The sequence below is a fragment of the Pseudorasbora parva genome, chromosome 19 (genome assembly GCF_024679245.1).
Source record: "Pseudorasbora parva isolate DD20220531a chromosome 19, ASM2467924v1, whole genome shotgun sequence".
Lineage (NCBI taxonomy): Eukaryota > Metazoa > Chordata > Actinopteri > Cypriniformes > Gobionidae > Pseudorasbora > Pseudorasbora parva.
Window position 1 is genome coordinate 21,744,731 of NC_090190.1, and position 141,496 is coordinate 21,886,226.

The 141,496-nt window shown below is 40.5% G+C and overlaps 1 protein-coding gene and 1 long non-coding RNA gene across 3 annotated transcripts; one reads left to right on the forward strand and one right to left on the reverse strand.

Annotated features, from left to right (window-relative positions):
• Nucleotides 1-30,764: 30,764 nt before the first annotated feature.
• LOC137048335 (uncharacterized) lies at nt 30,765-33,764 on the reverse strand. Of its 2 annotated transcripts, XR_010899386.1 has the most exons (4): nt 33,592-33,764; nt 32,891-32,952; nt 32,300-32,798; nt 30,765-30,810 (listed from the first exon to the last, which is right to left on the reverse strand). It is a non-coding gene; the product is annotated as an uncharacterized lncRNA (long non-coding RNA). The 2 variants fall into 2 exon arrangements; XR_010899385.1 differs by lacking the exon at nt 30,765-30,810 and having other exon boundaries at nt 32,197-32,798.
• A 30,090-nt stretch (nt 33,765-63,854) lies between these two features.
• Nucleotides 63,855-120,533, forward strand: oprd1a (opioid receptor, delta 1a). The gene is made up of 3 exons (XM_067426265.1): nt 63,855-64,329; nt 116,413-116,768; nt 116,883-120,533. The coding sequence occupies exons 1-3, from the start codon at nt 64,091-64,093 to the stop codon at nt 117,410-117,412; spliced, it is 1,125 nt and encodes a 374-aa protein (XP_067282366.1). The 5' UTR covers nt 63,855-64,090; the 3' UTR covers nt 117,413-120,533.
• The last annotated feature ends 20,963 nt before the right edge of the window (nt 120,534-141,496 follow it).

Below are 141,496 nucleotides of genomic sequence, written 5' to 3' on the forward strand. Positions count from 1 at the left end.
TCGTCAAGTGAAAAGCTTGATGTCAGCATGACAGAGTTTGAGGGTGAAATTAGCATAGAATATGCCACTGCTAGGTTTAAGTTGTAAACCTTCATTGTGCTTTTTTTATAGAAATAAAAACCATTTAATTCAGTTGAAAAGTGGTCGCTTCAATCGTAAACAACTGTCAGCATCTGCTCAGCCAGCATGACCTGCAGACACACATAGTGCTTCTGGAATCACTGTTACCATAGCCTTTACCTCAGGAAAGTTGTCCAATGTTCACAGTTTGTGAATTAGGCACTGTGATTATGAACACAAGGCTCATCATCATGTTCACATTATTATTAAGTGTTTTGATTTATTGTTTTCATGATTATGATTTATGTCTCAATGTCTTGGGTTCATTCCGAGTTGCTTAGCTGAGGGCAGCAATTGAACTCAGACTTTGTTGACTGTTATATTTCCTTTATTTCGTATTGTTTATAGTGTGATCAATGATATTCATGATTTGAATTATGTTTAAATGTGATTGTGATAGCACTGTTGATCTAAACCAGTATTCTTGTGTTATTAGGTTTAGCTGAGTCGACCCCTGTAGATGGCATGATCCATGAGTGTTTGGTGGGAAATTGAGACACCCCTCGCTGCAGCCTGTAGCACGATGACGTTGCTGGATCAGATCCAATACGTACTGGATGGTGGATCGTTATGGCAATGTCATTCATACCGATCTCTGGGTTAATTTATCATGCGTATGCGCTAGTCTTGACATGTATGATCAATATTGTATATAGATGATGTTCTATTGGGTAGTTGTAGGCTATTACTGATAAATAGTATTAAGTAATTATTGATGAATAAATCATCTTTTCATAAATGTGATGCCTAAATTACATAGTTTCGCTGTACATGCATGCAAAACAGTTACAATTTTATATTCTGATCTTGCTGTTGAGTGGAAGGAAAAATGAGTCAAGTAATTGTCTCTGTAATTTTAATCCTCAAGGTACAATGCAACACGATCTGTAAAGAGCTTAAAATACCAGTAGCCTATATACACATTCAAGGGTAAATGCAAAACGTGTGTCCTGATGAGCATGTTATTAATCATTATTTTTGCGCGAGCGGTTTGAGTATTTATCTATCCAGCGAAACTCTCCTGTGCATTCAATGATGTCCCCAAAACTCTACTGCGCATGCGTGTATGACGTCATCCAATTGTGAATGAAACCCCCGCGCATGCGCGTCCAGTACGCGTTGGATCTGATCCAGTACGTCATCGTGCTTCAGGCTGCAGCGAGGACTTCTTGGGGAAATTTGCTTATACAAGCCTGAGTGTTTGTGAGTTAAGGGGGTTGGGCCAGGGACAGCCAAAGGGCTACAGCATTTATGGCTATGCTGTGAGGTGAGGCCTAATGCCTAGTGCCTAGTTTGCTGTTTTCAGTATATGTAGTTATGTTTTGTGTTGTTTAATTTGAGTGTTTCATTTAATTCTTTGTTTTTGTTTTGAATTTATTTTGGAGCACGTGTGTAGAGACAGCTGTCTGAAAAAAACATCACTTGGACTGTAAGTTGGCCAAAGTTGTACTCCACTCATTTCATCAGTCCCTGGGCTTGCCGGCGAACAGGAAACGATATTACAAGGTAAACTGCAAACACCCAGCCCTTCACCCCTGGTGGGGTACGCCATACCAACTCCATGTGGCTGTGGTTGTTGCACCACTATGTGATGGGTTTATGTGCTTATTATGGTTGCATTTAATAAGGCTAAGAAAACAAAAATTTGTACTTTATTTCTACATGTTCAATTGAGAATGAGATGTCGTCACGACAACGCACCCTGCCCACAGAGATCACGGCATCCTCCCCCTTCCGCCATTTTGGGAGGATGGTCCGCCATGTATTGGATTCGGACAGAGACTGGAGAAGAGATATTCTGATGATTACCATGTACATAATTCCAAACTCGATGGAAAATGAAGTTTTAATCTACCCCAGCCGATCTGAGAAAGCAGCTGCTGGTAAACATACGCCATTATTTCACCACAGGGTGTCAGTCTTCATCTTACTAGTGACCGCGATGCTGGAGTGTGTCGACACCTAATGAACACGATCCTTTATTTATTTGTATTAAACATTTTGAGAACTATTCTGTCATTTTTCATTGTCACTAATTTTATATTTATATTTTATTGTATGTAATTTACATGTCAAAGCCAAAATGCTTAATTAATATTTAAAGTAACTTAGGCCTATAGCTTGTTGACTGTCATTTTCTTCTAACGTTATGTACGTACTGAGCATTTAGTCTACTTAAGGCTGGACTAAAAGCACCAGCGCACACAAGCGTTTCGTTTTATTAGATAAATTCATTTAGAAATGTAAATTCATCAGGTATATGATATGGTCAGTATGAAAAAAAACACTGTTAATGAGAGGACGAGCACTGGACTGCTGCAGGATAGTGGGGAGATATATTTATTTATATAACATATAGGAACATTTCAGAAACGTGCAAGGTAGTAAGGTGTCTAACGTTAGGTCTCTGTTCCATTCTGCTGCAGGCAGCTCATATTGATGTTTTTGATATCATCCAGCTCCTCTAAATGGTAAATGGACTGCATTTATATAGCGCTTTTATCCAAAGCGCTTTACATTTTTGCCTCACATTCACCCATTCATACACCGACGGCGATGTCAGCCATGTAAGGCCCATCCAGCTCGTCGGGAGCAGCTGGGGTTAGGCGTCTTGCTCATGGACACCTCGACACTTGGTCAAGTGGAACCGGGGATTGAACCACCAACCTTCTGGTTTGTAGACAACCTACATGAACCACTGAGCCACTGCCGCCTCTGAATACCTCTGCCTGGCACTGGTAGCAATTTCTCCCATTAGTGAACCTCCATTTCTTTTTATTTTCCATTTAAAAATGTCTCCGTTTAAACGACATGATGAGTTCCTTGAGCCGTCTTTCCTGCTCCGATCCGTCGGATCCGTCGGATCCCAAAATGGTGGACGGGCCCAAACACCGCCCAATTTGTCACGTGACAGCAAGCTACCATGACGTATGTCCTCATTCTCAATTTGTGAAAAGGAGTTGAATTAGGAGGTCACACAGTTTCAGTCAGAAGTTCTGGAAGCACATCATTCATGTAAAGTAAGGTCTGAAGAGACCCAATCAGTTGAGTTCATGGCAAAACCATTTACAGTGCTTCAGTGTTGTTGTCTTTCAACACATATAATAATTCATACTCAGAAAGTAGAAATAAAATGACAAAATGATTTAAAAATATTTCAAAATCGGTACGGCCAGCCCTGGGTGGATTAGAGCGCGGTTCGGTTTGGCTTGAGCACGGTTTGCATGCAGTGTGAGCGCTAACCGTGCCAGAGCACGGAACAGCTGTGCACTACTGTCATCATTATGACAGCAAACAACAAACTATTACTACTTGGATACACTTTTCAATTAAATCAAATATATTTAGGTTTATAACTGTCCTGTGTTATCACCTTATTAATGAAAATGATTTGTAGTTTCTGAGTAAAGCTGTAAATTCCCCCATCAAAGTCCGCTGCGTCTCTTATAATCTTCTGATACGTGCAATGCAGTCAAATGAAAATCACTGCGGCATAAATAATAAATCTATTAGAAAACGCTTGTCTACTGGTCTTCTTCAAAACCAAAAGTTGCATCATGAATGAGCATGTTTACATGCACACCAGTAAGCTGATTACTCACAAATATCAGCTAATTGAAATAAACAGTTTTCCCCATTTATATGCAAACCAGTTTACATTAACTGGGTTATTTCCTTGTAGTGACGTCAAAAATAATAATGTCCGTGTCTGACTCGGAGTATTCCAAATGTTACATCAGTTGTGATGTTAAATAAAGCATGCACCGTGTCAACGAGAAATTTGCGGCTCATATTATCCCTCATGCAGTTACAGATGCTACGTTTTGACTGAACCTCTTCTACTTCTGCTGCTTCAGATGAGTAAAAATACAACTTTACAATTTTCTGGGTCTTAAAAGAGTGTGCGTTTGTGATATATGTCCTTAATGCAAAACACTAGCTTGCTCTGTCTGGATGCATTTAAATCTTTTCAAAGTTTGCGTTTTTGTCACCTATCACACATGCACAGTTCAATAAGCCGACAGAAAGCAGGTTAATGCATTTACATGCAGCGGGATGAGAGGCAAAAAACGACCTGTCCCGACCGGTTTATGCTTAAGCCGTTATGACCTTACTCCAATGAAAGAAAACAAATCAATGCGTTTACATGACTATGTTCAATGTCGGCTTATTAGGCAATATCGGCTTAAGAATGTGCATGTAAACGCACCCAATGACGCAAGCCTGCTCCGTTACGTTAAGTGCAAGTGTGAGTGCAGGCCAGCGGGGGAGTGGGGAGAAGGGACAATCGCGCTCGGGCAAGGTACAAGGCAACCGTGCCTAGTATGAGTACACCCTTAGTGACTAATGAAACTATGAAAACTAAAACTAAACAGAACATAATAGTATATAGTAGTTAAAAGTTCATATGAAGTAGGACCAAATATATAAATAGAGCAAAGGAACAACTCACGTGCACGCGTACACACGCACGCACATCAGAGGAATGACTAGATGATCAAGATGCCACATGGAGGATACAGAAATCACAGAAAATTGTACATGTTTTATTTATAAGTGTCAGGCACAGACATGGTAAGTCAATGCAAAGGGGTTTTTTGCAGAGAAAACTGGAAGCAGAGGGAAGAGACAAACAGGTGGGAGGATATGCATAAGATAGTTGGTGACTTATTCTCGATGCAAATGAATAGACACGGGCAGAAAGAAGACAGATCAGGTAGGTTCTCAGGTGAGCAAGAAAGGCTTAGTCATGTGTGCAATAGTAAGGTGGAAGGTGACTGCTTAAGTACAAAGTGTGATGAGTGTGATTGCTGGCAGATGTGGGTGATGGTGAAGTGTGTGCAGGGGATGAGCAGTATGGGAAGTGTAGTGCAGATGCGGTAAATGAGCTGGTGACTGTGACAATAAGACTGAGCAACCAACTTCCCTAACTGGAAAACTGTTCAATCAAAACAAGTAGTGAATCAAAAGTATAGAAATAACTGAGATGAGCTGGACACTTGATTCAAACAAAAGAATAAAATATTTAGCTGGTTTATTTTACTTAGTGTCTTTCACAATACAAATTATAGCAGGGAGTTCTGTGCGTGAAATAATGACGATGTGCAAATTAAAGAATCCGCAGATGGATTATTTCCATAATGACCAATGTAATCTACCAGTTAGTGTCTAGTTTAAGACATGCTTAACATGGGGAGGGTAAATAATGGTGTGAATACAAATAAAATGAGTGCAAACCTTGGTAAATCACGTTATGTGATTCATTTAAATGCTCTCCTCCCATAAATGTTTGTGTCTGAAAGGGAAACTCTTACAAATGCATATTCAATAAGGTCAGCCGCAAAAATAACTGTGCCCATGCCTTTTTGAAGCTAATTTTTCACTGCATGTATTTAGTAAATCCTGACAGTAGTTTTAACACCAAAAAATTGTGCTAGTTAATCTGGCCCCAAATCAGAAATATATACCTCCTGTTACAACACACATTTCATTCAGCATTATCAATATAGATATAAAGTAATATAATTATTAAAATGAATGCACTTTTAAACTAAAAGCAGTCAATCAGCGTGTGAATCACCTCCCTCTCTTTTTTAATGAGACTCTTGAGCTTGTTTATTGAGATGTTTACAGAAATATCTCTCTATATATATTGACATATACTCTGTGAGTGTCATCCACACAAATTGACAACACTTACACAAGCAAGTCATGTTTATAGGTTGATAAACAAAGCAAAATCAATATCTTGCCAAGTGTCCCCTTAGGTACACGTACCTCTGGTTGAGAATTACTGCACTATAACTCTAATTGCCAGAAATCTTGTTTATACTGCTAGAGATTTAATATTTTAATACATGTATTTGGTGTGAACATTGTGTTCAAAGCTTTATCAAGAATCTGAGTTTTCATCAATCATTGAACAAGCAGGAGACAAGCGGAGAATTTTCCTAGGATTTGAAATCCAATGGATATTTACGTAACATTAAATACCGAGTTATTTTCTTCCACTTTTGTATGACACCTAAATAAGTTTTTTTTCTGGTAACACTTTGGTAGGGGGAATACATATTCACTATTAACATGTGACTTTTGCCTTTCTCAATAAACACCTAATCTCTGCTTATTAATAGTTAATAAGTTAGTTGTTAAGTTTAGTTATTACATAGGATTAAGGGATGTAGAATATGGTCATGCAAAATGTATATGTGTTTTATAAGTACAGACAATATCCTAGTAATATTCATGCTATATATGCAACTAGTAAATAGCAAACATAGAACCCTAAAATAAAGTGTTACTGTTTTTCTTTAAGAACATTATACATGTGCTTGGATTGAAAGAGGTTAAAAGAACAGGTTTTCTTGCAAATTAAAATTTGGATCATTAATAGTCATTCCCCAGATGTCCTCATTACCAGTTTTAAAAATGAATAAATACTAGTCAGGCCTACATAGCTGTTGGCAAAGAAATTAAGTCACAGATGTTTTCTTCTTTGATAAAATCTGACCTTTTATTTAAAAGTGCCGTCCAACTCAATGAGTTCATCTTGGTAATACTCTGACAATGAGTTAGCCCAGGGGTTTTCAAACTTCATAGATCCACAAATATGATGGACCTTATGAGGAACCCCTTTTCTAAAATCCATATATTTATTTTGTATCTATGGAAAAAAAAAAACATTTAAAGTTATATAAATAGTAAGTACAACATATTGTTTCCAAAATTTAATTGGATATACTTAAATGTTGGATGAATAAACCAGAATAAGAACATTTTTAATTAAAAATTTGTATTTTGTATTTAAACGTTTATGCACGTTTGTTCGCTTCATTTCACAGCAGAATCTTTTGTAAACAAGACAAAGGTTGAACTGGATTTGCAGACATGTTGAGATTAAAACAAGATTGCTGTGCCTTCTATATTGGATCTGACAGGAATGGTGCAACACAATTATGTGAGTAAAACATATTTTTTATATGTGGTAGTATTGCATTGGTACAGATCGAATTGATTGTGTGTACGTGTCTAACAGAAAATACCTTAGAATGCTGTCAAAGCCTTTTATTTGTGGTGTTGTGCTACAATTCATGATCACTGATCAGTCTCGGACATGTAGCCTATGGGCCAGGGCTCGCAAAGCTCAATGTCCTGGGGCTATGTGTTTTTAAGACGGGTTACAAAAATGTAAGCCCGGCCTGACGACAGGCTATCTTAAATAGTGAAATAACATTGATGTGTTGTTCATTCTCTTGACTTGATATTTGAAGGCCATGCACGCACGTGTGTGTGTGTGGTTCACGGTTATATTCACAGAGCGGGTGGGCCAAGTAATACAAAAACAATATTCCAATCAATCGCGGATGGATGAGAAATGAATTGTGTTTGTTTGATAAAGACATTTTGCGAGCCCTGTAAGTGTTTCCCCACATGCTTTCCCACATGTACTGAAGGGGAGCTGGAGCTCATTAAATATGCAAATATTATCCAATCATAGCAGTGGGCGTTTACTTCCAAGTCATCAGTGCGGCAAGCCCATAGAAACCGAGCATTACAGGAGAGAGCATCAAAACCAGGGTAAAAAAAAGCCCATTACTTATTATGATGTGTTTGAATTTAAAAACCATGTGAACACCATAAGTTGACCTTAGACAACAGTATAAAAATATAAAAAAGCCAGTTCATGACCCTTTTAAGCTATTAGCAAACCACTAACATCAAGCAGGTTAATAAAATGTTCAACAGCAAGAGCATGTTTAAATCAGTAACATGACAGACATCTTGTACAGAGGGGACAGTCTTGGGGTTCTTTCACACCTGCCTCATTTAGTTCGGTTAAATCGTACTTGAGTTTGTTTCCCTCTTTGGTGCGGTTCGTTTGCTCAAGTCTGAAAGCAGCAATCGCACTCGGGTGTGCACCAAAAGCGGACCAAACAAGCGTACCGAGACCTCCTTGAAGAGGTGGTCTCGGTACGCTTTCAAACGAACTCTGGAGCGGTTTGTTTGTGGTGAGAACGTGTTCCGACCTCGAACAGAACCAACAAAAGTACTGATAATTTTTGGGCTAAACCAGCTGCCGTAGTTAGCTGCGCTGACATTGTGTGCATGACATTATTACCTGATAGATCGTTGGAAATATTTTCGGGAAGATGAGCATGTCAGTTAAAAATAATTAATGCATGCCTCCGCTTGAAGTGACAAGTGATGCGCGCTCGCCGTCTGCAGTGCATTAGAATGTTGTTTTCACGTCGCATCCGCGCTTCATTATAGAAATGTATTGTTTGTAGGGCCGGGACTGGATTAAAAAAATTAATCTAATTAATTAGAGGCTTTGTAATTAATTAATTAATCGAAATTAATTGCATTTTAATTGCATATAAATATTTGACCTGAGAACAATGAGAAGTAATTTTTTTTAACATGGATTTTTAGTATACCATAGAATAATGACTGAATACTTAAGCTTAATCAGCAAAATATTGTTTATTTATTTCAGTTCAGCATACCAGTGCAATGTTTGCCATTAAGTTTAGCAAAAGCATATTTGTGATATTTGAGGCTCGATGTGCTGCGGTGATACGCTAATTCCTTGTTGTATAGCTTGCACACAACCATGCTCTTGTCGACGATTCCATCCTTTCGTTTTTTAAAACAAAATTTCACATCCACGGGGCCAAGCAAAGCAGTCTCATCAGCTTCTTCGTTCATGTTTTCACTATGTTTTGTTGTTGTCGTGACTCGTGAGCACGTGAGCGCTAGTTGGTGTTCCAGTATAATCGGTCCGTCAAAACTCATTCATTGAAAAACGTTCCGTGGTGCAAAAATAAGTGTGGTTAAAATTGTTATTTATTTTGAAGTTAAAGTCCCGTAATTAATTAATCTTAATTAACGCGTTAAAGTCCCGGCCCTAATTGTTTGCATACTGTCACGGTTGGTAAATCCGCTGTCTCATTCTAGTCTTGTGTGTGTGCAGATGTATGTTGTGTGGGTGTGTCTCGTTACATTGTTTGTTCTGAGGGGCGTGGTCACTTGTTAGCCAGATCAGCGGCGAAAAGGAGTTTAGGAAATACGCCATGGCCAATGAGTGATGTGGATGTTGTCACGTGCCTGCGTTTTGGTTCGTTTCAACTGGTTCGGACCAAAGCAATTAGTGTGGTGTGAAAAGGAACCAAAAAAGGTGAAAAATGCAACAATGTATAATTGTTTTCCCTTGGTTCGGACCAAATGAACCGAACTAGAGATGTGAAAGCACCCTTGTACAGTCATTCAGGTCTAGTTCCCTCCAAAAATAATCACCAAAGGCTTTGATAAATATTCTGTAGGTGTTTATGGAAAAAAATGTTTTTTAAATTACTGTAGCTATTATTCACTGGCCAACACAATGTTTTAATTCCCTGCTGTAAGATTGATAACAACATAAGAATGGAAGCATTAAATATTTATTCCTATTTGATTGTGTATAACCCCAAGCAAGTTGACACAGAGTGGAGTTCTCCTTTAATCCATTTTAAGGGTAATTACGCCTCCATAAAACCATATACAGCCAGTAGTACTAGTTTCCAACATTTCCATTTCATTTTAACAGACTTTGGAAATGAGCTCTGAGAAAAGTATACCATTTCCTCTGTTCCCTATTGGGAGAAGCAAAACGAACCTCATTTTGATTAATAATAACAGTGTTTGCCTGAACAATAACCTTTAATTATTAATTACTACACCAGCCATCAACCAACCTAACTGATTTTAGCAAGCCTGCTATGTCAAGAAAAATACTTTGTCATTTGAGCATTGTAGCCTATAATGAGGGAGGCACCCTTGAAATGAAAATAGCTCTCTGCTGGCCTCTGGCTCACCTGTCAATGTGGTTAGTACTGTGACATGATTTAGTTTTCACTGGGAGTAAAAGAATAATCTGTCAAACAAAGGACATTGCTTCACTGTACATTAGGTCTTTCCCCCTATTTCTAGATGTTTCAACATTGTAAGATGAAGTCTAAACATGACATCTTTTGATAAGATACATGGATGCATTTTTTAAAGGCTGTTTATTCTTTTTGTTCTTTTATGTTAACTGTAGGTCCATGCAATTTTGTAGCACTATATGTAAATGCTAGGGCTTTCTGGATGGTTGCAGTGTTGTTGATTGGGTAGAGATAAATACAATCAAGATCAACTACATTTAGATCCTTTTCCTATTTAGCATCTAAACTTTGGAACAGCATTGTTAGGGAAGCAGACACACTGTCGGTTTAAAGACATCTTTTTAAACTAGCATACATAGCACATTATCAATTTATATCAGTCAAATTAGTTAAATGATAATTGGATAAAATATAAATTAGGTCAGCTGGAACCGGGAACACTTTCTATTATACTCCATGCATTTGTTACATCATAAGAAGAATGGCATGTTTATCAGGAGGTTTACTGTAGTCAGACGGACCCAGGCCTTATATAGATTAGATGGAGGACCTGTGCCTAGACATGACCACAACGCAGCCCTGAAGTGTCTGCAGAGATCGTGTCAACAAGCCCCTGTGAAGGGTGCATCGATACAACAGCCTGTGTCCATACTGGCGCGATGACTCCAACCTTCATCCAGGCGGATGGCCTGGCATGGTACTGGATAAATATTTTAAATGTTCTGATCAAATCTGACTTCCAACCTGTAATGCTGCCTGAATCATATTCATGCACTGTTTGTACATTGGCCAGAGGAGAAATGGCCCCGACTGAGCCTGGTTTCTCCCAAGGTTTTTTTCCTCCATTCTTCCACCTGATGGAGTTTGGTTTCCTTGCCACTGTCGCCTCTGGCTTGCTTAGTTGGGGACACTTAATAAACGGAAATATTATTGCTCTGCCTGCATCAACACCATCGTATGAGAACTGAACTGAGCTGGACGATGACATCACTGTTTTCTGTAGATCTGCTGTATAGATAAATTAACTAATTTAATAAAACATTTACAACAGAAATGAATCAGGACTGAACTTAATTAAGCTGGGCAATGACACTATTTTCTTGTAGAGCTGCAGTAAGGCATCAAACTAAACATGCGTTATTTTGCAATCCATAACTCTTAAAATATGCAATATTAACTGCAACTCTTGCTTTAGTGACCATCACTAATATACCTTTCAATTCAGTTTTGTGGGGTATACAATGAAAAGAACATCAAAGATGTGTCTTGAATGCTAAAGCTGAGAACAGAGATTATGAAAACATATAATCTTTTTTTCTCAGCTATTAAAACCATTAGGATAATATCATCTACATTAACTCTGGATATTCATGTAAGGGTAGCATCAGCATTATAATGCCAGAAGTAAAAGGGTAATTTACTCTTAACTTATATGAAACTTTGACAAGCTTTTACTGAATCATCTTTGGCTGTCATTACATGCTGGTCTTTGAAATGAGTGTGATGCAGATTTAAAGAATGCATCTTTGCAATATTCTTGGCACACTGAATGATTAGGTCCAGTTTCTATCTTATTATTGAGATAACATTAAAAATGTCTCTGTATTGGGTGAAAAGTGTGAAGGACATTTTTTTTTTCATAACTACCATTTATTTAATGTCTTGATTAACATTTATATGCATTTGAAAGCTAATTGTCCCCAACACTTGAGACAAACGTGTGTCTGAATATAACAAAAAAGGATATAATGTTCAGTGGAATTCTGGGATACTTTGTAATTGATAGAAGGTCCTCCTGGGTGTGATTAAATCATATTAATTACTATCATATCTGATTACTACTGCGTGCCAGGCTAGAGACTAGAGATCTAACTTCCATTCCCAAGTGATAATGTTCACTGGAACCCTAGATATCTTATTTCCATTCCCAAGTGATACTGCTTAAGTAGAGACCTCACTCCCAAGTGATAGTGTTCAAAAAGGGTGAGACATCATCCGACTCTCAGCAGGTGTCGAAGAGGAGATACACGTTTAACTTAAGCCAAGTGAGTAGGAAAAAACGGTACAAAAAAAGACAATCAATATTTTATTTGACTGAATGTTATTTGTTTGTAATGTTCAGTCCTTTGAACTCAAACAAAGACACATTTAACAAATTTCACCTGTTTTTACACACATGAAGTGTCACACTGTAAACTAAAATATCACACAGCAAAACTGATGACACACCAATCTCAGAATAATATAAATAGGGCTAACAGGTGCTTTGGAAAATCAATCCTAGTGGTGGGAGACAAAGAGGAAGAAGAGGGGAAAAGAGAAATGAAGGGGAAGGGCTAAAGGACGTTTGTTCCTGATCAAATACAGTATAGTATAAATGACATACTACAATATAGTTGACCATGTTCTGTATGGAATGACCATGAGGAAAGTTGGTCTACAGGGTTTTTATACTACTTACACATAGAGTATAATTACAGTAGACAGTAGAAGTACATGTTGTGAGAACTTTCCCTATTCTACAGTAAATATTTCAATATGTTGTACACCCTCAAACTTAATGGTTACATTTATTTGTAGGCAAGTACTTCTTACATTTTGTATTTTTGCAGAACTGAGAGATGAGTTGACTGCCTAAGGAAGAGCGAGAGACTGCTCTAGACATGATAGGACATGTACCATGGCAAGGCAGTGGCGGGCGTGGGCAGACCTGGCCTGTGGAGCATGGGTAGACCTGGTAGTTCAGGAAGCCATGCTATGTCCCTAGCAGGAACCTAACTTCTCTCCTTCGGACCGCAACCTTCCCAGTCCACCAAGTACTGAAATCCTCATCCCCTGCATCTCAAGTCCAGAATACGATTTACCGAATACGTAGGTTCTCCATCTACAGGTCGCGGTGGAGGAGGAACCGGAACAGGCGGATAATAGGTGAATGAAACAGGTTTTAATTTGGAAACATGGAATACAGAATGGATCCTCCTGTACATTGGAGGAAGTTTGATGTGGACTGGCACCGGATTAATGATCTTGGTGACAGTAAACGGGCCGATAAATTTGGGAGCTAACTTATTGCTAACGGCACGGATCGGAATGTTCTTAGTAGAAAGCCACACTTTTTGACCAACAACTTAAACTGGAGGTTTCGACTAGTGGCGATCGGCCTTAACCTTGGTGTGGGTTCCCACCTGGAGTAGAGTCTTGTGGGCTCTGGTTCATGTGCAAAAGCACCTCTGGACAAAAGCGTGAGCAGAGGGAACCGCGACTTAGGATTCTAGAATGGGAAAAATTGGTGGCTGGTACCCTATACTACCTTCAAACGGAGTTAGGCCCATGGATGACACTGGTGACGAATTGTCTGCGTACTCCACCTGTCATGATTAACGCTTCCCCGGCTCATCCTCCGGACCACCGGAGGGAGCCATCACCGGAATACTGAGGCACGATCATTCGGACTCCAATTCCCATGGGCCCTCATTCCTAGGACTGATTACACTCACACCTGCACTGCATCACACACCCTATTTAAGACACACACATGCATCACACATTTGCGAAGTCTTGATTTGCTACGGTTGTCATTTCTGAGCGTTTTCCTGTGGACTGATTCTTTGTTATCGCCTGGACTGTTTGTTATCTGTGATCCTCTGCTGCCTGCCCTGAACCTTGCCTGTACCCTGGACTGTGATTGTTTGCCGTCTGTCTTGATCCTTGCCTGTGACGCGTCTCTGATCCTTGCTGCCTGCCTCGACCATTGCCCATCCCTGTTTACGGTATTGCTTTATCCCTGTCTGTTATTCTGCTGTCTCAAATAAAGCTGCAAATGGATCCACTCCCTGTTGACCCCTCATTACACCACCATAGAGAGTTGTTGGCTCCAGGAGGAAGGTTTCTTAGCAACCGTACATCGCAACACTCTCTCTCGCTCTCTCAAAATCTTGATTGGCTCGCTCCGTCTGCCTATTGCTCTGGGGATGGAAACCCATAGATTATCCCCCTTTCTTAACCAAATGATATGCATGGCGTAAATCCAATTTCGTGAAAAAGGATGCTCCCTTCAACCTCTCGAAGGCAGAAAACATTAACGGCAAAGGATAGGTATTCTTTACCATAATGTTATTCAACCCTCTGTAATCAATACAAGGTCGCTGAGAACTATCCTTCTTACCAAAGAAAAAGAATCCCCCCCCCCCCCCCCCCGCTGGAGAAGAAGATTGGCAAATGATCCTGGCTGCTAGTGAAACAGAAATATATTTCTCCATGGCCTCCATCTCCGGAACAGAGAGAGAGTATAACTTACCCTTAGGCGGAGACGTACCTGGCTGTAAATCTATAGCAGAGTCATAGGGATGGTGCAAAGGTAGAGAGGCAGCCCAGGAATTACTGAACACTTCCTTGAGGTCAAGGTGCTAAGTGGGAACATTAGACAAATTCACCAACTCCTCCTGTAAAACAGAACTAAACACAGACGAACAGGCAGAAACAAGACATGAGGCATAACACTCATTACTCCATGCTAGGACCGCACTCTGTCCCCACACCTGTGGACAGTGCTTCACCAGCCATGGGTGACCCAACACCACGGGAACCTGTGGAAAGTCCATGACAAAGAATGAAAGCTTTTGGGTGTGATTACTGGAAATGGTGAGTGACAACAGTTCCGTGCGGTGAGTGATGCGGGGTAGTTCCTGGCCGTTGACATAAATCTGGATGGGGAGTGACGTGAGAGGTATCCCCAGCTGGTAAAAGATCTCAGCGTCGATGAAGTTTCCCTCAGCCACGGAGTCCAATAGTGCCTGACAGTGGTGAGATTGGGTTTCCCACTGGAGTCTAACCGGAAAGAGAGTTGATGATGAGGACTTTTTCATGGAGAGCCCACCCGATAGTAGCCTCATACTTACTACCGGGCTCGATCTTTTACTGGGCACTCATTCAGAAAATTATTATTGCCGCCACAGTACATACAAAGTCTCCTGGATCTCCATCGTTGTCCCTCCTCCCAGGAAAGCCGGGCTCTACCCACCTGCATGGGTTCATGATGGATGTCCAGACTGACCGTGTGTCACATGCCTGTCCTGTCTTGTGTGCACTTGTGGGTTTTGTTATGTTGAGCATGTGCTCGTGTCCCTGTCAGTTCCCTCCCCCTTGTTATCTGATTATTGGTTAATTTGCCCCACCTGTTCTCCCTCATTATCTGCCTTGTTTGTTCCCTTTATAATCTCCTTGTGTTTGTCAGTCTGTGTTGGATCCTTGTGTAATGTCTGCGTCTTCCGTCCTCCGTCCTCCCCGTGATTCTGTTGGTTTGTTTAAGTTTATATGTTATTATTCTATTATGTGTTTTTCCCCCTCGTGGGTTTTGTTTTGAGTTTGTTTTATTTGTTATAAATAAATATATTATTTTCTGCACTTGAGTCCTCGCACCATTTTCCCTTGTCTGTGACGTGACAGAAGGATCCAACCATCTGAGGACTCAGCAGGACTTGTTTTTTTGTTGTTTGTTTTTCCCTTTTTTTTCCCTCATGGAGTTTGGGAAGAGACTACGAGTGATGCGACACCTAAACTCGAAGTACATCCGGCAACAGGGGTCGGATGTACAAGAGTTTGCAGGACTGTTCCTCAAGGAGGTCGAACATTTTGGGCTCAACGAGGCAGAGTGGAAGGAGACTTTTAACCTCTGCCTCGACATGCCCCTCTCTCCAGGGGTGATGGACAGGATGGGGAGTCTGGGGTTCTGGGAATTTGTCTACTGCCTGGGCCCCAGTCCTTCCATGGTGCGTGTTCCGGCGGATCGTGCTCCGGTGGTCCCTGTGCCGGTGGATCGTGTTCCGGTGGTCCCTGCTCCGGTGGTCCCGAAACGGAGGAGGAGGAGAAAGGCTCCCTCCGTACCTGCTCCGGTGGTCCCGATTCCAGGGGTCCCAGTACCGGTGGATCGGATTCCGGTGGTCTCTTTGCCGGCGGATCGTATTCCGGTGGTCCCTATGCTGGCGGATCGTATTCCGGTGGTCCCAGTACCGGCGGATCGTGCGCCGGTGGTCCCTGTGCCGGTGGATCATGTTCCGGTGGTCCCTGTGCCGGTGGATTGTGCTCCGGTGGCCCCTGTGCCGGTGGATCGTGTTCCGGTGGTCCCTGTGCCGGTGGATCGTGTTCCGGTGGTCCCTGTGCCGGTGGATCGTGTTCCGGTGGTCCCGAGTCCGGAAACGGCCTGGAGGGCTGTGATGGGATGCTTTGTGGTGGCAGTCCTGCATGCGTGGAAGGGGCACAGGGCTTTATCCGAAGCCCCGGAGGCAGTTCCGGTGGTCCCAGTTCCGGTGGATCGTGTGCCGGTGGTCTCAGTTCCGGTGGATCGTGTTCCGGTGGTCCCTGTGCCGGTGGATCGTGTTCCGGTGGTCCCAGTTCCGGCAGATCATGTTCCGGTGGTCCCAATGCCAGCAGATCGTATTCCGGTGGTCCCAGTGCCGGTGGATACTGCTGGACTGGAGAAGTTTCCCCAACGCCCTGCCTGCGCCGCTGAGGCGCCCTGCTCTCCCTGTGCCCCTGAGGCGCCCAGCTCTCCCTGCGCCCCTGAGCAGTCCTGCTCTCCCTGCGCCGCTGAGGCGTCCTGCTCTCCGTGCGCCGCTGAGGCGTCCTGCTCTCCGTGCGCCGCTGAGGCGTCCTGCTCTCCGTGCGCCGCTGAGGCGTCCTGTTCTCCGTGCGCCGCTGAGGCGTCCTGCTCTCCGTGCGCCGCTGAGGCGTCCTGCTCTCCGTGCGCCGCTGAGGCGTCCTGCTCTCCGTGCGCCGCTGAGGCGTCCTGCTCTCCGTGCGCCGCTGAGGCGTCCTGCTCTCACCGCGCCGCTGAGGCGTCCTGCTCTCACCGCGCCGCTGAGGCGTCCTGCTCTCACCGCGCCACTAAAGCGTGCTGCTCTCACCGCGCCTCCCTGGCGCCCCCTGCACTCACCGCGCCTCTCTGGCGCCCTGCTCTCACCGCGCCTCCCTGGCGCCCTGCTCTACCCGCACTGCCCTGGCTGCCTGAACTCTATGGGCCGCCCCGGCCGCTTGAACTTGGTGGGCCTCCCTGGCCATTCGAACTTTGTGGGCCACCATGGCCTCCTGAACTTTTTGTTTTCCTCGTTCCTCCCTTGTTTACCCCTCCCTTGTCTGTACCTTCTTTGTCTGTCCCTCCCGTGCCCCCCTGGTCTGTCCCTCCCGTGCCCCCCTGGTCTGTCCCTCCCGTGCCCCCCTGGTCTGTCCCTCCCGTGCCCCCCTGGTCTGTCCCTCCCGTGCCCCCCTGGTCTGTCCCTCCCGTCCCTCCCTGGTCTGTCCCTCCCGTCCCTCCCTGGTCTGTCCCTCCCGTCCCGCCCGGGTCTGTCCCTCCCGTCCCTAGTGGAGCGTCTGGTAGCCGCTCCTTAAGGAGGGGGTAATGTCACATGCCTGTCCTGTCTTGTGTGCACTTGTGGGTTTTGTTATGTTGAGCATGTGCTCGTGTCCCTGTCAGTTCCCTCCCCCTTGTTATCTGATTATTGGTTAATTTGCCCCACCTGTTCTCCCTCATTATCTGCCTTGTTTGTTCCCTTTATAATCTCCTTGTGTTTGTCAGTCTGTGTTGGATCCTTGTGTAATGTCTGCGTCTTCCGTCCTCCGTCCTCCCCGTGATTCTGTTGGTTTGTTTAAGTTTATATGTTATTATTCTATTATGTGTTTTTCCCCCTCGTGGGTTTTGTTTTGAGTTTGTTTTATTTGTTATAAATAAATATATTATTTTCTGCACTTGAGTCCTCGCACCATTTTCCCTTGTCTGTGACGTGACACCGTGTCACCGCTGGTGACCAAGTACGCTTCTGCCGAATCGGGACCCTGGACTGACGAACCCATAGCTCCCCACGAAGGTGAGCATCCACTCATAAAGCCGATGAGTCCTTCTAAGGTCTTGGGCAGGTCCAGCGCATAGATCTCTTCCTGGACACGGTCAGCCAACCCATAAAGGAACATGTCCCACTGCGCCTCCTCATTCTATTTACATTCGGCAGCGAGTGTTCGGAACTCGATGGAATAGTCAGATATTGATCTGCCTCCCTGGCGAAGATCTGTCAGAACTCGGGCAGCCTCACATCTAGTCACCGCCCGGTCATGGAACAGCATGGCAAGTGGTTCTACCACACTGACGTCCCCCACTGAGCTGCCCGTCCTGTAAGCAGCATCAAGACGAAGGCCACTTTGGACGCTTCGGAAGGGAATGTGATGGGCTACAGCGAGAAGAACAGTGAACACTTCATCGGAAATGGTCTGCAAAAATTTAGCTCACCAGAATAGGACTCTGGGGTGGGTAATTGTAGTTTGCGGGGACTCTCCCCAGATGATGGAGTGGAAGGAACAGGCGGCGTGGGTGGCGCAGCAGGCACACGAGGACATTGTATCTCTTGAACCGCTCGACCAATAGCTGCTATCTGCTCCTCCTGTTGATCCATACGGGTGACACATCGAGACAGGAAGTCGGATAACTCCGGTGCACTTGCTGAATCCATTGTGGATCAGATCATTCTGTCACAGGAATAAAGTTAGAGGGTTCAAAAGCAAGGGAACAATTATCTTTATTGATAATAAGAGAGTAGTAATCAGAGTCGGATGATGATGTCATGATGCAGTCGATGACACCGATAGCGCAGAAACCCAGTGGACAACCCAAATCTCAGAGTCTGTGAAACCGTGTGTGAAAACCACTGGTGAGGTGCCGAATCCCTCCAGGTCAGAAGTCAGGCTAGATCCACAGCAGAAACAGAGAAGGTCAGGAAACACGCACCAGACAAATTCTCTGTAAACAGAGCAGAGCGATCCTCCAAGAACAGGCAAAGCAATCCTCTGTGAGAGCAGCAGAGCGAAATCCGTGCACAGGTAACACCACTGATCCTACTGGTTAATGAGAGCTTGCCAACACTCACACGCACACTAGGACAAAAGCGAAAGATCTGACAAGCACAAGACGCTCGACAATGGGTATAAGTAGACCCATGAAACGAGTGGCAGCTGAAGCTGTAACCAGCTGAGTGATAATCAGCTACTACGCCCACGCCCACCACCACACACCGACACCAACACTAACGTACCACATGACACAGTACAAGGCAAGCAGGTGATTTAATGAACCGTGACAGTAGTATTTTTAAATTGTGCGGGTTTTCTCATCCGCTATTGACGCTTGCTGGTCGGTGCCAAAGCGAGATGCATTCTGGTCTGTCTGAAGTCCACACAAGTCACCTATCGATGCATCCTCGATAAAAGGGACACAGATCAAGGACACATCTGGGTATTTGAACTGTACTTGGCTAGATGTGAACTTTGAATTGGAACAGTGCTTGACCATCAACTGATGACGATTCACAATTGAGATTCCTCCCATCCTCTGGAGTTCGTTCTCCTAAGTTTGAAATACAAAGGACGCAAAAGACTGAACAAGAAACACCTGAGAACAATCAAGACAATGAACCAATGACAGAACTGGACCGAGAAACCTACATTACTAAAAAAAACAATGACACGAGACTAGGGAAGCACATGACATGACCACATGAGGGCACAATGAAATCACAACAGCAAACATGACATTGAACATATCAAAATAAGAGTGTGAAACAAAACTCCAACCAAACCGTGACACTACTGTAAATCACTTTACAGTAGTGTAATACAAATATTTTTTTCTTAAAGATTATTGTTGAATTGCACTGTATCCTGCACCCCTCTATTTATGTTGTTTACTGTAATAGAAATTGAGCTGCAAAATTATTCATAATTGCCAAAATGAGGATTTTGAAACAGTGTTATAAATTTTGCTGTGGAATAATCTGTGTATTTGTAGGTTTTGTGTAGCCTGGATGCCAGGCAAACTCAGAAAATTCGCTAAAATTTGCATTCCTGGGTCTACAGGTCCTGGTAAAAAAAATTAGCATATTGTGATATATTTCATTATTTTCCATAATTTAATGATAAAAAATTAACTTTCATATATTTTAGATTCATTGCACTCCAACTGAAATATTTCAGGTCTTTTATTGTTTTAAATACTGATGATTTTGGCATACAGCTCATAAAAACCCAAAATTCCTATTTCAAAAAATTAGCATATCATGAAAAGGTTCTCTAAACGAGCTATTAACCTAATGATCGGAATCAACTAATTAACTCTAAACACCTGCAAAAGATTCCTGAGGCTTTTAAAAACTCCCAGCCTGGATCATTACTCAAAACCGCAATCATGGGTAAGACTGCCGACCTGACTGCTGTCCAGAAGCCCATCATTGACACCCTCAAGGGAGAGGGTAAGACACAGAAATAAATTTCTGAACGAATAGGCTGTTCCCAGAGTGCTGTATCAAGGCACCTCAGTGGGAAGTCTATGGGAAGGAAAAAGTGTGGCAAAAAATGCTGCACAACGAGAAGAGGTGACCGGACCCTCAGGAAGATTGTGGAGAAGGACTGATTCCAGACCTTGGGGGACCTGCGGAAGCAGTGGACTGAGTCTGGAGTAGAAACATCCAGATCCACCTTGCACAGGCGTGTGCAGGAAATGGGCTACAGGTGCCGCATTCCCCAGGTTAAGCCACTTTTGGGCTACAGAGAAGCAGCACTGGACTGTTGCTCAGTGGCCCAAAGTACTTTTTTCGGATGAAAGCAAATTGTGCATGTCATTTGGAATTCAAGGTGCCAGAGTCTGGAGGAAGACTGGGGAGAAGGAAATGCCAAAATGCCTGAAGTCCAGTGTCAAGTACCCACAGTCAGTGATGGTCTGGGGTGCCATGTCAGCTGCTGGTGTTGGTCCACTGTGTTTTATCAAGGGCAGGGCCAATGCAGCTAGCTATCAAGAGATGTTGGAGCACTTCATGCTTCCATCTGCTTAAAAGCTTTATGGAGATGTAGATTTCGTTTTTCAGCACGACCTGGCACCTTTACAGTGCCACAACCACTAGTAAATGGGTTACTGACCATAGAATTACTGTGCTCAATTGGCCTGCCAACTCTCCTGACCTGAACCCCATAGAGAATCTGTGGGATATCGTGAAGAGAAAGTTGAGAGACGCAAGACCAAACACTCTGGATGAGCTTAAGGCCGCTATCAAAGCATCCTGGGCCTCCATAACACCTCAGCAGTGCCACAGGCTGATTGCCTCCATGCCACGCCGCATTGAAGCAGTCATTTCTGCAAAAGGATTCCCGACCAAGTATTGAGTGCATAACTGAACATAATTATTTGAAGGTTGACTTTTTCTGTATTAAAAACACTTTTCTTTTTTTGGTCGGATGAAATATGCAAATTTTTTGAGATTTTGGGGAATTTGGGGTTTTCATGAGCTGTAGGCCAAAATCATCAGTATTAAAACAATAAAAGATTAATTTTTAATTTTTAGTTTAATTTTTATCATTACATTATGGAAAATAATGAACTTTATCACAATATGCTAATTTTTTGAGAAGGACCTGTATATATCACATAATTAAGGTCGGTTCACTTCAACCCACGCACATGGAAAACAACCCTCAGCAAAACCGCAAACGTGGCAACACAGTAAAGTTGAGTTCTGTTGACATTTGACGACTATCGTTATGCATCTTTCTGTTGCTCTGATTTGTAGACTTTCTGGTTGTCCAGAAAGATCCAATTGAGGTCTTTCCTGGTTCGGACATACGTCCCATAATTACAGCCCAATGGAGTAGTATCAGACTCATATTCTGACTAGAATTGAATATGATGACGTCAGGCTAGGTTTTGTGTCATGTGAGGCCAGAGTTTGAGTTTGACAAAAAATAATATGTTTTTGACTAAAATTAATTTGACGTGAAAGTTTGTATAAGCTGGTGTGTAGTTTAGAGATTGTGTTTAGTTGTGAGAAAATGGTGAATTGTTTCATTAATTGTATCAATCAAGAAAAACTGTATTAGAACTAACAATGAAAAACACTTCTAAAGCATATATTAATCTTAGTATGTTCATTTAAACATTTAGTAAAATATATTTACAATCAAAAGTTGTATCTGTTTATTTAATGAAATTGAATTTGCTCATTGTTAGTTAATAATTTTTTTAAGGATATGGAACATTTTTTGAGAAAGCTTGTCGTTTAATTACCATTTTCTAACAATTCGATTCAGTCGCAGAAGATTCTACAAATGTGGACTCTAATAACTCAACCACCAAAGCAGTTAAGAGGAAAATAATGAAATTGATTGACTATAGCCTCATTAGAGGCTTCTGGGAATAAAATATTGATTATCCACATTCTTTTAAGTTAAGTTCTTTTAAGTTCCTTGTTCAGTCTAGCTAAGTAAAACTCATGACCAGGGGCAAAAGTATTACATCATAAATGACTTTTATGGAATGTCACAGAGAGTGACTACAAATACAATTAGATTAGATGTGACATTGCTCAGAAATGCTTTACTTGAATATAATAGAGGCACTGGAGAAATAAGTTCTGCATAACAGATGTGAACTTCAATGGTCATCCACAAATAGGTAACCTATATCTTTATGGGATCCTGCATGATTAAGTAATCAGAGATGGGCATAAATACATGGAAATGTATTTAAAATACAAATACAAAATACTGTGAGGAAAAAATGTATTTAAATACATATACAAAATACTGTGTAGAAAAATGTATTTAAATACAAAGTATTTTGTATTTTTGAAAATACACCAAATACATGTGAAATTGGCAATTCAGTACAGGTATCCCTATTAGGCTGAAATCTATCTGGGTCTATTCTGAATGCCAAAATGCATTTAGATGTGTGCAAATGCTTAGAAACTTTCGTTTTCAATTTGAATTAGAATTTCCTTTTGCTACAGTTATAATAACACAAATTACATCAATAACTCATTCGCCCTTGCTTGTTTTTCCACTCCAACATTACAATTATTCCTGCCCACTAAAAGATGCACAGATATATGTGCTTCCCCCGATAGGCCTATCTATGTAAACGATTTAGAGAAAGTTCCATCGATTCACATTTTATATCATTGCTACGAATCTACGATATGTATTGTCACATGATATCACCCATCCATAACATGCAGTAATGTTAAAGCTACACTGTCTGTGTGATATTTCCACCATCTAGCGGTGTAAAGGTATATGACCATCCAGTGAATATTAAGCTGTGTCCCAATTCAAGGGCTGCGTCCTCTGAAGGCTGTGTCCTTCGAAGTGCGCGGCCGACGCGGCCTTCAAAGGACGCACCGAGACTTGTTTACAGTGGAAGGTATAGCGGATTGCGTCACCACGGCGCGACGAAGGCCGTCCCAATTCAAACGTCCTTCGAAGGCTCCTTCAAAATAACGCCTGCAAATGCGACCTTCTTTTCCCGTGAAACGAAGGATACTCGGATGGATGCTTCGCAGCCTTGCCAACCCCAGAATTCATTGCGCGCCGCGACGTCAGATTTTTTTTTAAAAGAAAGCCAGATTACACATAAATGCAACGTAAGCATAGGGATTCAATTTACCCCAGTAGCCTTATCTAATGATAAATAAATAAAAAATGCAATAAATATTCAAATGTCAACTAATATGTAACCAACATGCCAGTTTATGTAGTTTATACTCTTTATTATGTAGGCTACATAAATGGACGGAAGTGAACATCTTTAGTTGTTTTGTTGTTAGGCAGTTCAGTTTGTTACTGCTACTCTTCAACAGCAGCTGTCACAGTTGCTAAACATTACAAATGCTGCAACAAAATATATTTACTCTGTATTTGAGTTTAATCTTCTTCTCAGAGGCAAATATTGTAGTTCAATAAAAAACTGACTTTTTATACATGGATATTAGATTTTGATATTGTTTAAAAAATATGAACATTATAGAATCCAAAAATAAAATACACTAAAATATGTCTCAAGATCCGGGATAGGAACCATTGGTCCTGGAGGGCCGCTGTCCTGCAGAGTTCAGCTCATAGAACAGTTATGCATGTTAAAATATGTTATGGTTTGATTTTGAGGATGTAAGTTCATTTAATTTATTCATCACTCTTTCTGAAAACATCTAAGCGACATGGCAGCAGTCGACTGAGTCAGCACTGCAAACCTGTTGGACAGGTGGAAATATGCGCTGATCCCAGATGATGTCCCGCTGACAAAGGCTTTACCAGGGTCTCTATTGTGCAGCCCATCCAGGGTCTCCACCCTGCTCAATAAAAGTCTACATAAAACCCTTTCTTCCATTATTTTTTATGTACAGTTCATTTAACATTTTATTTAGTTTTTCCCATCTTAAACGTAACTTATCTTGTAAATACTTGTAAACAAGTACTGTAAATAATTTTTTTTTAGAACAATTTATTGTTTCATTTACAAATTAATTGACATGACAAAAATAAATGTAGCCAACAGAATAATTGATTTCATTTACAAAACTTGCATGACAAATATGTAAACAATTTATTGGTTTCATTAAAAAAAATAATTTGCATTACAAAAATAAACAATGCAGAGAAATAACTTTTTATTTACAAATAAAAGCTGAAGTCCCTCTGAAATGGGCCTAGCGACGCCCATGGTCCTCAGGGGTGAAGGCCATGAGGACAGGGGGGTTAGAATGCCTGTCCCAACACCTCACTCATGAGGACAAACCATGGCCAAGTTCTCCACTCCCTCACCTGTCCCAGGACACTTGCAATCCTAATGCAGAGAAAATAAACATTCCTGTTAAAAACAACAAACACAACAGCAATACATGTCAGAAAAGATGTGTCTATTAACCTGGATACATGTTTTTTTTTAGTTGTCCCAATTTTTTTTGTATACCTGCAAGGCAGGGGTGGAATTTTAAATATATGATGCAGCTATACATTTTGTATGTATTATACATGTATACAAAATACACCAGAAATCATATTTCTAGATACTCAAATTTGGTTAAAACATTTGTAGACATAGCTTTTATGATAGACTATTGTTATCAACTGGATAAGGAGGGGTATAAGTAAGGGATAATGTACATCCAGCCTGTTGTTATCGCAGAATAAACCCCGACAGAGTGATCAGTGTCAATCCACACTGGCCGGGTTTTTCGGCCGGGTAAATAAATACTAATTTGCTGCTCTTATTTTAATAAAGCTGTCTGCTAACTGCTCAAACAAAACAAAATATTACATCAGTTCACCTAAGGATAAAGCCGCAGTGGTAACGCAGGCGTCAAGTTCACGTTAAGAAATAAAGACCCCAGGTTTTTAACACGTTTCGTTGGTTATTTGAGTAAATTAAAACACAATACTTACATTTATATTTGTATTCCTCTGCCGTGGGATGGGCTAGGCTGCGAAGAATCCGTTCTGGTTCTATCCTTCGCGTTCCGGGGAGATAGGGTTGCCAGGTCTCTGCAACAAAACTAACCCAAAACTCCCAATACAATTTTCTCCATTGAGCGGCCAAATTCTCCCCTGAATTTGTGCGTTTGGGGATGGTGGAGCGCCGAAATCGTACTTACAGGGTTGAAAATCAACCCGTGGAAATATTTTTTTTACCCGCAACAACAACATAAAAGTATCCCAATTCGGCGTGAAAACCGCGGACTTGGCAACACTGACGGCAGGCCGCATTAGAAGGCTCCTTCGAATTGGGACAGCCTCGTCGCTCTGCGGTGACGCAATCGGCCTTCAAATGCGGCCTTAGGAGGATGCAGCCCCCAAATTGGGACACAGCCTTAGTTTCTGTTCCTCTCAATTCCAATTTCGTTTTAACTCCTACGGTGGCCGATTTAGTCCAAGATTAACATGGCTTCCAGTTCGGAGGGTTAGGGGAAGGGGCGTGTCTATGGAGCCAGAATGGTGACTTTAAAATTTGGCATCACAAATTAAAATTGTCATTGAAAACAAAAGCAGAACTGAAAAAGGAAACATTGGCATTGAAACATTTGCATTGAAAACAGTTGTATTGGCATTGAAACAAGTATTGGCACTGAAAAAATAAAATTATTAAAATATTACAATCGTATTCTTTTATTGAATTGGGATTTATTTGTATTTTTCAATGACAATCTTCAGATTTTTTCTTCATGTCACTCTTTTTCAGTGACAGTTTTTTTTTACAATGTCAGTTTTTTTTCAATGTCACTGATTTTCAGTTTCAACTTTCTGTCACTGTTTTGGTGTGGAGAGGGGCGGGGTCTGAGGGGAGGGGTAAGTAGAGCGTAGTTTGCATATCATTGCATATAGGTATACTGAAGCCGTCACCAGCTCTAAAGCCGCATGACAGATGTCCAGTTTTTCCCGGGAACTTCCAAGCCGCAAGTCTGTTTTTTTTTATCTGCCATTTACACGTTTATTCACGTGCAACCTGGCCGGTTTGCTTAACTTTTAACGGCCGTTATGCTGTTTTTTTCCCCCCCCGACGTCAACTGAAACATGTAAATTACTAACGCCGTGTTGGCTAACTTAACTGTGGTTAATGCAGGGTCAAATATAAACACCGGTCACCATATGCACAGAATAAGGCTAAAAGTATGGTTTGGCAAAAAATAATTAACGTTAGGTGTCTGTCGAGTACATCACAACAGTGGCTAACAGTAACATAGCCTGTGACGTTAACACATGATAATCAGCAGGGCGCCGGCTGTGTAACACTACTGACATCCCCAACCACACACACACACACACACACACACACACACAGGAGAGCCGCTAGGTCGGCTTAAACGCAGCGTTACACAGTAACTCCTAGGGCCGCGAATGTGCTTCTATCTGTATTTAATGGTGCTCATGTGACGGCACTGGATTCTGCTGTGCTGGTGTGATACTGCTGAACGTTTTGCGTTAGCACGTTTATGAGGTCTTGTGCAGCAGCACAACTAAATTAAATACAGATAAAAGCACACTCGCGGCCCTAGGAGTAACGTCTGTCTCCGGTGTGTGTGTGTGTGGTTGGGGATGTCAGTAGTGTAACTTACACAGCCGCATTAACCACAGTTAAGTTAACCAACACGGCTAATGTTAGTAGGCTAATTTACATGTTCCAGTCGACGTCGGAAAAAACAAAACAGCATAAAGGCCTTTAAAAGTAAACCAAGCCGGCCAGGTTGCACGAGAAAACATATAAATGGCAGATAAAAAATATAAAAAAAGACTTAAAACTTGCGGCTTGGAAGTTCCCGGTAAACTGGACATTAGTCATGCGGCTTCAGAGCTGGTGACGGCTTCAGTATACCTATATGCAAATGATATGCAAACTACGCTCTACTTACCCCTCCCCTCAGACCCCGCCCCTCTCCACGCCAAAACAGTGACAGAAAGTTGAAACTGAAAATCAGTGACATTGAAAAAAAACTGACATTGTAAAAAAAAACTGTCACTGAAAAAGAGTGACATGAAGAAAAAATCTGAAGATTGTCATTGAAAAATACAAATAAATCCCAATTCAATAAAAGAATACGATTGTAATATTTTAATAATTTTATTTTTTCAGTGCCAATACTTGTTTCAATGCCAATACAACTGTTTTCAATGCAAATGTTTCAATGCCAATGTTTCCTTTTTCAGTTCTGCTTTTGTTTTCAATGACAATTTTAATTTGTGATGCCAAATTTTAAAGTCACCATTCTGGCTCCATACGTGTCTGGCCAAGCGGCAACCTCCCATGATCTCTCTTGAAGCCAATACAGAAGTAATGTAAACTGCAATTCCTCAACTGGCCACTAGGGACAGTCTCCAGAAGGGAGCAGAATCTCATTGAGCCCAATTTTAAAATTCCCAACTTGTTTACAGCCTGGTACAAATTGTCGTTTTGGCCTATACAGCTAATTTTGCCCTTCATGACAACTGTTACATCTGTTACATTACAACATTTTTTATTACTCATTCGTTTACGTTATATAAAGCATTTATCCGCTGTCTATAGTCATTGCATCACCTAAGCTCCGCCCACATCCTGTAAGCCTCTTTGCCCATTTTCTGTTATCCGGAAGCAACACGCAATGACTCGCTCGCAAGATGGCAACACCCAGCTCGACCATACTCTAAGCTTCAGAGCGGCTAATCGGAATCCTATGGGTGACGTCACAGACACTACGTCCATATTTTTTTACAGTCTATGGCCTGAACTAGTAGATGCATGAAAACAGCTCCTGATAAAGAGGTTGACTGGCTCAAAGTATTTTGAGTATTTTGAAAATACAAAAATACTCATCTTAAATGTATTTAAATACATTTTACATTAGATTTTTTCCAAAGGCTTTAAAATACAAAATAGTATTTTGTATTTCAAATATACGTATTTTAAATACATGTATCTGAAATACTGCCCTTCCCTGTAAGTAATCTATAGACAGCAAGGAAGGTCAACACACTGGAGTCTTTATTTATTTATTGCCAGATGCCTTGCAACATCACTGATGCTGAATGTTCCTGTATCTTAGTGGATGTTGTATGGAAGCATCATGGGCACTGGTGTGTGGGGCTGGCCGTCTGGTGCCTGGTCTGTCTCACTCCTGCTCCAATATGTTATCACTACTTTGGTTTACGGTCATCTTATGCTCATTAACATCAGAAACACGGTATATATACTGGCTGGGGTTAGAACGGGGAGGCTCGTGCTCATACTTTCCTCCAGACCTGTTGGTGCTTTGTGGGTCCCCTTGCGCTCTTCTGCAGAAAAAGCGCAGAAGATGTGGGAAACGAGGCGGGCTTTCTGTCAAACTCACGGCTAGACTGTTGTGGGAGTCAGGGATCAATTTGAACCATCATGGTTTGAAGGCTGAATGGGACAATCATCGATCCATTGACTGGCGCTCCCTGGAGCTAACATATGCATCAATTCGGGCAATCGTTTTGGAAATCATCAAAAAAAATCAAGGTGGGGTTGTAAATCTCAGAAATCTTAGACCACTGTGTCATTTATCACAATCAGAAGGCGACTCTATGTTAATCAAAATGGCACTGGTTAATCAGTGATCGCTTTGTAGTAAGACATTTATCCTGGGAGATTTATTCACATCAAAACTTCTGGATATTCTATTTGTGACTGAGACATGGGTATCTACCGGTGGCTTAAGTCATTTGGCTGACCTTGTTCCCTCGGATTGTAAATTTGTAAATTCACCTGGAATTACAGGCAGGGGTGGAGGTCTGGCAACTGCTTTTAAAACAGTTTTTTCCACTGTCGACCTGTGGAGATCAAAATCTTTCCAAGTTTTGAATCACAACCTTTTCAGATTGATTTAGCAGAGGCTGTGTTGTGTGGGCTGATCTATTGGCCAAACAAATGTAATCAACTGACAGCAGACATTTGTGCTGGGATTTTAAAAATAGTTTTTTTTATTTTTTATTTTGACATGCTTCAAAGCCTGCGATTATCCATTGGAGACCGGACCATAGCCTATGGTTAAATATTTAATCATCAGGCTATACCAACTAGGCTAGTCTACATGACAAGAACATATTTGTAGAATTGATTTAATGGACAAATTAGGCTATAATTTGCATCACAAAAATAAATAATGTACAGAACAATCACTTCTCTCTTATTTAGCCCATTTCAAGTTACATAACAAAAATAAACAATAATTTACAAATACCTTATATTACCAAAAAATAAAATAATGTAGGCTATCAAACTGTTTCATTTTTAACTTAGACCTATAGCCTATATTACAAAAAAAAACAAAAAAAAAAACATGAACAGCAATTACTTTGTTACATTTACAAATAACTTGCATTACACACAAATATATAACGTATGTAGGCCTACGTTTAAAAATAAATAAATAATATAAAGAAAAAAAATTGTGCATCCTGGCCAACAGTTTACAGAACATTAGCCTTTGGAGGAGACTTTCGGTAATGGACCATCGTCGTTCATTCATTCGTTCATTCATTCATTTATATAAAATGCTTTATTTTTCAGTAGCTAAGTCAACAGTTTTCATCTATTTGTATTTTCGTTTATTTGTACACTCACTTAAAAACGTTGGGTTAAAAATAACCCAACACGTAACCCAACTGTGGGTTGGTATAGCACCTTCCCAATGTTGGGTTATTTTAACCCAATGCATTGGGTTACAAAACAGTTGGGTTAAAAGTAACCCAACAGTTGAGTTAAATTTTTATTTTTATTCAAGCCATTATTTGAATAAATAAAATACCCATTGTTTTCAAATACAGATTTTTTTATTTGTATAAAACAATACATGTGCTTTAAAATATATATTTTAAATGTCAAACTAAATATTGGGGAGTAAATATTTATTGTAAATATACATAAATGTGTAAATATTAAATTCAAAATACACAGCACACATAATACACAAAAATGTACATAAGGTAAACATACATAAAAGGTGTGCATACAAAACAAAAAATAAAAATGAACACAACAAATATTAAATTAAAAACCTATACAAATATGGACAGAATACACAAATTCATAATATTAAATTCTTCCAGAAATAAACAACTTTATTAAAAAATCTACATTGTACACTGTATGCCTTTATGTGTTGTTAACATATCTTAAGTAGCAAAACAAATACAAATTATGATAATCAAAGTTTTTAATGAGGCAGCAAAATATATATTCAAGTTTGCATGCTACAAAATCTCCCAAATGGGGCAGAGGTCTTTGGATAGTTCATGTCATAAATAAATAAAAAATCTGAAACATACAGCCAGTGCTTGAAATAAGGTCTTCTGTTCAACTGTCTCCACAATTAAAATGAAAAAAATCAGCGAGGTCTCTTTGTCACCAGGCATCGTGATGTGGATCCTGGCTTGTCTCACTGTTCAGCTAATGCTGCATGTTAGTTCCAACCTTAAAAGAATTTAAAAAAGTTCAGTTTGCTTGCACTGTGACAACATCAGCAGTGTTAAATTACGTAAAAGTTACAATGAAGCAGTGTTGTACTGAATTAAACAAATTGTCACTAATTAGTCATTACATCTGCTGTTCATTTTTCACCAATCAACATACTAATCCTCATGCCGTTTCAAACCTGTAAGACTTCGGTTCATCTTCTGAACACAGAAAGGCCTAGAAAGGCAGTAAAGATATTAATGTAATCTATGTGACTCCAGTAATTCAACCTCAGTTTTATGAAGTGAGAAGCGTATATTCTATCCCTTAACCATAATTTACCACTTTATTTACAAAACATTAATCTCAACACATGTTCACGAGAGCCTCTTGACGCATGCGTGTTGTGTTGAAGAGAGAGCAAATGTTGTTGTGTTTTTTTTTGTGTTGTTGTTGCAAAAAGCACTCGTGTCGCTTCATAAAACTGAGGTTAGACCACTTGAATCCCATGGATTACTTTAAAGCTGTCTGTCCTGGGTCTTAAAGTGGTAGTTGCGTAGGTAGTCAATGGAGGGACAAAAACCTCGCAGATTTCTTCAACATTTGTGTTTTAAAGAACAACGAAAGTCTTACAACAACACGAGGGTAATTCATGAGATAGTTTACCCAAAAAAGAAAATGACTTCGTGATTTACTCACCCTCAAGCCAACCTAGGTGTGTATGACATTCTTCTTTCAGACAAAAACAATCTGAGTTATATTAATAAATATCCTGGCTCTTCAAAGCTTTATAATGGAAGCCCATAATTTAAAGCGCAAAAATGCATCCATCCATTATAAAAGTGCTTCACACGGCTCCGGAGATTAATAAGAACCCATTGAAGTGAATTGATGGGATTGTGTAAGAAAAATATCCATATTTACCACGTTATAAAGTAAAATATCTAGCTTCCAGTGGACCGCCTTAAGTATTCAACTTCTGAAAAAAGCGTAACTGCTGTGAGAATAACGTCGGACGTAGTGTAAAAAATCGTAAATGCCGAGACGATTAAGTTGAACGTAGCGTAAGCGTTTTGAATTGCGAGAGGCGTTACACTTTCTTTGTAAGTTGAATAAGGAAGGCTGTCTGTCGAAAATTTGTTATTTTAGTCTATAAAGTTTTAAATATGGATATTTTTTCTACAAAAACCCATCGATTCACCTCAGAAGGCCCTTATTAACCTCCTGGAGCCGTATGGATTACTTTCATAATGGATGGATGCACTTTTTTAGGCTTCAAATTTTGACCATTATAATGCTTGGATTAGTCAGGACATTTATTAATAACTGATTGTGTTCGCCTGAAAGAAGAATTTCATATACACCTAGGATGACTTGAGGGTGAGTACATTATGGGATATTTTTTGGGTGAACTATTGGATAATCTATTAACAAGCAAAATCACTAAAGGAAATAATAAATGGATGCACTTTATCAAAGCTAATTTGATAGTGTTGCTTTTACTTACAGGCTGATGGGTGAATGTAATTAAGCTTCTCTTCATTTCAGCATATGTTGGACACACCATGTTGTCCATTTGTGAGGTATGACGATGATGGCAGGATGGCAGGAAAGGTTTTAAAGGCAATTTCTCCATGATCATCTTTGAAAGACAAGTTAACAGAAAAAGAGAAAAAAACAGTTTTCACCTATACCAAATGTGTGGACCTGATTTCATATGCACTTAGACACAACCAAAACAACTTATTGAAATTAAAACATACTGTATGAAAATGAGAGAAGACAGCTGAAAAAAATAATAATAAACTGGTTGTTTCCCAAACAACCTGGTTCTGTAGTAGACCCTGCACTGCACATTGGCCTATCTAATGTTATTCAACTTACCAGCTTGCTAGTAGAGACTCCAAACCCGGAAATGTGCGTCGGATAAGGAAGACGTCGAACTTGTGTACTATTGGTGATACTCCAGGACTAGAGTCGAGAACCACTGAGATCCAATCCTCCCTCTGCATTAGAATGAAGCAGGGGAAAATAACCAGAAAAGTATATAAGTCTTTAAAAAATAATTGTGTACAACTTGTTTCAATATCGTACTCACCTTTAATTAAATGGCAGAGGTTCAACTGTTCTAGTCTTTGCTTCACAAATGAATCCATTGGTCTACAACACATTTAGTACAACATATTTAAAATATAGGCAAAAACTGTCATAGCTTCATAAGAAAACGTACTTTAGTTGTATGATTTAGCTACTCCTGTAATACGTTTAATAGTAACATGCATAATATATATTCATATGACAACATTCATTAACGTTACAATTGTTAGCACAATATTTCAGTTTTCTGCGTCAATGCTGTTGTGAATATCTGCACTCATTCATCTCACAACAGATATTTAGAGTAGTAAGTTACTGTTGGATATTCGGCGAATTCAAACGCTTCTCCCTGAATCTCACAGCGCTGCTGTGGTGTCGTGTGACCGGGTCTGAGCGGGTCTGAGCTCGCGCTGCACGGGCCGAGCTGATAATGCTCCGCGCGGCTTTAGATAGTGATTTCAGACCAGGCATAAGTTACTTACTTTCTTTATCGCCGTATTAAGTTTCTAAATAGGTACACTAGAATAATGTTTTTACTTTATTACTGCTAGCGAGCTAACTGGGATAGCTATGGTTTATTTTTCCAGAGAGCATTAACGGGATTTTTTAAAATAAAATTCAGTTTTCGACTATATTCAACGTTTCAGTACACAATACATAATGTTATAAGAGTTGTATTCATAAAAAAATGACATGTCTTACCTTTCATTTCATAATCAGGCTGCAGCAGCGTCTTCTGTTGGCAGTAACTGGACGGTTTGCCGTTAAAATTTGAACCGTCACTGGGGAAACCATATTTAACCCAACGGCCGGGTTATTACTAAAAATAACCCAACGATGTTAAAATAACCCAACGTTTTGCAAAATAACCCAACATATTGACCCAATATGTGTAACCCAACGGTTGGGTTAAAAAAATAACCCAACGTTTTTTACTGTGCAGATGTCACATTTGATTTATAGTCTGTTTTTCTCTGTGACATTTTTTTTTTTTTAAAGTGTTGGCAGACTAAATATATCAAATTATTGTATTGTCTGGCTATCACCAGACCAAGCTCAATTTAAGATTCAACATTGGTCTGGAGAGTCTGCTCTGTATTTTCTACTGCACAAGATGTGATCAACTGGTATTATTCAAATAACTCTGTACGCAATTGGATAGTCCTTCAACCAATCAGACGACAAAAGGCATGATCAATGGGCAACAACCCACCATTTCTATATCTGTCATCGTGTTAAACCCGCCAATAGCGCTCCAGATGGATAAGTCAGTCTGTGATTGGTTCCCGCAAAAATGTAACAGAAGCAGTAGAAATAAATGTACAGGTTTCCACAGTTGCCAGGCAAAATCAAATTGCCAGCAGATCAGGCTGGATTTACCCAGTTTAATGATTGTAGCCAACATTTTACATTTGTTATCCACAGTCTTTCTATTTATGTAGGGGGGATTTAAAAGAGAGATTCTGGAAACAAAATCTAAAATGTGGGATTGGCCGGGTCGGGAATTAAGTTCTAGCAGGTCACAGAGCATGGGCGTCACTAGGCCCTTTTTAAGGGGGCTTAAGCCCCCCTAACTTATGCCTCAGCCCCCCTTAAAAATATGTGATTAAACATATGAAACTGACGGGAAGCTTCGGCTTCGTCCCGTCTTTTAGTCTGTGTGTTCTTCAGTCCGCAGCGGCACAGAGCAGAGCACACATCAGAAGCAGAGGTGTGTGCGTAAATCTGAGCCTCATTGGTCTGTCACCGCTCATCAATGTCGAAATATTTGATAAAACCAATCAAATCAGAGTAGGTGGGCTTTATGTTCACACAGTAACTGCTGAGGCTGAGCAAAAATTTTAGCAGCGCAACTCGACGTCAAGTAAGATAAATGTAGGCAGCTAAACTAAACATCCATGTTTGACAGCTTCTGCTTTAATTCAGAAATGTTAAAGGGTTTCCTCACACCTCCCCCTCACTCTCTCATTTCTGTCAATAGGGAGATGTGAGGGAAGATGTTTCGGCCGGGACTTTTTACTGCGCCGAGCCGAAGTACTCTCAGAAGTGCTATTCCGCCATACAATTATAGTTCTCCTTTTTAATCCGATTAGAAACGCGCCACGTTTAATTTTGTCACCATACTTGATCGTTCAACTTCTCGTGTAACTGTATTTAAATAGGGGAAACGTTGAGGTGTTTGGTACTTCTAACTTGATCTCTGTTTGGTTCCATAGTGAATGAACTGGGCTATCAGATTTCCACTGCGTGTCAGAGAGATTAAGTGCATGCACTGAGACGAGAGTATGTATCAACTCGTTTAAGTTAAGGGAATAACATATTTTAGTATGAAAAGGCAGTGATGTATCCCTTTAAACAAAAGACAAAAATATTCAGGCAAATGAATAAACTTTTGTTTAATTTCACCATTTTTAACTGAAAATATGCTTATGTGATGCATAATGTAGGCCTAATTAACGAACAAGAAATATTAACAAGGCATTTTCATCAGATTAGGCATAAGATAATGAATGTGTATATATTGTAAATTAATATAATTACATTTTTAACCTTCAGTAAATAGAAAAAAAAAACTTTTTTCAGCCTGTATAGGGCATAAGATTAGTAATGAATGTGTTTATATTGTGAATTAATTGAATAAACTTAACTTTAATAAACAGTAAATTAACATGTCTGTAAGAAAATTATTCATAAAACATATAAATATCAGTATGTTAATATGTAAACCATTTATATACTTTATTTACTGACGAAAATGGAAAAAAAAAACTATATCAGTCAAAGCTCAACGTTATGAGGGGAAGAGACAGGGCAAGATAAAAACAGAGAAAAATAGAGATGTGGAGATAAAAAAAGACAAATAATCTAATGCCCAGTGACATGATTTTCAAGCTATTGTTATCTAATTGTTTGTCCTTCAGAACATCTTAAAATGCACATATGTAGATAATAGAAAACAACATTTTCTTGAGGGGGCATGCCTCCCAAACACCCCTAACATTTGGGATCTCTGTGATTATAAACCTGCCTATATTATTGGGTACGATTAATGCATGCACAACATGGCCATACAGTAAGGTGTTAATATTTGCTTTATAAGTAATAATAAACAGACAATATCCTATGGGTATGCATGTTTGTAAGATCTAGTTAATAGCGCAATTTGGACCCTAAACTGAAGTGTTACATTTTTTTCCATAGGCCTACCCTCACTGGGGGCTATATTTGCCCCCTAAAATGAAAATCCTAGAAACGCCCGGCACAGAGTGAATTTGAAGCGTGGAAAAGATCCTATAGTGGCTAGTGGGATGAAAAAATCCACCCAGCGCAGATCTAATTTGAAGAATGCAGAAAAAAGAAAGAAAAAATTAAAAAGACAGAAAGAGCAAAAAGGGAGAGACTGATTTCTTTTGTTCAGAGAATGGTTAAGAATAACATTAATGCAAGTTAAAATTGGGAAATGAAACTTTATTTTGCCAGGTTTCTCAGGGCTACTCATGCCACAACTACAGAACGTTTTGTTCACTTCAAGTTCAAGTGCAGTTGTGCAGTTAATTGTGTCGGGAGCAGCTGGGCTATTTTCAGACTGCACACTCCCATCCAAAGTAGACAGATTACCGACCACTACTGTCTTTAACTGGGCAATTTCATTTAATCAAAATGCAGATCGGTCAATACAAATCCTGCTGTCGTGATATCTGGGATAGGTAGGCTGCGGAGGGTCCATCTCTTGTAGTCTTCCTTTGCCTGAGAAACGGAGGGCCCATTTTGGAGTCGCTTTAAAAACGCGGCAACCTTCGTCACACCACAGTGACGCAATTGGCCTTTGAATGCGGCCTTTGGAGGGTGCAGCCTTCACATTAGGGCGGCCTTTGTTGAGCTGCTGTGACTCAATCACACTTTAAATGTAGCCTTCACTTTGAGACACAGTCTGTGAGTGTGTGAGGCATGTGCTTATATAGGTCAGTGCTGATGGTGAGATTAGGTGCAGGTGTTGGTGATTAGACCTCGGGTGACATCCAACGCTGTGACTGGGTGATGGTTGAGCCTGGCTGATCTCTGACATTATGTAGATGTTTGTGATGCAGTTTGTTCTGATCATATTCATAAGCCATTTTGGGGGCTTCTTTTCCATGCCAGATTGCTAAACCTCAACCTTGTGTACGTCTGTGTTGACGTATGAATGTTAGTGCTATGAATGAGTTTGCTACAATATTTACGAATAATTATAATGTTTTTGATTTTCATCCTTCGTTCTTATTTGGATCCAGAGCCATTGCTTTTTTCTTTTATTTTTGTATGTACAACTGTTTTTAGATGATGTTGCACCCTTGAAGGTGAGGCATGTAAAAAAAAAAAGGTAGAGCCTTGGAGTAATGACACTACACGGACACTTAGGCTGCTTTTACACTTGGTCCGATTGCCTGGACCGAACCCGAGTTCGATTGCTCCTCGCTCCCCCTGCCCCCGCTGGACAGTGTTCATATTATATTATTTGGGTCCAAAAAAGGGTTCGATTGCTTAATCAAAGAAACAGCTGATTAGCCGGTTTCTTATTAAAGACAGCGAGCGTGAAGGCTCCCGTCACTTTTACATTTTTGTTTTTGAACCGTTGGTTTTGTTACCAAAGCTTCAGTACATAATGGCACTTGTGTCTATCTGCTGCAAATGTAATGCAAACGCTCTAAAGAACGCCGAAGACAAGCAGAGATGAGATCTACAACTCTCTGGTTGCAGTATGTCAGTGACGCACGCTCGTCAGGTAAATGAGTAAAATACACACAAACACACATTTTTTATCAAATCATACGTCATTAATAGCGGTTCACTTACGCGATTTAGTACGATTGCATTCACATCACCAGCGAACTGTACCAGAATTCACATGAACCGAACCTCAGACCACCCTTTTAAGCGGACTCAGGTGCAGTTCGGGGGTGCACACCCGAGTTCGGAAGTCCACGTTCACATCATATTTCATATTTCAATGGATACTTGTTGAAAAAAAAAAACAGTGTCAATAAAAATTTCCCCTGCTGTTTTTTTTTATATGGCTACCAGTCCCACCATGTTTTCTGTGGTGTTTGACCACTTTGAGGTTCTTCATTTTTCTAGTTTGACAAAAATTATAGACCAGTTGAGGCCATCAGACTCCTCACTTGGTATTGTTCCATCAAAGTTAATCAAACAGGGTTTTGATACAGTCGGGCATAGTGTATTAAATATAACAAATAGTTGTCTTGTATCAGGGTCTGTCAGTCATTTTCAAAAACGCTGTGATGCAGCCTTTAATTAAAAACTCTAATCTGAACCCAAATGAGCTTTCAAACTACAGACCTATTTCAAAATTGTCCTTTCTCTTAAAGATATCAGAGAAAGCAGTGCTTATTCAGCTGCTGTCTTTTTTGAATAATAATTCCCTTTTTGAAGTGTTTCAGTCTAGATTTAGATAACATCCTAATCTGCCATTTGAAAGGTTTTTAATGATGTTCTATATTTCAGTTTGAATAGAGAGAACACCAGAATCTGCCATTTTAAAGGTTTTTAACAATGTTCTATTAACAGTGGATTCTGGAAATGCTTTTAGTTTTTTTTTGCTCAAAGTTTTGGTGTTACTTGATCTGAGTGTGGCATTTGACACCATCAGTCATGGAATTCTTATTGCAGAATCGTCAAAGTGTCCCGTTTACGTGCCCTGCTCTGTTCTCATTGGTAGATGCAAACAAACATATGAGTGATCCAAGCATTTGTTCTTTTTCAGTGTTGGCTCCGAAGCTCTGGAACAGTCTGCCTGTGCACATTAGAATTGCCTTCACAGTGGTATTGTATTGTTTTTTTTGTTTTTTTATTTAAAAACTCATCTTTCTCTCTGGCTTTTCGGTCTAACTCTGCTTGCTGGTATGTTAATAGCTTGTTTTGTTTTTATGTGTGTAGCTAGAAATGTTGTATAACATTAATGTTTTTGTGTATTTGCTCTTTAAAAATTTATTTGACTACCAGTTGTTTCTAATTGTGCTTTATAAAAAATATCTTTTTTTGAAACCAAACAAGACCCAGGGTCATCCGATTGATATAGTGATATGGAGATACATGCCTTCCCCTGGCACTAACTCATATGGGTATAAATACAAATGCTAGGGAATTCTAGATGGATTTTGTACTCAGCCCATTGACTTTTAATTGTTGCTTCAGCTAAATGTGATGCTAGGCCAGCAGTTCTCAACTCTAGCCCTCAAGGTCCACTTACCTGCAGAGTTTAGCTCAAACTGTTTGCAACTTTCTGGTAATCCCAAAAACCTTGATTAGCCTGTCCAGGTGTGTTTGATGAGGGTTTGAGCTAAACTGGAAAGTGGACATTGAGGTTATGGTTAGGATTAGTGTTTAGGTTCAGGCATTGAAATTTGCAGATATGGTTAATGGTTCATGCATCTTCCAGTCTGTGTATGGAATGTGAACATAACTTGATCATTTGTATAGAATGTATGTATCCAAATAGGAAGTACGGTACCTAGTTATTTTATGCCCCCACCTATATGAATACATTGAGTGCATTACAGACAAGTGCATTTCAAAAGCTTAATGCATACGGCACATATGCTAAATAATGTACTGGTGTAACTGCAGAAAGAAATGACCTATAGTGTAATTAATCAAATAAATGTATGAAATAATGTGTTGATTGGATAGGAGACACTAATATAAAACATTAAAGAGTAACACAGCTTCTGAATACAGTAAAAGAGACAGCGACACAAGGTCTTACTAAATGGACCATTACTTTCATGGGACATGCAAGGGCAGGGTAATTAAACTTCTGCTTAAAGAACCCCATTAGAAATGCAGGGAGGAAACACAGTCAGGTAATTTTCCTCTCTAGCGTTAAAAGAGCCTTATTGCTCCGACAGCGAGCCTAGGGTCACTATAATGGAATATTTAGTGAGTAATTCATCTTTGAGGTAGGTGCGCTAATGACTTTAATATAACAGTAAGCAAGTATGGAGACTGCATTGAGGTCACAACTGTGGTGGGTGTGACTGACCAGACTTTCCTTAGTTGTAAACTACTCCTTTAGCACAGGATACCAGACTCTTTTTCATAATGCACAAATTTTGGTTGAATTCTTGCAGAAGTGTGTCCCTTAGACAATGCAAGTGAGATGTTTCATTGAAATTGGTTCATGTGTGTACATATTGCACCTTCCTAGTTTCTTTAACCTCAGATTTATTTTTTATTTTTATTTTACATCCTTGAAGCGAACAGAAAGGAAATATAGTTGAACATGGTGAAATAACTTGCCTGATAGTGCCATAATGACAGTGCTCTATGTCAGAGATTTGCATCAGACATATTAAAAAGGATTCTGTATGATATAAATATGGGTTCATATAATCCTATAATGATTACAAAAAAAGAAGTTTAAAACTCAAACCTGGAATGCAGTCATACATAAATGGAAAAAATCAAGGATGACAACACTGCCCTACAAAGCAAAAAGGCAGTAACTACGCTGAGTGCAAAACTGAGAAAAATGACTTTTAAAGTTATCCTGTCATCCAGCCCAAGTAGTTGTAGGTAGATAACTGGACATGTGGCTGTTTTGTTTCCTTATTATTAGCTTATTCTTTGTACATATCAATCCTCATTTTTTATTTGATATTTTACCCCTATTTTGCAGTTACTGTATTCTTGCTTTGTATTACTTACCCAAAACGTGGCACCATACCAAGGAAAAAGGCAGTAACTACACATTCTCCAAAAACTATTTTGCCACAACTTGGGCTCTGGGAGTGTTAGATACACTGTATTTTAAATAATTGGAACCATTTGTTTTCCTGAACATGGATATACCAAACCCAAACTAATTTGACCATTTTAGGTCAATATTTTTCCACCCTGATCAATATATGTATATCGATGTCTGTATATCATAATATTTCATTGTATAGGGAATAACTTCAATTCGGTCCATGACATAATAATGCATGAATTAGGCACTAATAAATGCCTAAATAATGACTAACACAATAATAAATGAATAATTTTGCACCGTTAATGAAAACGAAGAAGGAAAATCCAACACACCCGCTTCATAAGTTACATTAGGCCTACAATAATAGGATTAAACATAGAAGCTTGCAGTCATGCAGAGGGACAACATTTTCATAGGTTAATATAATTAAGGGGAATCCAAATATAAGTGCTCTGCAGAAGTTTGTTTTTGTTGAAAGAATGGATGCTTACAGTAAAGAGAAAGATGTCAGTTTTGCTCACAACTCGCTAACTTCTCTGAACAGCGGACATAGTCTTTAAACAGCGGCCGCGAAGAGAATGTTTTAAGTTGAACAGACAACTGTCAAGATAAAGAAAAACTTTTGCACCGATAGCTGTGTTTATGGACAGTTATATTCTATTCTATTCTATGTTATGTGTGTTCACCATGGAAACAGTAACTTCACTGCGCAGCAACACAGTTATATTTTGTTAGGTAAAACATAACAAGAATACAGTATTGGATGTTACTGTACTCATGCTTTGTTTTACTTGGGCTTTTTGCAGTTACTGTACAAACGACTACCATTTTTCTCCAAAACGACCCACATTTGAGATCAGATGTTTTGTCACATAACAAAGGATGCCTTGAATGTCATGAAAATGATAATAACTCATTTTTGACCAAAAATGCAGTTACTGCCTTTTTGTTTTGTAGGGCAGAACACTACTTGACATTGAAGAATGGGGTTGTCACGGTTTATGAATTTATCTCTTTTCTCTGTCTTGTGAGGTTGTGTTGGAGGCGTGGCCACTGATTATGGGACTCATCACCTTCACCTGCTGCACTCATAAGTCTCACTATTTAAACCGCTCTCTCACTGGCACTCATTGTCAGATTGTTACAGGTGTTTCCGGTTCCCCTGGGAATTATCTCTGTTCCGGATCTAGGATTTCAGCCTCTGGTTGTCTGCTGCTTCCCTGCTCTGCTGTGTCGTCTGCCTGGCCGCCTGCACCTGACCTTCACCGTAGTTCGCCTGCCTGTGCCCTGGAGCCTGTCTCTTTGCTACTTTGTCTGTTATCAGAGTCTTGTTTATTGTTGATGCTTGCCGTCTTGTTTAACAATAAACTTGTTATCTTTCGCTATTGGATCCTCTCTGTCTCTCATTAGAGCCGTGACAGGGGTGGGGATAGATTTTGTACTCTTGTTTGTACTTTTCTTTTTATTTCTTACAGAAGTTCAGATGAAAGCCTCTAAAAGCCACTTTGGTCAAAAATGAGATAACGATACTGAGTGAATGCTCTACGCATATAGTCTACATTCATACAATATGTGGTGTGACAGGCAGCGGGGCGAGGGACCGTGAGAGCGGGCCGGTGATTAATGTTGACGAGTGCCAGCTGCGTGGCACACCGGTCTGGTCTGGCGGCCATGTGCCGGGAGCATAAAAGGAGGAGCAAGTAAAGGACCAGGCCTGGAATTTATGTTGTGTTTTATTTTGTGTGTTTGCAGGCAGTCGTCCTTGAGGGGCTGCCCGCGGTTTTACTTTCGTTTTGTTTATTTATTTTGAAATTAATAAATGTTGTTGAAAGTTCGCCGGTTCACGCCTCCTTCCTTCCATCCATGAACTTCATTACACAATTCTTTCACTTCAAACCCACTAAAAATCCCAATCTCAGCCCATTCAGAAATACCGGTACTTAGCTTGAAACCTAAACATGAAATCCTGACAAAAAAATGCTTATTGAAATATATATATATATATATATATATATATATATATTTTTTTTTTTTTATTTAAAATCTTGTACATCGGTTCCACATGAATCTATTAAGTTATGTTAACATAATTTGTTAACAATATACAATTTAGTTATGTGAACATAATTTGTTTACATAACTTCAACATCATATAATGAAGTAATTTTTAAGTAACCCAATTGAGTAGTCTCAAAATTATTTTAATATGGCTTCCACAACACAACAACAGTGACGTGCTCAGGGGGGCTTGAGACCCTGCCTCTTTAATCAAATCACAAGCTTTTGTTTTTTGTATATTTTTGTAGTCACTTGACTGATTTATAAGACTGTAGCCTACTTGAGCTTTCAAGTAGGCTACATTGGAAGTTCCCGGTAAACTGGACATCTGTCATGCAGCTTCAGAGCTGGTGACGGCTTCAGTATACCTATATGCAATGATATGCAAACTACGCTCTACTTACCCCTCCCCTCAGACCCCGCCCCTCTCCACGCCAAAACAGTGACAGAAAGTTGAAACTGAAAATCAGTGACATTGAAAAAAAACTGACATTGTAAAAAAAAACTGTCACTGAAAAAGAGTGACATGAAGAAAAAATCTGAAGATTGTCATTGAAAAATACAAATAAATCCCAATTCAATAAAAGAATACGATTGTAATATTTTAATAATTTTATTTTTTCAGTGCCAATACTTGTTTCAATGCCAATACAACTGTTTTCAATGCAAATGTTTCAATGCCAATGTTTCCTTTTTCAGTTCTGCTTTTGTTTTCAATGACAATTTTAATTTGTGATGCCAAATTTTAAAGTCACCATTCTGGCTCCATATTGCTGTCCCCTATTACATAGGCAAAAAACGACATAAATGAGGATAAGAAGATGCCGAAAGAACTGAAAATGGGAAGTAAGAGGCTTCTTTAACATTAGATAGGTGTACTCCTCCCAAAATTACATATAAGAACTTCACATAAGCAGAAGGATTTGGGTCACTGAAGAAGAGCATCAATACATACACTAAGGACTATTACAGGAAGATTCCGATTAGTAGTCAACAAATTAGTTTTTTAATGTGTGATTCTAAGGGTCAGATTTACTAACAGCTTGCGCAAAACACAAACCCAGCCAATCCAAACCCAGCCAAATGAGCTTCAGCCAATCTCATTTTAATCTTGAGTACCTACAGAGTAGTATATTATCCAAAGTGCTGCTGACAGCTCCCAAAAAGCCGCATGAATCTCATTGATGGGCACACTCTTGCACATGCTAGCAAGTGCCAATAAAAGGAATTGCACCCATTTTGACGTAATGCATGGCCGTAATGCATGCCCCCCCAGTACAGTCTGACAAGGGACATTCGCGAAAATTTTCAAAAGGATTTTGAAAAATCGCACAGTGTGCAGGACCCATAAGTCAGAATACATGAAATATCATTAGACCCCCTTAAAATACACTAATTTGTACTTCTCGTGGTAGATTTGGTCATTATGGAAATGATCTGGCTGCGTGTTAATTAATTTGCGTGTTGTCAGTAGATCTGGTGCTGAATTTTCCACTCCCATCTGCACTTTTATGGAATTGCGCTCTAATCCTAATTTGCCCTGTTTAGTAAATCTGGCCCTACTTGTCTGTTCACACAAATGATGATAATAATCACTCACAATAAAGTTTTAATAATCATTGTAATTCTTTGATAATAGTAAAAAACTATAATGATAATGGCGAAATGATTGACAAAAGTACTACTAATATGATAGTGCTTGCTGACACATGCAATTTTGGATCAGCTAGAGACTCTGATTAGAGACAGAATAGTAGTAGTAGTATGTAGTATGTGCCTATTTTAAGAGAATCAGTCCTGACACTTGAGAAATGTGTGAGGATATTTAGAGCATCATAACTGTAAAAACAAAATATAAAGACCATTGAGGGACAAAAAGCTGAAGTGTACACAGTTCACAGAGTTAGACAGGCCCAGAGTGCCAAACTAATTCAAGCAGCTAAGTGTATATTCTATGGAAAAAAAAGCATGAGTGGAAAAAACAGAGTTGCCCAGTTTATAGAAAGCAGTGCAGAAAATGTAGCAAGCTGAACCATCTTGCAACCACAAGCAAAACAAAAGAGACAAAGCGAAAAGGAATACACAGTGAAGCAGAAATGGAAGAGAAACTATTTCAAGAAATCCTAAGCCTTATTTCACGAAAGGAGGAAAACAAAGTAGATAAACAATTGTTTTCAACCAAGCTGATAGGAGAAAGGCCAGTACAATTTCAACAAGACAGTGGAGCCAGTTGCAACATCCTACCCATTCGACTGTTAAACCCTGACACAGTAATGGAAAAGACTGAACAGATTATGGTCATTTATAATAAGAGCACCCTGAAACCCATAGGGAAATGCAGAATAAAAATAAGGAACCCCAGAAACAGAACACTCTATAATCTGGAATTCATAGTAGTGGATGAAATCTTGTCATTGGATTAGCAGCATGAATTGGATTAGCAGCATGGTGGTGCTTAAGAAACCAAGTGGAAAATTAAGAATTTGTATTGACCTAAGACCACTAAACAAAGCACTTAGGCATCAACACTTCCCATTGCCTAGCATATTTGATGTTCTTACTGATCTGACCTAAGCGAGAGTTTTCACAGTGTGTGATGTAAAGGAGGTAATAGTGAGATAATCATGTGCCAGGACATGAGGCTTTCCGAAGAGTCAAGTTATCTCACTATTTTTGCAATTGGTAGGTATAGATGGATCAGAATGCCCAAGGGGATCAGCACAGCTCCAGAAGTGTTCCAGCACAGGTTGATTCAGTCGTTGGAGGGGCTCCCAGGAATACGGATAATAGCGGTTAACATTCTCATCTGTGGGGAACTTGACAATGATGAGGCAGCTGAGATCATGACAGAAAACTAGACAACTACTAAACCGTTGTAAAAACCAGAAACATCAAACTAACGATCAACAAAATCAAGCTGAGACAGAAAGAGGTGCCAAGCATCAGATACAGACTGACTCCAGAAGGTCTAAAGATTGACCCAGAGAGGATGAGAGCCACAGTGGAGGTGTCCAGGCTGTCAGATGTGAAGGGGCTACAGCAGTGGTTCTCAAACCTGTCTTGGAGGACCACCAGCCCTGCATATTGTGTATGTCTCTCCTATATCTGACACACCCATTTCAGAACTTGCAAGTCTCTACTAATGAGCTCATGAGTTGAATCAGGTGTGTTAGATGAGGGAGACATACTTGTGCTGGTGGTCCTCCAGGACAGGTTTGAGAACCACTGGTCTACAGAGATTAGGTATGGTAACTATCTGCCCATATTTTGTGCACACATGTCAGACATGTCATAAACTAAGACAACTTATGCCCAGAGATATGATCTGGGAGTGGACTGATGTACAGGAATAATCATTCAATAAATTGAAGCAAATTATTGTCTGCACCTGTTTTGAAATATTACAATCCACTGGGGGCAGGACTTCTATAGGCAGGGCAACCACTTGCTTTTTACAGCAGAGCACTTACACTCACATAAATAGGATATGCTCAAATAGATAAAAAAGCCTGGCAATCCTGTTTGGGATGGATACATTGTACCAGTACACCTATGGCAGGAACATACAAAGCCCATTGTGACCACAAACCCCGAGAAGCAATCACAAGAAAGCCTCTTCACCTAAGAGATTGCAGAAAATGCTTCTGAGACTTTTGAAACAGCAATATGACATTAACGTTGTCTATGTTCCAGGTCGACTGATGCCCCTAGCAGCAGAGGTGTGGACTCGAGTCATGTGACTTGGACTCGAGTCAGACTCGAGTCATGAATTTGATGACTTCGGACTCGACTCGACAAAATGTACAAAGACTTGCAACTCGACTTGGACTTTAACATCAATGACTCGTGACTTCACTTGGACTTGAGCCTTATGACTCGAGAAGACTTGCTACTTTTTGGCAATTTTTCTTTGACACGGCCGCGCTGCTCTCAGTGAAATAAGCTGCACCTGTATGCATGCAGAGAGCACGCACGCTGCCAGCACGAGTCACGACATCCAATCACTGTAGTCCCACGTTGGTTTGATTCGACAGTATCCATAGCTACCAAGTCCGCGTATAACACGTGACTTATTTGGGCTTCTTTTTTTGGCAAGTCGCGGTAAAAAATCTCGAGTTGCGGGTCGCGTTTTTTTGGGCTTATTTAAAAAAATGTGGTTGCTTGTTAGGAAAATATGACAAGCAACTTCGTTTCTTTACATTTATGGTCGCTGTTTTGTCCAAATACATTGCCTGACACTGTCTTCTCACAGCTAATAGCCATAGTGCAACGACACAAGTGCTGTATTCATTCGTCCTCATACATCCCGCCTCCTTCCCCTCTTTGAAGAAAAATTGCGTTCAACGTGCAGGCATGTGATGTGATGTTATAAATGTAATGATAGTTCGTAGACGTAAATAGACGAATACATTTTATTATTATTTTTTTTACAAACAATGCAACAAGCAGAGATATACAGAGATGGAGAGGAAACAGGAGGTAAGCCACCTAATTTAATTTTAAAAATATTTTTTTATAATGTAGGCTATTTATTATGACTATTATTATTTGGCTATTATAAAAATAAATAATAAAAAAGTATAGGCTACTAATAATAACAGTAGGTATAGTTCGAATGTATATTATTATAAACATGTCTCTATATTGCAGCGCTCTCAGTGTTTTCCTGGGCACCAACTCCCAATCATAGACTGTAAAAAAAGTGCATAATAATCCTATATAGTAGCTATGTGACATTAGTAATTTTCAACACTCTTTAGGGCAGATTGCACATTGAGATGCAGGGCTGATCCTTTTTACGGTTTATAGTGTGCATGTTCACCACTGCTCCTTATATGTGTGCAATAACTCCGACTGGAGTTACCATAATCCTTCACGTCACTTTTTCTCTTTTTCCATCTCCAAACCTCTTCTGTTCACAGTCTTTATTGCAACTTGAAGAATTTTGTAAAATCCAATCTTTTTAAACTCCACGAGATTTCAATTTAATATGTTGCAGGCACATTTATTGAAACATTATTAATCATAAATTATACTGATGATAATAAATTATATAATAATATTGGGCTTGTTTTGGGCCCCCCACCCCTCTGTATTCTTCATACCTGAGAAGAATACGAAACAAATGTCAGAAAATCTATAGCCTCACATGTTGCATTTGAACTCTTTACTCATATCAATGTTGTTGTGTCAATATTCATTGTCTAAAATACACTACGGTATACAATAATATTTCAGTTTCAGTGTATGCAATGTTAAGAATATTTTCACTGCTTCAAAAGTCATAAGAAAGCCCTTTCCCTCCAGACACTGAAGTCATATGCTTTGCCATGGCAAGCAGGCATAAAAAGTATAGCAAAACAAAATAACAGAATAAATTAAATTATTAAAGTAAACCAAATTAAACCAAAAATAAGCTAAACAATATTCCCATAATGGCCCTAATTTTAGGCTAAAAGGACCTATATCTATTTGAAAGTTTAACTGTTTTGTTTTGCAATATGAGGTCAACACAATACAGGACTGAAGCTGCTGTGCATTGTTCTAGTGCAATATGCTGTTGAAATACTGTCACATGCCTGTCCTGTTTTGTGTGCACATGTGGGTTTTGTCATGTCTCCGGTCTACTGTCAACCCCGCCCTTCTTGTTATCTGATTATTGGTTAATTTGCCCCACCTGTTCCCTCTTGATTTCTTCCCCTTATAAGCTCCTTGTGTTTGTCAGTCTGTGTTGGATCCTTGTGTAATGTCTGCGTCTTCCGTCCTCCCCGTGATTCTGTTGGTTTGTTTAAGTTTGTATTTTTATTATTCTATTATGTGTTTTTCCCCCTCGTGGGTTGTTGTTTTGAGTTTATGTTTTATTTTATAATAAATCATCTTTTTTCTGCACTTGAGTCCTCGCACCCTTTTCCCTTGTCTGTGACGTGACAGAAGGATCCAACCATACTATGAGGACTCAGCAGAGAAGTTCTCCCTCGGTGCCAGTTCCGGGGGTCCCGAGTCCGGGAATCCCGAGTCCAGACATGGCCTGGAGGGCCGTAATGGGAGGGTTTGTGGTGGCAGTCCTGCATGCTTGGGAAAAGCACAGGGTGTCATCCACCACTCCGGTGGTCCCAGTTCCGGTGGATCGTGCGCCGGTGGTCCCTGTGCCGGTGGATCGTGCTCCGGTGGTCCCTGTGCCGGTGGATCGTGCTCCGGTGGTCCCTGTGCCGGTGGATCGTGCTCCGGTGGTCCCTGTGCCGGTGGATCGTGTTCCGGTGGTCCCTGTGCCGGTGGATCGTGTTCCGGTGGTCCCTGTGCCGGTGGATCGTGCTCCGGTGGTCCCTGTGCCGGTGGATCGTGCTCCGGTGGTCCCTGTGCCGGTGGATCGTGTTCCGGTGGTCCCTGTGCCGGTGGATCGTGTTCCGGTGGTCCCTGTGCCGGTGGATCGTGTTCCGGTGGTCCCTGTGCCGGTGGATCGTGTTCCGGTGGTCCCTGTGCCGGTGGATCGTGTTCCGGTGGTCCCTGTGCCAGTGGATCGTGTTCCGGTGGTCCCTGTGCCGGTGGATCGTGTTCCGGTGGTCCCTGTGCCGGTGGACTCCGTTCCGGTGGTCCCGAGTCCGGAAACGGCCTGGAGGGCTGTGATGGGATGCTTTGTGGTGGCAGTCCTGCATGCGTGGAAGGAGCACAGGGCTTTATCCGAAGCCCCGGAGGCAGTTCCGGTGGTCCCAGTTCCGGTGGATCGTGTGCCGGTGGTCTCAGTTCCGGTGGATCGTGTTCCGATGGTCCCTGTGCCGGTGGATCGTGTTCCGGTGGTCCCAGTTCCGGCAGATCATGTTCCGGTGGTCCCAATGCCAGCAGATCGTATTCCGGTGGTCCCAGTGCCGGTGGATACTGCTGGACTGGAGAAGTTTCCCCAACGCCCTGCCTGCACCGCTGAGGCGCCCTGCTCTCCCTGCGCCCCTGAGGCGCCCTGCTCTCCCTGCGCCCCTGAGGCGCCCAGCTCTCCCTGCGCCCCTGAGCAGTCCTGCTCTCCGTGCGCCGCTGAGGCGTCCTGCTCTCCGTGCGCCGCTGAGGCGTCCTGCTCTCCGTGCGCCGCTGAGGCGTCCTGCTCTCCGTGCGCCGCTGAGGCGTCCTGCTCTCCGTGCGCCGCTGAGGCGTCCTGCTCTCCGTGCGCCGCTGAGGCGTCCTGCTCTCCGTGCGCCGCTGAGGCGTCCTGCTGTCCGTGCGACTCTGAGGCGTCCTGCTCTCACCGCACCTCCCTGGCGCTCCCTGCACTGACCGCACCACCCAGGAGTCCTGCTCTCACCGCGCCTCCCTGGCGCCCTGCTCTACCCATGCCGCCCTGGCCGCCTGAACTCTGCGGGCCGCCCCGGCCACCTGAACTCGGTGGGCCTCCCGACTTCGGCGGGCCGCCCTGGTCATTCGAACTTTGTGTGCCACCATGGCCTCCTGAACTTTTTGTTTTCCTTGTCCCTCCCTTGTTTGCCCCTCCCTTGTCTGTTCCTTCCTTGTCTGTTTCCCCTGTCCCTCCCGTCCCACCCTGGTCTGTCCCTCCCGTCCCGCCCTGGTCTGTCCCTCCCGTGCCCCCCTGGTCAGTCCCTCCCGTGCCCCCCTGGTCAGTCCCTCCCGTCCCGCCCTGGTCAGTCCCTCCCGTCCCGCCCTGGTCAGTCCCTCCCGTCCCGCCCTGGTCAGTCCCTCCCGTCCCGCCCTGGTCAGCCCCTCCCGTCCCGCCCTGGTCTGTTTCTCCCATCCCTGTCCCTAGTGGAGCGTCTGGTAGCCGCTCCTTAAGGAGGGGGTAATGTCACATGCCTGTCCTGTTTTGTGTGCACATGTGGGTTTTGTCATGTCTCCGGTCTACTGTCAACCCCGCCCTTCTTGTTATCTGATTATTGGTTAATTTGCCCCACCTGTTCCCTCTTGATTTCTTCCCCTTATAAGCTCCTTGTGTTTGTCAGTCTGTGTTGGATCCTTGTGTAATGTCTGCGTCTTCCGTCCTCCCCGTGATTCTGTTGGTTTGTTTAAGTTTGTATTTTTATTATTCTATTATGTGTTTTTCCCCCTCGTGGGTTGTTGTTTTGAGTTTATGTTTTATTTTATAATAAATCATCTTTTTTCTGCACTTGAGTCCTCGCACCCTTTTCCCTTGTCTGTGACGTGACAAATACAAGCATTTTCTGTGAAAATTTACATTTTCTGTTTTTTTACTGTATTTGCTTAATGTCATTGTATAAAAAGAGGTTTAAATAAATACAAATCTTACAGACATACATAATTTGTATAATTTTTATTTTTGTGGTAAGATGACTTGAAGTGACTCGGAACTAAAATGGTAGGACTTTGGACTAGACTTGAGACTTGTTGGCTTTGACTTCTGACTCGACTTGAGACTTGACTCATCTTTGACTCGACTTGACTCGGGACTCGAGGGCAAAGACTTGAGACTTACTTGTGACTTGCATAACAATGACTTTGTCCCACCTCTGCCTAGCAGACACCCTCAGCAGAGTGTACTGCAGAAGGATCAGTAGAGACAGAAATTGAGATGATTAACATGCTGCAGTACCTGCATATATCAGAAGGAAGTCTACAAAACATACAGACAGAAATTGCTAAGGATTGGACGTTTCAGATGCTACAGCAAGTGATAGTTCAGGAATGGCCAGAAGAGAAATCGTAGCTGAAAGAAGAGGTGAATGGCCAGAAGAGAAATCTTAGCTGAAAGAAGAGGTGAGACAGTTCTTTTCTGTGAGAGAAGAGCTCAGTGTACAACATGGTGTGATTTTCAGAGGAGAGAGCTGTAATACCAGCAAAGCTGAGAAAAGAAATCATGGAGAGAATTCATGCATCACACTTAGGCATTAAAAGCTGCCTACGCAGAGCAAGGGGATGAGTGCGGCCATAAGAGTATACATAGGAAACTGTGTATACTCTTACACGTGCACGCGCACGCGCTTCTTATTTAAACATGTTTGGAATTCATTAATATACACACACGTTTAACTAAATAATCAGTGGTATGCGAAGCGTTTGTGAATCTGGAGCAAAGTTTTCTTAAAGGTCTATTTTATGCGCAAATTACTCAGAATTTGCTCATATATTTACAAATGTTTCATGAATGAGGCCCAATGTGCCCACATGACATGAGACCATTGTCAAAGGTAGTAACAGATTTGTTTTCTTTCAACAACAGAGCATATCTCATCACAGTTTACTATTTTTTCTTCTGGGAGGTAGAGTGGTCAAGCACAGTCATACACAAATTAACCCTTTCACATGTATGATCACACCAGTGTGATCAGTCTTGGATGGTCCCTGGAGAGAACGATCACACCGGTGTTGTGCTCTAAATTCATACTTGCTTTCAACATTTGGCTGGCACTAAGCTAGAGACTGTGATCAGTGCTATTCATATTCAGCAACTATTTAGCATTTTTAACCACATAATTTTTATTTTAGGTTTCAGACTTTTAAATATACATACATCCAGCAAAACCATGCTTTTTGGGAATGTCTATGGAAGCAACAATAATAATCCTTTCCATTATAATTATACTTTTTTTTTAGAGTTTTATTCATATCAGATACACATTGTGTAAGTAACTTTAGAGTTTACTTTATTGCTCTTCCAGTTCACTGGCCAATTCCTTTCATATATTTCGGGAGAAGTGGACGAATTCTAGCCTGACAAGCCATACCCACATCAAGATGATTGGTCTGGAAACTCACCATTGACAGGGCTCAATCCGAGGGGCGGGATAAACGGTTGTCTTTCAAACTCCCTCTGTACGGCGTGCACACAATTGGATAGCGCTACAACCAACCAGAGCAACGAAGGTGAAGCAGAGCTTGTTGACAGATTAAACTTTCGCAGTATCCGGTCGACAAAACTCTGAACACATTTTCCCTTCTTAAGAATGACTTTAGTGCCTGTGGTTAGTGCATGTGGTTTTGAGATTCTTTGTTTTTTAGAAATAAAAGTGCTTGACAGAGTGAACCAAGCATAGTGGATTAGTGTGTACACAATATGATTGTCGTTACAGTTTATAGTTATCATTCTTGGTGTGAACAGTCCTTAATCCAGTAAGATATGGTTAGATTCTTGCAAACCAATATGTTTATCATAAAAAAATAACCATTATTAAGAACCTGAAAAAATGTGACCAAGCCTCATATAAGCTTCTCAAACCATTGAAAAATCTGGTTGGGGTGATTTTGAAGCCCTAGGTTGCTACGGTTACAGAGGACAGTTCAGGGTAATGGCTGAATTGAAGTGTTTCTCCCATCAAATCAAACTGTCAAACGAAAAGGAATCACAGTGCTGTACTGCACTGATTATGAAAAAAATCCTATCTTAAATGCAATAATTATGAAATAGTTTGAGAATCAAAAAGTGCCTCACTTGTCACTGTTGTAGCAAAAAAAAAAAAAAAAAAAAAAAAATTGGCTTTTTGTCATGGTGTGGTTATCTTATGAACAAACTGAAGAATCAGATCAAATTCAAGCAGAAACTTTATTTTTTAATGCTCGGGAATAGGCAGACTTGGAATGGAAACTTTACACACACTAACACAACGGTACAAACGGTAACTAGTTACAGAGTGGAGGTGTAACCCCTCCTGTTCAAACCTCCGGCTCCAAGTGGGACTCGAACCCGGATCCGCTGGAATGAGAGTCGGATGCTCTAACAAGGAAGCTAAAGGCTGTACCCGCTATAGCGTCAGTCACTAAGACGTCTTGAGGTAAGAGGAGTTAGGTTTACTCGCACATCAACTACTAGCTGGCCTCCGTTACACAGGGAAAGATGCAGCTTTAAATAACAATCTGAAACAAGATACATTAAACACTCATACTGGCAGTGTACATAACAAAGGAGTAGTGGGACACTGAACAAAGCAACAAATCAACACAAGCAAAACTGACTTGAGCAAAAATATTGAGATGTAAATTGCAAATTTAAATGCAAAGATCATTCCATTAACTCCATTATTGGTTAACTACCCCAACACCATTACTTGTCAGCATGTCCTATACTGTTTGAGCATCATACAGCCCATAAATAGCTTTTCAAACTGTGTTGAGGAAAGCTGAGCTTCATTATGAAGAAACAACAACTCGCACATTAGCAACATAGCAATGCTATGTGAGCACCACTTACATCTCATATATTGTTTTGCAAAAGAATCTAGTTTTATTTTAATAGATTATGTGTGTCTTCAGTTTCTGTCCTGCATCAAGGTTGCCTCCAATGTCGCAGGCTTATTTTTAACACTCTTAAGCATTTCCGTTTGTTTTTTACCCACAATTCAATGGTATCTGTAGTGTGCTTTGGTCTTGAGCTTTCTCAGAATGAATCAATAAATGTATTCTGGAGAGCATTATTGTGAGTACTTGCTAATGACTAAAAACTAAGACGAGATAAATACACCCACAATCTGCTTTAAAATGGCAGTTATTGCATCTATCTATCTATCTATCTATCTATCTATCTATCTATCTATCTATCTATCTATCTATCTATCTATCTATCTATCTATCTATCTATCTATCTATCTATCTATCTATCTATCTATCTATCTATCTGGGGTGTAGGTGCAGTCAGATGTTTTATTATATGCATGGCAGCTGTCCGTGAGGTGCTGCCCGTGTTACTTTCATTTTGTTTATTTATTAATTAAAGTTGTTTAAATGATCAGCGGTTCCCGTCTCCTTCTTCCTTATTCTATAAACTACATTACATAGTCTTAGCCATATACGCTGACCTGCTGTGATATCTGTAGCCAGAATGTGTGAGAACTCAAGAGACTGGCAAAATCTGTTTTGACATCTTGCTCATCTCAGATCCATCTGTTTTGTTGTGTACTATGTCTCTCTCTCTCTCTCTCTCTCTCTCTCTCTCTCTCTCTCTCTCTCTCTCTCTCTCTCTCTCTCTCTCTCTCTCTCTCTCTCTCTCTCTCTCTCTCTCTCGCTCTCTCTCTCTCTCTCTCTCTCTCTCTCTCTCTCTCTCGCACGCACACACACATACACACACACACACACACACACGCACACACACACACACACACACACACACACACACACACACACACACACACACACACACACACACACACACACACACACACACACACCATTAAAACGTCATAAACTATACCCCAACCCTAAACCTACTCATCACAGAAAACTTTCTGCATTTTTACATTTCCAAAAATGCAACAACAAAGCAACCAAACAATGTCCCCACAATGACAAGGCTTTGCAATGCTTTATCACAACCAATTCATATGTATTTGTGCAAAATGGCTAATTCATACGACCTCAGTCGAATGAATTTGTATTTATCTAAACCACAGTGATAGGTAGGTTTTAGGGGTTGGTTTGAGGTAAGGTAACTTGTACAAAATCATACGAATTAGCCACCTCGTAAATTATATACGTACAAATTGTCATGAGGTTGGGATTTTGGATATTTTCTGGATACTATAACTCTACCAGCCATCCCACTTACACAAACACATATACACACATGTTACAAACAACACTTTCCATAACTTCTCAAAGTAAACACCAACATTTTTATATAAAGACATGTTAAAAGGCATCTTAAATTTTAATCAATAGAAAATGGAAAAAGTGTTGTAGATTGTATTTTAATTTTTTATTTGAATGTGTTCTTGACATTATTTCATCTTTCTGAAAAAATCTAACCATCATTCAACCACCACACCTCATGGCATGTTGAAGCACTGGGCATGTGGCTCTGTCGTGGTGTCCTGCACCTCTGCCAGGCTTTATTGCCAGTTTCACACAAAAAAAATACACCTCTTGAGTGGGCCACCATCTGGAGTCCACATAGAGACAATCCAGAATCCAATCTATAGAGGAAAAGCAAAAATGTAGGTAGATAATAAATAGATATTGCATAAAACTGTACATCATGCATTAAGATCTCCTGACTGATTATGAGAACATTTCCCGGTCAACAATGCTTTATAACTCTTTACAAGTCTGTTAACTGGGTGCTCATTTTGCTTAAAAAATGAGTTGAGAAGAGCAAAAGATTAGAATTAAAAATGTGATGTTAAGTAAATTTATGGAAAAAAATATATGTATTTTGATTGTCCACTTCTCCATTTCAGTGCCTTACTGATCTGGATGATGTTATTACAAAACCGTGTGAGGGGTCCTGGTAAACCCTACACTAAAGGGATGAACATTGAACATTGGTCTGGGGAGTCTGCTCTGTATGTTCTACTGCACAAGTGGCGTGATCAACTGGCATTATTCGAATGACTCTGTACGCAATTGGATAGTCCTTCAACCAATTAGACCACAAGAGGCGTGATCAACTGGCATTATTCGAATGACTCTGTACGCAATTGGATAGTCCTTCAACCAATTAGACCACAAGAGGCGTGATCAACTGGCATTATTCGAATGACTCTGTACGCAATTGGATAGTCCTTCAACCAATTAGACCACAAGAGGCGTGATCAACTGGCATTATTCGAATGACTCTGTATGCAATTGGATAGTCCTTCAACCAATTAGACCACAAGAGGCGTGATCAACTGGCATTATTCAAATGACTCTGTACGCAATTGGATAGTCCTTCAACCAATTAGACCACAAGAGGCGTGATCAACTGGCATTATTCGAATGACTCTGTACGCAATTGGATAGTCCTTCAACCAGTCAGATCATCATGCACCAGGTGAATAAACCAGTTTGTGATTATTTCCCGCGAAAGTGTAACAGAAGCAATAGAAATTAATGTACAGGTTTCCAGACTGAGTGGCAGAGCGAAATCAAATCGCTGGCAGATAAGTTTACCCAGTCTAGAAAACAGCTTATAAATTAAACAGTATTATATATATATATATATATATATATATATATATATATATATATATATATATATATATATATATATATATATATATATATATATATATATTAAATGTAAAAATGCTGATTGTTTTCAATGAGGGTTGTGTTTAGGGTTAGGGAATAGAATTAACAGTTTGTTTACAGTATAAAAATAATTATGTCTATGTAAAGTCCCCATAAAACATTCCATGAGGCATTTCGTTATTCCAGTACTCATTTTATGGAGAATTGATACCAGCTGTGCTTTCTCGCTCTCTCATCTATCCGACAGGGACCCTCATTTAGTTTAATTTACTCTGGATAGTTGTTGGTGTTATAGGGCCTTTTTGTGTGGTATTGGATGTATTGTGCATCATTTTACTAATTTGCACATTTTCTATGGTAAAACATAATCACATAAAGCTGCCTCTCAGTAATAAATCTGCCCTTAGAGGCTGCCCTTTAAGTCTCTTGACTTAAATAGTTATTTTTCTGCTGCTTAAACATTTAAATACAAACAAAATAATGTCAGAATGCTAGTCTTAGCGAGTATTCACATAAACTAAGCGAGTCAGTTGAGAAAGAAATATAATGGGTATAATGGGACCATGCATCAGGTCTTAAAGTGACAGCAGCCTAATTTAATTCCACAACATCCCTTTTGCCTATAATTGTACAAATAAGATTCCCCCCAAAAAATTGGGAAACTGTAGGAATATATATATACAGCTCATGAAAACCCAAAATTCCTATCTCAAAAAATTTGCACATTTCATCCGACCAATAAAAGAAAAGTGTTTTTAATTTTAAAAAAAGTCAACCTTCAAATAATTATGTTCAGTTATGCACTCAATACTTGGTCGGGAATCCTTTTGCAGAAATGACTGCTTCAATGCGGCGTGGCATGGAGGCGATCAGCCTGTGGCACTGCTGAGGTGTTATGGAGGCCCAGGATACTTCGATAGCGGCCTTAAGCTCATCCAGAGTGTTGGGTCTTGCATCTCACAACTTTCTCTTTACAATATCCCACAGATTCTCTTTGGGGTTCAGGTCAGGAGAGTTAGCAGGCCAATTGAGTACAGTAATACCATGGTCAGTAAACCATTTACCAGTGGTTTTGGCACTGTGAGCAGGTGCCAGGTCATGCTGAAAAACAAAATTTTAATCTCTATAAAACTTTTCAGCAGATGGAAGCATGAAGTGCTCCAAAATCTCCTGATAGCTAGCTGCATTGACCCTGCCCTTGATAAAACACAGTGGACCAACACCAGCAGCTGACATGGCACCCCAGACCATCACTGACTGTGGGTACTTGACACTGGACTTCAGGCATTTAGGGGTCGTGGTGGTGGCTTAGCTGTAATTCATAGACAATCATTGGAGCTGTCTTTTCTCCCTCTGCCCACAGTGTCATCATTTGAATACCTTGCTTTTAAATGTAAACCCCCTTTTTCGTTGACAATACTGCTCATTTATCGGCCCCCAAAAACAAATTCAGTTTTTATCTCTGAGATGCATGACTTTCTCACAACACTCTGCTCTACTTCTGCCAACATTTTAATATTAGGAGATTTTAATATTCATGTAGATACCCCCTCCTGCCACCTGGCAGCTGAGTTTCTGCAATTATTGGACTGCCTCAATCTCCAACAGCATGTGGATGGACCCACTCATTCTAGGGGGCACACTCTGGACTTGGTCATTTCCAACTCTCCTCATATTAGAAACCTCTTGGTGTATGATCTGGGTGTGTCTGACCACCAGGCCATCTCATTGGAGCTGCTACGCCCCTCTTCCCTTACCAAAGATTCCCGTCAAATTTGCTTCAGGAACCTGAAAAAGATTAACCAAGACTCTTTAACTACAGACCTTCAGCAATTCTCCTCTGTTGATCTCTCCTCAGTCTCTGAGTCGGTTGACTTCTACAACAAGTCTCTGAGCAGCCTTCTAGATCTTCACGCACCTGTCATAACTAGAATGGTCACCTTCTCGCGCTCAGCACCCTGGTACACCAGCGAACTGCGGAAGATGAAGACGGTTGGGCGCGTACTTGAGAGGCGTCTCAAGCTCTCAGGACTCACTGTTCATAGGCAAGCCTATAGAGATCATCAGAAGGCCTACGCAAGGTGTTTAAGAGATGCTCAGTCACAGTTCTACTCTAGCATCATCAACAATAACCCTGGAAACTCCAAGAAGCTTTTCTCCACTATTAATCACATCCTCAAACCGCAAACTCACTCTTTTTCAGAAGCCACAGAAGAGAGGTGCAATAAGTTCATGACCTTTTTTAGGAACAAAGTAGACAACATCCACTTGCTCCTATCTAGCACCTCCGCTCTGCCTGTCCCGTCTGTTGATCCACAGCCAGGGACCTTCCAACATCTCTGCTGCTTCTCCATCATCACACAGCTCGAGGTTGAGGACATCATCAGAAAAATGAAACCATCCACCTGTGCACTGGATCCTTTTCCTACAGCCTTGGTAAAATCTAACCTCAGTGTCTTAAGTCCATTCATTACCAAGATTATTAATAATTCCCTCCAGGCTGGCCATGTTCCTTCATCTCTTAAAACTGCTATCATCAGACCACTTCTGAAAAAACCTACTTTAGACCCAGATGTTAATGACAACTACAGGCCCATCTCCAACCTCCCATACCTCTCTAAGGTGCTGGAAAAAGTTGTTGCTGCACAGCTTCAGGTCCATTTGGAGCATAACCATCTTTACGAGAAATTTCAGTCTGGTTTCCGCTCAGGACACAGCACAGAAACAGCTTTGGTCAGGGTCACAAACGATCTTTTGATGGCGGCAGATGCTGGTTCCCCATCCCTTCTCATCCTCCTGGACTTAACTGCAGCTTTCGATACAGTTGACCATAACATCCTCCTTCACCGTTTACATTCCACCATTGGTCTCTCTGACTCGGTCCACAACTGGTTTTCTTCTTATCTCACTGGGAGAACTGAATATGTTGCGTTAGGAGAAGCTACATCCCTGTCACACAATGTCACCTGCGGTGTCCCTCAAGGCTCTGTGCTCGGACCCACCCTGTTCATACTCTACATGCTCCCCCTTGGCCGTCTCATCAACCGGCATGGGATTTCTTTTCACTGCTATGCTGATGACACTCAACTTTACTTTAGGACAAGTTCATCTCCCTCTGCTGACCTCACACCATCCACTTTGATCACTTGCCTGGATGAGATAAAGGCGTGGATGAAGCAAAACTTTCTGCAGCTAAACAGCTCCAAAACTGAAGCTATCCTAGTCGGCACTCCACTTCAGGTCCAGAAGTCCGTTATCACCAGCATTGCTTTCTCTGATCAGGTCATTCCTCTTTCCACTTCAGTCACCAATCTGGGGGTCAGAATGGAATCACAGCTTACTTTTGAAGCGCACATCAAACACCTGTGTAAGACCTCCTTCTTCCACCTCAGAAACATTGCCAAACTTCGTCCCATTCTATCACTGGCTGATGCGGAGAAGCTTGTCCATGCCTTTATCTCCTCCAGGCTGGACTACTGCAATGCGCTCCTTATTGGCATCCCTAGCAAAAATCTCCAGAGGCTGCAGTGTATTCAGAACAGCGCTGCTAGGATCCTCATGAGGGTGCGCAAATACGACCATATCACCCCCATTCTAAAATCACTCCACTGGCTTCCTGTGTCGTTCAGGATCGAGTACAAGATCTCTCTCCTTACCCACCAGTGCATCCATGGTGATGCTCCCTCCTATCTCAAGGAACTCCTCACCACACAAACAGCCACTCGTAACCTCCGCTCTGTTTCGCTGTATCGCCTCAAAACTTCCACAGCCAATCTCCGTACTATGGGGGATCGGGCATTCTGCTCTTCAGCCCCCAGTCTGTGGAATGCTCTCCCTGACCACCTGCGGACTCCACAGACTATAGATACTTTTAAGCGTGGTCTTAAAACCCACCTTTTTAGCAGAGCTTTTAATTGACTTTTAATGGACTTGCTACTTGTTTAATTTATTTTATTTTATTTTTCGGTTTTATTTATTTATTGTTGTTGATTGTTTTGTTTTTGTTTTTAAATTCTGTAGCACTTTGAGATTTTGTTTAATATAAAGTGCATTATAAATAAAATTTATTATTATTATTATTATTATTTATTTTGGCATTTCCTTCTCCCCAGTCTTCCTCCAGACTCTGGTACCTTGATTTCCGAATGACATGCAAAATTTGCTTTAATCCGAAAAAAGTACTTTGGACCACTGAGCAACAGTCCAGTGCTGCTTCTCCGTAGCCCAAAAGTGGCTTGACCTGGGGAATGCGGCACCTATAGCCCATTTCCTGCACACGCCTGTGCACGGTGGCTCAGGATATTTCTACTCCAGACTCCACTTCTACTGCAGTCCTTCTCCACAATCTTCCTCAGGGTCCGGTCACCTCTTCTCGTTGTGCAATGTTTTTTGCCACACTTTTTCCTTCTCACAGACTTCCCACTGAGGTGCCTTGATAGCACTCTTAGCACTCTGGGAAAAGCCCATTTGTTCAGAAATTTCTTTCTGTGTCCTACCCTCTCGCTTGAGGGTGTCAATGATTGCCTTCTGGACAGCAGTTGGGTCGGCAGTCTTACCCATGATTGCGGTTTTGAGTAATGAACCAGGCTGGGAGTTTTTAAAGGCCTCAGGAATCTTTTGCAGGTGTTTAGAGTTAATCAGTTGATTAAGATGATTAGGTTAATAGCTCATTTAGAGAACCTTTTCATGATATGCTAATTTTTTGAGATGTATGGCAAAATCATCAGTATTAAAACAATAAAAGACCTGAAATATTTCAGTTGATGTGCAATGAATCTAAAATATATGAAACTTTAATTTTTATCTTTACATTATGGAAACTAATGAACTTTATCACAATATGCTAATTTTTTTAGAAGGATATATATATACACAAAACAAACCACATGGTCCACATGCTACACAGAACACAACAGAAAAGTTTGCGGCCAATGATAAACAGGAGCTGCATGCTACGCAAAACACAACAGCACACAGACAAAAGAGACTGCCCAATCATATCTCTGTCACCAAACCAGTTGACCTCTTAGGTCAACATTACCTAAATATAAAATAATATAAAAAAAATATAAAAAAATTATATTATTTTATGTTCCTAAGAAAAACGTCATGCAGGTTTGGAATGCTATATAGGGTGAGTAAAAGCTTTTTGGGGGGTGAACTATCCCTTTAACAACACAACTTTTAACAATTGCAGTATTTATCTTTCATCAGTTTCTCATTGGATTTATTTTCTCATTGGATTTATTTTTATTATTTTTTAATTATGTTTTATTTTATTATGTTTTACACAGAATCTAGAGTTTAACTGTAGATTAACTTGAGGGGCAAAAGTTAGTGACCATTCTAAGGGCTCCAGGCTTTCTGAGGGTCACCGCGATTTCAACTGTTTACAGCTAGATTCACCACAGAACATTTAATGTCCCCATATTACAACACTGATTAACGCAAAATCCCGAGTCAAATATAAATTGATCAAGGTACTTGCACTGTTTATCATTTGATAGAACAGCAGAAGCGCAGTGCACATTCATCAGCGCTGATCTGTTTTCATGCTGAGGTTTGGGGATGCACTTGGTTAGGGTAGCGATGTTTTTCACACATTTGGAGTATTTGCCTTTTGCAGTTACCCATGCGATCCAATCAAGAACAAAACAAAATCTCTTTGCAGAAAATGGTGACAGTTTTGAAATTGGATACATGTCATGGATTGTGAAATTCAAGCTGTTCAAAATCAATAAGAGAAATAATTAGAGAATCCTATAAGCATATTGACTGCATATACGTATGCTGTTAAAATAAACGTATTATACGTAAATGAGACATATGTTGTTAACATACAGTAGGGCCTATGGTCTTAACATACAGTGCCATATAAAAAATGTATCATATAAATATGTGTAATATATTTACATATATGTTTACTATTTCATAAATGGTAAACCTATTTAAAACATCTTTTTTTGTTGAACTTGTCACTTGTTCTTTTGTCTGTTTCCCGCCACTTGTTTGTACCCATGGTTTCAATCGTTAGTCTAGTTTAGTTCAGCTGTGTCTTGTTAATTATCTTGTTTTCTGTTTGCCATTTAAGTTCCTCTTGTGTAGTCATTCCTTGTTCTGGGTCCTATTGCACAAAATTAGAATAATGGATTCAGCCGGGATATTTTGGTGATCATGGTTCAATTTATCTGCTAATATATGTTTATTTGTCGTTATCGTTCTTGGTGTTAGTGTGTCTTCAAGCTACAATTACAAGAAAGCAGTGTACTAAATTTTGCATACAGGTGACAAGATCACAAAGATATCCCGGCTTAATCCCTTATCCTAGTTTTGTGCAATAGGCCTCGCAAGTCTTAAGTCTGATTTGTGGTGTTTGGTGTTCTGTTCATGTTATCTTATAATAAAAGCCTATCTATTTGGAAGTTCTGGATCTCCTCTTCTCTGCTGCACTACACACCGTGACATACAGTGTACTGAATGTTTGCATATGTTCTGTAAATAAATTTGTAATTAACATATATAATTTAGACATATAGTAACAGACTACATTATGAAAATATATCATATAAATTGTTTCACGTATCATATAAATATATATATATATATATAGAGAGAGAGAGAGAGAGAGAGAGAGAGAGAGAGAGAGAGAGAGAGAGAGAGAGAGAGAGAGAGAGAAAGAAAGAGAGAAAAAGATAAAGATACACACTGGTATTTCATAACCTAGGCCTATATAAAACAAAATCCTAAGCATGTAGAATGATTATGTTGTTTAAAAAGACTCATGTAATTTACACATAATATTTACAAATATATGGTCTTACAACAACACCATGAAAATGTATCATATAAATAAATGTAAATATCATTTCACTATGGGTATTTCATATATGGTATGAAAATCATACTGAATGTTTGCATTGAACTTGCATATAAAATAGACATTGTGCAATCAGCTGTTGGTATGGCCTGATGCTATTTTGTATTTTAGTAGGATATGCAGCTAACAGGGAACATATTCTCAGAAGAACAGGCTTCTGGCAAGGTTTCAAAAACAAATGATTTATACCTCATTTTACTGTGAGCAATTTCACCTTCTGGTTCTCCACTTATTCAGTCTTGCTGTCAAAAATCTGGGGTTATTATATAAGTAGTCAAGTGTATGTCGGGAATCCGAGTACAGCATATAGCAGGTTGACGTAGCCTATTAAAAGCTCTCCCTCCGACTCGCTCACTCCTCTCACATAAAAAGCTCAAGTTTGAGCCATCTAGCAGATCCCTTCAGAGAGCAGAGCTCAGCTTACACCTGTAGACGGAAGCTGAACCGAGGAAAGCTTCCATTCTTACTGTCACTTATCCTTGATGGACGTTATTTTATATTAAACGCTTGACGAATCCTGCAAAAACCGAGCTTAGTTCTACGTTTTCTCCGCTCTGAGATCGAAAAGTTCAAATCGTCAGGCGCAACTTTCCAGCCCCTCAGCGGGCAACGACACTGAAGCGATGGAGCCGTCCGTTATCCCCGGTGGCGACATGTCCGACCTTTACTCCATTAACCCGTTTAATGTTACTTTTCCCGACGACGTTATGGGTTTCGTACCCGACGGAAGGAACTACACCGAGCCTAACCCCGTAAAGAGTCCCGCGGGAATCATCATCGCCATTTCCATCACTGCTCTTTACTCCGTTATCTGCGTGGTAGGACTCCTGGGAAACATTCTAGTGATGTACGGGGTGGTCAGGTAAGCAAAGCAAAGCAAAACAAAACAAAACATAAAGATGTTTCAGATATCTATCTATCTATCTATCTATCTATCTATCTATCTATCTATCTATCTATCTATCTATCTATCTATCTATCTATCTATCTATCTATCTATCGTCTGTCTGTCTATCCTGATAAATGTATTATATAGGCTACCCTATAGTCTTGTCTATGAAATATGCCAACTGAACAATTTGCCTTAGTGAGGAGAGAGAGAGAAAAAACAACCTCACACTTCATTGAACACACACTCACCTTTTGTGACAGTGACCTAGAAGTGATGCATGTTGCTACACTATTTGGGTAAGTTGTCACAATGAGAACCTGCAATTAAGTTGCCTTGCTGTTAAAAACTTTTAATCAAATTGTAAAAATTAAAGCAATTAAAAATGAAAACCATGTACACTATCAACCTGACATTTAGGAAAAATGAGAACAGTTCAACCTTTTCTTTTACTACATAGTGTATTCTTGTCTGGCCATGTAGATTTATAATGTTCACTTGTCTACCTACAACTATTAAACGTATAATACAATTTATGAGATAAAAACATATGCTATGAGTACTATAATAAAATAATAATAATAAAAAGAAATAATAATAAAAAAAACACTGCTAGAGAAACAAGCCCTGTAAACATTATAGTTAGGCTACTAAGATAAAGCCACTGTGACAACTTGCCCTAATCTCTATTTTACGTTGTGTGTTGGTTTGGGCAGATTCAATTAGATTAATCAGATATCCTGTGTAAAGAAGCAAGTGCGCATTGTAGAAATGAATAGTTCGAGCACCTCACCATTTTCAGAAGTACAGGGGGGAAACACAAATTGCAGGTCATGCATTACTTTCCTTATTTTGTATCATGTATTAGCAACCTTAAGTGTTTGCCATAGGCATTTTCATGTATGAGTGGGGTGCACAGTGTTGTGGTCCTGATGAACCCATCAGTAAGAGAGAGCTAGGACCGGAAATTACCTCATTTTGGGATCATCTGATGGAAATAGCATTATGGGGCACCGCCGTGGATATCTCAAGAGACGGCTCATCTCATATTTTGTGAACCATGTTCCATTTCTTTCCAGAGTGTGGCATTTAGATGTGATGAATATCTCACTGTGAGGTAATATATGCTCTCTGTGAGTGGCGGCGAAGAGGTGGTGCATGCTCAAATGATATTTCCTACAGCACCCTTTTAAAATAAAGAATTATCAAACATCGCTGTGTGGCATAATTCACAATTTTAATTGGTTCTCATTCTATTAAAAAAAGCACAGTTTGTGCAAGGCAGAATAGCCTTTTAATTTATCAGCATTCAGTTGACAACCACAGCGAGAGTCTTCAAGTCACTGGGTTGTCTGGAAAATGACATTGCGTAAAAAGGAACCGCACCAGCTGTGCATTTTCAAAATGACAGTAATTGTTCTGTTCTCCTGGTACTGAGGTGCTTACACAGACAGCTTTAATCAACATACTAATTGAGCACTAATTTTTCTCTGCTTCAGAGGAAAGTTGAGCTTAGTTTTAACACAGGGTGCTTTCACTTTGAATAATTTGAAAATGATAAGTTGCACACTGATAAAGATGTATCAGGAGTGCAATGAAAACATAAGCAACAATGATTCATTTTTGTCATTTATAAAGATTGACTTTGTAACCTACATCTCAATTGCTATTAAAGGATAGCTCACCCCAAAATGAAAATTCTATCATCATTTACTTGATTCTTTCTTCTGCTGAACATAAAAGAAGATATTTGGAAAAATGTTTGTAACCAAGCCAATTAAACAACCATTCACTACCATAGTAGGGAAAAAATACTATGGTAATGAATGGTTGTTCTATCTGCTTTGTTACAAACATTTTCCCAAATATCTTCTTTTGTGCTCAACAGAACAAAAAAACTCATACAGGTTTGGAACAACATGAGGGTAAGTAAATGATGACAATTGTATAGGGTCCTTAATGACCCGAGATGTGTAGGATTGTATGTATATTTTTTGCACAATGATAAATTAATCTACAATGAAAAAATAAGGCACCTTTATTCCACAAGGTGGAAATATCTGATATGCAATGATGAAGTGATGTTTCACGTGTAGTTACCTCAGACAGAAAACCAAACAATACTTATAATCTGCAAAACTTGAAATGGCTTAGTGATTTACTGCAGAGAGCAAATACTAAACACAATCAAATATTAGTGTCAGTTTCACTTGATGATGGATATGGTCAAGAACTTGTCAGTGATCAAAATATTGATTTTGAAGAGGTTGAAAATGAGTTCTGAGAATATGAGTGAGATTGCGAATATGAGGCAGATGCTGAATGTACTTGTAAACGAACTCTGACGAGGACAGATGATGATGGTATTAAACAACTGCTCACACTGAAGCCTTCCAAGTCCAAAATTGGCAACGAAATAGGTTTTATTTTATTCTTCTGTAACTGTTACTCTAACATCAGGAGTTTTTTTTTTATATTACCGCAACAGGTAGAGGTCTATCCATGTTAAATATAGATCCGGGACGCTAAAAACCTGAATTTGTAAGAATGTTTGGCGAAACAATCATGCATTTAAGGGTTAAATACATCAAGAAAAACTATTTACAACCATGATGCTATATTCATTGTATTAAATATAAAATGCCTACACTGTTAAAAAAAAAAAAAAAAAAAATTCAGGTCTCCAACTGAAAATTTTCTAGTGCCTGTTCACACCTAAAATTTTTAGTTGGCCAAATTGAATTTCTGTGAGTTAAATTGCAGCAATTCATAGAAATTGAATTTTGCCAACTGAAAAATGTAGACGTGATCAGTTAGAAAATGTTCATTTGGAGACATGATTTAAAAAAAAAAAAAAAAAAAAAGTGTACAGTGTATGTACAGTTAAATCATTGCCTACATAAGGATTTTCAAGGAAATAAACTAAACACATTATATACAATATAATACGTCAAACAGTGAGGATGGGTAATTGTATTCTCATGCATATGTTATGAGTACACAAGTGAATAAATCACACATTAAATTGTACACAAGAACCGACAAGTGAACTGAACATAGACAGATCGGGGAAACAGGAACTAAATAAAACAAAAAAAGATGATCAAAAGAGTAGTCCATAACTGTGACAGTTATGGACAGTTATGAACAGTTCCCTCCTGGAATGTCTAACTGAGGAGGGAGGGGCTTAGGAGAGGGACGAGGGGCTGGCAGGGGGAAGACACAGAAGATGACGACATTGGGAGAGATTAGGGTGGCGAAGACAGAAGGAGCCAGGGAAGAGACTAAAACAGAATGAGTCAGCTTGGAGCCCAGACTCAGAGCACAGCCAGGAAGAAGGCCCACGGCAGAGTCAATAGAGGGAGGAGCCATGGTTAAGATTTGGCAGGCAGACCCAGGTAGATGACAAATTGGGACAGCGCTGATGGAGGTGGAGACCTGGGCAAAGCCAATGAACTGATAAGCCTTAGTGGCATTGATTGACCTGAAGAATGAAGCTGAGCCACAGCAACAAGCATCCAAGGTGAAGCCAAGGTGCCAGAGGACTGTGGGCCAAGGAAGCACCAGAAAAGAATGTGGCCGTGGCGCAGGCGGAGCAACAACTGACAAAGGCGTAGCTGGCAGGATTAGGGAGCTCAGCAAAGCTGTAAGGTAAATGGTCCCAGGTATTGAGCCAAGGAAGGGAGGAGCCAAAGGAGGGAGGAGCCAAGGTGGAGTGAGCATCTCGGCAGCTGGAGGTGGATCCAAGGGATCTCCTTGCCAAGGTGGAGACCTGAAGCAGACCCACGTAGCAGATTATGCCGGGTGAAAATCATATGTAACAATAGGAACTAACAAAGATATAATCACTAATCATTAAGTTAAATATAATTATAGGCCTGTTTCTGTCTTAGGTGTGTTGTCTAAGATAATGGAAAAAATGTCTATGACCAGATTGAAAAAAAATATTTTAGTAAAAACAATATTTTGTATGATTTACTGTCGGGTTTTAGGCCTTTAAATTCCACTGCGTCTTGTATATTATACAGTTGCATGAAAAAGAATGTGAACCATTTAAAGAATATGTGAAAATGTGAATAACATTTTGAATAATAAGATCAATTTACCTTGATCTTCAAATTCAATAAGTTTTCACCCCCCACCTCACCTTTAATAGTTGTGATTGAATCCCTCAATTGTCCTCAGTGGGAAAAGATGAAACTCAAAATCATACAGTCACTGCTGGAGAGGGTTCAAATATGAACAAGATGCTAGAAAACTAAATAATTTGCAGGACCTGGAGGATTTTTCTAAAGAACAATGGGAAGTTTAACTGCTCAGGACAAACAAGACAAACTTTTTTTTTTTAACAAAAGCCGAATTATTGGATGTTTATCCCCTAAAATTGTTTGCAGGTGCTTGCTTCATCCCCGGTTTTATTATGCCACCTCCATTTAGTATAGTAATTGTTCCCAGGGTATGAAAAATAAATAGCAAAAGGCTCAAAACAAATTAGTTTGAATCATTTTCATCCTTGGATGCATTTGGATAGTGAATGTTTTAAATGGTGGGCTTTGAGAAAGTGATTTCGTTTTGGTATAACATAAAATTGTTAATAACATGGTTCCAAGCTATTTAGAAAATTTCAGACAACAGCATTTACAGCATTCCCATGACACTAGGGGTAGTAGTTTTAAAGGTGCCCTAGAATTAAAAAATGTATTAACCTCGTTACAGTGAAACAATAAGAGTACATGGACATCATATACTGAGTCTCAAACAACATTGCCTCCTCCTTCTTATGTAAATATCGTGCATGAAAAACACCACGGAAAAATAAGTGAATTTCAACATAACGCCAACTTTGACGCAATCGATGGGATCATTAATATGTACGCCCCCAACATTTGCATATGTCCAAACATGTTCACAAAACATGTTGCTCGGCCGAATTATCTGCAGGTAAACAAGCGTCACGTGAGGATAGCGAAAACGACAGCTCTCAAGGACACAAATGTCATGTTCCAGGCTGTGCAGGGGATGTGTGAACTTTTCATACCCTTCCCACAGATATTAATGTCAACACTCATGGTTGATGTTTATAATAATCGGATACTGCAACAATTTAAATCGTTTGTTTGCTCGGCCCATTTCATCACAGACAGTTTTTCTAACCTGGGACAATATCAAGCAAGCGGCGCTCAGCATCAAAAACTGAAGAACGGGGCAATTTTAACTGTATTCCTGCAAGCAGTAAGTAGCGATTTATCCACTTTTTGACCGTTTAAACAATTTCTGATTAAATTGAAAGTTTCATAGAGAGAGCATACAGTAATAATTGGAACCCAGCATATAACCATTGAAACAATGTTTATTCAGTGTTGATGCGTCAACGCTAATTACATTGAAGTAATGTTACAAAGTGATGTTGCTTTAGCGTCACTCTTGCACCCTCAGTTAATGTTGAAACAATACTGATATTTCAACCATAAATCAACGATAATAGCATTGATTCAACATTACAAAGTGATATTTTCTCAACATCACTTTTGCACCCTCAGATAATGTTGAAACAATGTTGGGATTTCAACCACAAATCAATGATAATATCACTGAGTCAACATTACAAAGTGATATTTTCTCAACATCACTTTTGCACCCTCAGTTACTGTTGAAACAATGTTGAGATTTCAACAAAAAAAATATATTGTAATATCCTTGAATCAACATTATGAACTGATGTTAGTTCAATATCATGTGTTGCACCTGTATTTAATGTTGAATCAATGGTGAAAAAATGATTATGGTAATGCTATTGAATCAACATTAGTATGATTGATTCTACATCACTGATGTTGAATCAATATTGAACTTAACAACAATTAATGGTAATATTGTTGAAGCAATGTTACACTACAATGTTGAGTCTACATCACTGATGTCGAATCAACATTGATATGATCAAAAAATAGCCATTTCAAATTTGGAGAAAACCTTTTAAAATATAAAATGAGACCACATCAGCAGTTAATTAAATCAAAGTCAATTAAAATGTTTAACAGTTTACCAAAATCAGTATTGTGTGTCTAATGACAAAGGTTAATATTATTTTGCATTACAAAATACAATCCTAGATACATGTCATTGTTTATTTGCTTACAGATCGCTCACTCGATCCTTCTAGCTAATGTCACCTCCACCATATAAGTTAAAACGATAGCCATTTGACAAGGTTTCTATTCATTTTGTAAAAAATATAGATTTATATTTTTGAGAACTGAAGTATTTTTTTTTCATGCTTGTATTTCAGAGTGACTGTATTGTTTAAATGTGAATTGTTTAATGTTTTAAAATTTGTATTTGGTTAGGATATACTGTAACTACTATATAAAGCTATATATCCTTTATTAACATCAAGGGGGCTACAATGGAAATAAGCCAATGGCTTTATTGTGTTTTTATCCTCAACAGTTTTTTTAAAGAGTATGGGATACCTGATATTTTGTAGTTTTGTAAACTTGTCAAAATAAATTTCAAATAAATTCAATCAGGGAACAGAAAACAGATGGTGGAAACTAATGGAAATAAAACTGAATAGCAAAATAATAGTCTATAGCACTCTCTCTCTTTATATATATGTTTATATATATATATATATATATATATATATATATATATATATATATATATATATATATATATATCGTCACCTTCCTAAAATAATTGCCTAAGTCATTTTTCCAGGTTTCTCAGAAAACACAAAAAACTGAACCAATATTTGAATATATGATATTTATTGATAATGTCACTCAAAAAGTTTATGTCAGAAGATGACTATTGACATACTAATGACAATGCATGTCAATTATTTAACGTAACAGGAATAAATGACTTAGGCGGATTTTTGAACATGCCTTTGTGACTTAGGCAATTTTAAATGTTCAACTCTGTCAACAATAAAACACTAACAAGCAAACTAAACATCATTCTGAGTAGGCATGCGCATTTGTGTGTGCCCTGCAACAAGGTATTTCTGTGTTATTAGTACCTCATATTTCCTTTTTTGAAGAATGTCGGTAACCAGACCGGACCCAGCAACTGTCTGGTTACCGACATTCTTCAAAATATCATTCTTTGTGTTCAAAGCTTGAGGGTGAATAAATGACACAAGTTTCATTTTGAGGTGAACTATTCCTTTAAGAGTAGATTTAAATGTGGGTACATTTACTTTAAGTACACTTCTAATGAAAAAACTGTACTTTTACCTTGGGCAACATTCTTCTCGTTACTTTATTTTAACACAATTAGTTGTTAAATGCACAGTTTATTCCAAGCTTGCTGTATCTTTATCGTCTGGGCATGAGCAATGCTCAATTCACAAATGAATCACTCTTTTGAGTCGATTCTGTTCAAATTCAAATAAGTTGGCAGAACTGTCTAAAGGCGGGCATACTGTGTGCGGTTTCTGTGCGATTTCAGCTCGCAAATCAGTTTGAATGATTTGTTTGGTTTCCTGCGCGTACTGAAACTGAAGCGGTTTCACACTCTGTCTCGTAACAGGAAGATTTAAAGGGATAGTTCACCCAAAAAAGAAAATGTGATGTTTATCTGCTTGCCCCCAGTGCATCCAACATGTAGGTGTCTTTGTTTCTTCAGTAGAACACAAATTATATATTTTATATATATATATATATATATATATATATATATATATATATATATATATATATATATATATATATATATATATATATATATATATATATATATTTATTTTAACAGGACTAGATTTGGGGATTTTTGTTTCCAGTTCTGTAAAATCCTCTTCCACTAACTCCATTTTAACATGTTCTGCGGTGTAGCAAATTCAGTTTACGAGAGCCTTAAATTATTATCAACTGTGGTTCAAAATGTTCTCAAGATTTGAAGGCTCTCCTCTCATACAAATAATGCCTCATTGTAAAAAAAAAAAAAAAAAAAAAAAGGAGAAATAAAGATATAAAACATTTAGCAGTAGTGCCCACTAGCACCTTAGAGTGGACGAAATGTGCTGAAATTGCAGCTGTAAAAATTCAATCTTCTAAGCATTATTTTATGAGCCAGACTGAACACAGGAAATGATAGATTGTGGGAGTAGGAAGAGAGAAATATAAAATGTGCTCATTTTGGAATTAAGGGAAAAGAAAAATACACTGGAGTACAACCAGGTTATACCCTCCCATAGTCTGTCATCAGATAATAGTGCTATGAAGCTGATAATGATGTTGGATCACACAATTGAGTTGAAGCTCAAGGCACTTGTCAGTGGTCTGTCTGAGAGTCTTTTCATCACCCGTCACTGAGAGCTCTGCAAATGAGGTGCCCTGCATCTGATTATTGAGCTGAGGTGGGTGGACAAGAAATTCTGTTTATAATTTTAAATCCACACCAACGATATTTTGTCCAGCAAGTGAGTCTGTCTGGTAAAATTGCAGCATAACTACACAATTTATAGTTTTTGAATATAAGGTGCAATGGGCTAGCCTGACAAGCCAGACCCATATCAAGATGTTTGGTCTGGAAACTCACAATTGACAGGGCTCAATCCGAGGGGCGGGATAAACGGTTGTTTTTCAAACTCCCTCTGCACGCCATTGGATAGCGCTACAACCAACCAGAACAACGAAGGTGAAACAGCTTGTTGATAGATTAAACTTTCGCCGTATCTGGTCAGCAGAACTCCGAACACATCTTTCCTTTTTAAGAATGACTTCAGTGCCGTTCTTTGTTCTTTTCTCAGAGAAAAGCTTAACTCAAAGTCTTCCAGAGTCGCGGTCAAAGCTGATTCGAAAGACCGCCGTTCGCCAGCTTCTGTGTTTACTAGAAGCATGCAAACACAACTCGGCCATCGTCATTATGGCCCCGCCCACCGACTCTATACACAATGTGATTGGCCTGGCAAGAGTTAGGCGAATACAGCTCAGAACGGTATTGAGAGTTGCTAGACGACACTCGTGGGCAGATTAAATTTGCTGCTGCTAGGGTGCGTCTAGATTTCTAGGCTAGCAATGGGCAGCTTTGTGATGGAAAGAGTCTAGACTGCAATTGGTGTTCATGTAATTGCCTTGTGCTGTTGTTCTTCAGTGGTGGCTATTAACTGCATCTAAATCCACATAATATTTATGCTCTGGCTTTTTTAAAGCCAATTACCATTTTCTAAGATGAGGAGAAACATTGACATTATTTTTTTGTTTGTTTGTTTTTAGTTGAAAGCTTAGTGGTTGATGTTTTTAAAGGAATAGTAATGGCAATTCTCTTATTATTTAGTCTCCCTGATGTTGCTCCAAACCCAACCCAACCCGAGCTCATTGAAAAACATGCCCGTGGTGAGATTTACTCCACACTGTAAGTGCAATTCTGTAGGTGAGCCATCAAGAAAGTTTACTACATCAGAAAGGTCATATAAAGCTGGTTATGTGAGTCACACATTAAAAATGTGTTAGTTTACAAGTCATGCACTACAGCAAAGGTGTTTTAGGTCATAACATAGTATTATGCAAGGAATGGCGTCATAAGTCTTCATTAATTGATCATCTGCTCCTGAAAACTGGTGTTTTTGGAGATTTGCATGCAGTAGAGGCACATTTTCCCAATATTGTCCAAATCTGCATGCCACATTTTTTTCAGTGGAACAAAGGTTTTAAAGAAAGTGCACATATTCACTTCAAAACATATATCAAAATATATACCGATGTGCTGTGTCTGGTTTTAAAACAGAGCAGCAAGTACATTTTGTTCCTCGACAAATCAATTAGCACTCAATCAATTATAAAAAAAAAAAAATCTAATTTGGAACTGAGGGGAGAGAATTTCACATATTTGATCATGTTCGTGCTTTGGTCTGACTCACCGTAGCAGTTTCACAGCATGTTTTCCTCTTAAGCGCAGTTTGTGTGAGTTCCAGACCAGCCAACCAGGCAGACGGTCCAAACTTAACATCATGCTCATGACGTCAAAATAATCCACACTAGCAGTGTATAAGCCAGAAATACTGTTCTCTATTGCTCACCATACTATTATTTAATAGTAATAGTTTGTATTAGTAATAGTTTCATATTGTTCTGAATTGAAGACAATGTTTTTTATTAGATATACAAAAAAAACGGGTTTGTCTTATATTCAGGGTCTAGGCTTTTAGATGTCAATAATGCAGTTGCAACAATGGGTGGTGCCAAATACATCTAAAATGAGTGTGCCAAGAAATACGGTGTGTCAGAATGTAATGTTAGAAGATCGCAAAAGACTGTTAAAATGCAAAGAAATGTCAAAGAAAACATCTAAGAGATGCTTGGCTGTCATGTTTGCAATGTTGTTAGGGGTTAACAGTTTATGACCCAAGACCAGTTGTCAGGAGTGCTGTTTCATGCATACTGAGTTTTTTACACTGTTAAAGACTTGGATTCCCATACTAAACACGGACAAAGATTAAAAAAATAAGTTGGAAGTTTTTTCTGTGTCAAAAATACTCCTTCTGGTTTCTCACAAGTTTTGGAGAGTTTTATTCGAGTATGGGTCTGTGTGATGTAGAATGGGGTGGAATGTGTAACGGATTCACAGAGGCAGGATTCAAAAGCAAGTAATTAGTTTATTTGACGGATAGTGTCACAGAAGTCAAAACTCAGAACACTGAAGAAGTCCGGATAAGACAGAGCAGTGAGAGAGGCTCTGTTGGCGACACGGGCAGGCTGTGAGCAGCTGTGACTCGGGAGGTCGGTACAGGTAATCCGGGAAGGGATCCAGCGTTTCACGGAAGGGGGAAACGACAACCAACACGGAGACACAAGGGGAAACATCCAACAACGCTCTGACAAAGACAAGAGAGAAACAGAGAGACTAAATAGGGTGAAGGTGATGAGTTGCAGCTGGTGCAGGTGATCAGCCACAGGTGCGTGATGAGCCAATCCCAGGCTCCGCCCTCACCTACATTCAACACGCACCCAAGAGTGAGACAGGGAATCCATGAACCGTGACAGTACCCCTCCCCCTAGGAGCGTCCCCTGACGCTCCCAGCCGACCTTACCTGTTGATTGTAATCATCAATAAGGGAGTGATCCAGAATGTCCCTAGCAGGAACCCAACTTCTCTCCTCCGGACCGTAACCTTCCCAGTCCACCAAGTACTGGAAACCGCGTCCCCTCCGTCTAGAATCCAGAATGCGATTAACCGAATAAGTTGGTTCCCCATCTACGAGTCGCGGCGGTGGGGGAACCGGGACTGGCGGATTAAGGTGGGAGTGAAAAACAGGTTTGATTTTGGATACATGGAAGGCGGGATGAATCCTCCTGTACGCCGGAGGGAGTTTGAGGCGGACTGTCACCGGACTAATGATCTTGGTGACAGTGAACGGGCCGATAAATTTGGGAGCAAGTTTATTAGATACGGAGCGGAGAGGAATGTTCTTGGTAGAAAGCCACACTTTTTGACCGACGACGTAAACGGGAGGCTTAGACCGGTGGCGATCGGCTTTAGCCTTGGTGCGCGCTCCCACCTGGAGCAGAGTCTCACGGGCTCTGGTCCATGTGCGATGACACCTCTGGATAAAGGCGTGAACAGAGGGGACCGCGACCTCGGAATCCAGACTAGGAAAAATAGGTGGCTGGTAACCTACACTACACTCAAATGGCGAAAGGCCCGTAGATGATACTGGTAACGAGTTATGAGCGTACTCAACCATAGAGAGTTGCTGGCTCCAGGATGAAGGATTCTTGGATACCAAACATCGCAACACTCTCTCCAGATCCTGATTGGCTCTCTCGGTCTGACCGTTGCTTTGGGGGTGATAACCCGAAGACAGACTAACCGTGGCTCCTAGTAATTTACAAAACTCCTGCCAAAATTTGGACACAAATTGGGAACCTCTGTCGGAGACCACGTCCATCGGGAGGCCATGTAACCGAAAGACGTGATCTACTACAGATACCGCTGTCTCCTTGGCTGAGGGTAATTTGGGCAAGGGAATGAAATGTGCTGCCTTCGAGAATCGGTCCACGACGGTCAAAACGACCGTCTTGCCCTGGGAGGGCGGGAGGGCGGTAACAAAATCTAGAGCGATGTGGGACCAGGGTCTCGAAGGAACAGACAGCGGCTGAAGTAACCCCTGGGGAGGTTGGTTAGATGTCTTACCAACCGCACAGACCGAGCAAGCCAAAACAAAACTGCGAACGTCGCGAGCCATAAGTGGCCACCAAAATCGTTGCTTTATTAAACTGCAAGTGCGGTTTACCCCTGGATGACAGGCAATGTTGGAGCAGTGACCCCATTTGAGGACCTCGGATCTTAACCCCTCCGGAACGAACAAACAACTCGGTGGGCCGCCGGGCGGGGGCGTACCCCTTCTAAGGCCACTTTGACCTTCGATTCGATCTCCCATGTGAGTGTAGAGATAACTATCTTCTCTGGCAAAATACACTCGGGAGTAACCGGGCGTTCGGAAGCATCAAAAATACGAGATAAAGAGTCGGGTTTGATGTTTTTAGACCCGGGGCGGTACGAGAGAACAAAGTCAAAACGTCCGAAAAAAAGTGCCCACCGAGCCTGCCTGGAGTTGAGTCTTTTAGCAGATCTAATATATTCAAGGTTCTTATGATCCGTCCATACAATAAAAGGTACCCCCGACCCTTCAAGCCAATGACGCCACTCCTCCAACGCTAACTTGACGGCCAACAACTCTCTGTTACCAATGTCATAATTGCGTTCGGCAGGAGAAAGACGATGGGAGAAAAACGCGCACGGGTGCATCTTGTCATCTGAGGGAGAGCGCTGTGAAAGAACCGCTCCTACCCCCACCTCTGACGCGTCGACCTCTACCACGAACTGACGTGTGGGATCAGGGGCGACTAAGATGGGAGCCGAAACAAAGCGGCTTTTCAGTTTGGCGAATACAGCCTCGGCTGTATCGGACCACCTGAACGTCATTCGGGGAGAGGTCAAGGCAGTCAGAGGTGCGGCTAGTTGGCTGAAATTGCGAATAAAACGCCGATAGAAATTGGCGAACCCCAGAAACCTCTGTAGGGCCTTACGGGAATCTGGACTTGGCCAATCCATCACAGCCTTAACCTTGTCGGGATCCATGCGCATTCCCTCCGATGACACGATGTACCCTAAAAAAGGAACAGACTGTGCATGAAAAGCGCATTTCTCCGCCTTGACAAAAAGCCCATTCTCTAGCAACCTCTGAAGCACTCGTCTGACGTGTCGAACATGTTCCTGGAGAGACGAAGAAAAAATCAAAATGTCATCCAGGTAGACATATATGAATTGGTCGACCATGTCTCTCAACACATCATTGACGAGTGCCTGGAAAACCGCTGGGGAGTTGGAAAGGCCGAAAGGCATGACCAAGTATTCAAAATGCCCCCTGGGGGTGTTAAATGCGGTTTTCCATTCATCCCCCTCCCTGATGCGAACCAAATGATAAGCGTTACGTAAGTCCAACTTCGTGAAGACGGATGCTCCCTGTAACCTCTCGAAAGCTGAAGACATCAACGGCAAAGGATAGGTATTCTTTACCGTGATGTTATTCAGCCCTCGGTAATCAATGCAAGGTCGCAGAGAACCATCCTTCTTCCCCACGAAGAAGAACCCCGCCCCCGCTGGAGAAGAGGAAGGGCGGATGAATTTGGAGGCTAGAGAATCAGAAATATATTTCTCCATGGCCTCCCTCTCTGGAATAGAAAGAGAGTATAGTTTGCCCTTAGGCGGAGACTTACCTGGGAGTAAATCTATAGCACAGTCATAGGGACGATGCGGAGGGAGAGAAGCAGCTCGGGACTTACTGAACACTTCCTTCAGGTCGAGGTACTCCGGAGGCACGTTAGACAGATTCACCGTCTCACTCTGAAAAACAGAACGAGAAACAGACGAACAAGCAGACACCAAACAAGACTCATAACATCTATCACTCCACGCAGACACAGAGTTTTGTCCCCAGTCAACCCTTGGATTGTGTAACTCCAGCCAAGGGTGACCGAGGACAACGGGAGCCAAAGGGGAGTCCAGGATGAAAAATGAAATGCGTTCTGTGTGGTTGCCGGAAGTGATCAGTGTAAGTGGTTCAGTGGTGAATGAAATGTCAGGGAGAACTTGTCCGTTGAGTGCGTTGACAGAAATGGTGTTCTTGAGTGCAATGGTGGGTATGTTGAGTTTATGAACCAGGGCAGAGTCAATGAAGTTACCTTCCGCTCCCGAGTCGAGAAGGGCAAGGCTGGAATAATCCTGAGCTGCCCACAGCAATCTCACCGGGAGGAGAGTGGAGGATGAGGTCTTTTCCACGGAGATCCCGCCCGACAGTAGCCTTCCTTTTACCGCCGGGCGTGGTCTTTTACCGGGCAGGAGTCTAGCAGGTGTCCGTTCCCGCCGCAGTACAGGCAAAGACCACGGGATCTCCGTCTCGCCTTCTCCTCCCGGGAGAGCCGAGCTCGACCCACCTGCATGGGCTCCGGGTCGAAGGTGTGGCTGACCGCATCCGTAGTGCTGGCCTGAGGGCATTCGACGCTCCCAAACTGAGGCTCCATCCTGGACCTCAGCCGACTCAGACGAGCGTCCACCCTCAACGCAATATCGATGAGACCGTCAATCTTCTCTGGAAGGTCGATGGTAAAGATCTCCTTCTGGATGCGGTCAGCCAGCCCATGCAGGAACATGTCCCACTGTGCCTCCTCGTTCCACTTGCACTCGGCGGCCAGGGTGCGGAACTCGATGGAATAATCCGAGACCGAGCGGTTACCTTGACGGAGCTCTGCGAGTTGACGTGCCGCTTCTCTTCCGGTCACCGCTCGGTCAAACACCCTTCTCATCTCCGCCGCCAGCGTCTGGAACGAGGAGCAGCAAGGATGTTGATTCTCCCACACCGCCGTTCCCCAAAGTGCGGCTCGTCCGGAGAGCAGGGTGAGGACGAATGCCACCTTGGATCTCTCCGTGCTGAAAGTCTGCGGTTGAAGAGCGAAAAACAAGGAACACTTGGTAAGGAAGGCTCTGCAAAAATTGCTCTCACCGGCATAACTCTCGGGGGTAGGCAGACGTGGTTCCGGTTGCCGCGATGCGGATGGTGTGTGGGGAATCGGCGGTGGGTCGGGCACAGTGGGACCGTCGAGTTGTTGCATCTGTTGGGTCAGCTCGGCCACCCGTGCCACCAAGGTGTGTACTGCCTTTCCTGTGGCAGTTAAGTTCGCCTCCTGCTGGTCCAGTCTCTCGTTGCTGCTGGTCAGTAGGGCGTTGATACTCGCTGAATCCATGGTTGGTCAGAGCGTTCTGTAACGGATTCACAGAGGCAGGATTCAAAAGCAAGTAATTAGTTTATTTGACGGATAGTGTCACAGAAGTCAAAACTCAGAACACTGAAGAAGTCCGGATAAGACAGAGCAGTGAGAGAGGCTCTGTTGGCGACACGGGCAGGCTGTGAGCAGCTGTGACTCGGGAGGTCGGTACAGGTAATCCGGGAAGGGATCCAGCGTTTCACGGAAGGGGGAAACGACAACCAACACGGAGACACAAGGGGAAACATCCAACAACGCTCTGACAAAGACAAGAGAGAAACAGAGAGACTAAATAGGGTGAAGGTGATGAGTTGCAGCTGGTGCAGGTGATCAGCCACAGGTGCGTGATGAGCCAATCCCAGGCTCCGCCCTCACCTACATTCAACACGCACCCAAGAGTGAGACAGGGAATCCATGAACCGTGACAGAATGTCTCCCGGATGGGGGACCAGAGCGAGAGAGCAAATGCACGCCCATAAACGCTGCACTCACTGCAGTCATGGGACACGAAATCAACAATGTCACCAAAGAAGTGTATTTTTGATGGAACGGTTCCAGCGATAAAGGTTTGCGGTCGTGCTTTGGAAGCAGGCGGTGAGTAAAACTGCTTCAAATGTCAGTGTGTAGTTGGATATCGTCGCGTAAGTAAACATCCGGAAACAATGCGATCGTGTATAGTTAATATATCAATGGAACATGTGATGTATGGTCTGTGTTTAAATACATTTGTTTAGCTGATCACTATAGGTGTCTGTTTGTTTATTGTAAAACCACCCCAAACATATTAAACTGTTAATAGGCCAAAAGAGAACTGGCACCCCGACTGAGCCTGGTTTCTCTCAAGGTTTATTTTTCTCATCACGTCGCCTTTGGCTTGGCTTGCTCAGTTGGGAACACTAAAATTATGATCTAAGTTATTTTTATATTAACTAAATATACAAATAAAATGTATTAATTAGGTCTTATTTAATTCTATAAACTATAATACTAATCTGCCAACATTTTTTGTTGCTCTATGATAAATTAAAATAAGCTGATAACATCACTGTTTTCTCCAGAACGACGGTACAGTTCTAATCAAATTTTGTTGCAGTATTGTCCTGTTTAACACTGTGAAGCTGCTTTGACACAATTGTCATTGTAAAAGTGCTATATAAATAAAGTTGATTGATTGATAAACCTAGTTCACACAAAGTGTGCTTCTTCATTAAAATGTGCTACTATTCCATTGTTTTTCTATGTAAACACTAGTCTGACGTCAAAAAAAAAACATTCCGCTTGCTACTGAAAACGTTTAGTCGCATACAATAGTCCATAAACCAAATCACGAGTAAACACACAAATGTTGACAAGCCGCTAAATACAGTAACTTAAATACCACATAGAGACGGTCAATAAGTGGATAAATCACTAGTGAAGTTAATAAACGTAATTTCGGGAGGAGTACGTCCATCTAATCTTTCAATTAATACCAAGGTATAAAACCAGCAGCTTACCTCTTCACCTTTTTGGTTCCTGAAGCATCCCTCCTCCTCCCCTGATCCTCCTTTTGTACAATTTTGTATACCACATTGGTGGTGGTTGAGGAGAGATCCCTGACACGAGTGTAAAGCGTTTTGGGTGTACAGTAGTACATATAAAAGCGCTACATAAATGACTCATTCATTCATTATTTTATTTATTCAATTTGCCTGTAATGGGGGGCAATCGGAGCTCGGGTAGAATATCCTCTCCGAGCCCCTCAATAGCAGACAGCAAGCCAAATCTGTTTACCACTTTCACTAAGATTATATGGGCACACAAACTCGTGAACTTACTGCTTGCAGGAATATAGTTGGAATTACCCCTTTCTTCAGTTTTATATGCTGAGCGAAGCTTGCTTGATATTGTCCCAGGTTAGAAAAACTGTCCGCGGTGAAATGGGCCACGCAAACAAACGATTTTGAATTAAATTGTTGCGGTATTCCATGACTGTTGACATTTTTTATCTGTGGGAAGGGTATGAAAAGTCCCCTACACAGCCTGGAACATGACATTTGTGTCCATGAGCTGCCGTTTTTGCTATCCTCGCATGGCGCTTGTTTACCTGATGATTCAGCTGCGCAGTTCATGAAATGTTGAGATTCACTTATTTTTCGGTGGTGTTTTTCATGCATGAGATTTACATAAGAAGGAGGAGGCAATGGTGTTTGAGACTCACAGTATGTGATGTCCATGTACTGAACTCTTAATATTTCACTATGGCAAGGTTAATTCAATTTTTCATTCTGGGGCACCTTTAAAGCAAAGACGTTATCAAACACAAAACATTAAACCTTAATTAAAAATATCTTAATGGCTTATATGGAGGAGAAAATAAATTTCAGCCATGAAGAAATTCTCATTTTAATTGATGGTTACAAAGAAAACAAAACTCCTGTGAGCAGAAGGAGATAAAGCAAATTAGGAAGAAGTGGAGCGACCTTAAAGGGTAAGTTCCCCCATTTCAATGTCAAAATTTATTTTCGATGCTTCAAGAGGTTCTAATCAACCAACTGATGTAACCTATGGACTACTTTGATTATGTGTTTATTAGATTTCTGGACATGGACAGTAAAGTGTGCATAGACTGCATATGCTCTGGGACTAAAATATAAAATATTTTAAACTGTGTTCTGTCTAAAGATGAATGGGGGTCTTATGGGTGAGGAACGACATTAGGGTGAGTCATTAATGACATAAATTTCATTTTTGGGTGAACTAACCCTTTAAGGCACAAGCAAATGAGGATTTTCTTCTCACAAAACATGTCCCTTCTAGAGGTTATCCGAGACCTGAGCCTAGCACGTATTCAACCGTTATCCTGTAAATAAATAAAATCCACCTACCTTCTGCGAATCACTGGAGTTGAAAGTGCAAGTGAAGCTACAACACTCCCCAGAATCAAATTTTTCAAAGATATTTGATCTTATTGGGATAAAGCTGTCATGCTTTAAACCCGGCCTTCTAGCAATGCAGTTTAAAATAACAACTTGGGTCACAGAATCAGCGGTTCTGTTTGCCAAAGTCATGTGATTTCAACAGTTTGGTGGTTTGACATTTGATTCGAAATCATCAATCTATACGCTGATTCATAAAGCTCTGAAGCTAACAAGCAGTGTTTTGAAATTTGCTATCACTATCTAAGTTTTTTTTTTGCGCACAAAAACTATTCTCGTCACAAAATCTAGTCACTTCATAATATTATCGTAGAACTACTGTAGTGAGATGGACTTTAGTACGTCTTTAGTACGTTTTATGGTAATTAATGTAATTAATGACAGAATCAATTTTTTTGGGTGAAATATTTAATTAAATACTAATTTGGAATGTAGAGTTACGTTTAAACTAAGTTTAATGGTGCAACTCATAACATATTTAGTAGTGCTAAATATTTAAAAGTTGTAACTTAGTGCCTATTTATGTCAAAACTAGGCTAAGCTGTAACTTACAACAGCTGGTGTAACCAACCCCTGTAGATTTCACTTCTACTGTTAATTACATTTTGGTAGATGGTTTTCACTATGAACTGGATAGCTTTAGTGTTATATAATTCAGATGGAATTATACCAAAACATGGGGGTCGTCTTATAATTAGGGTCATCTTATTTATGGAACAATACGGTAGTTTTATTTTTAGGGCACCATGGCCTAAAGGTTAGAGAGACTGGAAACTGGAAGGTGGCAGTTTTGATTCTCAATACAGACAGGAAATGACTGAGGTGGCTTTGAGCTAGGCACCTAACCCCCAATCACTCCCCGGACACCACAGTAAAAATTGATGCTGACTGCTCAGGGCATGTGTGTCCACGGTTTGCAGTGTGTGTGTATTGACACTACTCTTAATGTGTGTGCTGCGCACTAACTTATGGATAGGTTAAAAGCAGAGGACAAATTCTAAGTATTGGTTACCTGTCACCATTCTGTTTAGTTAAGTTCAGCCTTTCTCAAAGTGGGTGCCGCGGCACACTGGGGTGCCCCCTGACTGTTTTAGGGGTGCCGCCATAAAATTACGTAGACTAAAAAAAAAAAAAATCTGAAATTTCATATATAAAATATATTTGAATTTATATAAATACATTCTTCTTCTTTGTACCCCTTTCGGACGTACGATCACACATTCACGCATGTGATTAGAACGGTCAGTGCATCACGTTCATTCAAATGTAAATTTAAATGTGCTTTCGCGTTGGCTTGCACTGAGCCAGAGACAGGCGCGCTCAGAGCTGTCATACATCACAACTTTTCAGTGTTTTCAGCCACATAATGTTTATTTTGGGTTTCATAAATATACGTACAAAAAAAACCCAATACATTTAGAGTTTGTAAAATACACAATAATGAAAAATGAAGAGGCAATAATAATCCTTTCCATTATAATTAGTTTTATTCATATCAGATACACATTGTGTCAGTAACTTTAAAGTTTACTCTATTATTCTGCCAGTTCACCTGTCACTTACTTTTATGTATTTTGCGAGAAGTGGATGAATTCACGTCTTGTAAATCCAACAGATCCGATTTTCTGAACTGCGCCTGCAGCGGTGATGGCGGCGCCCATCGTGCATACAGCTCAACTAACGCGATCGTTAAGGTGTTTAAACAACAAAACACTTCCACTTGTATGTATTTGACAATCAGAATATCAGATATTTCATTTCATGCCATATCTAACAAATTTGTGAATATTTTGAATAAAAAAGGAAAAATGACATAAAAGCAGATCATCATTCATTCAGCTCTGTTGTTGCTGCGGTGTGTCACATGACAAGCAATGACGCGTCACCATGGAAACCATAAAGTGACACATTAATAACGGTCGCTTTGAAAGACTCACGCTGGTGGTCAGCAAGAATGTTTTACATTTACGTGTGAAAGGGTTAAACATAAGAGCGGATTAATAAAATTGTAAATTAATTTTAGATAAATATATATATATATATATAAAATTAACCATAAAAATCCGTCTCACATCAGTAACTGTCATAACGTCCTCACCGGGGTCGCGTGACTGTGCAGTTGGCTACATTGTTTTATAATTTAACCGCGAAAATACATTTGATTTCACAAAGAGCAAGAAACAAGCAACAGCAGCATAGATCATTTTTTAAAAAGAAAAGCCCCACAAGAACCAGACAGTTTTTACTTTGAAATGGAGTATTATGCTCTGTTCATTACTGTCCGGTCTAAATAAACAGGAAATTTGCATTTAAATTTGGGTTATGCAGTGTTTTTAGAATTTATTTTAAACTGGGGTGCCTTAATATTGTATGCACTTTTATAAAGGTGCCCTGACTGAAAAAAGTTTGAGAAAGGCTGCCTTTAGTTCATTTAGTTCATCTGTGTCTGTTTAATCATGTGTTCACCATTTCAATTGTTTCTTCCCCTGCACTCCTTGTCCATTCACCATGATGTTAAATTGTGTTGTTTCCTGTCTGTCTGCCCTGAGATTACTTTGAACTTGATGTGACATGACATTACCTTACTTGGTCTTCACATGTCACTTTTTTCATGTACATTTAATATGTAATGTATATATTTGTAAGAGGTCTATTGGTGCATTCAAGTCATGTCATGAAGGTTGTATTTACGAGTTGAACGCACATGAACACCACCACAAAGTCGTTAATACCAGTGGGAAGTTCAGGATTTTCTTTAAGCCCCAATCTGTATGAGTTGGGGGCATGTCAGTGAGAAACATGGCAGAATCAATGGATGTAACATCTGTAGATGAATATAACAGGTATTTAGCGGTGACACCGTCAGGCCTTGTCATATACAACAAAGTAAGCTAGCATTATAATATAAAAATTGCCTAATATGTAACCATACTGTTTACAGTGGCTTATAGTTTAATTAAAAACATAAAAGATTAAAACTCACCTGATGCCCATTCGCTATTCTTAATTTTATATAAGCAAAGTTAACAAATCTTGCTGTATTTTTGTTAAATTCTTTAAAAGAAGGTACACCGCCATCTTGCTCAACCAAAGAGACTTGAATGCACATGATGTTGTAAACATGACTTCTCACCTCGTAAATACGAACATCCCGGGGGGATTTGAATGCAGCATATAATGCAACACAATCATGCTTGACTGCAATTTCTGGACAGATTTAAAAAGATCAGCATATATATCATTAACCACCAAATGTTTTATGTGAGTCATAATAAGCGTAATGTGTAATTAAAGGGCTGTATGAGTTATGCATCAGACTTAAAAAACAAAAAACAAAAGCACTGAACATATACATGTCTCTTTAAAAATACCAGCATATGCTGTCAGTGGAGTGTCTCTAAATGAAGTTAACAACTGGATGTGCCAAAACTATCTTCAGTTAAACAAAGACAAAACTGAAATCCCTACATTTGGAAACAAAGATGGAATTCTCAAGGTGAACGCATATCTTGAGGCTAAAGGTCTGATAACAAAAAATCAAGTCAGGAATCTTGGAGTGATTTTGGAGTCAGACCTGAGTTTCAGTAGTCATGTCAAAGCAATAACTAAATCAGCATACTATCATCTGAAAAATATTGCAAGAATTAAGTGCTTTGTTTCCAGGCAAGACTTAGAGAAACTGGTTCATGCTTTCATCACCAGTAGGGTGGACTATTGTAATGGCCTTTTCACCGGCCTTCCCAAAAAGACCATTAGACAGCTGCAGCTCATACAGAACGCTGCTGCCAGGATTCTGAGCAGAACCAGAAAATATGACCATCACACCAGGCCTCAGGTCTTTTCACTTGCTTCCAGTTACATTTAGGATCGATTTTAAAGTACTAGTACTTGTTTATAAATCTCTCAATTAGCTAGGATCGAAATATATTGGAGATATGCTGATTAAATACAAACCCAACAGATCACTCAGATCAGCAGGATCAAATCAGTTAGAAATACCACGAGTTCACTCAAAGCAAGGAGAGTCTGCTTTTAGCTATTATGCCAGCCGCTGTTGGAACCAGCTTCCTGAACAGATCAGATGTGCTCCAACAGTAGCCACATTCAAATCCAGACTCAAAACACATCTGTTTAGCTGTGCATTTACTGAATGAGCACTGTGCCACTGTACGTCCGACTGATAGCACCTTATCTATGCATCATTTTTTAAAATATTTTTATAACTGTTTTAGTTTACCTTTGTTCTTTTCTTTGGTTATCATCATTTTATTATTTTTAATTATGCATTTTTTATCCCTATTTTAATTCCTTTCTATGTAAAGCACTTTGAATTGCCATTATGTATGAAATGTGCTATATAAATAAACTTGCCTTGCCTTGCCTTGCCTAATAGTGAGACACCATTTTACTATCATTATTATTATTATTATTATTATTATTATTATTATTATTATTATTTTTAATCAATTTAAGACAACAACAACAAAATAATTCCCAAATGTACTCCCAATAAGATTTGTCAGGTTGCCCGTAATATAATAAGAGGGAAAAAAACTTTATTTGGAATTTAATTGAGCAATTGAATGATCTTGTTAATTGTTTAGCTTGTTGAATAATTTCCAGTGAATTCAAACAGCGTGATTTATCAAGGCTTAAAATGCTTTATGAAATGGAATATAATGTATTATAAATTAAATATGAGGTATTGGACTGCACTGATGCTTAAAACTGATTTAGTATATGCCTTTGGATTGCACAGTATTCAGAATCAAGCACAGTAGATGACCATGAGCCAGTGCCACTGTGTTTGAGAGCCAATAGGCATGTTCTATTTTACTGTACCCATACCAGATTTAAAGGTGCCCTAGAATGATCTGAAACAATATGTTAAATTGTTCTCTGATATCTACATGGAGGGTATGTGGCTTATTTAATGGCAAAATTTGTCCAGATACAGTTTTACAGGTCCATTTACAACCCTATAAATTGTCCCTAGGATGTAATGCTCTGTTTTTGCCTTATTTGGAAGGGTCATGAATATTAATGTTGAGCTCTGCTCTGATTGGCTTATTTCAGCAGCTCACAGCTCAAAGCAGTTCAGTAAAGCAGCTCGTAAGTCCTGACCGTCCTGACAGAACACAGACCGACTGAATGACACTTTAAGCAAAGCATCTCAAATGGAGATTGCTGAAATGCAGCCTACTTGTTTATTGGTGTTTCCAGATCATTACTAAAATATACTAAAAATGGTTGAGGGCACTTGTGGCCTAAAAGTTAGAGAACTAGACTTGTATCCCAAAGGTTGTGTGTGTGTGTGTGTGTGTCTTGGAACAATTACTGGTTTCACAATAAACCATGATAAAATGTACTGACGGTTAGTATTTGTGGTGGCATTTCTTTTTTTATCACTGATGAAGATTGATTATTTATTTAGATGTGTGTTTGAATTCATACAGGAGCCATTTGTTTGCTATGTTTAACACTTTTACCATGTGTGGAAAAATACTGAGTAGGGTTGGGTACCAAAACCCAGTATAAATAAACCGATACAGCGCTATTGCGGCTGCTGTGTGTCATGTGAGAAGCATGACGTGTTGCCATGGAAACAATAAGGTGATGCGTTCTAAAATATTTAGCCAGAGAATATGGTCATATTAATGCAAAATAATGGTGACCTGGTTTGTAGCAGACCAAGAATACAGTCTACTTTGCTGTTATCAGTGCTATAATATTACTAGCATTAGTACTGTTATTTAGTATTAAATTAGGCTAATTGAGCCACCTAGTTGGGTTAGGTGGCAGCTTTTACTGTAAATTTAAGTAAATTGTGTTGTATCTATTTATATATTTAAGTATACTTTAAACTTTTAATAAATTGTTCAATTTAAATAATAATAATTTAAAAAAAATCAATAAAAAGCCATTCTTTAATGTCATCCACCCTCTTTTTGTGGCTCTTTTTTTTAAAAGTATCGGTTCAGGCTCTGGTACCAGTTTGAAAAAAAAAAAAAAAAAAGATACCCAGTGAGAGGAATTTTTGGACAATGGGGGTATAAGAGATTGCGACTTCTGTTATGTCTTGAGTTACTACTCGATGCAGGCACTGATGATGTGTTGACTCTTGCAAGAAATAAATCTTTATAAAGGCAATTGGCATAGGTTTTTTTTCTTATTCAGAAAAGCAACAGATATATATATATATATATATATATATATATATTTTTTTTTTTTTTTTTTTTTTTTTTTTTTTTGCCATGACAGTATTTTTGTTTAAAATGTAATTATCATTAAAACTGTTTCATTTGGAAAACTCACTGTAAATCCTGTTCAGCCAGTGTCAGTCTGGTGCAGGCGCAATTCAACAAGTGGCAGAAGGCAGTAACCGCACTCAGGAGATTTTTCAGCCTTCTAAAAGGATCAAATGAGGTGTGGTCAAAATTTGGCTTTTACAAAAGTACTATAAACTATAAAGAGGATGGTCACCCTGTCTGCAGAACATGCAAAAAGAAAGTCACAGCAATAGGGGGAGACACTAGCCTAGAAATCTAGACGCACCCTAGCGGCAGCAAATTTAATTTGCCCGCAAGTGTCGTCTAGGAACTCTCAATACCATTCTGAGCTGTGTTCCTCAAAATCTGGACAGCCCAATCACATCATGTATAGAGTCGGTGGGCGGGGCCATAATGACGACGGCCGAGTTTCGTTTGCGTGCTTCTAATAAACACAGAAACTGGCGAACGGCGGCGGTCAACCATTTGTGAAAGACAACCGTTTATCCCACCCCTCGGATTGAGCCCTGTCTATGGTGAGTTTCCAGACCAAACATCTTGATGTGGGTCTGGCTTGTCAGGCTAGGGAAACACTTCAAATCTCTCAAAGTCGTCTTCGTGACCATCACCCACTGTTGTATAGCATACAGAAGGCAAGTTAACTTTGACCTCAATACCAAAACTACATCTGGGAAATAATTGGACACAAAATGTTGTTTTGAGTTTAAATATTTCATCTCAATCACTTGATTAAACGTGAAGCTTCCACAGAGAAAAGTTTGCTGCAAGTGGCTGTGAACCAAAGACGAATGAACAAGTTAAGACTACTATTTTGTACCACATAAATAATGACGGGGACATAATGAATTGAGATTAAGCTTTTATAAATCCAATCATCCAGATGATCACAACAATATTCTAGTAGTTTTAATAGTAAATTCCGGAGAAAAAAAAATGGAGACGCAACATGGCAAGTTGCATTTGAATGAATTGAGTGAGCACATCCGTTGTGATACATGGATGTGTGCTGTGTTATAATGCGCGGCTATTGACAACGGTTATTATAAGGAAGGAAATTGAAATTAATGATAGAGAGGCAGAAACTATAGTTCTTGTCTTAAGTAGGATTAGAACCCCCGTCCCCTGGACACAGAGCTGATGTGCTTCCTGAGTGAGCTAACTCTGAAAGCAATGACTGAAGGCAAACTTAAATAGGCCCTAACACAGGTGAGTATCATCAACATTGATTGTTAAGTAAAATAAAGAGTTCTTGCTAATGGTTTCCCCCTGGCAACTGGGAGGATGATTGCAGGCAAAAGACCTCCTGTGCCCCCTTGTGACTGGGAGCCATGCCGCTGATCATGGCAGGAGTTTGACCCCTAGTGGTTGGAGGAAGTATTGCTGGCTAAAGTCTTACAGGAGCACCCTCTTGATGAACGGCTCCTGGCGTTCTTTTTAGTGCAGTTCAACTTTTGTCTGTGGAAGTCCCTGATGAGGTCTGGGTCCAATATGTCTCTAGATGTTAACGCTCTTCTGGACCATAGCCTTGCCAGTCAACCAAACACTGGACCCCTCCCCGTACTTTGCGCATGTTCAATAATCTCTGCACAGAGTAAACCCATTGCCTCTCCACCATCCGAGGAACTGGAGGTAGTCTGCCTACAGGAGACAAAGGAGAGTAGATGACAGATTTGAGCCATGAGACATGTAATGTGGGGTGTATGCGCATGGACCTGGGCAATAAGAGGTGATAAGACACTGGATTTATTTTCTTGAGAACCTTGAAAGGTCCAATGTATTTAGGACCTAGTTTCCGTGACTCGAGGCGCAATGGCAGATTCCTGGTTGAAAGCCATACACTCTGTCTAGTTTACCTTGAGGGAGGGCTCTAGGTTCCTTATTCTGGGCGCAGGTGGAACATGCAGCAACAAATCTCCTGACATCATTTCCTATGTTGGGCCACCAGAACTTAGATTGAATCCGACTCAGGGTTCTAAGGACTCCTGGATGTCCAGATGAAGGTGCTGCATGACCCCACTGCAGTACTTTGGACCTGATAGTGTTTGGCATAAAGAGGAGACCCGATGGGCCATTACCTGGGTCAGGTTGGCGATGTTGAGCCTTTTGTACTGCCATCACCAAGTCCCACCGGATGCCTGCCAGCACTTTGGACCTTGGTATAATGGGTTCCGACCTGTCCTCCTCTCCCGGAGATGCGAACTGCCTTGACAGAGCATCGGGCTTTGTATTCTTGGAACCGGGTCTGTAAGAGAGGACAAAGTTAAAAAGAACAGGGCCCACCGAGTTTGGCAAGGATTCAACCTCTTGGCTCCCTGGATGTAGGTGAGGTTCTTGTGGTCTATCCATATCAGAAATGGGTGTTTTGCCCCCACCAGCCAGTGCCTCTATTCTTCCAGTGCCAGCTTAACCGCCAGCAGCTCCCGATTCCCAATATCATAATTTTTCTCAGCTGCTGTCAGTCATCGTGAAAAGAAGGCACAAGGATGGAGTTTATTATCCCTAGTCGCTCTCTGGAATAGAACAGCTCCCACACCCACGTCTGATGCATCCACCTTGACAATAAAGGGTAACTCAGGATCTGGTAGAGTCAATATGGGAGTTGAAGTAAATAGCTGTTTGAGTTGTTCAAATGACTGGTTAGCCTTCTCGGTCCACTGGAAGGGTGTGCCAGACCTCCTGGTAAGAGCACGAACCTTGCTGGGATCCATCTGTACACTGCCACATGAAAGGATGAAACCCAATAAAGAGACAGTAGTGACATGAAACTCACTTTTCTCCAGCTTGACGAAGAGGTTAAGGAGCAGACGAGATATAACCTGCCGAACATGTTGAATGTGGTCTTCGTAACTCTGGGAAAATATTAAGATATCATCGAGATATACAAACACACATTGGTTCAACATTTCTTTCAGGACATCATTGATAAAGGCTTGGAAGACGGCCGGGGCATTAGCTAGCCCGAAGGGCATTACCTGATACTCGTAATGCCCCATAGGGGTGTTGAAAGCCGTCTTCAATTCATCCCCCTCTCGGATTCTCACCAGGTGGTACGCATTCCAGAGGTCTAACTTAGTGAAGATGGTAGCGCCCTGGAGGAGTTCAAAGGCTGTGGCCATCATTGGCAGTGGATATTAATTCTTTACTGTGATGTTGTTTAGGCCGCGATAGTCAATGCATGGCCGGAGACCGCCATCCTGCTTTCCTACGAAAAAGAAGCCAGCCCCCGCAGGTGATGTGGACGGCCGAATAAATCCATTCTCTAGTGCCTTCTGAATATACTCATCCATTGCCGACCTCTGGAGCAGACAATGAGAAAAGTCTACCTCTTGGAGGGCAAGTTCCTGGCAGCAACTCAATGGCGCAATCATATGGTTGGTGAGGTGGAAGAATGTCAGCCCGCGACTTACTAAACACATCCTGGAGATCAACATATTCAGCAGGGGGTGGAAGTTTTACCTGTGGAACGGCTAGTACCTTAGTTCTTGGCATATCAGACTCATGCTGGAATCAGAGTTGTCGTTTAAGCCCTAAAATAGACTTAGGAGATAAAAAAAATACCAGCTGTTGGACATGCACACCTTCATCTGGTGAAACGGCTGGTTGGTCAGTCAATCTGAGGATTGTGAGAAATTAGCCAAGGGTAACCAAGAAAAACTGGAAACTCAGGTGTGTCAATGATAAGAAACAACAGTGATTCCCGATGACAGTCTATTTCAAGTGAAATTGGAATGGTGCGGTGTGTTACCTGGCTGGACCCCAGAGGTCTGTTGTCTAAGGAGGTTATCGTGAGCTTATTCTGGAGTGTTATGAGTGGTATCCTCCAGCTCTTGGCCAGAGTGCTGTCCATGAAATTGCCAGCAGCGCCAGAATCAATCAATCAATGCAGAACTCTTGTGCCAACCATTACCCCAGGAGAAGTGCACCACCGTCGAAAAGCCAGCTGAAGATCGGGGGTAAGTTATTTCTCTCGTCTCAGCCCCCCTCTCTCTGGACAAGAAATCTCTTTTCCCAGAAGCTCAGGGCAATTAGTTCGAAAATGCCCCAGTTCTCGACAATACAAACAGCGCCGCTCCCGCATACGTTTGTCTCATTCAGATTGTGACAAGTGATTCTTGCCAAGCTGCATGGGTTCCTCTGTGCAAAGGTTTTGGAATGCAGGTTGAACTGGACTTACGTTGGTTTGGGCTGTGAGTCGGTCTTGTTGTTTCTCAGATCTCCTATCCCTAATTCGGTTATCCACTCGGATGGCGACATCAATGAGAGAATCTCGGAAGGCCAATTCATCTTTTAACTCAGGTGCAAGAGCCTGATGAAATGCTGTTGAAGAGCCTGCTCATTCCAGCCACTCTCTGCTGCCAGGGTACGGAACACGATAGCCATCTCTGCTACACTGCGTGTTCCTTGAGTGAGTTGCAGTAATCGTTGGTCATTTCCGACTCCTCCTCCTGGATGGTGGAATACCCTCCTCATCTCTACTAGGAATTGCTCAGAGTTTGAAGTAAACAGGGAACAACGTTCCAAGAGGGCCATAGCCCATTCCAATGCTCTTCCAGTCAGTAAGGTGATGATATAAGCCACTCGACTGCTGTCAGTAGGAAAACTACTGGGTTGAAGTTGGAAGGCTAGAGAGCACTGAGTGATGAAGCCCCTACAGCCCCTGGTATTTCCATCATATCTTTCAGAAGGTGGAAGCCTGGGTTCGAGAAGAGGAACTGCAGGAACTGGTTGAGGTTGGGGAACAGGAGGTGGCGTGGGTAACTCGGAGACCTCCTGGGATGGAGGATTTTGAGGCAAGGCTAGACGGTTCAACCACCGAAGAATCTCTGCAAGCATCTGTTCATGCTGCTGAATAGAAGTTGCTTGATTGGTGAGCTCAAATAATAGTCTCTCCACATTTGATGAAGGGCCTTGACTCTCTGCTGGGTCCATCGTTTGGTTCAGTCTTGCTGTAATGATACAGAGGCAGAAGCTATAGTTCTTGTCTTAAGCAGGATTAGAACCCCAGTCCCTGGACACAGAGCTGATGTGCTTCCTGAGTGAGCTAACTCAAGTTTGGGGATTTTGAGACCCAAGTGCAGAAGAAAAAAAAGAAAAAATATTGAGGAAACGAGTGGCATAAACTTCAAGTAGCTTTTACTTTGTAGATTGATCAAAAACAAAGCACAAAAAAAAAAAATAGCATCAAAGCTTTCAATGGTCACAAAAAGGAAAACAAAACAAGCACGATGGCTCTTAAAAAGACTCACGGAATGCACTGGGATACACTGATAGGTAGGCTCAAGACTGAACAAAAAACAATGACTGAAGGCAAACTTAAATAGGCCCTAACACAGGTGAGTATCATCAACATTTATTGTTAAGTAAAATAAAGAGTTCTTGCTAATGGTTTCCTCCTGGCAACTTGGAGGAGGATTGCAGGCAAAAGACCTCCTGCGCCCCCTTGTGACTGGGAGCCATGCCGCTGATCATGGCAGGAGTGTGACCCTGAGTGGTTGGAGGAAGTATTGCTGGCTAAAGTCTTACAATTGCATAGAGCTGCTTGTTGTATTTGTTGTTTGCTGATTTTCAAATATATATATATATATATATATATATATATATATATATATATATATATATATATATATATATATATTTTTTTTTTTTTTTTTTTTTTTTCAGTGTATGCATCAGTTCTTTGCATCTCATTTTAACGAAACTGTGATAACACTGATAATCTTTTGGTTGCTATAATCGTGATATGAAATGTTCCAGTCCCTAGTCCACTACTCACTGCTCCTATTGTGTGTGCACTAACCTGGATGTGTTAAATGCAGAGGACAAATTCTGAGTATGGGCTGCTATACTTGGCCTTCACCTCACCTCACCTCACTTCAAATTATTTATTTTATTATAATAATTATAATATTTTTATTATATAATATTTTATTTATTTAAAGTACTGGTTCTTGTGTGAGGAAGAAATTTGTTTTGTTAATCAAAACAACCCTCTAAGCCTTCCCTTGATTCCCTTAAAGGGATAGTTCACCCAAAAATGAAAATGTGATGTTTATCTGCTTACCCCTAGTGTATCCAACATGTAGGTGTCTTTGTTTCTTCAGTAGATCACAAATGAAGATTTTCAACTCCAACCGTTGCTGTGGGCCAGTCATTTAATTCAAATTATCAATTCAAAATCACCTGCATGCATTATAGCTGCATATTTATAATCAAAAACTTTTTACATTTTACAGCGTTGCACACTATATGCAATCACACATGACTATGTTGAGTTTATGAGTGCTAATAGACAGTCAGAGGCATTATGATTACTAATATCTGCAACATTGGCGTTTTTTCAGTGCATGCACTCTTATCACTCTTATCACTCTTCTATCAATCAATAGTCTTATCATAAACTGATAAACATAAACACATTTGGTGGTTGTTCTCTTGAGAACATTGGAACTAATATAAATAGGTTTTTCTATTTACAACGTATTTTTGCAATGTTGGGCAATGTCCAATCACCATCACAATCAAGTTGAGTCAATCACAAACAATACCTCACAGCGTCACACAAACATACCCCAACTGCAGTTATTAGCTCTAAAATAATGGTTTGGAATTAGCAATGGAGGCTTGGGTTTAGATGCATAAGAAATGAGTGCTGTTTAAAATAGAGATGTTTCGATACCCTTTTTTCCTTCCCGATACCAATTCTGAAACCTGTGCTCAGGGTATCGGCAGATATTGAGTACTGCGTGATTGTGTCATGAAGCATGTGAAATCAGTCCAATGGCATGACAAAACGTCATAGATGGGTGATATCATTGACCAGGAAACTATAAAGCACCCCTGAATTAGCTTCTGTGTCTTAAGCAAGTGCTTTTTGTTGACATTGTTTGTGTTTGTCTCTCTTGTAAAAAGTTAAAAATGGTGAATAAGCAGCAATTCAGGCAGTGTGTGTCTCATTGCCCTCGTTTCAGAATCAGAACACCTCTAATTTTAAAGAAAAAACCTGACTAATGTCTTGAAATAAATAATCGGAACAGTGGTTTGAGGTGGTAACCGTAGAATAAGCAGAATAATTGACTCCGGGCCGTTGAATTATTAAAAAAATAATACACAAAAACAATGTATTACTACCTTGGGTCAGGTGTGCATTATTTTTCACATAATTCAATGGCCTGTCGTCAATTATTCCTTACATAAAGATTGAATTGCTGTATTTTCCTCACACATAGCTGTCATATGGTTTCTGAACACTGGCATATGAAGGCTTCAGAGGCAAAAGCCTCAAAGTTTGTCTGATGTTTTCCTTTAAAATTTGCATTTTTGCTGCTCTTATAATCAGGAAACTCCTTCTTTTGTCCCTTGGCAAACAAATTAAACATTAAATAATTACTGTAAGTGATTATTAATTGATGACAGCATTTCCATTATTTTTAACATTTTGCTCTTTAGCCTTCATCCAGTTGATGAAATCATCCAAAAACAGTGACATTTGTTAAGAAAGTGATTTTTTTGTAGTGCAGGACAAAAGTCACTGAGTGACATTTGACCTTGTGTTTCTCATGTCCATCTTGTTGTTTCCCCCCTCTTGGCCCTGTCAGCCATGTTTACTTGATATTATAAAGATGGCCTCGTTTGAGTAGATGAACGTCAAACAGTTTCATTAATTTTTATTTTTAGTTATTTTATATTCTTTAAAATGGAAATTGTTCTCTTTTTCTTTTCTTTCTTTTTTCTTTTCTTTTTTTTATTTATTTATTTTTTACATTGTACATTGCTGAATCAGTTAGATCAATGTACTGTTATAGTTCCCTTTCAAGGGAACTCGCACTCCGTCAAAGTGCTGCGGGAACGCCGCTGCATGATTGTGTTATGAAGCATGTGAAATCAGTCCATTGGTGTGACAGAACAACATAGGTGGGTGACGTCATTGACCAGGAAAAAGCACCCCTGAATCAAACAGTGTTAGCTTTTGTCTTAAGCAAACGCTTTTTGTTGAAATTGTTTGTGGTTCAGCTTCCCTTCTAAGAGGAACCCTGCATCTAAGCAGACATTGAAGGGTTAGTTCACCCAAAAATTAAAATTATGTCAATAATGACTTACCCTCATGTTGTTCGACACTCGTAGGACCTCAACATAATGTAAACATATAAAGGCCATGCATAGAGTTTTGCAAATCATTTACGTACATTATTTTTATGGTTACTTTGAACAATGTGCTCATTTAATGCATCATAAATCAAAGAAGTGGCAAGATGATCCACAGTTTCATCCTTCAGACTGTCAAAAAAGAAAAACAGTATGATCCATCTAAAAGGCATCATTCTTCAGTCAGGACTTGAAATCGGGACCTGCTTGCTGTGATGTAGTTTTACTTCAAAAACTGTTGAATAATTGAAGCACACATATGTTTCATATGCTCTCAGGATTTTCTTCTGGTTCTGTGATAAGACAGGACTGGATAAGACATGTTTGTGCAGTAATTAACTCTATGCTGACGGGTAAGTTCACAGGAGAGTCAAACTGCTCAATCCTCACGTTGAACTAATTCTGGCCAAATCAAAACCACTTTAAATCATTCATCTTCACAAACTTAACATGAACAGACATCAGGAGGCATTTTCATCTGATATTGAGCTAAAATGCAAGTTTGAAAAATATGTTTTAATCCACATTATTATTGATTTAGAAACAAAGCACTGATGTAGAATTGTAAGCCAATTAATTTGAGCTCTTGAGCCATAATATTCAACCAATACTAAAAATCAAGCAAACAGACAGGGAATTCACAGATAATTAATTATGCAAATTAGACATCTGCACAGATATTCCTAATAAATAAGTGCTTAACACAATTTGCATGTGCAGTTCTCCATCTTGTACAGTAGCAGACTACATAACATTTATTACTGTATAGTTGTGTTACTGTACAAAAAAAGCACTACAAGCTATTTTTTTTAAATAACATGCCAATTACAACATGCTGTAACACTTACTTAAAGCTTTTATGTATAATGCAAAATACGTGTAAAAAAAAATCTTCCGTGAGCATGTAATATCCAAATCTCTGTATTTAGGGCACTTTTTCTGTTTCTTCGCCTCTTCATGACAGATCGCTTCCTGTACTCCTCAGTTGTGAGTCGCTTTGGATAAAAGTGTCTGCTAAATGCATAAATGTAAATGTAAATAATGCAACAAACAAAAATGCACAAACAAAATCTGCATTGATGAAGCAGTTTTACTGTAAACACTTCATTAACTATCCAAAACATCCAATACAATATTGTCTAAATATTCATATTTCTTTAAAACATATTATCATAATTATGTGTCGTAAAGAGCTCAAACAGGAAGGACTGTGCATCACACTCTTTTCATACAGCTTACATAAACAGATAATAATAAAGATAATTTAAAAGTAGACACTTACATGTTTCTATATAGATATATTGCTCATGTGACAAGTATTTGCTGAGTTTTGTTTAATTTTTGTGATGAGACTGAGACAGCAGAAAGCACATCCTGTTTGTTTTCTATATTTTACAACAGCACAGTAGACACAAATAAAAGTAAACCCTTCATAGTTTAGAATTCTGAATTATATATAGCTTTTATCTATACGAGCATAAATAAAACACACTAATTTGCTATAGTTCACACTAACTATAGCATGAAATATCTAATATTCTGATTGTCCAATATGGGCAAGTGGATGTGTTTTGTTGTTTAAACAGCTTTATAATAATTGCTTTAGTTGAGCTATATGCAAGATGGGCATTTTACTGTGTGTAAATCCAATCGGATCTATTGGATTTACAACATGTGTATCCATCCACTCCTCACAAAATAAATGAAAGTAAGTGGCTGGTAAACTGAGAGAATAGAAAAAACTTTAAATCTGTATCTGATATGAATAAAACTTGCTGTAATTATAATTGAAAGGATGCCTTATTGCAGAGTGTCAATTTACACCAAAATAGATAGTGTGTCTTGTTGGCAAGTGCTGTTTAAACTAGTTGGCTAGTCAAGATGTTGTGTCTGGGAATTCACCATTGACAGGGCTTAATCCGAGAGGCGGGATAAACGGTTTTCTTTCAAACTCCCTCTGCACGCAATTGGATAGCGCTACAACCAACCAGAGCAACGTGAAGCAGAGCTAGTTGATAGATTAAACTTTCGCCGCATCTGGTTGGCAAAACTCTGAACACATCTTCCCTTCTTAAGAATGATTTCATTGCTGTTCTTTGTTATTTTTTCAAAGGAAAGCTCAACTCCAAGTCTTCCAGAGTCACGGCCAGTTTCTTTGTTTACAAGTAGCATGCAACTCTGCCGTCACGTTATGTTAAGTCCGGCCACCGACTCTATACACGATGGGATTGGCCTGACCAGAGTTTGGTTTTTCCAGCTCTAAAGTCTATTGAGTGTTGCTTGACTACATTTGTGGCAGATTAGATTTGCTGCTGCTAGGGTGCGTCTAGATTTCTTGGCTACTAGTTGGCACTAACAATGCCTCGTTTGGCCTAACAAGATAAAAAAAATAGTCTTAAATGTTTCAACATCTTCAGTGACAGTGACAATAAGCCTCAAGGCTCTAGATTTTGGTGCGAACGGCCCAAGTTCAAATTCGCCTTTTGCAGAGCTCACTCTTCTCCTATTTACCGCCCCATATCACATCGGAAAGGCATTTACTGCCTCATGAAATGTTTAATCATTTAATAAATATAATGATTAACACTATATTATTGCATCCTGTAAATGTACCACAAAACTGAGATGCAAATAGTATGTATCTGTCAAACTAAAATATAAATAGCATCTAATTACTAATTAAAAATTACTTTTACAAAGAACTGCTACTTTTACATGCAAAATAAATTTTACATGTAAAAGTAAATTTACTAAAATTTTTGTTTTACCTGTACTTATGTGTATTTAATATATGAAACATAAAATAAGCACAATGTGCTTGAAAACACTGAATAGTTGTTGTATATGACAAACGCTGAGTACCTCCTTCTCTGGCTCAGCTCCAGCCAACACATGAAAGCACATTTGAAAATTCTAATCACACCAGTGTGATCGTATGCTCCAGGTACCAGCCAAGACTGATCGCACCGGTGTGATTGTAGGTGCGAAAGGTTAAACTTGATTTTTTGTTGTTAGTGAATAGTGGTGCGTTCAATTTTGATAGAAGGGTTAATTGTTTTTAGCAAGATTGGCCAATCCTGTTCCTGGAGATCTACCTTCCTGCAAAGTTCAACCCTGATCAAATACATATAAGACAGCCAGTTTATATCTTCAGGAGCATTTGATAATGACAGACGGGAGTGCTAGATCTGACCTGTCTGTGAACAACTTGAAAAATCTGTGTGGGGAATTATTTCACCCTCACACAAAATTCCAAATTGCATGGATTCCTATTGAAATAACAATGGTAAATGTGACCATGCCTTAAAAAAACAGTTGTAGTTGTTTTTTGTGCTGACACAGCACACAATAAAGTTCTGCAACCTTTCAGAGAATCCACCTCAGACTGTGTCCTCAGAACACAGGTCATCCAAATCTTGTCATCCCACAGGTATTTAGAGGAACTGCTCAACTGAATCTCAGCTAAATGTCTGAGATGTCAAAGATGAATGCTTTCTTGACAGTGGCTAAACATGCTTGACTGCTGAGGACAATTTCAGCTGTTGCTAGGGATTCAAAGTGATGGTTAACAAGAGAAAACAGAATAGAGCACATGCAGTTCACTGCTTTATTGACTTTGAAAGGATAAAGGTGTACATAGAAAATATTGCTGCATACCTTTGTAATAAAAAACATTATTTACGCAAGGTAAAATCTGAAATTATGTGATTTCAGGTAATATTATAATTTGAAAAATAAAGAACAGAAAGGTAGTGCAAAATGAGCACAGGGAACCCTGAATATAAAGGCTAAAAAAAAAACTGAATATAAATGCAAAACTAAAAAACCAACAAAGAACACAAACACACAAAAAATAAGCAAAAAAAACAAAAACAAAACAAAACAGTAAAAATGTAAATTGCAGCTTTACTTAAAGTTGAACTATGTAACTTTTCCGTCCGCTAGAGTGTGCCTATTCAAAACAAAGGTGTAGCTTGATGATGCCAAGTTTGAGCTCAGAATCTTACATTTGGTCTTCACCTCATAGTCGGTGGAAAAGAATCGGGATAGGACATGGGCAGAAATCATGTTCATGGATTCTGTTATTAATGTTACTGTATGAAGCGAAGCAGGACCGAGTGTTGTGGAGCTGAGCAAGGCCACTGAAGTGATTGTTACGCAACACACAGCTCGCCAGCAGCGGGACTTTTATTGTGACAGGACACAGTCGCTGGCGCCATTTCCGTTTTCCGGTCACAAGTATGAGGTAACGCATACATAAAAATGTATCGTATTAAATATATTTAAGTGTGTTTAAAATTATGTTATGATGTTACTCTGTGTGTTCGCTCAGCGGCTGCTGTGACACTTGTTGCACACTGCTAAGAGTAAAGCATTTCTGCCAAATAAAACCAGAAACCGAGGGTAACGCAGACATGACGCAAATGACAGGCGATTCCCTCAGACATCCTTGGTTAAAATAGCAATTTTCTCAAAATATACAAAAAGTTGGAAACATTTGGGATATTATAAGAACTCAACTGAACAAAATATATAACACTGGCCTGGTGGTTTTTGGATATTTTACTGCAAAAAGCCTACATAGTGCACCCTTAATAAGTATAATAAAAATAAAAGTATTGTGAGTTTTACTTAATAAGTGTTTGTTCAGTCAATGTAATATTGTTGAGTGAAACGCACAAATAAATGTTTACATAACTAACTGGGCAGTGGCTCTGTAGTTCCCAGCATGCTTTGCAAGCGACTGCATTAGGAGAGTTAATTTAGTGATTGACATTGAGCCCTAACTATAAGCGCCGCAACACAATAAAACGTATGTCTTCCATCTTAATTCGAGTTTTTGCCCTAACCAACCGCGATGGTAACACACAATGATTCTATTTTAGAAACGGTTTTTATTTCTGCAATGTCACAGCTAGAACAGCACAAAACATGGCAATGTTAATCTCAGGGAATGTTTATGTGCTTTATTTATTGTTAAAAGCGTGCAATGTGACTTTAAATATCATTTAGTGCTCCCAGCTTTGGAACGTACTTGTACTAAAAGTAACAATGGATAATTCACCTCAGATCTTGAAATTAAACAAATGGAAACAAAAACGATTAAACTATGAACAAAGAAGTTTATTCTATGACAAAGATTGTTTTAGTAACTCAGGATGTGTTTTAGTAACTCAGGATGTAATCTTTGGGGCCAAAGCCTACACCTCCACACGCTGTTCTGATTGGCTGTGGTTTTGGATTGATTTTGTCACATCTCATACAAACAGGAAGGTACCCACTACCCAAATGTCTTGGGCGGAGCTATGAGGTCATGTTCTGGAGCCGTCTCTGGACGCGAGTCAGGGTCTGGAGCCATTTCTGGATGCTAGTCAGGAGCTGACAAGCCTCAATATAAAGTGCTGCATCTGGTGTGGAAAGACCCTGGAATCGTATCGCATCACATCTATTTAGGACATGGTGGAAGCATTATTTAATGTGTTTTTCAGTAAAGGGCAAGTATAGTTTAGTACTGTTGTTAGTTTGTTAATGTTTAATGTTCAGTAAAGTTCACCGACAACCATTTTCCAGCCTGTGACTAGCATCCAGAGACTCCTCCAGCCACTGACCATCATCCAGCTACTTCTCCAGCCACTGACCAGCATCCAGCTACTTCTCCAGCCACTGACCAGCATCCAGCTACTTCTCCAGCCACTGACCAGCATCCAGATACTCCTCCAGCCACTGACCAGCATCCAGAGACTCCTCCATCCACTGACCAGCATCCAGAGACTGCTCTAGCCACTGACCAGCATCCAGAGACACCTCTAGCCTGTGACCAGCATCCAAAACTCCTCCAGCCACTGACCAGCATCCAGAGACTCCTCCAGCCACTGACCAATGTCTAGCTACTCCTCCAGCCATTGACCAGCATTCAGAGACACCTATAGCTCGTGACCAGCGTCTAGAGACTCCTCCAGCCACTGACCAGTGTCTAGCTACTATTTTAGCCACTGACCAGTGTCCAGAGACTCCTCCAGCCAATGATCAGCATCCAGCTACTTCTCCAGCCACTGACCAGCATCCAGAGACTCCTCCAGACCCTGACCAGCATCCAGAGACTCCTCCATCCACTGACCAGCATCCAGAGACTGATCTAGCCACTTACCAGCATCCAGAGACACCTTTAGCCTGTGACCAGCATCCAAAACTCCTCCAGCCACTGACCAGCATCCAGCTACTTTTCCAGCCACTGAACAACATCCAGAGACTCCTCCAGCCACTGACCAGTGTCTAGCTAATCCTCCAGCCATTGACCCGCATTCAGAGACACCTATAACTCGTGACCAGCGTCCAGAGACTCCTCCAGCCACTGACCAGTGTCTAGCTACTATTTTAGCCACTGACCAGTGTCCAGAGACTCCTCCAGCCACTGACCAGCATCCAGAGACACCTCTAACCGGGGACCAGCGTCCAGAGATGGCTCCAGCCCCTGACCAACATCCAGAGACCACTCCAGACCCTGACCAACATCCAGATATGGCCCCAGACCCTGACCAGCATCCAGAAACGGCTCCAGACCATGACCCCATAGCGCCTCTGTGGCCTCCTGAACGAGCCACCATGGCTCCCTGAACTGTCTGCACTGCCATGGTCCCATGAACTGTCTCCAAGGCCCAGGTCTCCCCAGGCTGCCAGGCCCGTCGCTGCCTTGCAAGGTTCCATGCCCTGTGATTCTGCTCGCCATCCCTCCCCCAAGACCGTCCTCCTAAACTTTTGTTTGAATAATTTTTGTTATGCGTCAGGAGCCTCCTATAGAAGGTGGTGATCTGTCACGGTGTGTTTGGGTTTGGTTCATGTTCATGCTTACTGTTTGTTATGTGATTTCCCTTGCCTTCATGTGAACTTGCCATGTGTTCTGTTGTCATTGGTCCATTTGTTTAGCTATTAGTCCTTTTGTATTTAAGCCCTTGTGTTTGCGTCTTTGTCTAGTATTGATGTTGCAACTAGTGCTTAGATTGGGCTCGGCCCGATCATTAACTGTAATTATGAGCCAGGGCTCTACATAACGCCCATTTTGGGCGCATTTACGCCTAAAAATAACTGTGTGCGACTGTGAAAAAATATTTAGGCGCTCAGGTGCGAGTGAGCTGCTCAATTCTCATGAATGGATGTGTAATACATTCGGAATGAAAACTACAACTCCCAAAGTGCATAAACACAGAGAAACTGACAGGCTACGTTCTCCTACTGCAATCAACTGCTTTTCATGCCTTCAGTCAGCAGAATAAGTGCAAAAAAAGTGTGCGACAGACTACACTTCGTGATCGTTTACAAAGTGAAACGTGTGTGACGACGCAGCCATGCGCACTTTACCAGACACCTCACGCTGATGATTTACAGCCAAATCAAAATGAACTGGAAATACCACATTTGGATTATCATAAACAAGCTCAGAAATAAGCGGATGCTTTATCTGGGGCATAAATGCCATCAAAAAATAATTTATTAACAATACATTTAAAAAGCCCTTGAGTTTAATCTTTATCACACATGCTATTTCGGAAAATACTTAATGTATACAATAAGCAAGTATATCATGAAGATTTTTCCCAAACCGTGTTTTTGTCTTATCCTGAATGAATCACGTTGGTACAAAATAAGTGTTTATATTTCCACTTCGGATTAGCACAGTATATGCGCGACTCACCATAGACACAAGCATGCGGTTCTGTTTATGAAGCGCCAGAGCGCCAAAAGTTACTACTTGCTATTGTACTGATCTTGTCCAAAAATCCAATAGACAAGTTGATATTAAGTAACAACGTTTTAGCCACAACATTGTCTATTTGTGAAAATCCAAGACATACCAGAACTGATTCGCATCTCCAAGCGATTCGATTCAAATGAATCTTGTATTTTGAACTATTGACTGAATGACTTGCCGCCACCTACTGGCGGTTCTATTTTCATATTTATACTTTGCATGGACTTTTTATTTAAAATATTAAACTTAGCTTAATTTCTACTAATTTCTAAATTCAAAACGTGTATGTAAAACATACAACATTTACCCGCTGCATTAAATGCTTTAGGTGTTTGGTTGTTTGTGTACTGTGTGTATTTCTGCTGTACTCTAAGAAGTTAATGATAATATGTCAGAATTATGTGAATTTTGGAGTTTTAGCTTTAGTTTTAAACTATGTATATAACGGTTGTTTCTGAGTATATTTTATATTTCACATTTCAGGGTTTTGTGCTGCAATATCCTAATTGTCAAACCTTAAATAAACCCTGAACACTATGTAAATGTGTCTAAATCTCACTTCAGATTGAGCTTCTGTGCCACTTCTGCTGTGCAAAGACGGATCTTTTGATGCACATCTCATTTGATTGGAAACAGTCTGATTGTGTCTAATTGTTCTAACTGAAATTATTACTTAAATTAACATTTTAAAAACAACTTTTCTATTAATGTAAGAAATTGACAGATTGTATCAAATACATTTAATAAGATTAGAAAACATTGCTATTATAATGGTAAAAATGCCCCTGGACATTCATTTAAAGGGGTGGTTCCGTGTTTTTTTTCGAGGCTCGGTTGTGTTTATGGGGCACAGTCTTAATACTTTTCTTTTTTTTGTTGCCGTATTTTTCTTATATTTTACCTTTACTCCACACCGCTGTCTCCACTGTTCTTTGAATGGCTTGTTTGCTTCCTGCTTCGAAGGCCATCCCTCCGAAAAATGCAATGGTCTTAGATTGGTTAGATGGCCAAATGTAGTTTCATGTATTTTTATTGGCTGAAGTGCCAAGCACAGGTTGTCTGGAAACACCACGCCCCTTACCATTACAGGGCAGAAGTCACATCTGGGGCAGTGTTTATGTTAGTAGCAAGGGTTTATAATGTCACCAACCCGGGAAGAAACTTGTTGTAGTCCAAACCGGCTGTTTTTGTAGGCAATAAACTGCCATAACTTTAAAAGACAATATCTCTGTTTGCCTTAAACTTTCAGCGCTGTAACTTTTGCAGATACTGTTTATGTTCAAGCAGCAACACACTAACTAAAGTTTAAAAAAAGTGAAATTGCATGCAACCACCCCTTTAAAAGGACAAATATCGTCCTGTAATAGGAAAATTATAATTGGCATGTGTTTGATGGATTAGAATGTGCTCCTAAATTTTTGACTGTGCTCCTAATTTTTTATAATTAGGAGCACAAGTGCTCCTCAAGAAAAAAGTTAGCGTAGAGCCCTGTGAGCCCGAGACCAATTTTAACCTGACCAATTTTTAAAACGTGGGTATTCTGATGAGAACGAGCCTGTAATGAGCAAAGCGGACCAGTGTGACTCATGTTAAAAATAACATTGATAAAATGAAATGAGCTGATAACATTCTCCAGACCGACTTTACAGCCGAATCAAATTTTGTTGCTATATTTTCCTGTTTAACACTGTGAAGCTGCTTTAAAACAATTTTCGTAGGAGATCACGTGACCCCTCGGCAGCGATGCACGCATAGTCCTTCACTCTGCTCACTTTGCCAAATATTGTAGTATTCTGTCAGTAAATTTTGAACCACTCTTTATCTAGCCCATAATGAGTACTCCAGCAGTCAAGGAGAGTCGGAAAAGAGAAGTTGAACAATCGCCAATAAAGAAAAAATTCAAAGATTGCACCATCTCCAGAGAGGATCTCGACGCTGCTATAGCCAACGGTATTAAGCTAGCGCTCAAAGAGCAACAAAGTTCTCTAGATTCGATCGTGGCATTGACAGTAAGAGAAGCGATAGACTCTATATTGACCCCAGCATTGCGGGACTTGCATCTGAACATACAATCGACCAACGACTCTCTTAAAGAGTTGAAAACAGAAGTGGAAAAGCTAGCTACCACGTCTAAACAGACGCGTGACCGGGTCGATTCCGTTCAGTCAGCTGCACGTGAGGATAGGAGGACAGTAACAAACATAAGAATTCAGTGTGAACAACTTACAGAAAAAGTGACGGACATGGAAGACAGGAACAGGAGAAACAACGTACGACTGGTGGGGTTGCCTGAGGGGGCGGAAGGCCCCGATGCAGCCGGTTTTCTCAGAGCTAATCTCCCCAAGTGGATCCCCTCGCTAAAAGGTCGCGATATCGAGATTGATCGTGCCCACCGAGTGTATGACGGTAAGAAAAACTCCGATCGGCCGCGTACTCTCATCTTCCGGGTACTTAGATGGCATGACAGACTGGTGATCCTGAAGGGTGCCCGCCAGGCGTATCCGGTGAAATATTCGCAGGACAATGTCACGCTACTATTTTTCCCCGACTTCAGCCCAGCCACAACTACCAGGAGAAAGAGCTTTAATCCTGTCCTGAAGAAGATGACAGCACTCGGTCTCCAGCCCTTCCTCATCTACCCGGCGGCAATCAAACTACGGTACAAGGGTGAACAGATGATGTTCGACTCTCCTCAAAAAGCAGAAGAATTTGTTGGCTCACTGCCACAGAAGAAGACGTATTCGGCAGCTCTACAAAGCAACGGTAAAATAGCGGCTAGCGTCTCCATCTCTTCAGTCCAACGAGGTGAACCTGACTACGAGGTGCGTGGTGATTCAAACTGCTCCGAAGAGGACGTTAACAGGGTTGTCATGGACACTTGTTAATCTCTTGCTGAAATGTTGTAGCCTTCTTCGCATCCCCTTACACTGGCCCGTCGACTGGCGAACAAGAAGAATATAAAAGTGTTTGCTTTTATGTTTAGTTTTTAAGGAGGAGAAAGACAAAAAAAATAAAAATAAAAATAAATCTATCGCTTGTAAGCGAATAGAGAGTAGGTTCGATCGCGATGTGTTTGGCTCTGTGGGCCTTTTGGGGACATGTCCTGCGTTGAAGTGGATTGGTCACGTATCAGCATTTGTTTTTGTTTGTGCAGACCTACATTCATGGGAATGTGCGGCCTGCTCCGGTTGTTGTACATAGTTATTTATCGTCCCTTCCCTTTGCGTTTTTCTACCCCCTGCAACAGACATAACTTACTTTACTTTTACTTATTTTGCTTTTCTTTTAAAAGGAGCACACGTCTAAATGGATTAGTATCCAGAATATATAACATTACTAACCCTTATCATTTGCATTGTGGCATTATGGTTGTCTCTCTTCATTTATACTTAATTTGTGCATTGCTAAAACAAAATGCATGCTCTAAAAATCTTATCACTCAATGTGAATGGCCTTAACTCTCCCATCAAACGTACCCGTATATTAGAATATCTACATCGTAGGTTGATTTCTTGTACCCTGATACAGGAGACTCATTTTAAACAAGGTGATGTTGCGCGTTTTCAAAACAAGTATTATAAATTGGCAGCCTTTTCTTGTGCTCTTAATAAAACGAAGGGGGTGGCTATCCTAGTTGACAGAAAGTTACATTTAAATATTGAACAAATCGGGAATGATGAGGAGGGTAGATTTGTTTTTGTCCGCTGCAAAATACATAATGACAGGTTAGCACTGGTCTCCATTTACTGCCCAAATGAGGCAGACGGTAAGTTTTTCACAAATATTTCCAATACATTGCTTGAACAAATTGATTGTCCTTTAATTGTGGGTGGTGATTTTAATGCTGTCATCAATCCTGCATTGGATAAATCTCACCAGGATATAACGGCTAACCCTTCTTCAAAGTTATTGAATAAATTTATCACTGAACTTAACATAATAGATCTTTGGAGAATTCAGAATGCCACAGCCAAAGACTTCACATTTTTTTCTAATAGACATAAGACTTTCTCTAGGATAGACTATATCTTTCTCAGTCCATCTCTAATTTCATCTAACTCCTCCATCTCTATTTTACCTATGTTATTGTCTGACCATGCTGCAGTGTTATGTAATGTTCACCTTTCCAACATGAAGACCAAAGCCCCTAGATGGCGTTTTAACACATCAGTACTAAATAATCAGATATTCATTAATTCAATAAAAGATCATATAAAGGAATTTCTTGAAATTAATACATCTTGCAACGTAAACCCCCAAATATTATGGGAGGCAACTAAATGTGCTATACGAGGATTCTGTATATCTTTTTCTTCTAATCTTGCTAAAACAAATGTTCGCCAGCTTACTCAGTTAGAAAATAAGATCCAGCTTTTACAAAATTTACAAAAACAAAATTTTACGGAGCAACAAGCCACGCGATTATCCACTTTGAAAGAAGAATATGAGCTGCTCTCACAATCAAAGGCAGAGTTTATTTTACACAGGACCAGGCAAAAATATTATCTTGAATCAGAGAGACCTAGCCACTTATTGGCCCTCAGGTTAAAGGAATGTGAATCAAAGGCATATATCAGTGCAATAAAAACTTCAAATGATCAGGTCACCACAAATCCTTTGATAATCAATGACATTTTTAAAGGTTTTTACACAAACCTATACAAAACTGAAATTGACTATGAGGAATCAATTTGCAAAGAGTACCTAGGTAAGTTAGAACTGCCCCGGATCCCACAGATTGATAAAGACTCTCTGGAGGCCCCGTTAAATTTGGAGGAGCTCCATGAATCACTAAAAAGTCTTCAGAAGGGCAAATCACCAGGCCTAGATGGCCTCCCTCCTGAATTGTATCTAGAAATATGGGATTTGGTAGGGACTCTTATGCTTGACTCATTCAACTTTGCAATTGAGCACGGCACATTTCATAGAGATCAAAAAACATCTTTAATATCGCTACTTCTTAAAAAGGGGAAAGATCCGTTAGATTGCTCCAATTACAGACCGATATCACTTATTCCATGCGACCTAAAAGTTTATGCCAAAATTCTTGCCTCTCGCATGGAGAGAGTTATTCATCATTTAGTCAAAGGGGACCAAACCGTTTTTTTTAAGGGGCGTCTTGCATCTGATAATATGCGTCGACTCTTTCATATACTTGATTTTGCAGACACCCATCCAAGTCCATGTGCGGTTTTTTCACTTGACGCAGAAAAAGCCTTTGACAGGCTAGAGTGGAACTATATGTGGGCAGTTCTGGAATGTTTTGGATTTGGTGAACGTTACATCTCTATGGTTAAGACACTTTATCACTCACCTGTGGCATCAGTTTTAACTGGTAACATTATCTCCCCTTCATTCCCTCTACAGCGTGGAACGAGACAGGGATGTCCATTTTCCCCCTTATTATTCTGTTTATCCCTTGAACCTCTAGCACAAGCCATTAGGAAATCTGAGATAGCACCAATTAAGATCCATGATCATGAACATATTATTTTGTTGTATGCCGATGACATTATATTATATCTAGATAACTTTGACAGGTCAGTAACCGGTATAATCAAGGAATTTGATCGCTTTAGTAGTTTATCGGGGTACAAGATAAACTGGACCAAATCTGCTTTAATGCCAATAAACAATATTAAGGTTAACTCTTCTATCCCCTCATTCGTTCCTATTAAACATTCTTTCATCTATTTAGGTATTACTATATATAAAAACATCCATAAGATTGCCAGAGACAATTTTAATAACATTTTAGCCAAAATTAAGAGTGATACTCAACGATGGAATAATCTTAAAGTATCTCTTCAAGGCAGAATATCTACAGTCAAAATGAATTTGCTACCTCGGCTCAATTTTCTTTTTTCTATGATACCACTTTCCCCCCCTCCAGGTTACTTTAAGGAGATCAATTCCATACTTTCCCAGTTTATCTGGAATGCTAAACGGCCCAGAATAAAACTTGCCACTTTGCAGCAACCTATACTGTCAGGAGGACTGGCTATGCCAAATTTTGAATTATATTACTGGTCGTTTCAAATCAAGGCCCTTCATAATTGGGTGGACCCTCAGTCTAAGGTCTCATGGAGAGTAATTGAAGCGGACAAGGTTAAACCACATAGACTCCAAGATATTCTATTTGCGGGCACAGGAAAGAAAAATGATGAACATAAGTTCGGCCCAGTTGTGGCCAACTCTCTAAGGATCTGGAAAAGGGTTGAACGTCTGATGGGAGGGCCCGTTAAATTTTGCAGAGATACACCATTATGGCACAATTTAAATTTTCTGTGCGGAAGTCGACCATTTGTCCAGCCTTCTTGGTCTTCACTGGGCATAAACACATGCGGTGACTTGTATGACGACAAGGGACTCTGCTCACTTCAAGAACTAAGAACTAAATTCTTTTTACCAGCATCCTCATACTTTGTCTTTTTTCAATTACGCTCGGCTCTCAAGGCGTATGGAGTCCCTTGGGTATCCCCTATTTCTCCTCATCCTATGTGGGATTGGATCGCTTCACACTCTGGTCGGCCATCTGTCTCATTAATATACAGTAAAATTAATGATCATATTGCAAAGCCTCTTTCTATTAAGTTTATCTGGAATCGGGAATTATCCGATCTGAACTTATCTGTCGACTGGGAGAGGGTATGGTCTAATCTGATTTTAACTTCTAAAAATTTGGCTCACCGTCTTATTCATTTTAAAGTCATTCATAGAGCATACATAACCCCTTACAAAAGGTTTAAAATGAAAATGCAATCAACCTATAACTGCCATATCTGTAAAACTGTAGCATCAGGTACTTTTCTCCACATGTTTTGGGAGTGTCCAATCGTTGCCAATCTATGGACTCATGTAAATTTAGTCTTGTCCTCTTTGCTACAAATTGATTACAGATCTAATCCAGGTCTATGTCTTCTCAATGATGATTCTGACTCCTGTTTAACTCTATTACAAAAGAGAATGTTGTTTGCTGGGTTTACAGCAGCAAAGAAGACAATAATACAGAATTGGTTTACCCCGAACATGTGTGTAAAAACTTACTGGATACATAGCCTTCTTATAATTGTGACTTGTGAATGTACAACAGCACGAATTAACAAGGCTAAACCCAAGACCATTGATGCATGGCAATGTTTTTCCTCCAGCATATTGGAATATGTAAAGGAATGAGAATGTAAAGTAGCTCCTTTTTATTTTTTATGTGATTTATTATTATTATTATTATTTTTTTTTTTTTTTATATATATATTTATATGTATTATCTTTTTATTTATATTTATTTATTTTTCTATTATGATTATTATATTTAGATTCATTTATTGATGACTAATCTGTTGCTTCCCCTTCCCTGTTGGTTTGTTTGGATTTTATTTTGTTATATGTGAAACAATAAAAAGTTGATCACAAAAAAAAAAAAAACAATTTTCATTGTAAAAGTGCTATAAATAAAGTTGACTTGATATGATTTTGCTCAATAATACGCAGGCGCGTGAACCACTCACCGGCTAAATGACATTTTTTAATTAAGTATTGAAACCGCCAGTAGGCGGCAGCGATTCACTGTTTAAATGAGTTAGCCACTTAAATCGTTCATTCATCCAATTTGTTCAAAAATCAAACACCGATGTGAATACTTTTGTCATTAATAATTACAGACACTATTGAAATATGAACTAGCAAAACCGATGGCTGCTTTGGTAACTTTTTATACTGATATAGCTAAATACATTGCAGTGGATTAGCTAGCTATGTGGTTTGTACATAGTTATTACACAATATTCTCATACCTCATTCTCAGTAAATGCTTTATTTATTTTTTGTACCTCTCTCTAACCAGCAGTTAAATATAGCTTCTCTTAATTTTTGCCGCTAACGTTACCCGTGTGCTCTCCTATTCAAACACCACTCGCGTTGTTTTGGTGAAAGTGCGACTCATTGGTTGGGCATTACCAATCGGTTCAATAGAGGGGGAGTATTTTTTTGTCCAATTTATTATGGGGGGGGGGGGGGTTACATACCATTTGTAACCCCAATTGGAAACCATTGGAAGTGTCGAACATCAATTATTAAATAGAAATATTAACATAGAGGTCATTAAAATATGGTCTCGAGACCAAGTCCGAGTCTCGAGTACAAATCACTGCAAAACGAATCAAAACAAAAAAAGATTTAGTTTAGCAAAGTGCAGTGTTCACACAAGCAGCTTATGACTCAGTTCAGAAGGCTGCGCTCCATCACTGCATGTACTGAGTTTAACATGCATTTTTACACTAATCTTGACTTGTGCAACTTTGTAGACTACACATTTGTTTCTTAGTTGTAGTATTAGCTCTTACTTTGCTATATATATATATATATATATATATATATATATATATATATATATATATATATATATAATTATTATTATTATTATTTCTGATTACAGCATAGGTTTTTGCCCACCCAATTAGACTAATAAAGTAATGATTAAAAAAACAAACGCTTCATCAAGGGCCCGGCTCGACCTGGCACGCTGCTCGGTTTCGGGTAAGGATTAGGGCAGGAAATCTAAACTCTAGTTGTAACCTATTGTTTGGTGAGTTCATGTTAGGTCCAAGACTATGTTGTTGTTTTTTGTTTTGTTTTAGTCAAACGAAGTCCATGTTTTTGTATCCGCTCAAACTCACCTTCAGTGGACTAAATTGTTACAGTAATCGGTTTTGTCTTTTTTTGTCAAAGCCATCTCATGTATTTTTCTCAAATATACTCTTCTCCTTCCAGACACCCTCAATACTTCAAATGCTTTAGATTTCACTGAGCAGCGAGCAAGCCTGTGTTGCTCTGCCAGTTGCTCTGGGAACAGGCATGATAAATGTTTTTATTTTATTTTCTCTACAGCTCTCCTCGGACTAAATGTGATTCATAGAAATGTACATAGCTGCCAATTACCTGGGAAAATGAAGATCAAATTGTCTGCCTTGGGGATGACATAAATGTATTTTAAATGAGACAAACCCCTCCACCCCCCAACGTTTCTTTCTGAAGAAAATTCCAAATAATGTTTTGTACTTAGGCATAAAGGAGAATTTATTTCAAGCTTGATACTGAACGTGTGTTGCCTTGTCAATTAACACTATTAACACTAAAAAAAGCCCTCCAATTGCATCCTCAAATATCATGTATGATTAAAGGAGTTTCCTGGGAGTCTTAATCTCCTGAGGTTTTGAGAATGAAATTCATGTCAACTAGATGTACAACTGGGAGAAATAAATGGAGCTGTAATATAATCCATAAAAATGCTCCTCTCCTTTGGGAAATCACATTGGTCCTGCATTCCACAAAAACACCCCCTCCCACAACCTGTGGACTGTATCACAATTTATTATATGATCCGGAAAATATTAGATCTGCACTTGCATAACTATTATATGATAGCTGATGTGTTCATATTAATTACTATTAATTACTAGCTGTTTTGTTCTGCCTCATTGACCTGTACCAAGCAAGATGAAGTTTCAGAACGAGATGAAACATCTCTGTACTGTACTATATTTTGAGTCATTTTTGTCAAGTTTAAAAATATATACTGTATCGACAAAGATAGTGGTTTATTTTCCATTGTATAGTTTTGTTCCATCACTATATATTTGCAACATGCACACTAATTTTATTTTTTACACTAATTTATATTTACAGTTATGCTTTTAGCAGTGCATTCTAATTAATTTAATTATTCAAGCCCAAATTATTCTTGAATGCATGTTTGGAAGAGAAAAAAAAAACAGGATAATGTTATATTAATGTTCATTCTCTGCAAGCACATTACATATACACTCACCTAAAGGATTATTAGGAACACCTGTTCAATTTCTTATTAATGCAATTATCCAATCAACCAATCACATGGCAGTTGCTTCAACGCACTTAGGGGTGTGGTCCTGGTCCATCCAGTATGTGGCAGTCCTGTGGGCGAAAATGCCTTGTTAATGATAGAGGTCAGAGGAGAATAGGCCGACTGATTCAAGCTGATAGAAGAGCAACTTTGACTGAAATAACTACTTGTTACAACTGAGGTATGCAGCAAAGCATTTGTGAAGCCACAGCACACACAACCTTGAGGCGAATGGGCTACAACAGCACAAGACCCCACCAGGTATGACTCATCTCCACTACAAATAAAAAAAGAGGCTACAATTTGCACGAGCTCACCAAAATTGGACAGTTGAAGACTGGAAAAATGTTGCCTGGTCTGATGAGTCTCGGTTTCTGTTGAGACATTCAGATGGTAGAGTCAGAATTTGGCATAAACAGAATGAGAACATGGATTGTTACCACTGTGCAGGCTGGTGGTGTAATGGTGTGGGGGATGTTTTCTTGCCACACTTTAGTCTCCTTAGTGCCAACTGGGCATCATTTAAAAGCCATGGCCTACCTGAGCATTGTTTCTGACCATGTCTATCCCTTTATGATAAACATGTACTATACTCTGATGGCTCCTTCCAGCAGGATAATGCACCTGTTCTTGAACATGACAAGGAGTCCACTGTACTAAAATGGCCCCCAGAGTCACCAGATCTCAACCCAATAGAGCATCTTTGGGATGTAGTGGAACAGGAGCTTTGTGCCCTGGCTGTGCATCCCACAAATCTCTGCAAGATGCTATCCTATCAATATGGGCCAACATTTCTAAAGGACAGAAAATTGGTTAGTAATGAAGAAATGTTGGGATGTATTAACATGTTTTCATAACCATGTTTGAGTGGTACAATTTATTTACACATCTCCATAACCATGCTTGAGCGATTGTTAAAAAGATGCATTTTAGGATACATTTACATAAATTAGCATTAAATGTTTTTAATTATTTAAAAGTTAATGTTGAGAGAAGGGTAATACAACAAAATAATTAATCACAAGAAGTGCTATGATGTTTGGACAGATGAAAAACATCCAACAGACAGTTTCACTTTTTTACAGCACTGTCACTGGGGCAGTACCCTAAGGTACAAAGCACAAAGATACTAATATGTACTTTTAAGGTACTAATATGTAGCATTTAGGGGTGCCTACCAAATATGTTACCTTAAAGCAGGCCTTTCTGATCAGCAGTTACCTTAACTGCTGAAGCAGGCCTTTCTGATCAGTTTGATCAGGTGTTCAGCTGTTCTGCTGGGAAATATGGGGTCCTGCCATCCATGTAGATGTTACTTTGAAATGTACCACCTACCGAATGATTTGTTGCAGACCATATACACCCTTTCGTGGAAATGGTATTCCCTGATGGCTGTGGCCTCTTTCAGAGGGATAATACATCCTGCGATAAAGCAAAAATGGTTGAGGAATGGTTTGAGGAGCACAACAATGAGTTTTAGATGTTGACTTGGCCTCCAAATTACCCAGATCCCAATCCAATTGGGTGTCTGTGGGATGTGCTAAACAAACAAGTTCAATCCATGGAGGCCCCATCTCGCAACTTACAGGATCTGCTGCTAACATCTTGGTGCCAGATACCACAGCATATCTTCTGGTGTCTTGTGGAGTCTGTTTTCTTCAGGGCTGTTTTGGCAGCAAAAGGGGGACTGGTGTTATGGTGTTATGCCTGATCAGTGTATGAACCACATAAACAAAAAATATAGGATAACATTAGTCAACCCATATATATGTTCTAACAAACTGCTCTGTTGATTCTGTCTCCACAGATACACCAAGCTAAAAACTGCCACCAACATCTACATCTTCAATTTGGCCCTGGCAGATGCACTGGCCACTAGTACACTTCCATTCCAGAGTGCCAAGTATCTAATGAACACCTGGCCCTTTGGTGAGCTTCTATGTAAAGTGGTCATAGCCATTGACTACTATAACATGTTTACCAGTATCTTCACCCTTACTATGATGAGTGTGGACCGTTACATTGCCGTGTGCCACCCTGTGAGAGCACTGGAGTTCCGTACCCCAGTCAAGGCCAAAATCATCAATGTGTGCATCTGGATTCTCTCCTCTGCTGTTGGGGTGCCAATCATGATCATGGCAGTTACCAAAGTCACAAACCAAGGTGAAAAATTGTTTTATAAAAAATGTATCAGTTAGATGTCTTGATATAGTGACCTTGATAAAGTTCAACTGCTTCTAGATCGAATTACAAGTCTTTAAATTTATTCCATAACAGGTGCAACTGTCTGCATGCTGAAGTTCCCTGATCCAGACTGGTACTGGGACACAGTGACAAAGATATGTGTGTTTATCTTCGCATTTGTGGTACCAGTCCTAGTCATCACAATCTGCTATGGTCTGATGATCCTACGTTTGAGAAGTGTCCGTCTTCTCTCTGGCTCAAAGGAGAAGGACAGAAACATGCGTCGAATCACTCGAATGGTTTTGGTAGTGGTGGCCGCCTTCATTATCTGCTGGACACCCATCCACATCTTCATCATTGTCAAAACACTTGTAGACATCAACCAAAAGAACCCCTTTGTGATTGCCAGCTGGCACCTGTGTATCGCACTTGGCTATACCAACAGCAGCCTCAATCCTGTCCTCTATGCTTTCTTGGATGAGAATTTCAAGAGATGCTTCCGAGACTTCTGCCCACCCTTCCAAACCAGAGCTTCCCGAAATAGTCTTAACCGAGCAAGAAATGCCACAAGGGAGCCAGTGTCAGTTTGTGCACCTTCGGAGACAGGAAAGAAGCCAGTATGACTAGGCCTGGAGAGGATCTCACGGGGGTCCCAGTCCAGAAGAGTTCAGCAGGACCTTCAATCTGAGGTCACCCAAATATCCACTACTGAATTCTAGGAACATAATGGAAAGGCCATTTCCTACACCCTGGAAAGTTTTGTATATTCAGAATGTAACCAGGGAGACTGAGCTATTCTCCTGGATCATTTATTTACTTGGCTTTGTGGATTGGCCCCAGTATTCTTTGAAATAAACGATTGCTGACCCTATTCTGAGCCCAATTCTAGTTGACAAGCCATGTCTAAAACAGGGAAACTTACATCAGTATTATCAGACTTCCAGTGTCTGTTGTACCTTAAGGGTCTGAAATCATACTGGTTCTGAGGACATAATCCACATGGAAATGAATGACCACGCATTGAAATGTAGTCCTGTAAACAATGAATACAAAATTATCTGTGACTGAAAATAACTGCTGGTATATCAAGAAATGAAATCTCAAATATACAAAAGCAAACCGTGGAGATGGGGTCCACTAGGAGGACACTGGAAAAAAAAATATTTTCAGCATTTGATTATATATTTCATGTTATCTACCTTTCAGAGATATTGGACTGTAGAGCCTTGGGGAAATAGAAACAAAACAAACAAAAAATAAATAAACAAAACAAACAAAAACATTGGACATAGATGTAAAAACTCTCATCAAATGTCTGTTACCTCCCAGTGATTGAAACTCTGTGGGAATGTATTACTCCAGAATACACTGCTGTCAGATTGAAGCAGAATGGAGAAAGGTTGAGAAAATGACATGCAGACCAGAGAGTATATGGTCTGAACCTGATCGAAGCGATATGGACAAATAAATTATGGACATTATTAGCCATTATTGCTGAAGACCATCTTGTGACATCGAACTCTGCATCAACTCCCCAACTTACTCAATCACTGAAGTCCATGAACACATCCTCAGACAAAAGGTTTTGTTTTTGTTGTTTTTTTCTCAAAACTTGTCATTTCACTTTTATGTACAGTGATATGTACATGACAAATTTCTTCAGTTTCCGGGACATTTCCAACAAAGTTTACTTAAAGGACCATTTAGAGTTTTGAAATATATAAACCCTTAAATGTCATGCCAAAAACTACTTGGCTTCACTTTGAAATATTTATTGTGTCCACACAAGTACTGTTTTTCACTTTTTTTGTGTCTTGTTTTTTCACTCTTTTTCCGATATACATTAAGTATATTACTGATATTTTTTGAGTATTTGTGGAACTTAATATATCCTTTGGACCCTACAATGATTATTTGAATGTCTTGATTTTGACCTGTAATGAATGCAATGAGCAATTTGATCAGTGTTATAGCTTATATCACCTTGTCACTGTGCTTTTACAGTCAAGTCAAAGTCAATGTTGTAAGAGAATGTGCATCGAACAGTACATTCTGTTATTTGGGTTCTTTTATTGTGTTTGGCAGTTCAATTTTGTTAAGTTCCATTCAAAATTTCAAGAGATGATTCTGCCATTTGAATTGAACATACCTCATAAATGCTTGGTGAATTTGAATTGCAACCCATACTAGTAATTTAGTCGACTAAATTGATTGATTTTGATCTTAACCAAAAATAACATAGGCCTAGATGACTCACAACTCAAGAGTATGTGTTTTGATGCCTTGCCTCTGGATATTTTCTAGTTGTACTAGCTCATTGAGTCACTTGTTTTACTGTTATGATACTGATAAGTGTACTGAGCTGTAATTTTGTTGATGATAAGTGATTTTAGTGAAATTGTTGAATTCTTTAGTGTTTGTGTTGCATTTTTTTAAAATAAGGAGATACGTTTTTTTTAGAAGATTGCAAAGGTCGGCAGGATAACATTTTTTGTACATGATGTTCACTTTAATTGGGTCTTAAACTGCCAATAGAGTTGTTCAGGCATCAATTTGTAGGATTGTAGTTAACATTACTAGAAAAGATGTGCATGATTTGTTCTACAACATACACTTTTACAGTCATATACCTTAAAGCATTGTGTGCATTAAAAAATGCACGTAGGTATGCATCACAATTCAATGGTAAATTTCTTTTGGACTACAAACTGAACAGCTCTATACAGTCACCATATATACAGCATAATTATTGGAAGAGTATTTAAAATCTTGATACTTTACTCAATAGGGCTTTTCACACTTGAAATATGTAACCCTGGGTCATTAATCCCAAGTAAACTGAATCCTGTGTAATCTTTAATGTTTCACATTGTTCATAATTTACATGGGGTTAACAACTATCATGGGTATTCATAAACTGGTGTTTCACACTGTATATTTCTAAACCCTGGTTTAATGGCATTATTTGTACATTTGCAGTATCAGTGATTGGACAAATGCAGCACACAACCTGTTTATATAAAAACCTAGTGCATTCTCATATTATATATTGCACACTGTATTGTCAAGTGTTTTATTTTATTTTATTTTTTTCTTAATGGGATTTTTTGGACTATACAGATAAGATCAAAACAGTCTCTTCTTCACTTCAATTGACATGTTTTCCATCACCACTTGACTTTTTTCCCATATAACATGCAATTTATGACTGTCCAAAGCACATGAATATGAGGCACAAGACTGGTTGTTGTTTGATAATCATTCTTACATCGTTTCACACAGTACACGTTGACAATGCTGGTTTCACAACCCAGGCTAACCTTGATTCTAAATTGCAAGTGTGAAAATACTTTACCCAGGGTTAAAATTAGGGTGTGAAAAGTCCTCATTTGTCTTTTCATAATGAAATTTAACAGAATATTTAGGCTTTTTTTGAATTTGTTAAATTTTTGTAAAATGATCTGCACAGGTTTTTTTTTTTATATCCATATATTTGTTATTGATCAAAAGATAGCAAAGGGTCTGCTTCCTGTTATCTTTGCTGGTTGTTTATATGTGGCAGAACAGAAAGTATATTTATGTTGTTTGCATATCTATAGACTGGTCGTGCTGCAGTGCTCAGTGTATAAATGCTTCAGTAAGCAGGGCATAATTGTAGAGTTTCTCATTAGCTTGAACAACTGCTCATACTGTAAAACTTTGAAAAGCTAATATTCAATCAAATAAAAGCATATGCTCCTATGATTATCTTTTCACTAATAATTGATAATAGGCAACTCTTTCAACAGGGTTTTCTGTGTGAATGATTGACTACAAAATATGAGGTTGAGTAACCCTAACATTGCTTACTTTCTCCTGCTTCAAGTGTAGGTTTTGATTACTAATTATAGCCCAGCTAACAAAAATATGTTCTAAGAACATTTTGCTAATTTTTCCATTAAAGGTGCACTATGTAAAAATGTTTCAGTAAAATATCCAAAACCCCCTAGGCCATATTTTGTTCCCTTGAGTACTTAAAATCAATGTTGGGAGTATTCATGTGCTGATTTTCGGTAATCCGATATATCACGATAATGAATATGCACAATATTGTTATTGTGGGCACTTCAAAATATCGTAATTAATAATTTATTAACAATTATAAAAAAAATTATAATGCACTCAAGAATACGTTGCCCATCAACCGTATAAATACTCAACGCCGCTGTATTCTGCGTCAAAGGGACACACGCTCAGATGTCAATGAGAAGCACATGAACGAGTGAAGGAGACGCGCTAATGAAGTGCCGCTCACTGACAACAGAGGGCGTTGATGAACTGCAGAATGCAGCAGTTACCCTGGAAACCCCGCAAACAAAAGTTTTTAAAACAGCCATTCGTTTTTGTAATCTCAATGTTGTTCTTCACAGCACCAAATACTTAATACTTAAAGACTTAATGGGCTATTTATTTTCAAAGTTAAACATTATGTTTCAATCTGGACTACAACATGCCCTAATGATTAGAATTTTTGGAGATTATTTGTCCAAAAGACATACGACTTCATTAGTTAACATGTTAATTTTTTATTACCAAATTGACAATAAAAAATACTTATAAAGAATTAACTATTCTAGGTAATGTTAATTTATTAGTTACTGTTTAATAACAAAATAACTTTTTTAATGGACCTAAGATAAAACTAACAATGATCGTTAGCCTCATAGCATAATTGCCTAAGTCATTTTTTGGCCCAATTGAGATATCTGCCTAACTTTACTGTCCTACCACTGCTGCATCATCCTGCCTTTCTGCCTATGTCCTTAGCCAATCACAACACTTATTAGAATCCAAAAACACTATCTGCCTAAGTCATCTCTTTGACTTAGGCAGTTTTGATACAAACAAAATGGCAGAAAACATGGAAAGACAGATGTCCAGAAGTGATGTATTAGCTCTTCTGTTTGATTCGTTTTCATCTGGTAAGAGTTCATATTTCTTACATTTTCTAGACACTAAATGTAATTTCAGTCAATCAAAGGGATTATAAACTGTGTATTTAAACTTGACTTTTTTTGCTACAAGATATGATGAAGTAGCTAGCCAACACTAGCAAAATATAACCTCATTTCTGGTCAGAACAAATCTTTACAGTTAAGAAACATCACCATAAAAGACATTTAGGCAATTTTAGGCAAGTGAAGTAATTTTTCAAGCATTTACTTTTTATTTTAAGTGCAAAGAAAAGTAAAAATAGTAAAATAAAAAAGTAAAATAGTTTTTGTTTTTGTTTTTTATAAATTAGACATTTTGACTAGACATAAGAAGTATTTGGTAAGATTTAGATTTTTTTTGCAGTGAACCTATGAATTTAACATGATTTACTGAGTTAAAATACTAAACAGCACTGCATTTTCTGCTTCAATGTCAGGAAATAAAGTTGATACCCATGTACTGGAGTTAGAGGATTTAGATGAGAGCAGACCTGAGAAAGAAGGTAATGACGTAGACATGGGGCAACAGATAGAAGAGGAAACAGCCAGTAAAGCCTCCAGAGCTGAATCAGATCCTGATTTATCGTCAAATACTGAAATCGATGACACTGTCTTGGATGAGGACTATAGACCTGAGAAAGATGACAGCCCAGATAATGGTAGTGATACAGACACAGCTCAAGGAGCTGTCAGTGTAGGAGATGCAGGAGATGTACTTGAAACTTCTGCTGTTCAACGTCATAGGCGCCCAAGGCCAGATATGTGGAAGCGAGAGCTGATAAAGGAGAAGCGTCTTAAGGGGGAGAATTACAAGAATCCAATGGGAAAAGAGAGACCACCAAAGACCATGGGCCCACCCTGCACATCACAGCACTGCTTAAAGTCAGAGAAACGAAGTTGTGAACTACTGACTGAAGAGCATAGAACAGATATCTTCAACAATTTCTGGTCCATGCCTTTCTGGGAGACACGCAAGCTGTATATCCAGACTCTAGTCCAAAATGTGCCCATAAAACAGAAGAAAGGTGGTGTTGCATCAAGGAGAACAACGTCCCTATTATACCACCTGCAACTGGCAGATAGACGTAAACTACCTGTGTGTAAGAATCTTTTCTGTTCAACACTTGGCATCGCCCCCAGAACCATCGGATCATGGTTAAAATCCAAAACTGATCCATGTAAACCCAAGATCAACAAGACTGGCCCATGTGTGCCCATATCAGATGTTGACCAGACCTTCCTGAAAGAATGGCTCTCTGGACTGCCTACAGTCCCATCCCATTACTGCCGTCAGGTTCCCTCCTATCAGGAAAAGAAGTTCCTGGAGCCGGGAACAGTTAGTGATCTTCACAAGGAATATCAGAAAGCTGCTGGTGAAAATGGAGCGTGTGCTGTGAGTGAGACATATTTTCGTAATGTGTTCAGTGAGCAGAATAACTCTGTGTTCATACCAAAAAAAAGACCAGTGTGATGTATGAGTCAGCGCCAAGGTAGGAAATACAGATCAGGATACCCTTACTACTCACTTGAAATTAAAGGCTCAGGCTCAAGCTGAAAAAGCTAAGGATAAAAAGGAATCCAGTGACAAACTTTCAGTGTGGACAATGGACCTTCAATGCGTTGAATTCAAAGTTACACATCTTGGTTATATTTAGGAGAATAAAAAAACTTTGGTTATGTTATGTTTGCACAGCACCTAAGTGGAACTTCGATTAAGGGTGGAAAAGGAAAACAGTGGTTAAGGTTAGACATTAATAAGAAACAACTTGGTTAGGGTTCACAAGTTACACATCTTGGTTATATTTAGGAGAGTAAAACAACTTTTGTTATGTTATGTTTGCATTTTTTATGTAAGAGAAAAAATGCCTAAGTCATGGCATATTCTGCCTAAGTCACTTTTATTGGTTAGGCAATTGATGATGGATCTTTTTCTTTTTGCATACTTGTTCACACATCTGGTTGAATGTACTTTTATAATATCAATAAAAAATAACAATGTGATTTCTAAAAAATTTGTTTTTTCTTGTTTACCAAAAACAAATTATACTTTCTGTACCAATGTAGCTATTGCTCAATCTTAGTTAATGCATTAAATAATGAGACCTTACTGTAATTTGCTACCTGTTGTTCTTTCACAATTTAATCTGTTTGAAAATTGTACTTTTACAGCTCTGAAAAAAATTAAGAGACCACTTAACGTCTCAGGTTACGTATGTAACCCTAGTTCCCTGAGGGAACGAGACGCTGCGTCGAAACGCTGTGAGAACGCCTCTGCGTTAATGCGTCGTGAAGCGCCTGTAGAACCATTCCATCGGAAAAAAGATCGATCGTTGGCGTGATGACGTCATCGACCAGAAGCTATAAAGCGTCCGTGAAAACAAACAGGAACTAACTTCTGATAAAGCCTGAAGTAAGTGATCACGGACACGCCGGGAGTATGGCAAAGCGACGCAGCGTCTCGTTCCCTCAGGGAACTAGGGTTACATACGTAACCTGAGACGTTCCCTTTCGGGGAACTCGAGCTGCGTCGAAACGCTGTGAGAACGCTTATACCCACATCGCCATAGGACTAAGTGTCTCGTATGTGTGAAGCCGAAGCGCACACGGTTACGAGAGAACCTGCGCCCAACAGTAGATGCCAGGTCTAGTTCGTAGAACCTGACAAAAGTTAACGGAGATGACCAACCGGCCGCGTTACAGATGTCATGGAGGGAAGCCCCCGACAAAAGTGCTTTCGAAGCAGCCATACCCCTGGTGGAATGCGCCCGGACAGCCAGTGGAGACGGCTGTCCGGCCGCCTCGTAAGCAAGTGAGATGGCCTCGACCACCCACTTGCTCATCCTCTGCTTGGATACTGGAGCCCCCTTCTTACGCCGCATTCACACGGGGCGTAGACGTTAACGCTTCCCATTTACTTTGAATGGGTGACATCATCCGTTGCCGGACTGAATTGTGGGTTCCGTCGCGGCGCTTCACTCACGTTGCAAGCGGCAGAAGTTGAAGAATTCTCAACTTTTCAAGCGCCAGTGCAGGCGTCATCCAATCAGATCGCCGTATGCAAATATCCTACAGCAGACGCTAGCCAATTGCGTTCATTACTGCTCCGTGAACCATCCAGACCATCCAAAAATCCAGACGCAGCTCCTGGACCACTACGTGATATTCTTCCCGCTGTCGGCGCTTTTTCAGGATTTAATGTACTTAACAGCTTTGTGCACCTGTGCAGTGCGCTGACAACAACTACACGGGCAATCGCACTCGCACATACAACCAAATCGGCACCAATTTCGTCTCACAGACTAGCTGTCATAAAAAGGCGTTTTTTTGTGTTGTGTTTTGGTCCAAGCGGCAAGTTAATGTGATTGGCTGTTGTCACTATGACGATCGCGTCAGCACCCAGCTTCAGCCACGCCCTCCGTCAAGCGTTAACGCCTACGCCCCGTGTGAATGCGGCGTTAGGGGGTCCGAAACAGACAAATAACTGGTCAGATTTTCTCCACAGGGCAGCTCTGTGGACATATGTATCCAGTGCCCTCACAGGACACAGCAGATTCAATCTTTCCTGGTCTGACGTCTTAAACGGAGGAGGACAGAAGGCTTGAAGAGTAATGGGGCCCCGTGGGCTCGTAGGAACCTTGGGGACATAACCCGGCCTGGGATGCAGAAAGGCTTTCACCATCCCAGGCGCAAACTCTAAACATGAGGGCCCTACAGACAGGGACTGAATATCTCCTATTCTTTTGAGAGATGAAATGGCCAAAAGAAAAAGATGGTTTTTAGGGTGAGGAACTTGTCCGAAACCTCCTCTAAAGGTTCGAACGGTGGCCCAGACAAGCCCCTCAAGACAATGGCCAAGTCCCATGCTGGGACCCTCGAGTGCATAGCCGGCCTCAACCTCAAAGTGCCACGGAGGAAGCGTGTAATCAGAGGGTGTCTTCCCAAAGACACTCCACCCAAAGGGATGTGGAAGGCACCCAAGGCCGCCACGTACACCTTTATTGTGGAGGGGGTCAACCCTGCCGAGAACCTTGCCTGCAGGAACTCCAGCACTGTACCAACCGGGCAGTTAACTGGGTCCCACTGGCGTTCTCTGCACCATGCTGAGAAAAGTTTCCATTTCAGAGCGTACAGCTTCCTCGTGGATGGAGCTCTGGAGTGAAGGATGGTCTCTACGACCTCGGCCGAGAGACCTTCCTCTATGAGCCTAGCCCCCTCAGAGGCCAGGCCCATAGTTTCCACATCTCCGGGCGTGGGTGCAGGAATCTCCCGCCCGCCTGAGAGAGTAGATCCCTCCTGGTCGGAATCTCCATCGGAGAGCCTTCCAGGAGAGATATCAGGTCCGAAAACCACACTCTGGTCGGCCAGTACGGAGCCACTAGAAGTACCTGGGCCCCATCCCGGCGTACCCTCTCCAGAACTCCTGGAAGCAAGACAATCGGGGGGAAGGCGTACAGAGGTAGCCTCGGCCACTCCTGTACCATGGCATCCAACCCCAGCGGGGCTGGATGGGTCAGAGAAAACCACTGCGGGCAGTGAGAATTCTCCGCCGAAGCAAATAGGTCTATTTCTGCTCTCCCATATACCTTCCATAGGAGCTCCACCACCTCTGGGTGGAGTCTCCATTCCCCGGGCCTCGGCCCCTGCCTCGAAAGGCTGTCTGCTTCCTGATTCAGGACCCCCGGGATATATACTGCTCTGATTGACAGCAATTTCCCTTGGGCCCACAGGAGGATCCGATGTGCCAATTTGTCCAACGGACGGGACCTCAGACCCCCCTGATGAATTATATAGGCGACCACTGATGTGTTGTCTGACCTGACTAGCACATGGTTGCCCCTGAGGTCGGGCAGGAACTGTTTCAATGCAAGAAACACTGCGAGCATCTCTAGCCGATTTATGTGCCAGTGCTGCTGATGTTCCTGCCATAGACCCTGGGATGAGCAACCACTCATGGTCGCCCCCCAGCCCGTGAGAGAGGCATCTGTCGTTAGCATTACGCGACGAACATGAGCCCCTAACATGGGACCCTGAGATAAAAACCCCGGGTTTTTCCACATGACCAGAGCACGTAGGCATCGCCGCGTGACTGTGATCGTGCGGAGCGGATTTCCCCTCGGGGAGAATCCCTTTGTTTTGAGCCACCACTGCAGTGGCCTCATGCACAGTAGGCCAAGAGGTATAACGTTGGACGCTGCTGCCATGAGACCTAACAGTTTCTGGAACTGTTTGACAGTGACGGCCCGGCCTAGCTTCTGTTCTTTGACTGCTGCCAGGATCGATGCTATGCGTGTTGGTGATAATTGCGCCCGCATTATTACCGAATCCCAGTTCACACCTAGAAAAGTGGTTCTCTGAGCCGGAGAAAGCACACTCTTCTTGGCGTTCAGCCTCAACCCCAACTTCGACATATGCGCGAGAACAGCATCTCGATGCTGAACCGCCATCTGCTCTGTATTCGCTAGAATCAGCCAGTCGTCGATATAATTCAGTATGCGGATGCCCTGCAGATCCAACGGCGCCAGAGCTGCATCCACACACTTGGTGAATGTGCGGGGTGACAGTGCTAGACCGAAATGAAGTACTCGATATTGGTATGCCTCTCCCCCGAAGGTAAACCTGAGGAACTTCCTGTGATGTGGAAGGATGGAGACATGAAAATACGCATCTTTGAGGTCTATGGTGACAAACCAATCCTCTAGTTTGATCTGCGACACAATCTGTCTGAGTGTGAGCATCTTGAACTTGAGCTTGGCCACCGAGCGATTTAGTAGACGCAGATCTAATATCGGGCGTAAGCCACCATCCTTCTTCGGCACGATGAAGTAATGGCTGTAAAACCCAGACTCCCTGCTGGGAGGGGGAACCCTCTCTATAGCCCCTTTTTGCAGGAGTGTCTCTACTTCCTGTGCCTTTACCAGAGCCTGCTCCGGGCCCACCTCTGTAGGTAGGACACCGCTGAAAGGAGGTGGCCGACTTTTGAATTGAATGGCGTACCCCCTTTCGATTATCTACAGGACCCAATGAGATATATTTGATAGACGTTTCCACTCGTCTAGAAAATCTACTAAGGGAACCAGCCTCTCGAGGCTGGCCTCTGGTTTACTTTGAGCAACAAGCACAGTGCCCTGAAGCGGCGGACCGGCAGGGAACGACTGACTTGACTGCTCGGGGGCCCCCCGAAGGGGGCGCGGACCACCCTCGGGTGGCCCGCGGAGACCGACTGCGCCCCGGCATTGCGGCGGGGTTGGCAGCGCGGCCCCCAGAGGGTGCCCCAGGGAAACGGGTACCGTTGGCAGGGGTAAACACAGTTTCCCTACGGGGGGAACCACCCTCAGCGTCCTGACGCTTCTGGTGTCAGGAACGCTTCGACGAGGCCTTCTTGGCGATCAGGACTGTCCTCAGATCAGCCCTGCTCCTCGAAGGCCTCGTCTGAGAGCGCCGCCCCTCGTCCCCGCGCTGAGGGGGAGTTCGGGTAGCGACGCTCTGCTTTTGTTGAGCCCTGTGTGAGGAGCTCGTACTCGGTTTGGGCTGCTTGGTGTCAGCAGCAGCCCCAGGGACCTGGACCCGGAGAGGGAGAAACTGCTTTAGCGCCGCAGCTTGCTTTTTTGACTCCTGGAACCTCTCGGTGACAGTATGGACTGCGTCACCGAAGAGGCCACCAGGAGAAAGCGGCGCGTCAAGCAGGAAGCTTTTCTCCCTCTCTTTGATGTCTGTGGGGTTGAGCCACAGGTGCCTCTCCGTGGCCACCAGGGCTGCCATAGAGCGGCCATCACATCTGGCCGTCTCCTTGGTGGCCCGGAGAGCTAGATCGGCAGATGTCCTGAGCTCAGTGACGATATCTCCCCCCACAACAACACTACTATCCAGATCCCTCAGCAGGTCAGCCTGATATGCCTGCACGATCGCCATCGTGTGCAGGCATGCGGCGGCTTGACCCGCTGCCGAGTACGCTTTGCCCACCAGTGCCGACGTGGTCTTTAATGGTCTGGTGGGCAAAGTCGGGGCCTTAAGGGACGATGCCGATGAAGGCGAGAGATGGCTCGCGAGCGTCTCTTCTACCTTTGGCATCGCCCCATAACCATATTGTCTCAGCCCGGCGATGTTGCTGTAGATCGAGGTCTGCGGGCTGAACACTCTATATGATGCCGGTCTCCTCCATGATCTTGCCACCTCGGTGTGCAAGTCATGGAAGAACGGCAGGCCCCGCCGCTGAGGCTCTGAAGCGCGAGATGGCAGGAATCTTTCGTCCAATTTACTGAGACGCTTTCTTCCTGCCTCAGATCTCTCAGTGGGCCAGTCGATGTTTAATCTGGCCACTGCTCGCGTCAGAACCTCAACTAGCTCCTCCCTAGCAGGGGACTGAAGTGGCGAGTCTTCAGTCTCGATGCTTTCAACGTCCACCTCCTCAGAGCTGGACAGATGAAGCACCGGCGACTCTCTCGGGGGGGAAGAAACCGCCATGCGTGCTTCCATGCCCCGAGAAGAGCCGCTGGATGGTGCAGGTGAGGGCAGAGATAAGGCAGCGCCCGTCTCTAACCCCTCTGCAACATCCAATTGTGATCCCCACGACTGCAGCCTCCGCTCCGCCTCGGCGGCAGCGGGACCAGAGCCGCGGGGAACACGAGCCGAGGCACCCTCCTCAAAGAGTGCCCGGCGGGAGCGCAGCATTCTCAGCGGTAGTCTCTCGGAATGCTCGCAAGCAGCCCCCTCGAGGGCTGCCTGGGCATGCTGCGCTCCCAAGCAGGCAACACAGAGAGAGTGTGTATCCCCACCCGTGATGTAGCGTGGGCAGGGAGGAACACACTTCCTGAAATTGCTGCTTTCGCTCGCCATTTCTATCTATTTTATTTTCTCTTTTCTTTGTTAATATGAGGAATATTTAACAAAAAGGGTGGAAAATCTCTGATAATAGACAGACAAAAACACCAAATAGACAGACAGGTTCACACAGATCGCTTGCTGAAGGCTCAGAAGCTAGTTCCTGTTTGTTTTCACGGACGCTTTATAGCTTCCGGTCGATGACGTCATCACGCCGACGATCGATCTTTTTTCCAATGGAATGGTTCTACAGGCGCTTCACGACGCATTAACGCAGAGGCGTTCTCACAGCGTTTCGACGCAGCTCGAGTTCCCCGAAAGGGAACATTGATTTCTCTTAATTTTTTCCAGAGCTGTATATATTTTTGGTGCATTGTATTATTGTATTTCAACATTCAGTTATTTTTGTTATTACAAAAATAGTTCTTAAAGCTGTTATGCTATGACAACCTTTTTTGCAACTTATTTCAAAATCGTTGATAATATCGTATATCATGATAAAAGCTTCATCAATTAATCGCAACATGAAAAATTGATATCGGCACATGCCTAGTTGGGAGAAACCCATTACAAAAAGCAGTGCATTACAGTAACTTATTACTTTTTGATGTAACACAGTAGTGTGAGGCACTACCAATCAATTTTCAGTAATATTTTACTCAGTGCATTTTCAGTAATGCTTGCGTTACAACATACTTTTAGCATAAACTTTAATTGTTAAAATAAAATAAAAAAACGGCAACATCTCTATACATAACGAATGAAAAATTGCAGTAAGTTGGGCTACCTGTACGTGGTCAGTCAATAGTCGTGTGTGGTGTCCAAGTTTGTACTAAGGATTAAATGACAGCTTCTGATATATTTGTATAGCGATTTATTTCATTAATCTTCCTCTTGCTGGTGTACCTTTGTATTGTGTGACATAGTCCAGTGAAGGCATGTTTAGGGCGGGTTTAACAGGCATGATTTTGGCCTCTGTGCTAACCCTAACCCTAAACCTAACCTGGCTAGTGGAAAAGCAACTAAAATGTTCAACCCTCTGGACCAGAAGGCTATTTTGTGGCCCTGAAGAAGTTTGACATGCTCTGACGTGTTTTTTTAAAGGATATTAATGGCTAAAGTCTGATTACACTGTATTCATTAAAAAACTGGGCTACATTAATATGTGTGCAACATGTACATACAAGTTTGTAGTTTTGAGAAAATAATGTTTATGCATAGTTTTTGAAAAAAACTAAAATGTTAAATCACTTAAATAAGGCCATCTAACACATTTTAAACATTTGTTCACACGGCTTTTCAGAACATGTTGTTGCCTAAAGTTTTTCTTCAAAACAGTCTGAAAAACATTTTGATCACTCATTCATACAAAACAGGGTGTGGATCATCATGGATATTCACAGCTGAGTATCTCCTGAATATCTATGAGGATTTTGACAGAGGGAACTCTGCGAAATGCAAGGAGATTTAATGATTGAATGTATTGTTTGTAGCTTATTCACAAAATCACGATTAATTTAAAATAAGTAATCTGATTATACATAAGGAATAACTGTTACGTCCTTGGATGTAATTTTTCAATAGGTGCTTTGTTTTTATTCAGTTGTGAATATACCTGTGTGGTGAGATATTGTAATGCCTTGTGGCCGTGTGTGTCTCTCTTTCTCTCTCTCCTCTCTCGGCTCCTCACCGGCAGGATGACGTACACCTGGAGCTCGTTATGCCAGCGTGTTTGCGGCTGAGAATGGAGCTTATAAGGCCATTTGGAGGTGTGCTGTGGTGGAACACACTTCTCTCCTGGTCCAGACTGAAAATGGTGTAATTGTGGGTTAAGAGGTTGAGATTCTCCTGTGTTAAGTTAGCAAGTGGCTAAGTGTACGGTGGTGATCAAGAGTTTTATCTTTTTCGTCTCAATTATTTTTGTTTCCTGTTAAAGATTGTTGTAAACCTAAAAGGGAAGCGTAGGGGGAGAGTGCCTTTTTTGTTGACTACCATTTCATCCCTGTTTTTGGTACAGTTAAGGAGGTAAGGGAAGTTTTATGTTGTTTTTTTTCCCCTTTTCTTTTGAGTATTTAGGTAAGTTAGTTGCCCCAAAAATTAGTTAGTGATCGTTTTGTTTGTTATTTTAGGCATTGCTCTCCCCTGAGCCAGTGCTCCCAAAGATTTCTCTGTTAATTTCTGTTTCTTTTGTTGTAAATAAATTCCTACTTTTTCTGCAATTTAGCAGACTCGAGTTGTGAATTCCTTCACTCTGGGACAGGAGACTGAAGTGTTACCCTTTAATTTTATTATTAATAATTAATTTTCTTTGTTACTTCCCCTGACCAACCCCTAGAAAAGAGGGGGTCGTAACAAGTGGGGGCTCGTCCGTTCGTTTTTAGAAACGACTACGTTGATTTGGTGAGTACAATTTCTCTTTTCTCTCTTAAAAACGTGTTCTCTCTGTCTTTGCTTTAGGTGAAGGGGAGAGTCTCTGTGGTAGTAAAAATGGAGTTTGATTTATTGGCATTTACGCTAGCACCTACCACAGAGGTCTTCCAAAAGTGTAGGAAGAAGGATCTGATTTCGATTGCAGATTTCTTTAAGATAGATGTCCCGAAAGAAGAAAGAAAGCAGATAATTAAGGATTTACTGTTTGAGCAGCTCGTCTACAATGGTATCTTACCAGAGGTTGAAGAGCAACCTGCAGTTATGAAAAAGACAATGACTGAGGAGGTTGTTTCTGGATTTGATACCATTGAACGTACTAACTTTGATCCGGCCTTAGCCATCCGTCTTAAAGAATTAGATCTTGACATAAAGCAGCAGGAAAATGAAAATTTATGTTTAAAGCTCCGAGTAGTAGAGGCGGAAAGTGATAGAGATGTTAAAATTCACACGTTGAAATTAAAATCTGAAGAGGTGAGACGACAACCTATTCCTCCTCCACGCTCTAGACCTCCCTCTGCTTCTGTTTCTTCTCCTACGTCTACTCCTGCTACGCCGGCTACCTCAAATAGGGAAGGAGATGCTCAAGGGTTTGATGTTAGTAAATACATCAAACTTGTGCCTCCCTTCCGAGAGTCAGAGGTTGACGCATACTTTTTTGCTTTCGAACGCATCGCAGGTAAGCTTAAATGGCTGACTGATTTGTGGGCACTGTTACTACAGTGTAGTTTAACAGGTAAAGCTCAAGAAATCTGTGCGTCATTGCCCGTTGAACAGTCCCTCGATTATGATATGGTCAAAGCCGCTGTTCTGCGCGCATACGAGCTCGTCCCGGAAGCGTATCGCCAAAAGTTCAGAGGACATGCAAAGTCAGAGAGACAGACTTATGTAGAGTTTTCCAGAGAGAAAAGAGTATTGTTTGAGAAGTGGTGTCTCTCCAGTAAGGTTACTACTTTTGAGCAGGTGCAAGAGTTAATCTTACTGGAGGATTTTAAAAGTTGTCTTCCGGAGGGTATCGTTGTTCACCTAAATGAGCATAAAGTGACGGCGTTGTCAGACGCTGCTGTAGTGGCGGACGAATTTGTTTTGACGCACCGAAATGTTTTTCCATTTAACCGTTCGTCAAACATGCCGCCTGCTAGTAGAAATACGGCGCAAGGTTTTTCACGTGTGCCTGTGCACAAGTTGAAAAGTAATGGTAATCGAGATAGGAAACCTGTCTCTTCCATGGGAAGAGATGGACGTTCCTGTTTTTACTGTCTTGATCAAGGACATCTGATTGCGGAGTGTCAGGCCTGGAAAAAGAAAAATGCTGAAGCCAAAAGTAAAAAAACTGCTTTGGTGCATGCAATGGCTATGGATAAGAATGAATCTATGCAACCGTTTCTCTTTCCTGGCTCTGTTTCCTTGTCTGACACTGCACATCAGCCTGTTGTGATCTTGCGAGATACCGGCTCGGCGCAGTCCTTCATTTTAAAAGAGGTACTACCCTTCTCCCAAAATTCATACACGGGCACAAATGTTTTAATTCGTGGTATTGAGATGGGGTGTGATAGTGTTCCTCTCCATCAGGTACACTTAAATTCTGATCTTGTGAATGGATTAGTTAATCTGGGAGTGCGTGAACAGTTACCATTTGATGGCGTAGGTCTCGTGTTAGGAAATGATTTAGCGGGTGGTCAAGTTTTCCCAAGACCGGTCGTGACAAATAAGGGTGAAACTGATGAAACTTGTACTCTTTCCCTAGAGTTCTCATCTACCTTTCCTGTGTGTCCAGTCACTCGAGCACAGTCCAAAAAGTTTGAAGATGTTGTAAGTCTTACAGACTCGTTCTTCCAAATCTCCTCTGAACCTCTCCAATGTGACTTAACAATAAAGCCTGAGCTTGGAGAGCGGATGGAGGTAAACAGCCCCCATGAGACTCTTAGTGTTGATAGAGATCAGTTAATTGCTGCACAAAAGACAGACCTATCCCTTGTTCCTTGTGTTGAGGCAGCCCTCAGCGGTAAAAATGGTCCTGATAGGAGAATTGGCTATTACTATGATAGTGGAGTATTAATGAGGAAATGGAAGCCAGAGGATGATGATTCTGATTGCCGTGAAGTTCATCAAATAGTTCTCCCTGCTGATTATCGCCCACAGGTTCTGAAGCTTGCCCATGAAAATCTACTTGCAGGACATTTAGGGGTCAATAAAACTTTTCACTGAGTAACCAAGTATTTCTTCTGGCCCGGTTGCAAGTCTTCAGTAGCAGAGTTTTGCCGAACTTGCCCTATATGTCAAAGGTCTGGCAAGCCTAATCAGAAAATCCCTGTTGCTCCTCTACATCCCGTGCCAGTTATGGCTGAACCATTTGAGCGGTTGGTATTAGACTGTGTAGGCCCCCCTCCCAAAACCAAAAGTGGTTACCAGTATGTACTGACTATAATGTGCACCGCAACTAGGTTCCCCTGAGGCAGTTCCCCTACGCACAATTAAGTCCCCAGCTGTAATCAAAGCTCTTGTAAAGTTTTGCACCACCTTTGGATTGCCCAAAGAAATCCAAACAGACCAAGGGTCGAACTTTACTTCGAAGAAGTTCACACAAACATTGGGTGCATTGGGCGTGTCGCACCGGATGTCAACTGCATACCATCCTGAATCCCAAGGTGCCCTGGAACGCTATCATCAGACCCTAAAAGCAATGATACGTGCATACTGTGTTGAAACTGGAAGAGACTGGGATGAGGGACTTCCTTTTCTTCTGTTTGCCACCCGTGAGGCTGTGCAGGAATCAACTGGATTTAGTCCTGCTGACCTTGTGTTTGGCCACACGATTCGCGGGCCCTTGAAGATGCTGAGTGAACAGCTATTGTCTGTGAGTAATTCACCTAGACCAGTGGCAGAATATGTCAGTTCTTTTAGGAAGCGTTTGCATGCTGCCTGGAACATTGCACAAAAGCATTTGGGTGCTACTCAAGTAAAAATGAAGTCCCGCTTTGATAAGAAGAGTGTTGACCGTGAGTTCCGACCTGGTGATCAGGTTCTGGTCCTTCTGCCAATTCCGGGGTCTGTGTTTGCTGCAAAGTTCTTCAGGCCATATACAGTTATACAAAAACTGAGTGACACTAACTACGTGATTGCCACTCCTGACAGACAGAGACGCAAACGTGTCTGTCATGTTAATATGTTGAAACGTTATTTAAAACGTCAAGAGGCAACCTCTTCCACTACTGCAAGGGTTGCCCCCGCAGCTACTGTCTCTAGTGCCAGTTATTGTCTTGCTGAGGATGGCTTGATAGACAAGGTCCCTGCAAGCTCCGGTGGAAAGCTTAAAAATTCAATGATTCTGAAGCACTTGCCTAACAGTCTTTCCTACCTAACAGCCTGCCAACGACAAGAACTTCTTCAGCTGATATACAAGTACCCTACCCTATTTGCAGATGTGCCTGGCAGAACTTCAGTGTTAACCCATGATATTGATGTAAGTGACTCTCTGCCAATCAAATAACATGCCTATAGAGTTAATCCAAAAAAACGGGCTATAATGAAAGAGGAGGTTGAGTACATGGTACATCACAATATTGCCATACCCATTCATAGCCCGTGGAGCTCCCCCTGTATACTTGTGCCCAAACCTGTTTCATCTTTTCGATTCTGTACAGACTACCGTAAGGTGAACAAACTCACTAAAGCTGACTCTTTTCCGTTACCACGAATGGAGGATTGTGTGGACCGGGTGGGCTCGGCTAACTTTGTCTCAAAATTAGATCTCCTTAAGGGCTACTGGCAGGTCCCCCTCACTCCTCGTGCCTCGGAAATTTCTGCATTTGTGACGCCAGATCATTTTATGCAATACCAGGTTCTAGCTTTTGGGATGCGGAATGCTCCTGCTACATTCCAACGCCTGATGCAGAACGTCTTGGCAGGAGTCAGAAATTGCGAAGTCTACATTGATGATGTGGTTGTCTATTCAAATTCCTGGGAAGAGCATGTGAAAACACTGGAAAATGTGTTCAGGAAGTTGGCTACAGCCTCGCTAACTTTGAATGCTGCCAAATGTGAATTCGGTAAAGCTGTAGTCACTTATTTGGGAAAACAAGTGGGACAGGGATGTGTGAAACCTGTTGAGGCCAAAGTGGAGGCGATCCTACAGCTCCCTACCCCCAGCAATAAACGAGAGCTACGGCGGTTTCTTGGAATGACAGGCTACTACCGCGGGTTCTGCAGAAACTTTTCCGCAGTAGTTTCCCCACTCACTGATCTTTTAAGTAGCAAGCGAATGTTCGTCTGGGACAGTGACTGTTCGCTAGCTTTTGAGGCAGCAAAGGACCTGTTGTGTAACGCTCCTGTGCTCGCTGCCCCTAACTTTGAAAAAACATTCAAACTGCAAGTGGATGCCAGTGCCACGGGGGCAGGCGCTGTATTACAAGAAGATGAACATGGTGTTGACCATCCCGTCTCCTATTTTTCAAAGGAGTTCACGTCTTACCAGAAGTGCTATAGTACTGTTGAGAAGGAAGCTCTTGCTCTCTTACTTGCACTTCAACACTTCGATGTTTATGTAGGAGGTCATGCAGCTCCTCTTCTGGTGTACACCGATCACAACCCCTTAACTTTTCTGGCCCAGATGTCAAATTCTAATCAACAATTAATGCGGTGGGCTTAAATTATACAAGAGTATAATCTTGATATTCATCATCTAAGAGGGTCTGAAAATGTGATTGCTGATGCTTTGTCCAGGGCAAATAAGATTGAAACCTAAACATAGGTGTGTTAATTTTTCTTTTGTCCTCCTTTTTTGCATTGGAGTTAAATTCAAAAGAATACAAAAAAAACACTTAGTGGTGGGGGTGTTACGTCCTTGGATGTAATTTTTCAATAGGTGCTTTGTTTTTATTCAGTTGTGAATATACCTGTGTGGTGAGATATTGTAATGCCTTGTGGCCGTGTGTGTCTCTCTTTCTCTCTCTCCTCTCTCGGCTCCTCACCGGCAGGATGACGTACACCTGGAGCTCGTTATGCCAGCGTGTTTGCGGCTGAGAGTGGAGCTTATAAGGCCATTTGGAGGTGTGCTGCGGTGGAACACACTTCTCTCCTGGTCCAGACTGAAAATGGTGTAATTGTGGGTTAAGAGGTTGAGATTCTCCTGTGTTAAGTTAGCAAGTGGCTAAGTGTACGGTGGTGATCAAGAGTTTTATCTTTTTCGTCTCAATTATTTTTGTTTCCTGTTAAAGATTGTTGTAAACCTAAAAGGGAAGCGTAGGGGGAGAGTGCCTTTTTTGTTGACTACCATTTCATCCCTGTTTTTGGTACAGTTAAGGAGGTAAGGGAAGTTTTATGTTGTTTATTTTCCCCTTTTCTTTTGAGTATTTAGGTAAGTTAGTTGCCCCAAAAATTAGTTAGTGATCGTTTTGTTTGTTATTTTAGGCCTTGCTCTCCCCTGAGCCAGTGCTCCCAAAGATTTCTCTGTTAATTTCTGTTTCTTTTGTTGTAAATAAATTCCTACTTTTTCTGCAATTTAGCAGACTCGAGTTGTGAATTCCTTCACTCTGGGACAGGAGACTGAAGTGTTACCCTTTAATTTTATTATTAATAATTAATTTTCTTTGTTACTTCCCCTGACCAACCCCTAGAAAAGAGGGGGTCGTAACATAACTGACGATGGGCCATTGAATTATTAGAAAAATAATGCACACCTAAGGTGGTGATGCGGTCACGACACAAAGCGGAGTGGCTGTTACACCTCTGGTGTGCATTATTTTGCTAATAATCCTACGGCCTGGAGTCAATTATTCTGGTTATACTATGGTTACCATACCTCAAGACATCGATCCGGTGATATAAAGGTATTCGTCCGTTTTTTGTACTTAAATGGCTATTGTGAGTAGGGCTATTTCTTCCGCGTCTCATCCAACGGCTCTTTTTCTAGTTCCGAAATGTCATTTTAAAGCTGATAACGGAGGACAGAATAAAACGTAATGGACAGAAATGTGTACATTTTAGTAACTACATAGCATTAAAATATTTTAAGCCACTAATCCTACACCTACCCCTAAACCTATCCAAAATTATTCCTCAAAACTATGTACTGTTAAAAATAAAAGCATAACGGTCAGACAAGTGCAATCACAATAATTTATTTATTTTTTGCAAAAAAGTTAAAAAATGTTTGGTCTACCAAAAGTAGTTCAGCTGACGATGTGTTGCAGTCCCATTCATCTCTGGTGGTATAGTTATGAGGTACAGAGCAGATTTTAAATTTTTAATCCATGAAAATGTTGATCCGGCTTCTTTCCGTAAAGGAGGACATTTCCCATTATAACGTTATAATCCCATATAATGTACATTAATTAAAACACGACATGTCGCAATATGTGATGAAGCAGGTTAGAACCAATGAGCATTTGATACCACTGCCGTAAATCATGTCGTAACGCTTCTTGAGTGCGCTTTTTTTTTATTATTATTTTGAATTCATAACAAGTCAAGCAAGGTTGGGATTTGACATTTACAGTCGCTGGCTGCTTAGCGATTAAGATCACTTGATAAAGGGCTAATTTTGGATCGGTACCTCGCAAACTATTCTAAAATATTCTAAAGATTTGGATTACACCAAACAAGTAAAATTGATGCTTTTTGTGGATTTATGTTGTGTTTTGGTGTATTTTATGATTGTATTGTCGCCGAAGATGTAAAAAGTAGTGGAAAAGTAGTTGAAGTTCTTCTTTTTAAAAGTACTTGTTGAGTATCAAGAATAGAACATTTTCTAAATATTGCATTACTACTGGCACAGTGCTTACATTGATGTACAGAAGTGTCCTACATGGAGTTATGAAAAAAAAAAATAATACCTTGGAGAATGTAAAAGTAATTGAAAGTAAAATCAACTAATTTTCATCTTTTTACCCTGTTGATTTTTTTAACATTTCTCACTTACCCACAAGGCAATAGCACAATGGCAATGCTCTGACAAACCTTTGCTTGAGTTTTAATGGATTTGTTTGCACCCCCATTTGAACCTGACTGTGTTAAACACACCGCATACTCAAGGACATCACGGGTTGGCACATTTCCAGAATGGACCTGACTCCATTGTTTCATCCATGATTTCGTCTCTTATCTAAATCTGACCAAAGAGTTGAATTTGGTGGAAAGCTGAAGTTGATTGCTGATAGGCTGTCCCAATCAGTGGCGCCTGCACAATCCAATCACGTTTGAGAAGGAAACAACAAATTGAGGGTTTCCAAGAATTTTCTTTTTGCCTATTTTTTAGACGAAGAAGAAGTAACTGGTACTTACAGTTATGAATAGGTATGTAGCAGAGTAAAGAGTGCAGCATTTGCCTCTCAAATGTACTTGAGTAAAGTCATGAGTACTCCCCAAAAATGATACCCAAGTAAAGTACAGATCCCTTAAAATTGTACTAAAGTACTGTACTCAAGTAAATGTACTCTGTTATTGTCCAGCTCTCATTAAAATTACTGGCCAGAATCATACTTGGGTAAAAGTACCGCATTAAAATTGTACTTGAGTATTAAAAAAGTAAAAGTAACAGCAAGAATGAAAACTAAAGATTATTGTTGAAATTTTGAATCTCTAAAAACATTAAGTGAATGAACCACATACAAGGTTTCATCCTGCTTTAGAATTGATTGTATTTAATTGCATATATTAATAAAACCTTAAGACTACTACCTATGTAACAGGCAAATCAAAGTTGTAAAACCTCTGATTTAACTTGAGCAGAAGCTGGTTTTCAAAATTGTGGCAATCAAGCCTAGCTCTTTTGGGGCGGAAAAGCAATACTGCAGTGCTGAAAAGCCTCTTACAGGCTGCCGATGGAGGAAGGGTGTATTAGTCTTGATAGAGAGGCTGCAAATAGCAGGGAACATGAGCAGAGACTCCCTGGTGTCTACAACACAGGCCAGATATCCATCCAACTCTTTGCTGGCTTCATGTGTTGTTGGTTTCAAAGAAGCAAAAAAAAAAAAAAAAAGTCATCAGATGACCTGTTGGCCAATTTAGTATTGTGGTCCAAAGGCTCCAGATTCAGTCTGATGTAGTTAATGCCTACAAGCAGAGTGCACAGGCACAGAGAAAGGTTTGGTTAAGGGGCTTTTAGGAACAGTTTTTATGGATTTTGTCATTTTGTTTTATGATGTTTTCATTATTTGTCCAATATGTCAGAAATTTAGGGAGAAGGATGGTAGCTTCAAACATTTGCTTGTTTCGTGTTTGGATTCCTTGTTGTAGGACATCCACAAGTGGGCCACAGTACCTGAGAGAATCTGGAGTCACTAAAGTTTCAAGCTTAACTGATGGTCAGTTAAGCTGACCATCAGTTAACATATTTCATACTCTGAGTTGATATCATTTATAGCACTGGCCAATACCTCAAAAGCAAAGGTGGACTGTACTCAAGTATTTTTACTTTCATTTTGTTTTTTAAGTATATGTACTTTAAAAGTGTTCTTCTTTGGAAAACTTTTACTTCACAACATTCCAAAACATAGTATTGTACTTTTTACAGCAATACATTTCATATTGAATATCATTTAATACTCAATTCAATAAAAAATGCAGTACTGTATACTTTTACTTAAGTAAAAGTATTCAAAGTTTTACTTGAGTACAAGTAAGAAAGTAAAAAAAATTTTTTTTAGTGTAATTAAGTATTAAAAGTTAGAATACAAATGTAGTGCAGTAAAAAGTATGACATTATATATATTATGCTTTGGAATGCAGTGAAGTAAAAGTTTTCTAAAGAGAAACACTGATAAAGTATATTCTAAAAAATTAACTTGAGCAGAAAGTAAAAATACTCCACTACTGTCCGCCTCTGCTCAAAAGTATGAGAACCCTTTAATCATTTTCCAGCAAGTACAGCAGAATGTCTTTCAGGGTTGATCCAGTGAGCAGTTACACCAATGAATGACTTTCTACGTGCAGTCCAACAATTCACTGTGGTTGAAATCCATTCAACTTCACTCATGGCAGCAGTCACTTTCTGTTTCATGACCAGAGCAGCTTCATCCATCTTGGAGCGTAAAGTAGGCCTTGTAACGTCAGAACTGCCAGGCTGCAGTGTACTAATCAGCTTTTTAAATGATGGCAGATCAACAGTGCTGAAAGGATGAAGTCCTTGAATGATGTACCTCAATATAGCTTTGTTCACAGTAACTGGAGACATGTTTGACTGGAGTCAACTTTCAGTTGCTTACTGCTGGAAGTATGGGTGGAGGTCCTGATCTTTCTCTTCTCTGCTGTCAATTTAGAGTAGTTTTTGAAGTAATTTGGGTGCATTGTCTGTAAAAACAAAATATTAATATTTAATAAGAAGTCTTTATATTGTATACAATATAAATGTATCAATTACACTTAAACACTCTGATTACTGCATTAATAAAACTGGCATTTGCACACTTTATAATCAGGGCTCGAAACTTGTCCAAGACAAGTGGATTTTTTTAAGGATTTTTTGTGGATTTTAAAATGTAAATAACTAAA

What these genes read in the sequence shown, in the direction of transcription:
- oprd1a (XM_067426265.1), top strand. Translation starts at nt 64,091, where the DNA reads ATGGAGCCGTCCGTTATCCCCGGTGGCGACATGTCCGACCTTTACTCC. An exon ending in GTGATGTACGGGGTGGTCAG is followed by an intron (nt 64,330 to 116,412) that starts GTAAGCAAAGCA and finishes CTGTCTCCACAG; the next exon opens with ATACACCAAGCTAAAAACTG. An exon ending in TACCAAAGTCACAAACCAAG is followed by an intron (nt 116,769 to 116,882) that starts GTGAAAAATTGT and finishes ATTCCATAACAG; the next exon opens with GTGCAACTGTCTGCATGCTG.